We start from the raw sequence: 144,179 nt of genomic DNA, 5'->3' as shown, positions 1-144,179 counted from the left end.
CGGCCAGAGAATATAAGCAAGTTCTCCCTCCCTCTGCAGCCCAACAGCTTCAGCATCACATCAAATATTAAACGCTGCAAGCTGCACGTGAGCAGCTAACATCCATTATTAACGCTAATGTTATCTCGTTTCAGCCTCAGACATGCTTTCTCTACTCATTAGACCTAACACAATTCAATGAGAGGCTAATAGCAATAATAGTTTTCAGTCAAGTGTGTGCGTGTATTTATTATACAACAAGACAGATAGGCCCAATAACTTAACGCACTCTTAAACTTTAATAAGCTTTAATAATATTATGATGTCTTAGTTTGTATTTTCACTTCTGTTAAACCAAACAAACTACGGTGCATAATAATAAAATTAGAATATCAAAGGAAAGATTTTTAAATACAGTAAAATCCGTTATGCTGGGCATCTCCTTAGTTTATTGGAATACAGTGAAATTAGAGTTTATTGCTATTTTTTTTTTTTTTTTTTTACGTTAGCAACAGGTTTCCGCTTAATCACAAGAAACGAAAATATCTGTATACAGGGTGTTTCAAAACAACACCGACAACGTTTGGGAAGTGATTCCTGACACCAAGATAAGGCAAAAAGTATTGACCAACCTGGGTGCAGAAATGCTTCTTTTCGGAGTTACAGGTTGCCGAAAACATGAAAAAAAGAACTTTAAAGGTCCATAGCTCCAAAACTATGGGACCTACCGTAGTCGGGTCAAGACTTTACTTAGAAACTAATATGTGCACTATCCAAAATTACACGTTTTATAATCATAAGGTATTCACATAACATTTTTTATAGAGGGAGTTTGGCTACGGGCATATAATTTGAAGTACTCACTAACTACCTGTATAAAAATGTTGCAAAAGTACCACAGGATTCTGAAACATGTATTTTTGAATAGCGCACATATTAGTTCCTAAGTGAAGTCTTGATCTGACTACAGTAGGTCCCATAGTTTTGGAGCTATGGACCTTTAAAGTTCTGTTTTATTTTTCATGTTTGCGGCAGCCTATAGCTTCCAAAGGAAGCATTTCTGCACCCAGATTGGTCTATACTTTTTGTCTTAGCTTGGTGTCAGGAATCACCTCCTAAACGTTATCGGTGTTGTTTTGAAACACCCTGTATTAAAATGCTAGGTTCATACAGATATTTGTGGTCAAGAAACGTTTTTGTGGCCAATCCTTTCGACAATGAGATCTCGAAAACCACAAGTGCTACAAACGTCCCGCTTTCACTGGTCGATTCCAAATTTTGTGTAGATTTGCCAGTTCTCATTCAAATGAAAAAAAAAAGTCTGTTTGTCTATTCCACATTTTAGGAGTCCTTTTGACCCTATTAATTTAATATTGTCACTAGGATGTTAAGGTTGATACCCTTGTGAACGGCAACCAGTAGAAGAACTAAGTTTAGCGGGTTGATGGATATTTCAGGCGCTTTTCTTTAATCTGAATGTCAAAACTTATTGCAAGCTGGCAACTTCGAAGGCTTGTGGATCCATAGTAAGGTGTACTCGGATATGGAATTATAAGAAAAGAATATTTCAAGTTGGTATCTATTACTTATCCAAGTTTGCCACAAACACCTCAACATTCTACATATTAAAATACTACATTTATATGTTCGTCTATAGCAATTCACTCTCTTTGAGCGTCTTCCTGTCCTTTACTTGTGTTCGTAAAAGGACTTCCACATATGTAGTGAGAAGTGGAAAAGAGATTCATCTCATATTAAAACCGTGCGCTGTGTAAATAGCAAAGGTTCAGATGGTATATACGAAAATACTTACACAAGAATTACAACGGTGATCAATCTTTCCACGATTATGAACCGAGTCTAAGGAAGACGGTGATGATCAGATGTGTGATAATGGTGGGATGATGAAAGTAAGAGGAAACGGGAGATCCCCGAGAAAACTCACGCATATACCAATCTTAATGTTTTTTCAATACTTTTTCCTTCTTGTTTCCACATATGATTATTTGTTAATTTTTGTATTGTGTGCATGTAATGTGTTTTCTTATAATGCGAAATCATGCAAGTACGCCAACGGTAATTATGCGTAGACTGCAAAGAAAAGAAATGAAATCTTTCAATTTAACGTCTCAGAATTATGCTAAGAGAGACGATGATTAAGGTAAGTGAATGATTATGGAAGGATTGGTGGAGTCAGACTGTGGAAGGAAATGGGAGTACCCCGAGCAAACCCACGGACACGATGTGGTCCACCACACGATGTTTGGGCGGAGATCGAACTAGGGACCCCACGGATCAGAGGTAAACGCCTTACCACTGAGCCATCATGCTTCTCTAGTCTACAAAGAAATAACTTGTATACTTGTAGGTAAAGAAAGAAATGACAGAACAAGTACTTGTTGTTTACAAGAATCCTCGAGGAAAGGCATGCGGGTAGAAGTTAAAGTTACGTAATAAAGTTAATATTCGTAGAAGGGTTGCCAACAGTCCGATTCTGTCGGGACTGTACTGATTTCTGACCTATTTGACCCGCGTCCCGACCGGAAACTCGTCGGGACGAATATTGTCCCGATTTATCGATTTTCAAAGTTAATTAATATTTTACTTGACCTTTTTTACAAAGGGATAACTTATTCTTTTATACACACACTTTTATGTATAGAATCAATTTAACACATTCGATATAGTTTTCTTTCTAAACTTTGTTTATATTAAATAAATTGCAGTTGTTTTGGTTTGAATTTGTTGCATATATTGCTTATACCTAGTGATGAGCAGTGGGTGGGAAAATAAAAAGAAATAAGGCACCCCCATTCATTTAGGTTTGTGTTATTCAGTTGATTATTTACATTGTTTTCAACGACTCGCCGTACGTGTAGTCGTCTCCGGGGAAGAAGAGGGCTTCAACACCGATTGTCCCGTCCCGATTTTTCTTCAGAAAAGTTGGCAACCCTGATTCGTAGTGATTTGAGGAAGTGATAATTAATAAAGTTATAAATTACATAAATAAATGAAAACTGTGAAGTATTCGACGTTGCTCCCATAGGTTCCTTGCTTCACACTGAGCCTTCGGCGTGCAGTACGCTACTCGCGCGACCCCTATGTTACCCATGTTTAAAGAAATGAATCTCCTCTTTCAAGGAACCTAGTTAAATGTGGGAAATCACTTTTTAGGCTATTTGAGTCGAATTTTGTCAGAAAACGCTGTATTTATAGCCATTATCTTTTATACCGGCCTAAAATAGACCTGCACCGAGGAATGTAACATCACTTACAAAATATAACTGTTGAATGTACTAAAAAAATTATTCTGTAAAAAAGGCAGGGTATAAGTAATGAATCTTTAGAGTTGTTCTTTGGTCCGCGATGGCTCAGTGGTAGAGCGTTCACTCCTGGTGCGCGGGGTCCTTGGTTCGATTCCAGCTCGCAGCAAATGAACTTTGTGGTGAACAAACTCCCTGTGCTTCGGTTTTCTCGGGGTTCTGCCGTTTTCTCCCAGTTTCTTCATTGCACCATTTCATTTATTTTCTCATGATCACCGTCTCCTTTAGCCTAGCCGGGATAATCGTGGAACGTAAAACTTAAAGATTTCATTTTCATTTTCTAGTGGCGTCCGTATTCCCAATCTGCACCCCTTCTAGTTTCGTTTACAATGGTAAATTTGAACCGTAAAATTACCAATCTTCTGCAGTCCTCAGTGCCTCAATTATCTGTCTTCAAGTAAGTCTGCATATTTTGAATATATTTTTGGTGTACAGAACTTAAATGTTAATTCTGCTTTGTTTTTTAAGAATAACTTTGCTTGACTTTGCTTTGTGTTGCTAAACCGTTACTATGGGAATTAATTATGATGTGCGGAGTATGAACTACTTTTTAATAATAAACATTTTGAAATAGTTTATTGGATTTGTTCCATATACTTTTTGTAACTTCTTTACTCTATTAAGGTAATCAACTTTAAATAATACGATCTCTGTTATTTCCTCTTATTTTGAAAGCGAAAGATACATTGTGACTTTTTAAGAATTTACCCCGTTATAAAAAAAAAATGGAAAGAATTACAACGTTTCTTCACTCTTTTTTCCTCACATATTTCCATAAGACACGAGGCTGATGAAGAAAGCAAAGAAGCGTTGTTCAGTTGCAGGAGAAAAATCAATTGCTCACATCGTCACAAGCACTGTCACGCTATACTTTGTAGCTGACCTTCAACTTTGACCTTCTTATAGCTTCACTCAAGACACTTCGATTACCTTGCTACATTAACATAACACATATTTATAAGAATATATTAAGTATACTTTATCTATAATTTACTAATTTTTATAAGAAGACATCTGTGTTTTATTTATGATTGACTAACATTTATAAGAAGATACTAATATGTGTTATATTTATGATTGACTAATATTTATAAGAAGATACTAATATGTGTTTTATTTATGATTGACTAATATTTATAAGAAGATACTAATATGTGTTTTATTTATGATTGACTAATATTTATAAGATACTAATATGTGTTTTATTTATGATTGACTAGTATTTATAAGAAAAAGTTCATTACTGAATTTTCTATGTCTGCCCTTGTGTGTGTGTCTGTTATTTGCGAATTTTTCAGTTTTGAGCTCTCCATTCGGTAGAGAATCAAAAACTAACTGAAGGAACTGATGGAATTTTTCGCGTCACTCTTACCGTTCCCGATATATTGGCCAAAAAGTTCCGATTTCGGGAGATTTAAGGAGCCATATCTCGGGAACCGTAATTCATAGAAAGATGATATTTTGCGAATTTTTCAATTTTGAGCCCTCCATTCTGAGCATGTGTCTTCGTAAATCAACATATCGTACAACGTTTTAACAGAACTCTTAAACAAAACATATGTAAAAAATTTAGTACTCAAGGAAATTATAAATGGATAGATATATTACAAGAATTATTTAATGAGTATAATAATAACGTACATAGAACAATTGGTATAAAACCTGTAGAAGTTAATAAGAAAAAATAATTCTTTTTAAGTTCGTTCTTTCAATGGTCTTGGAGCATTCTCAACTAGTTTATGATTGACTAACATTTATAAAAAGATACTGATATATATATATATATGATTGATTAACATTCATAAGAAGATACTAATATGTACCCTAACAGCACAATTACATAGCAGGCATATGCCTATTATGTTCCCTCGGGTACATGGAATGTGTCCAGTATGTGCCTTATGTACATCTGAGAGTGAGATTACATGGATGGCAAGTGATAGTCACAGTCTATATCCGCCCCTAGGCACATGCCTGACATGTACCTGGGAAACGTGCCTAGCATGTTCTAGGTATGTTCCCCATACAGTAAGCGTCAATGAACCACAAAATTACTCCTCCAAAATATGTAAAATCGCCTATATGCGTAATGCGTTTACATTAAGGTGAGTCTAAAAACATTTTAAACAAGTAAAAAAAAATGTATCCCAGGGTGGGCGCGAACCACCAACCTTTGGATTACTAGTCGCGTGCTCTTCCTACTTTTTTTCTCTTTTTTTAAGATCAACCGATCATACCTCAGTTTCCTGAGCAACACGAGCTTTCTCGTATACAAGGCCTCTTTTGACCTTTACCATATTCGACAGAGACACGAACACATATATATACAGGAAAGTTAAAATTTCGACCTTGCTCTTCAGAGGGATTCGAACCCCCAGTGGATTGCACCTCATGATCAGAAGCCGAAAGCCCGAGACTACTCGGCTATTGTCACCGGCACACTTGGCCACGGAGACGATGAAGAGAACGTCGCTTGTAGAGGGATAAATTGTTGAGGTCTTTTGAATTTGGCTACTCAGAGTTTTCGTTTAACCGCGTATATTCGATGATAACCATTTGGGATAAGATAAAATCTGCTCGCCATGTAACTTTATAACAAAATGACTAGTGTCTATTTATTTATTTCATGGTTCTTCCATTTTCACTTTCAAATGATCGGCGACAGTTGCCATTTAATAAAGTTGATGCGTTTGTTGCTTTCAGTACACAATCGCTTAGAAAAAGAATCAACAAATGCATCAAATGTGGGAGATGAATTTAGAACACCTAAATGGCGCATGCCTAGCACATCTTGTGCTGTTAGGGTATCTGAAACAGTATGTACCTAAAGGATGTATCTAGAACATGACAGACATATGTCCCAAGTGACGACATAAAAACGAATGACTGTTAGAGTGCGAAACTGAGCCAGATATATAAATGTTATATTTGTGGTACATAGTTGCAAATATCAAAAATAGTTGTAACAAGTACCTAAAATTGTAGGTAGCTGAAGTACATACTTAGCACATGAATATCATATGTGCCAAGTATCGGGTACCTAAAAAGTAGCTGCGACAACTAAATGGTACATGCCTAGCACATCTTCTGCTGTTAGGGTATATTTTATTTATGATTGACTAATATTTATAATTAGATACAATTGTCTGTATTATTTATGATTGACTAATATTCATAAGAAGATTCTAATATGTATATTTTATTTATGATTGACTAATATTTACAAGAAGGTACTAATATATTATTTATGATTAACTAACATTCATAAGAAGAATCTAATATCTATATTTTACTTATGATTGACTAAAATTTATAAGAAGGTACTAATACATTATTTATGATTGACTAATATTCATAAGAAGATTCTAATATGTATATTTTATTTATGATTGACTAATATTTACAAGAAGGTACTAATATATTATTTATGATTAACTAACATTCATAAGAAGAATCTAATATCTATATTTTACTTATGATTGACTAAAATTTATAAGAAGGTACTAATACATTATTTATGATTGACTAATATTCATAAGAAGATACTAATATGTATATTTTATTTATGATTAAATATTATTTATGATTAACTATAATTATGTGTACAATCCAAAATTAAAATTTCCGTGTAATTAAGCTTACAATACAAATTTTATGCCTATTTTTCTCACAACTTTATGGGTTGATTGCCCTTTGCTGTAAGCGCTCCATATAATAAACGTAAGTTTCAGCAATTATTATAGTAGAAAGCAATGGATATATGAAGCCACGCACTGTATTTTTTGTTTCTGATTTTTCTTTTTTAATTAATATCGATCGTTTTCGATTATTTTTATAAACCAATTCACTACCAATTTTCCATATATAGAAAGTGTCCCCCCCATAAAGGAGAATTTTAAAAAATCCTAGGACACATTCTGTTTATTTTCAATAAAGAGTTAATACACTGAATTTCAACTCCGTAAGTTTAACGGCTTGCGAGATACTCATTTTTTTCTCAAAAATTCGGATGCTCACTACCTTCTTAGGATATTATGCATTATAATGAAAGCAATATAACATGCCAGTTTGGATTAAGGCCTAACTATATACCAAAAGTAATTTTATTTGACTTCGTAATTTGACCGTGATGATCAGTCACACATAGTTACACTCATTTTTTTTATATAATAATTTATATATTACAGTGATTCAAAAACGTATTTTTTTCCAGTAGTTAACTCCTCTAAAAACTCACAGGTCTCGAAAGCCAAGTACTAGTATAAGCAAGGTGACCAGACGTCCCGTTTTAGCCGGGACAGTCCCTTATTTTCAACCCTTATCCCGTTTTTTCTGATTCTCAAACGGGACGCCTAAATGTCCGGTTTTTAAGCAAACATGACCCAAGTGTCCCGTAATTATTATTCAAAATATAAATTGTCAATGCTAATTCTATACTCTTCCGTACCAACACTCATTGGGTAGGTTCAGCCGTGCCTAGAACTTCTGAATATTCAAATGAGAATTGAGTGTTCTGTGGTTCAAGTGGGAATTAAGTGGGAATTCTGAGTGTTGAAGTAGTTTAAAGTATTTTGGGTAGTACTTAAGTTAGAAATGCTGTGTTATCAATCTTACTTGTATATTTAGTAAATTGAAAACACTGCTGAGTCCCAAAATGCAATGTGGAAGTTAGCCCCCCTGTCGCCGATTCGTATGCGTCCCGTTTTTGAAAGTAAAAGTTCTGGTCATGGTCACCTTGAGTATAAGTCCTATTGCTATTATTACAATTAAAAATATCAATATCCAAAAGTGCCTGAAGTTCATTTTAAACTTGGTTAGATATACTCACCTCAGGTAAGTAGACAGAAACAAATGGAAAAGGAAGTGAAATGAAGGTCTTGAAAGTAAAACGAAGACAAATTTACCAGTCTTCAGAAGATACTGTCTACAATGCAGTGAGCAGAGTAGATCGGTAGATCATACTGAGTCGGTGGGTCGCAGTGGGTCATGGTGAGTGGTGGGTCGCAGTGAGTCACGGTGGGTGGTGGGTCGCAGTGGGTCATGGTGAGTGGTGGGTCGCAGTGGGTCATGGTGGGTGGTGAGTCACAGTAGGTCATGGTGGGTGGTGGGTCGCAGTGGGTCACGATGGGTGGTGGGTCACAGTGGATCACATGCTGTTTACCCACGACCCACTGACCCACTCAGAAAACTTGACCCACTTGACCCACCGACCCACTGACCCATTCCATCTCTGCTAATATTCATAAAAAGATACTAATATGTATATTTTAATTATGATTAACTAATATTTATAAGAAGGTACTAATATATTATGTATGATTAACTAATATTCATACGAAGATATTAATATATATGTTTTACTTATGATTTACTAATACTTACAAGAAGATACTAGTATGTATGTTTTATTATATTTATGATTTACTAGGTGGTCCGTTCGAACATTCGGTCTGCTGCACACTACCTATAGCTTAAAAACGTGTTTAATTAAAAGTTACAATTGGTTACATTTAACAAATTTATTTATTTAAATTGAAATAACATCTTTAAGTTGGAGTAAAATTAAAATAAAAAATGAAATGAACTTTTTTTTTTTTTTTTTTTTTTTGTAGTTTAATGTTTCACGGCTAAGGAAATGGATGATCTCTCCCACTGGGAACCGAATCCGGGACCCCGTGGACCAAAGGTGCACATGCTTTAGCCCCTACACCAGTAGGAAGGGCTTTGCAATTAAATTGTCACAGTAGTCTTAAATCTTAAAATTGCCTACACAAATTAAACACCTACTTTTAATATCGTATGTAGCTACAGGCCCGGACTGGCCCAAGTGGCTAGGTGGCGATCGCCGCCCACACAGGGACCAAATCAAAAGGGAGCCAAATGAAAATTTTAATAAAGAGAGGAGGTCAGGAGGAAGAGAAAAAAAATGGAAAATCTGTGCGACAATTAAATTCTTGTGCACAGGCACGGCGGCAATCTGCATGCATCAAACTCATTGAACGTTTCATCAAAATTTTATTGCGACTCACATCCCCTATAAAGTGAGAATGGGCCATGCCAGCTTCAGAGTCATGTCGTTGCAAGTAAAAACAATACTGAAATTCAACATGCTTCCTATCGCGGAATATAAAACGGAGCCCAAAGTATAGTGGCTTGACAATACAATTCTTGAAAGTTTAGTTTCTTGGCCCAGGAAAAATAACAATTTGAAACACAACAGAAATAGATCTGAAATCGCTTTTAAGATTTATAATATCATGGTGTCGAATCGTTGCCTCTGTTACAAGATCCCGTGGTTTTTGTCATTGTTGAGTCACTCATGAGTGTTTGCTTCCATTCTATCTCTCAGTAGTTGCCTATTATTATTAGCCAAGAAGTCGAGCCGCGGTCAGTTATTCAGTCACACGGTGTGAGGTTGTGTATGTCCTTATTCTGTCGTTTCGAAAAATACCGTGGGGAAAATAGGTTAGTGCTATTGTAATGGATGGATTATAAATTAGGACTTCTTGAATCTACAGTATTGATAAGTAAAATAATAATAATAATAATAATAATAATAATAATAATAATAATAATAATAATAATAATAATAATAATAATAATAATAATAATAATAATAAATTCTTTGTACGTAGGTGTTTCTTTTAAACGAAACTGTGGCTGCCGCTGTTGAATCCAGCTTCACAGTTGTCGTTTTGTATTCATATAGCCTACTGCAATTGCTATTACAATAAAAACTGGATATACACATATATTTGGAATAAAATGCGTAAATCAAAAGGAAAATTCATTACACCACTTTCTGGTAGCAATATTAAGATTTACTACTGATAATTTCTTCCCTGATCTTTTATCACGTCGCAACCATAGTAGATAATTCCATTACGACCACCCTGTAGGTCTGTATGTGCCCAAGATTTGCATAAATACACACACACACAGGGTACTTGGCATAGTTCGTATACCACAAGTGCTTACTGATATTAATGCCCTTACGAGAAGATTTTGTCGAGCTTGTTTCGGAACGTATATCTTCTCAGAAAAATATTTCGGGCTACGTGTAGTGGGTGTTCCTTTGTAGCTTATCGTACCCCTTGTTCACGAATACTGAAACCACCAGTGCTAACTTTAAATTAATTTGTATATAGTTCTTTACGAACAAATTACAAATTTCGGCTATCCCAAGGCGAGATGAAAAAAGGTACTCTAACAATTACTGCCTGTGTTGATCTCAAATATTGTTACATATTATATTATGATCTCTATGGTATAATGTATTGTGTGGCCACTAAAGAATAGTGTGCTTTATCTAAACTAATGGTGTGCTTTTATCGAGGGAAAACAGTGGACAGTTGCGGTGATGGCGTTTGGGTGGGATTGGTAATTCGGGGCCAACTAGTAGCCAGTCCGGCCCTGTGTAGCTAAATCTATTAACGTCAGATAGGCAAGCTATATCGAAGGCAGAGACATCTATTAGTGCGATTGTTTATTATTAGGAACTAGCAGCGTTCACCCCGCTTCGCTGCGGTCACCCCGGAACGCAATAAACTTTGTTACTTAGATAATTTTTACTTTTTCGCTTTCAAGTGATATGATAAAAACCATAGAAGATTGCATTAAATGTTAACATTATATCGCCTGTCATTTATGTTAACCCGCCCCGCTTCGCTGCGGTCACCCCCGAACGCAATAAACTTTGTTACTTAGATAATTTTTACTTTTTCGCTTTCAAGTGATATGATAAAAACCATTATAACGCCTGTCATTTATGTTAACCCGCCGAGTGACACGGTCATGTGGGTTGCATATAAATACGTTTATTTTTACCTATGATGAACTAACAAAGGATTTGTGTACACCTGAATGGTCAATTATCTCAAGACACTGGTAATTGAAAATTAAAGTGATATGATAAAAACCATCTAGGGTCCAAATCCTAATAACCCCCCAAAAATGAAAGAAATTGGTTCAGCCGTATTAGCGTGATGAGCGGACAAAGGATTTGTACGTTCTCTTTTATATATATAGATTAGCGTGACTCACAAACTGAAACATTTATCTTTTATTATTACAATTACAATCTATTGTATTAATACTACTATTTTCTATGTAATTTTCTTGATATCTTGTACTATATACATGGGGCGTAGAATGTTCATAGTTATGTGGTGGCTCAGTGAAAAAGCGCTCACCTCTTGGCGAAGACTACTTGATTTCTTGTAATGTCTTGCATACCTATGGTGCCCAACATTGTGTCTCCATGTTTTCTTGGGATTCTCTCGTTTTTTCCTGGTTTTTCATTTCGACAATTCTTCCACAAGCAATGGCTATAATTAATCACATGTTTTCTTTAGTCTAAGGACAGTAAGTGGGACGTAAAACTAAATATATCATAATATCTAGATTTTCACAATTGTGAAAAAAACTAAAAAGTACATCAGCTTCAAAATACAGAAACTATATATGTGAGCGTCTTTCTAGCACGTCGATTATGATTCAGTTCCTTCTTACTCAATGTCCCAACCAACTTCTCTTCCTCTTCTTAATATTCCTATCTAAAATTGAAGGGGGCGCGGTGGCTCAGTGGTAGAGCGTTCACCTCTGGTGCGGGGGTCCCGGGTTCGATCCCAGCCCCCGCCAAGTGAACTTTGTGGTGGACAAACACCGTGCTAGTGGGTTTTCTCGGGATTCTCCCGTTTCCTTCCATTTTCTTCATTCCACCATCTCACTCATCTCTCATCGTCACCGTCTCCTTTAGCCTAACCGGCATAACCGTGGGACGTAAAAATCAAAGATTCCATTTCATTTCATTTCCTATCTAAAATTAATATTTTCTTCTCCACCATTTCTAACACCCTCTCATTCGTTTTCCTCTCTACCCGGCTAAGTATTTCCATTCTTCTCCACACCCACATTTCGAAAGCTTCCAGCTTTTTTTTTTTTAAACATTTTTGCGTAATGTCTAACTCTCCGACCCATCTAGCACAATACTCCACAGCGAGCATTTTATGAGTCTTTTCTTCAACTCTGTTCAAGGTTATAGGGAATGTAGCGCAGTGAAATACAGTGCGAAATCTAGTGTACAAAAATAATAAATAATTACATTGGTAAATGTACTGTGGGATTTTATAACATGTATCGCTGTAAGAATAAAATCAGCGAGAATATACTTGTAAACAGCAGATATACCCATTGGTATGTGCTAAAAATTAGAAAAAAAAAACAGATTTATAGTAATCACTGTATACAATTTTGTATAATGTGGAAACTTGTTCAATTTGGATAAAATAGTTTGACCCCCTTGTAATTCCGCTTTGAACAAGTTATGCTGTATTTAACTAGCTGCCTCATTCTTCATACGTAAAATATAAGGTTTATGGAAAGTATTTGAGTGATATACATAGTTTTTTTTTTTTTTTTTTTTTCAAAACGCTTGTTGATACAAGCTGAATTTCACTGGAGCTACATATACGTGACCTACATTTTACCCCTTAAGGATTACATTTCGTAAAACCCTAATCTCATCATCAGTCTAGGGTGCATGGCGAATATTTATTTATATAATTTATAAGTTCTGCGCCTAGTAGTTGATCTCGAGCAAGAATGAAGAAACTTTCAAACCTTCATTACCCTCTTTAGATATTGCACCTCATAAAACCCTGTAGTTTCTGCAGCCTAGTTCTCTAGTTTTATGCCCTATAATTTCAGAGATCTCGAGAATGGAAAAATTTATGTTCCCATTTCCGATCTTTTAGGGGCAGCATTTCGCAATATTCTACCTTGCGTATAGCCTAAAATGCATAGGCAATATTTAAGCAAAATTTCAAGGTAATAGTTTCGGATACTCGTTGGATATGCCTTTACATATCTCTTATATTTCTTTCGTAGTGTTAGTAGCCTCGCGTAGTGTAGTCCCTAACGTTCTCATCACTAAGTTGAAAAGATATAATAGTTTTTTTTTCCAGGCCAGCCACCCTGAATGATATTTTCCCTGAGTTTTCCTTGTTCACACAAGGCAAATGTCGAGATGGTACTTAACACAATAATCCCAGACTCCTTCCTTCCTTTGCCTTTGGCGTGGGAGACCCGGGTTCGATTCCCGGCGGGAGCTCATGTGGTTCGGGTTCCACGTTAATCAATAGGTCCACGTCTCATATAGCCTCGCTGCTGAACGGGACGTTAAACCCAAACTCAACTTAACTCCTTCCTTCCTTTCTTATTTCTTTGTTCCTCTCCAATTCCCTGCGCAGTGTGATTGCCGAGGAACGTCTTCCCTCATGTGTGTGACGAGCTAATATGGCTATAGTTTCCAAAAACCTAGAAATCTAATTTCTAATTCCTAATTATAATACTTCCTGGTATTTACAGGTTCCAAATATTGTAGTTAAACACCAAATTAATAAAAAAAAAAAAAGTTTATCCGAAAAATTCTCATACTGTTTATTGTTAGAGGATTATTTTCAAAAAGAAAAAAAGAAAAAGAAAGGAAGAGAAAGTAAATGGGGAGTGTAGTGTGAAACACTGCTCTTGATTTATATCTTTGTTACTTTGTTTATTGTACTATATTAATTGTATTTAATATACATTATTTAACCCTTAATATACAATAACTTATATAAAGGTTTCGATTTAAAAGCATATTTCTTTGAAATTCGTCCGGATCAACGTAACATACTACTATAAAAACCAAAAGCCAGTGAAAATTATTTGACAGTGGCAAATGTATGGATGTTCGTTTCTTGTTGAGTCATTAGAATCTTATTTTATTTATTTATTTATTTATTTATTTTCATATTAAAAAATAATACTGTCCAAATTTTCTTTGAAGAGCGGAATATTATTATATGATATTTTCACATTACCAGTTCTTGAAGTCTTCCGTAATTCCACAGTGTGAAACAAGACTAAATCACAATCGCCTGGATGTTATACTGTACATGCCAGCTCTAGAGCATTTTGGTTGCATAACTGAATAGGATAAATAGTTAGTAGAGAAGAATTAATTTTACAGTAAAACGAAAAGCACACCGAAAATTATGTTTTTTTTTTTTTGTTTGTTTTTTTAACGTTTAACGTACCATGATTATGCACCGAGGTAGTAAGATAAATCATAATGGTGGAATGAACAAATTGGGAGAAAACGGGACAACCCCGAGAAAAGTCACTTTTCACCGCAATGCCCACTTGGTAGGAACTTGAATCGAACAAGAGACCCCATGCACCACAGATGAGTGCTCTACCACTGAGTCACGGCGGCCCCATGCGGAAGCATTATATTGCAATCGAATTTATGTATATAAACAAGTTTCCAGAGCTCTACTTAGTATGAAATTGAGTGATATTTAAGTTGGGAGATCTGATTTAAAAACTGAAAAGTAACCTAATAAAAAACTTGTAAACATTGACTATTTTCTTCCCTGTGAAAAGGCCTGACTATTTACCGCCAGCAACATACAAAATTTTAACTCTAACCCAAAGTATATTGAATTCTACTTAATAGACAAGATGATATGAAAACCTACGTCATAATCGAAAGGCTAGTTGAGTGTCATATTGTATGAAAAAAAAAAAAGTTCTCATTTTTTGGCAAGTGGCCTTCCAATAATGGCAGAACACCTATGGTGATTACAATATAAGAGGACGCGTCCCATTAAATTTAAAAGCGTTGAATATACTTAAGTTCTTCTTTTTCACTTCTTTATTTTGATGTAAGAAATTAAAAATTAAGCCCCGGGCGCAACAGCCCTCAGGGGGCCAGTGTTTACCCACCAATTTGTGACTCATGTCTTTCTTAGGGGTTATTTGTGCTTAGCACATCAGCTCCCTCGCCATTACTGCTGGCTCTCTAGACCGGAGTTCGCTACTTGTTTTCTTAAGTAGCTCCTCATTTGTCCTCACGACGCTAGGAGGAGCACGAATGGTCACCCCATCCTTTCCCTTACCGAGATCCGGCATAGCTTAACTTCGCTCATCTCATGAGAAACGCCATTCCAATATGGTCAAGGGGTTAGCTTTAACGCGAATATCATCTGTTATATTGAAAAATTATAATATTCTTTCACTTCCTCGTTTACCTTCCATTATGCCTCCTATCCATCCACTTTAGTAAGACTTTTTTCTTAATGCGCAACGATGTCTCTTTTCCTTTATTATTTTTTTTAAAAAAAACTATGCTCATTATTGTTAATCTCTATCTTTTTTCTCTAACATTCTCTCGTTTATTATCGTTCATCTAGCATATTTTCTGCATTCCTCTCCATATTCATGTTTCAAAGGGGTCAGACCTTTTTGGTAAATCTTTTGTAATGTTCACTATTTCATTCGTGCATTACAATTCTTTCCGGATCAGAGTAGAACAAAGAGAACTTGAAGAGGTCGATAATTTCAAGTATCTGGGAAGTATTTTGACAAGAGACGCTTACTGCACCAAAGAGATCAGGTAAAGAATTGCCATCCATAGTTAATGAAGCATTCAACAAGAAAAGATCACTCTTAACTAGCAGGCTCAATATTGGACTTAGGAAGAAGTTGGTCACATGCTATATATGGAGCATAGGCGAAGTTGTATGGTTCAGGGACTTGGACATTACAGAAGTTAGGGAAGAAATATTTAAAGAACTTCGAAATGTGGTATTGAAGGAAAATGAAGAAGATAAAATAGACAGAGAGAGTAATAAAGGAAAATGTTTTAAAATGGATAGGAGAGAAGAGGACACTTCTAGCCAGCATTCTTCATAGGAAGGCCAATTGGATTGTACACATCGTGCGAAGAAATTGCTTTTTTCATACCGACATAGAAGGAAAGATGGAAGGAAAGTAAGGAATAGGAAGAAGAAAAGCACAACTGATGGGTGGTTTGAAAAAAATAGAAAATATTGGGAGTTAAAAGGGGAAGCTGAAAATCGAAAAACGTGGAAGAAACATTTCCAGGCCTAAATTTAAAACTTAAAAAAAAATAGTTCCAGAACCTACCAAAAGGCAGAATACTTAATAATAATAATAATAATAATAATAATAATAATAATAATAATAATAATAATAATAATAATAATAATAATAATAATAATAATAATAATAATAATAATAATAATAATATCAATTAAGTAATAACAAATAAATAAATACGAGTAAATAAAGATGTAGATACAGCCTGCATTGTTCATGACCTACAGTTTTCTTCTCTCTTAACTCTTCTTTCATGATTCCTATCATTGTTTTTGCTTTCCTATTACATTTCAAATTTCTGTTTATGATGATGCTACCTACATGTAGATATTTAAACTTACTGTATGTAGTCGCCTGATCTGCTTTATCTTTTTCCCACTTCCATAGTAGACACATTTTTGCTTCGTTTCAATCACGATTGTTTTTACATTAATTTTCAACTCTCAAAACTTCTAACATTCGACTACATTTCGTTTTCAAGGTCAACAACATTTTGCTAACTCTTTTATGGAAATACTCTATTTTACACTCGTATGAATGTATACCCTCCTTCTTAACTATTTCTTAAATCTGACTAGTAAAACATATCTGTCAGATTCCTCGGTAATTTCTTTACATATTTTAATTCCTAAACGTTTAATAGAAAATGTGCGTATGTTCCTTATGAGGAAAGTTAATTTTACAACGCTCAACTAACTCAGAATAGCAAACAAAAACAACTTGTGACGCAGTTTGTGTTTAATTTGTGCGCTGGCAACCCTGCTTTTCAGAACTGATACGTACCAAGAATAATAGCACACCGATAAGTTTCTTGTTTTTTTCGTAAACAAAATATTTCAGAGGAATACCTCGAATTTCTTTTCATTTCATTTTTTTAGTGGGTATCATTTACTAAGTTCTATTCCAATTCATGTTCTGTCAAACATGTCTACTGTGTAGACACCTCTGCGAGAGATACATAGGCCTACTACATATATAATATCCTAAATAATTGATTTTAGCATTGCAATATTTTTTGACATCATAATCTTTGCAATATCTATTACAAATCATTCTAAAATATTTCTTTAAATAGTTTTATCTAACACGATGTTATTTATGTTGCATACAGTATACCAAAAATAACGAACTTGCGTCGTCACAAGCAAACAAAATAACTGGTATTTTACATACAGTACTGTACTTGCGAACAAGAAAACATCACGCGTTCTTTCTTTTCACTCAAGAAACAAAATGTCATGCTGTCAAACGCAAAAAAAAAAAAAAAAAAAAATATTTTACTTCAGAAATTTGTACAGAAATAAATGAAATTTCATGATTTTCTTTTTGTCGTTATGTAAATATTACTCGAAGGAAAATGTTTTCAATCTATTGAAATGGGAACAAATATCGTGGTAAAATAGCACTGGCAACCCTGCACGAGTTGCGTTGTCTACACTCGCTGGAATTTCCGACTACAGTTTCTATCAATGTTTCCAACCAACGCACTAAGGCTGTTTCTGTTTCTGACCTCGCGAAAGACATTTCCCAACTACGTGCTTCATATCACAACTGTATACTGTATTTAACATAGAACTAGCATTTCTAGATTTATTCTTTTACATTATGATACACACATCAAATCTTTTAAACTGTGAGAAGGTAATACAATCACTGACACGAACAAAAGAAACAATTTTGAAAACTGAGCAACTCGCATATGCTCCGGTACTTTTAATAAAATTTAAATGTATTGAAGAAATTTCAAAATTTATCATGTCTTAAAACATCGCCAACGTCCTAGCTGCACTATAATATCTCTTTTTGTGAGATCGGCGAAGTCAATCAGTATCGGGTTTGGACCGAGGAAAGATATGTAATGGTAGTTGGTACTCATTAGATGGCGTTGACATTGCGTCATCCATCCAGTGCCATGAGGACAGTTGGGGAGTTTGTTGAAAGAAATAAGTAACGAATTCGGTTTAGAAAGTCAATATTAAGGCGGAGTGCAGCCGATGTTCTGATCACACATCACTCAAAAAACCACAATCCAGCTGGTAGACCCTGTCCTCCAAGGACTGTTCCACAAAGGTTTTTTTTTTTTTAAATCGAAGCGAAGGATTTGCGTTTTAATGCCCTTTCCAAGTACAGAGGCTATATGAGGTGAGACCCACAATTTAAAGTTGGAACGAGAATCTACTCGAATTTGTATCCGAGGTAGGCAAGCATCTCCACTAAGATTCGAACCCGAGACACTTGCGTTAGCCACGTTTTGTTAAAAACAAGTAACTCTGTGATACCTCGTTCCTCAGATACTTGTGGGGGATACACGGTGGGTTAGTGGTAGACCCCTGGTACAAGTAGTGACAGGTTCGATTCCGGACCATGTGAGTTTGTGATTATGGACAACATCGCGTCCCTAGGCTTTCTCGGAGTTTTCCCGTCTCCACCCATCCACATTCTCATTCCACCAAATCTTTCAGTGGCGGATCGAGGATGTAATCAAGGAAGGAGCTAAACCTTAGTTTGCTGCTTTATCCAGTGTAAAGCACGATTGAAGCCCATTTTATCCAGTGTATACCTGAGCGTCGAGGGGGAGGGCTATAGCCCCTATAGGCCCCTTGGATCCGCGCCTGCTAAAGTGTATAATCGTAGGACGTTAAACTAGAATAGACTTCATTACATTTATGTTTTCACTCGGTTCCTTATTTCCGTATAATCTAATATTACTAGTTTTTTTTTCCCCTTTTCCGTGTTTTTTACCTTTAACCTATTAAATAGGGGCACAAACATATAAATGTCGAGAACAGCTATTAAAAACAGTCGAACTCTCGGTGGATTACACCTCGAAATCTGCAGCTTGAGTCAATACTTCTGGCCACAAGAGATCACAGAAACAGAACAGGAACGAGCAGAAGAAATTTACGTATTTTTTTCTACTATAGTCCGCGTCACCCGAATTGGCGTGTGGCATCAGCCAATAAACTCGCAGTACCCTATTATTACTAAACCTGCAGGGAGGAATCTAATCATTCATAATTGAATTTGTTCGTATTTGTTGACAATTATGAATGATTAGATTCCTCCCTGAAGGTTTAGTAATAACAGGATACTGCGACACGGACTATAGCAATAAGTTCGGACACATTGTAGTCTTGTGGTTAGAGCGTTAGATTCACGTCCGCATGTTCCCGGGTTCGATTCCCGAATTTTCGACGTCCATCCAAAATTGTAAATAAAAGACTACAAAAGCTTCTGACACATCTGTTACAGACAGGGCGACCAACGTATGTTAGAACACTAGGCCTGACGTAGTTCAGGCACTCGCTAACAGATGGCGTTGGAGCGGCTCACGGCCATAAAGGACTGTCACGCCACCTGGTTTGTTGTGGTTTAGTAATAAGTCCCCCAAAAGTTGTCCTTTGTTGATTTTTAGAGTTTTAACAGCTTGATAATTTGATACATGTAAGTTCACCTAATCCTTCTTCTAAATAGTTTTTTCTTTTCTTGTATTTTCACAAAAATTTGGCAAACTCCAAACAGCAAATTTGATGTCCCATAACTCGGAAAACAAAGACCTGGATTGGAAAATATTTCACATAGTTATTAAGCAAACCAAGAACTACCTCGATCCCAGGTACGGTCAGAAGATCAAATTAGGTATTTTATGATTGATTAAAAAAAATAAAAGAAAAGAAAAAAGAAAATGTAAATCAAATGATGAAAATAAAGCTCTTGAATTAAAAAATTGTCGAAAACTAGAGAGAGAGAGAGAGAGAAGAGAGACTTGAAAGAGAAAGAAGAAACAGAAACATTAATATTTAACTCATGGTATAACACAACTTAAAATACAATACAAATACATATTGCAGAAATCTAAGTTATGTCCACAAGTTCTCTGTCTAATTTATTTCCCATTAACGATCTAACTTCAAAAGGAAATTATATCGAAAGAAATCCGTGGTAAATTCAGTCCCTCCTAACCGACAGAATACTTGGTAGGGAGAGAGGAAAGGAGACAAAGAAATTAAATTTTCTTAGCACTCTTCCACCGAAAAGTATAGATTGACAGAGATTTAATTTGTACATTTCATAATTCTTATAATTAGCCCAAGTATACTACCATAATGGGCCAAGCAACTTATCGAGAAATTAAAAATTTTTATGGGCAATGATCCTGAGCTTACTTTTTCTCTTGAAGCAGGAATTATTTACTTTAATAATGTCCAATTAGTCTTCTTTTCTCTTTCCTTCCTTTTCTTTCAACTATACTTTATATTATGCCCATCAGAATAGTTTCTCCTCAAACACTGTCTTAATTTGTTATCATTAGAGACCGGATGTTAGGCAAAATCTCTATTCTTTAATATTAAAGGTATGATAAAAGAAAATAGCGTTTTAAAATTTATATGAGGGATTAGTTTCAATTTAAGCCAATTTTTTATGTCCTATTTTGCCTATGTCGCCCCTTCCTGCCTAACCAATTGTTTTAATGCCTAATGTTGCTTATTCTATGCATTTTCTTCAAAATAAGACTTTGTTGGGAAAATATATAATTTAGTATTTCAAGAAAAGATTCTGCCTCTTCCGAGAAATATAAGCGCTGTTTGTAGTGATAAAATGCCGTAAAACTTTTGACTGCTATGTGTACTGATAAAGTGTATAAAATTTGGACTGTTGTGTGTAGTAATAAAGTGCTGTATAGAATGTATTTACCAAAAATACATGGAATACATGTCAACCTTCGTTTTCATGTATACAGTAAAAGAAGATATTCACAAATATATTTTTTGAACATTATGACTTGAATTATTTTTTTTAATTGTATTTACTATTTATCTTTATTATTTTGAGTTACATTTTAGTGCCTATTTTTTAAATTTTAAGTGCCTATTTGCCTGCCTATTTTTCAAGTTTTTAATGCCTAAACATCCGGTCTCTATTTATCATATTCTTACAGTAAATACAGATTTTTCTTCCTTACTGTTGCCAACCTTCTGCATTAGCCTTTCGTTAGCTCTGGCTAATTTTTCCATTCTTCTTCGTGCACATACTTCGAAGAACTCCAATCGTTCTCTCTCTCTTTCTCTCTCTCTCTCTCTCTCTCTCTCAGTTTGTACTCATCACCCTTTTAACTCCTGTATAGAACTCCAAACAGAACATTTGCCTAAATCTTTTTATAATGGTGGCTTACAAAATAGTATTTTCTTCTTCCTAAATCTTATTTTGCCATTCAGAACTCCCTCGGGGATTTTTGGTTAGCGGGAAAACCAAACCGGGGTTCGATTCCGGTGGGAGCTCATATGATTCGGATTTCATGTTAAGCTGTAGATCAACGTCTTATGTAGCGTCGGTGATTATTGGGACATTAAACTTGAACCAATTTTTCGCGATTCATTTTTTTTTTCAAGAACTAGTAAAGGATTAATATGGTTTTTCGGTTTTTGAAAGCGTTAGAAATTAGCTTCCTGTAGTGTTTTGATTTATTGTGTTTTGTTGTTGTTGTGTTGTTAAGTATTCATCTTTTTCTTCTAACTGCTTATTTTTTTAATCAAATCACATCTATGACAACAACCACTGACCACCACCCACAATGACAGGTAATTCCCTTTTCCTCACCATGGTAGTCTTAAGATGTTGTATCATTTATATGCGAAATTCCTTATACAATGTTGGTAGTAGTAGTAACAGTAATAGTAGTAAGAATAGCAGTAGTAAAAGTAGTAGTAGTAGTAGTAGTAGTAGTAGTAGTAGTACTAGTAGTATCAGTACTAGTAGGAGGAGGAGTAGAAGGAGTAAAAATGAAAATGAAATCTTTAAATTTTAGGTACTACGTTATGCCGGCTAGGCTAAAGGAGACGGTGATGATGAGAAATAAATGCAATGATGGAAGGAATAAAGTGGGACAGAACGGAAGAATTCCGAGAAAACCCATGCACATGGTGTTTGGAGGAAGAGGATGGTGAGCAACTTTATATAGGTCCTCCCTCTGGTCTAATGGCTAGTGCTTGTAACTTTGGTGCACCGTGTCCCGAGTTGGATTCCCGGTAGGTAGAACAGCCTTCAAATCTGAAGGTATTATGGTTGTTCGGATTTCATCTTAAATTGTAGGTCCAAATCTCTTATAGCCTAGCTGCTGAAAAGGACGCTAAACTGCATCATTTAGTTTTCAACTAAACAAATCATTTACAAAAGCTAAGAATCTCTGACATTTTCAGGCTAAAATTAGGCGAAGAAATGGAAAACGCTGGATTCGCAGAAGAGGCCATATCACAGTCTACTAACTTTTTACCCATGGACTTTGGCATACGAAGCATTGTGACATCTGAGGTGTGTTCTCTGAGAGTCCAGAGTCTGAATATCTCTGGAACCACTAAGATGTCTGCACTTGAGTTTCATGTGCTGAAGAGAATTCAAAGCGTAAGAAAGTGTGTTAAGACTTGCAAATTTCATAGCCACTCTGTACTGATGTATTTTTGTTTTTGTGATAAATACTTCTATTTAAATGGTTAGTATTTGCTTATTTAGAGACGAAATCTATGATCTCATAAACACGCTTAAAAATGTGCATTGTGATTGGTTGAACTAAGCGTGTATTTAAATCGATCTTCAACAGAGAACATATTGTTTTGAATTCCATATTTAAATTACATTGTCACATCTCATAATACAGTAAATAGTCTCGAGCTGAAAATTTATGATAAATTACAGTCCAAACCAGGCCTGTATCAAACCACGAGGATAGGGGTTTTTACTGGCCTCCTAAAAGTTATGAACTGTAATATGTTTAGATTGGACCCCTAACTTCTATCTCCCCCCTACATTTTTGGGCTGGCTACGGGTTCAAACTAAAAAATACAATTTAGTATATGCTCAAGTATTATTTTCCCATCATTTATTCGTATTTAAAACCACAGAACGCGGCAGCACTTGAGAACAGAGTGCATATACTTAATGGATTCTTGGTTCAACTCCAGATCGTCTGGGATTTGTTGTGGGCATCATGCGAGTTTTTTTTTTTTTTTCATTTCACAAATTCTTCCATGACCATTCCATTTATCGTTTTTCACTGTTAGCACACAAAAGGTTCCTCTCAGTGTTTCTTTAAGAAAAAAAATGTTCCGGGAGGGCACAAACAGTATTCGGAGGGACAGCTACTATTTCCTCATAGTACTATTCTATAAACGTATTATTTTGGTTTCCTCAGGGGAGGGGCACTCCCCTGAGCTCCAGGAGGACAGTGACCCCCAAAAACGTGTCTGGAAGAAACACTGGTTCCTTTATCCTTTTAAGCCTTCAGAGTATAATCCTAGGATGTTTTAAAGATGTTATTTTAATTAGAAATTGCATCTCGTAACTACAGAACAAATTTACGATTTTCCGTGGAGTCAGTGTGTTGACGATGAGGGTAGGGAGATGCTTAAATAGTGCTGTTTCTTGACTTAGGTGCGAATCAAGAACACGTCGTGTTTTCAGAATACCAAACATTCTTTGTATACAATATTTTCTTTCTCTGCCATTCGGATGAATATTCACTAGGAATTTCAAAGCTTTTAGCTCATTCTGTCATTAGTTAGCAACACTACGTTGAGTGTCCCCCTTTTTCTCTCCACTTGTCCCCTCACCCACCAGAGCAGCAAGCTCTTTCTCAACTTCCGTCCGTTATGCCAAGGAGAAAGAGAACGAACGGACTGCGCATGCGCACAAACGCCACGACATACTTTCCTTCTGTTGTGTAGCAGCGGAGCAAGCAACCAACGAACCAAGCTCTCCCTCGCTCGTTTCGCTTCGTCTTCTAACCGTGAATACAGTTTCTGGAATATATTTTTAAAACATTGTATAAATTTCTAAACTTTGTTTTAACCAAAAGACTAGGTTTGGAGATATTGTAATTTCATCAAAATAAATAAAAAAAAATCATTTGTCATATATTGTATTAAATATAACAATGGCATTATTAATTTTGATTAATAATATATTTTTCTTTTTGTAAAAATGTAACAAGGTCAAGAATAGATAATAATTTTAAAAAAGTTCTCCGGATGATCCCTCTCAAGCTATTTCAGCTCAGTAAACTTAATAAAATGATTGATTGATACAGGGCCGAATCGGGGGGGGGGGAGTCAATTCGGGGCATTTGCCCCGGGGCGCAACTGCTTGAGAGTATGTAGGGGGCGCCATTTCAATGCAAAATTGGGAGAAAGGAGGGCAGATATACGTCTTTGCCCCGGGCGCAATATTTCGTAGAGATCCGGCCCTGGATTGATAGTTCAACAGCGAGACTCTGAGACTTAAGACCTATAGCTTTCGAATCCTACTCGGGATTCGAAACCGGGTCTCCGCTGATTATATAACCACGGTGGATTTCAGCTCTTAATAAATATCTATGGATGTCAGTCATAAATAATGACATGAAATGCTTGTCTGTGGGCGGCATGTGAACGTCCTTATTACCTTCTAAAACAGTGGTTCTCAACCTTTTTTGGTTGACGACACACTTTACTTCAGTGCAGAACATCGCGACACACTTCTTTGATATTATTATTATTATTATTATTATTATTATTATTATTATTATTATTATTATTATTATTATTATTATTATTATTATTATTATTATTATTATTATTATAGTGAAACCCATTAGTTTTTATAATGACTCAATATAGCACTGAGCATTATTGCTACAGCTGGAGGTGTTGACTGATACAGTCTGTCTCGATTTTAAATTATTAAATTCTTCATGATTTTTAAATTCTAAAATTTCGCGACACACCTTAAAGGACTGCGGGACACACCACTGTGTCGCGACACTTCGCTTGAGAACCACTGTTCTAACATACGTTGTGCGTCTTGGGCTAGGTAAATCAAGATGAAATCTCAAAGTAGAAGATTTCAGGATTCAAAAGGAGGCCCTATTGACTGAGAACAGAATTTATAATTAAGAAGATATTGCTGCGGAACTTCACAATAATCTAATGCAGTATTCCTCAAAATGTGGGTCGGGATCCATTGGTGGGTCGAGAGAAGTTTAATTATTTACCAATTTAATTGCTTTGAAATACACTTCAATTACGTAGATGTCAATGTGTATTTGAATGAAAGTAGGTGACCCACAAAATATGTGAGTTGCAGTAAGAACAAGTTTGAAAAACACTGATATAATGTCCTGCTTGAAGTTTCAGAGTTCAGAGTGTTTTTAGGCGCCGAGGCTACGTTATATTAAGACCTCAAAGGAAAAATCATTATTGGTAGATCACTTACGGAAAACATAGAAGCTTCCATGCATTACGCTTGATGTATTAAGTATTTGCTTTAATACTGCCTATCGATTATAGTCTATCTTCTCCTCCCTTTTTCTTCCACAGTGTTTCTCGTCCGTTAGGATATAACTTCTTGGTAAATTATGTCGTAGCTAGTTTCTTTCATTAAAAAAAAAAAAAAAAAAAAAAATTCCAGTTTTGATCTTTTCTTACTTACTACTGGAAACATTTCGTCATTGATTTCGCGTTCAGTCTAGCTAATTTAATCAATTCTTCTCCACACCCATATTTCAAGAAAACACCTTTTCATATTATGTACTTTTCTACTTCATAGAGTAGAGTATTCCAATTAAATATTATATTATATATTAAATATTATATATTAAAGTAATGCTTTAATGCTTTAATTTCAGTTTCACAAAATATGCTTTTTCTTCTTCCTAAAGCTTTTTCCTATCCTTTTTTCTTTTTCCTATTCATGTCTTCATTAGTAATATATTTAAGTAACGAAAACTACTTTTTCCTTCAACTGTTATAGGTGTCACTTTCTTTTGCTCCAACTTCCATTGTTTTTGCCTTTTCTTCACAGCTTTCCTTCAAGTTTCCTAACATCACCTCAATTTTTCCACTCAGATTTCGCAAGATCACTTATATTATCTACAAGCTGAATACGTTTAACTCTTCTATTTTCTGCTGAAATACCATCTTCGTAAAACCTTCTTTAGTACTTTCTCTAAATACATTAAAAGTAGTTTCACTTCCCTCTCTTATCCCAACCCATTGGCGTCTCTGGCATGTAAAATTTGGGGGGGGGACATCAAAGGAAATGATCTAACTGCTAGTATCTTAGCGGAATGTTAGATTATGTTACTTCAAAATATTGGGGGGGACGCGTCCCCCCGTCCCCCCGCCAGAGACGCCCATGTCCCAACCACTTATTTGTGCTTCATAAACAAGTTATATATACTTTCTTACCACCACTTCCATGGAAATTTTCTACACCACTTCCATGGAAATTTTCTAGTTATCTCGGCCAAACCAGTAAGCAAAACACGTCTACAGTAAGTTTAGCCTTAATTTTCCTTGATAGACTTAGCCTTAAAGAATCTCTCTATGTATAGCTTTGTCAAATAGAAACTTCAAGTCATGCTTTACCGTAAGTCCAGATATCCTTGAAGTAGTAAACCTGCATAAGTTTAGACCAGGTGTAAAAGTGAAAGCTAGGCAAGAACCTGTGCGCATTAGAGTTAGCCTTAGAGATTGTCTATGTGTATGGCTTTGCCAAGGGTAACTTTTTTAAGTCATTCTGGACAGGTGTATCAATTTAAATGAGTTTTAAGGTTAACCTTGTATTATGAATTAATGGCAAGTCTGCAGCAAGCTTGCAATCGAGGAATTAGCAAGTTTGCTATAGCCTTAGTTAGGTCTGCAACCGTGTAAATGAAAACTTGTGCAAGCCTACAGATTTAGTCTTTAAAGCTTAAGTAAGGCTATTAAAAGTCTGGAATGCTATTAGGGAAAGTTTACAAAAGTCTGGAATGCTATTAGGGAAAGTTTACAAAAATGCTTTTTTTTTTATTCTTTCGCTCTAAACCTGCTGATTACTCGTAGTGATCAAATAGTACATATCTCTAGTGTCCTTTTCCCTTCCTACTGTAAATACAAACTCTTTCTCTTCCGACTTCCTACCTATTCGATGATATACATTTCTGTTGAACATTCGATGCAAACATTTTGCTGTATGTGTGATATGAGGTTAAAAGTTGTATTATCATTGAATTCCTTAGCCAAGGGATCGTACCTGTCTCTTAAAGAAATGATTGTCTACATTTCTGTTTCATATATTTCATTATAAATTAGGAGAGTTTACCTTTTTCCTTCTCTTATATTCTTACCTCACTTCATTTATTATTTACACCGGTTGTCTTCTCATTCTTCCTCACACTACCGTTGTCATTTCGATTATTTTATTGTGTTCTTCAATACAACCAGATGGAAGAGAGGACTCCGAAATATAGTTTCGGACATGACATTTGCAGATTGAAAACTAAATTTTAGAAATGATTAATTATTTAGCTTAACTAACTATGACATGCACACTCCTAAGCCAGTTTCACGCCAGAATTTTTAAATATCAACAGTCACCTATATATTAAAATGCTAAAAAAAAAAAAAAAAAAAAAAGTTTACATATTTGTGACCAATTCATTTCGACAATGAGATCTCGAAAACCACAAATACTAGAAACGTGTCGTTTTCACTGATCGATTCTAAATTTTGTGTAGATTTGCCAGTTCTCATTCAGCTTTTCAAAAATCTTGTCTTTATTTTTCTATTCCACACTTTAGGCGTAGTTTTGATCGTATTAAGACGTTAAGGTTGACATCCTTGTGAAAGGCAACCAGTAGAGGAGCTGCGTACAACGGGTTGATGGATATTTCAGGCGCTTTATTTTAATCTGAATGACAAAACCTACTGCAAGCTGGAAACTACGAAGGACCCACAATGGGGCGTTCTCGGATATGGAATTATAAGAAAAAAGTATTTGTATTTAGTATCATTTATTACTTATCCAGGTTTGCCACAAACTCACCCCAACATTCTATACATATCTTAAAATACTACATTTATATATTTGTCTGTAGCAATTCATTCCCTTTGACAGTCTTCCTGTCCTTTACTTGTGTCCGTAAAGGGACTTGCACAGATATGATGAAACAGGCCGGTAGCCAACCCAAAAATGCAGGAGGGGGGTGGTAGAAGTTAGGGGGCCCAATCCAACCATGTCATAGTTCATCACCGTATTATAGTTCATTTGCAAGCCTACCGTGAAAATTTTTAGAAAGGCCAGTAAAAATTTAGGGGGGCCCGGCTTCCCTAGCCCCCCGTGGATAAGGTCCTGTAGTGAGAAGTGGGAAAAAGATTCACGCTCATATTAGAACTGTGCGCACTGTAAATAGCGCAGGTTCAGCTAGTTACACATTAAAAATCAACATGAATAAATAACAAGGGAAAAAGAAGCGGAAAAACATTGACCAAGAGCTTTATTCAAAGGTGCAACTCAATATTCGCCTGGAGGGAGCTAAGAATAACCATGGAAACAAGTGATTGGTTGTCATGGTGACCTTTGGTGCACGGAGTTCCGACTTCGACTCCCGGTAGGAAAAAAGTGAACTGTAAGTCCACGTCTCATACAACCTCGGCGCTGAAAGGGACACTAATCTTCAACAATGGAACCATCAACTAAGATCTGATTACTTTTTCTATAACATACCGAATATTGTTAAAATATATCCATATATCTATAACCTCGCCAATCATTACCAGAAACTGTAGAGAAACACATTATTAGATAATTTTAGAGTTTCCAGAGGTATGCGGACGGTCATAAGAAGGTTTAGGAGAGGGAGAGACCGTCCTTCAAGTCTCATCACTGGCAATAGGCCTATTCCTGGCTTTACAGAAAATTGCTATCAATATTCGTGACAATGTATCATCTTCTCGCCATGCGTTAAGACTTTCTTATGTTCACATGCAATATCTTCCGCTCACGAAACCTGTGACGTTTACATTTCCTTGAACTTGGCTGTTTTTACGCTGCAAGTGTTTCATTAGGTGAAGCCAGGAAACGTATCCAAACAAGGAAGCAGCAGAGGAAAAGTACATACACACACTTGCACCTGAAAGCAATGAAAACGCACAGTTATTGTTAACACAGCAACGATAAAATTACACTAAATTTCCTTGAGAACAGCCTATGAAGGGTTATCACCATCCAGATTACTTTTAATTGGGTTATGTGTGGTCAGCTCATCGGTGTCCATCGCCGTTATTACTGACTTTCTAGACTACAGTTTGTTATCTCTTAACTCAGTTACCTTACCAAATACCTCACAATGCTTAGTTAACAAAGAAAATTTTGTACCCATAACGGGGAGGACATAACTTCAATAATACTTAGTCAACAAAGAAAAGTTTGTACCCATATCGGAAAGAGCAAACTTCCTTAGCCCAGTATTAAACCTGCTACTTAAGAGTGATCTTTTCTTGTTGAATGCTTCTTTGGTTATGGCTAATTGTTGACTTGATCTCTTTGGTGTAGTAAGATGTGTCTGGATTGACCCCTTACCTGGAGAGCGTGAGGAATAATCAGGAGGTTACCCTGTTGAAAGAATAGAGGTAAGTGTCGCGGCCCAGTGGCGCAACGGATAACGCGTCTGACTACGGATCAGAAGATTCCAGGTTCGAATCCTGGCTGGGTCGGAGTTTTATTATTTATCCCATTTAAAGAAGAATATTTTCTGGTGAAAAATCAATAATGAATAACATAATGTCTTATACTGTTTCAATAAAACCACTACAGTTGAGAAAATATTATACATATTAATGCAGAAGGTTTAAGAAATATAGAAATTGATTTATTTGGCTTACTTAGCAATGCTGGTGAGATCCTTTGAAGTGTTTGGATACTTTACTGATAGTGAAAACAAAAGCTACTGTCTTTAAAAACACACTGGGTCAGCGTGAGACTCAATATCTACTTTAAAATGTGAATGTTGTCTATAATTTGTTTCTACGATAAAATAGTTGAATGTCATCACGAAAGTCCCAAACAGAAATTGGAAATAAATTTGAAGTAAGGGGTCGTCAACATATTACGTAACGCGGCAAAGGGGGAAGGGGGGTTAGGCCTTGTATTACAAGGGGGAAGGAGGGGTTTACGTCTTCGTTACGTAAATCAATTTTTTTTTCTGTAATTTCATTTTTATTCTTAGGTTTATATGCAATCTTTTAAACACTTAATTTTATGCAGTTGTTTTATATTTTATAAATAGGTCAATAAGTACGTTCAACTGTTTTGGGAAATTATATAAATTGAATCATGCAGAAGAGATTCGAAGACGGTACTAGACACCAGTATGACTGATGACGAACCCTGCATGCATTACAATACAATAAAATTCAGTTTCTTGGCTATCGCAGCATTGCATTCACCGCACATGTTTTTCTGGAGTTAGTGATTGTAACCACCACTTGAAAATGCCGTCGCGTTTCCACTCGTATCGCTGTTTCTGAGAATATTGTTCAAATTTTTGATTTCAATGATTACCTACTCTATTCGTCTAACGGGTTTCGTATGTGAAACAGAAGACACTCTTTTTCCAAAGATAACATTTTCTACGACGAAACGATCCACAATTTGCAGAGTAAAATAAGATATTTAAAACCTAATTCGTCGGATATTCATCTCGTACTGAATTTTTTGATTTTTTGATTTGAATATTTCAGGAGAAATCGAGTTTATTCGCATTTTGGCGCTAATTTAGGACAAGACGAATTTGAAAAGGGGTAAACTGAAGTCCAAACAAGATGCTCGAAAGCTTGTTCACAAACGAGATGTCCCTGCTCCTTCACGTGTGCAGCCATTTCGAATAGATTTGTATTTCTAGTTTAAGTTAAAAAGATGGGTCGATCTCCTTAGAAAAACGACAGTATGCAATTTCGAAGATTTAATACTGGTTAATTAAACAATCTTATGGAGTTAAAATATTATTACGGTACTTCCATTTTTTAATACGTTGATTTATTGACGAAGAAATATTAGAAATATATTCAGAATACACGCATTTTGTAATAAAAAGTTCTGCCATTAAAAATAGTCTTTTTTATTGTAATAACCCCCAAAATAAGCAAAATTAGTGAAAAAGTCAAAAAGTGTTACCTAACTAAAGGGGGAAGGGTTCGGCTTTGCGTTACGAAGTGTGACAAGGGGTGGGAGGGAGGAAACATTGGTCAAAACCAGGGTGGATTGATTTAAATCAGTCTGATTTAAATCACGATTTAAATCAAGATTTAAATCACTTGATTTTTTAAATAAAAATCGTTGATTTAAATCGAATTCAGAAATAAATTAATTTAAAGTGAAAATAAGTAAATTCCCGTTTCTGTTCTGTTATTTCGATTATGGAAGTTAATAATCATAATACAATGAGACTCAAATGTACAGTATACTATGAAAACAAGTGTCATGCAGAGGATGATTAGGAAAAATCCCGTTTTGAACAGGTAACGGAGCATTCCTGCTTTCTTCTTTTTGTAACATTGGGTTTGGGTTTTAAAATCGTTAACTATTCCAACTGGGAAATCACCATCGACTTTTAAGACGAAAATTCTTTTTTGTGCGTGTCTGTTTGCTTCCAGATAATAGGGCGTATTTGGAGGGGTCCTATCCCCTCTCCATTTTTTTTTTAAATTTTATAACTTTAGGCGAAATTTATGTATTTCATGCCGCAAGCTAGTTCTGAGTTTTTAAAAAATAGGCCCCTGCCAAATATCAGTAACTTTTGTGATAAAAAGTGTCATTTTGATAAACGTTACTGTACTTTTTTCTTTATTCCTTAACCTTTTAAATTATATGACCTACTTTTATGTGATAGGGCAGGGTCTTCATTATTCGATTAAAAAACTACCAATAAGGCTTTTTACTTCGTTTACTTCAAGACAGGCATTTTAGAACACGTTACATATGCTTTCACGCCTTTCTGCGTTGAGGCATAGTGTGTGATGACCCCATAAATTTAAGATATTTTTTGTTATGCGTATTATTATTATTTTTTTGGCAGGTTACATTTTGCATTCAGAACACTGAAATTTTGCACACTCGTTCAGTGCACCCCTCAATAATTTTCAGATGTTTTCAGATCTCTGCGTGGAAATAGCGGGGTCCAGAGGGGCAAAAATGTTCAAAAAAATATTTTTAACAAAAATTAGCTTTTTTCGTGATTTTGCCGCCTCAGATGGAGACATATGAATGGTACCGTTTGAAGGGTTGTTCTGTATTCTGAAGAAAATTATGTACGTACTATGCTCCTAGGATAAATAGGGATGTCTCAGGAAACTGTTACCTGAGGTCCTGTTTTATAAGGGAATCTGGGGCATTTGGGGAATATTATTTTTCGCGTGCTTACTTTTGCTTCTACAAGATGAAATTTTGCACATTTACTCAGTGCACCCCTCAATATTTTTCAGATTTGTATCAGGTCTCTGCCTTAAAACAGAGGAAGGGGTCCACAGAGGTAAAAAAAAAAATAAAAAAGATATTTTTAATAGAGAATTTGTTTTTTCGTGATTTACCGGCCCCAGGTATATGATGGAGACATTTGATGGGTACCGTTTGAAAATTTGTTTTATTCTGAAGAGAATAATGTACAAATCATGATCCTAGGATAAATAGGGATGTCTGAGGAAATGTTTATATTACATCCGGGTCATCTGGGGCATTGTGGGAATATTCTTAGCTCATTGTTAAATAGTTTCCTCACCCTTACTACTCAAGATAGAATCTTGAAATTTTATATACACATTTAGTACAGCCCTTAGTATTTCCTAGTTGATTTTGAGATCTGTGCGTTGACACAGGGGAATCCAGAAGGGATTAAAATTAAAAAGAAAATGCCGATTACTCTCAAAATTTCCTGCTTCAGGGACATGATAGGGAAATGTGAATGTTACCGTTTCAAAAGCTGTTCTATTCTAAAGAGAGTTATGTATGTACCATGATCCTAGGATAAATAGGGATGATGCTGTAGTTGCTTGACTGAAAGTCTATAATTTATCTTTAAAAGGAGCCATAATTTAAAAGGGTTAAGAAACATTGTTTGGGATTGATATAGGTTAACGATTGGGGATAATTCAAAATTCAACCCCTATATTTTCACTTAAATGGCATAATTAGCATTTAATACTAATTCCTAATGATTTTTCTTCAGTTCACGACTTGTATTATACGAGGAGAAAGATTTGATTTAAATCAAAAAAATCGATTTAAATCAAAAAAATCAACAAAAATGATTTTTTAAAAAAAAATCATGATTTTTTTCCACCCTGGTCAAAATTAGTGTTACGTAATACGTAGACAACCCCTAACGATTCACTTAATTTTGTGTCAACCTCAATTCAGAATTTTAACATAATAATTCATAAGGCGAACTGAACAATATCGCCTTCGGATTAATTACAACAATTAACTCTATCGTCTAATTGCATGTTACAGATTGAAATAAATTTGAAAAATCCATGCACATGAAATGGTTCAATATCTGTGTAAAATCATCCTTGATTGCATTACTGTATCTTCAATACGGAGATTCGCGGTTCGATTGCGAGTTCGATTCATAATTAGAACGGGAAAACAATTTAAGAACTGTTCAACATTACAGAAGTTGTGCAATGCATATGTTCGCTCAAAGTTAGAGTATGCTTCTACTATTTGGAATCCGACTCACATAAAACATCGTAAGCAAATAAAAAGAATACAGACATTTTATAAAAAAATTTCTAACATTTATCCTACTTCGTAACGCAAGGCCGAATCCTTCCCCCTTTAGTTACGTAACATTTTTTGACTTGTTCACTAATTTTGCTTATTTTGGGGGTTATTACAATAAAAAAGACTATTTTTAATGGCAGAACTTTTTATTACAAAATGCGTGTATTCTGAATATATTTCTAATATTTCTTCGTCAATAAATCAACGTATTAAAAAATGGAAGTACCGTAATAATATTTTAACTCCATAAGATTGTTTAATTAACCAGTATTAAATCTTCGAAATTGCATACTGTCGTTTTCCTAAGGAGATCGACCCATCTATTTAACTTAAACTAGAAATACAAATCTATTCGAAATGGCTGCACACGTGAAGGAGCAGGGACATCTCGTTTGTGAACAAGCTTTCGAGCATCTTGTTTGGACTTCAGTTTACCCCTTTTCAAATTCGTCTTGTCCTAAATTAGCGCCAAAATGCGAATAAACTCGATTTCTCCTGAAATATTCAAATCAAAAAATCAAAAAAATCAGTACGAGATGAATATCCGACGAATTAGGTTTTAAATATCTTATTTTACTCTGCAAATTGTGGATCGTTTCGTCGTAGAAAATGTTATCTTTGGAAAAAGAGTGTCTTCTGTTTCACATACGAAACCCGTTAGACGAATAGAGTAGGTAATCATTGAAATCAAAAATTTGAACAATATTCTCAGAAACAGCGATACGAGTGGAAACGCGACGGCATTTTCAAGTGGTGGTTACAATCACTAACTCCAGAAAAACACGTGCGGTGAATGCAATGCTGCGATAGCCAAGAAACGGAATTTTATTGTATTGTAATGCATGCAGGGTTCGTCATCAGGCATACTGGTGTCTAGTACCGTCTTCGAATCTCTTCTGCATGATTCAATTTATATAATTTCCCAAAACAGTAGAACGTACTTATTGACCTATTTATAAAATATAAAACAACTGCATAAAATTAAGTGTTTAAAAGATTGCATATAAACCTAAGAATAAGAATGAAATTACAAAAAAAAAAAAAAAAAAAAAAAAAAAAGATTTACGTAACGAAGACGTAAACCTCTCCTTCCCCCTTGTAATACAAGGCCTAACCCCCTTCCCCCTTTGCCGCGTTACGTAATATGTTGACGACGCCTTACTTCAAATTTATTTCCAATTTCTGTTTGGGACTTTCGTGATGACATTCAACTATTTTATCGTAGAAACAAATTATAGACAACATTCACATTTTTAAGTAGATGTTGAGTCTCACGCTGACCCAGTGTGTTTTTAAAGACAGTAGCTTTTGTTTTCATTATCAGTAAAGTTTCCAAACACTTAAAGGGATGTCACCAGCATCGTTAGGTAAGCCAAATAAATCAATTTCTATATTTCTTAAACCTTCTGTATTAATATGTATAATATTTTCTCAACTGTAGTGGTTTTATTGAAACAGTATAAGACATTATGTTATTCATTATTGATTTTTCACCAGAAAATATTCTTCTTTAAATGGGATAAATAATAAAACTCCGACCCAGCCAGGATTCGAACCTGGAATCTTCTGATCCGTAGTCAGACGCGTTATCCGTTGCGCCACTGGGCCGCGACACTTACATTTATTCTTTCAACAGGGTAACCTCCTGATTATTCCTGACGCTTTCCGGGGAGGTCAATCCAGACACGCTTACTACACCAAAGAGATCACGTCAATAATTAGCCATAGCCAGAGAAGCATTCAACAAGAAAAGATCACTCTTAACTAGCAGGCATAATATTGGACTAAGGAAGAAATTGGTCAAGTGCTATATATGGAGTATTGGACTGTATTGTTCAGAGACTTGGACATTACGGAAATTAGGAAAGAAATATTTCGAGAGCTTCGAAATGTGGTGTTGGAGAAAGATGGAGAAGATAAAATGGACAGAGAGAGTAACAGAGATGCTTTAAAAAGGATAGGAGAGAAGAGGACACTTTTAGCCAGCATCCATGGTTTAAAGGCCAATTGGATTAGACACACCTTGCGAAGAGTTGTATTCTTCATACTAACATAGAAGAAAAGATGAAAGAATAGCAAGGAATAGGAAGAAGAAGAACAACTGATCGATGATTTGAAAAATAGAAGAAAATATTGGGAATTAAAAGAGGAGGCTGAAGATCGAGAAACATGGAAGAAACACTTCTAGGCCCAGACATTAAAAAATAAAAATAACAATAATAAAAATGAAAAACTCATTAGGACCTGCCAAGAGGCAGAATACTGTATGATAAATAATAAGGAATCAGAGGTTCTTCAACACAGAGGTTCGATGTTCAATTGTGGAATACATCCAATTGTTATTGTTTTCAGTTTGTTTGTATCTTTAAATAAATAGAAAAAATAAACTTTAGTTTCTAGTTAATTACGCTAGTTCTTCTTCTGATAAATTACAGCTTTGTTTCTTTCCAGAATGCCTTAAATTTTTACCTAGCCTGGTTATTTTATGTGAAATGGGTTTCATAAAGCCTCACTACAAAAATGGACCCTAAAAGGTGTTTTTATTTATTTATTTATTTATTTTTATTATTTTATTTATTTATTTATTTATTTATTTATTTATTTATTTATTTATTTATTTATTTATTTATTTATTTATTTATTTATTTATTTATTGCTTCTACTGGTGATAAACTGTTACCCAAAATATCCATGAAAATCACCCGATCTTGACCAAACTTAGCATGGTCTTAGATCTCGATAAGTTTAGTACGCTTGTCAAATATTATGGTAAGCAGAACTTTGGTTCTCCATTCTTTGGTTTGAAATTGGTTCGAATCAAGAAATTTCACTGAAACGCAATCAATAGGATTCACCCGATGTTAACCAAACTTGGAATGTTAGTAGATCTTTACGAGCTTAGTCTGAAATATTAGTCATAGTATGAGTCATTGTTCGTAGGTTTCTTTAAGAAAATTTCCCTCGACTGACACAAAATTTTGCTTTTCCTTATCAAATTTTCCCTAGTTTGTTGAGTGTCCAGCACTTGTGGTGACAGACTCTGTGATAAGATAAGATTAATTTTGCTATTTTAAAGGAAATGCTAACTATTTTGTTTTGTTAATTTACTTTACGCTTTTATTTTTTCTTAACTTTTTCTTTCACTTAAGAACACACACAAATACTCTCATCAACAATGGGTGCACATTATATTACTTTGAACATTCACACACACGCACTATCGTATTTGTTTCTTTCTGAAGAACAATGAAAAATTTAAGAATTTATATTGGTCAATCAATCCACGCGAGAATTTCCCTGGATTTTTCACGTTTTATAAAAAAAAAAAAAAAAAATCCTTTTCCCCTTTCTGCTAACCCTCAAACTACGAACATTGGTATGAGTGCATACCTTTGCTTCATGAGTTGGTTTTGAACTCTCGAACACTTGCGTTTGGGCTTAGTGAAATCAAGAAAATTTCACTAAAAAACAACAAACGAAATTCATTGGAGTTTGACCAGAGTTGGTATATTAGTAGAATCTTGTCGAGATTATTAAGCGTATGTGATATTATAGTGTGTACCCTTTCGGTTCGAGATTATTTGCCATCAAACTTAAGTGTGGACTAAGTGAAAGGATATTATATATTGCATTATATTGATTAAACTTATGCGATCTTGACCAAACTTGGTATGTTTGTAGACTCTGACCAAAAATTTATTAGGTCTCATGGGACTTCCGCGGTCCCTACAGAAACTTTACTATAGGTCTCATGATTCCTACACATCACTTAACATGTTAAATACTATAGTATTATAGTTTATTTGCTATAGTCAATAAAGATACATGAGTAAATAAGTGTTATTTTATATTATGCATTACGATCATATGTGAATCAAAGTGTGTGTGATTGACGTCTTTGTTCCAGTGTCAATTTGCAACCCTCCCTAGAATTAGTCTCCCTTGAAAAAAAAAAACTGTGGGTGTCTCTGTGTACTGGTATATGATATAATATGTGGGAAATCAAGTATTCATATACTGAATTTAGTTCTTCTTGTAACATGACAAAAGAATGAAAACTACGACCCAACCAGGATTCGAACCTGGAATCTTCTGATCCGTAGTCAGACGCGTTATCCATTGCGCCATTGGGCCAGCAATACTTACATCTTTTGTTTTTTCTTTATGCTGTTCTAGTTTATGGGCTAGAAGATCGGAGGAAACCAAACATTTCAGTTCGAAATAGCTCATTTATTATCTTATGATTTAATAAGTTTAATATGAATATATATATAGTGTGAACCACTGAGAGTATACGTAATATAGGGAATAGTCTTAGGTAAAACATAAAATGCTAATTGCTAAGGATTTTCAGAATCGCAAGATCAGACCGTGAAACTCTCTTTGTGATGTTTTCCATGCCACGTATCCCATAATGAAAACTCCTTGGATATCAATGATATTATAAAATAGAGGATCTGCTCATACGTATCTTCATCATATGCACTCAATGAAGCCAAAAAAAAAAAAAAAAAAAAAAAAACCGAGCATCGTTTGGATATGGTATTTCTGTCGTCGGAAAATTTGAATTAAACCAAGAAATTAACTTACTATGACCCCCAAAAATATCGATGTGATGAATAATTGCGGTGAGAAATGACTAATTTGATTAGTTCTTTTAAAGGAAGGATTAGCTGTTTTAATTTACAACGAAATAAATGTACAGCATAGTATTGTTTTTTTTTTTTTAATTATTTAAAATCGAAGTATCACAATATCTATACACAGGGCTCGACTGAAGTCGAGGGCGACATGAGATACCATGGTCTGGCGCCTGGTTAATTTAAAGCAAACCATGTAGACCTACGAATCAAATTTGATTTGCCTTATTATGGCACCTGCTTTTCAGAACTGGCGCCTAGGTAAGGATATTTTTCTCGAGAACTGGTTATAGTATATCTGTATTAGAAAAGGTAATTTCGATTATTAAAGTATTAAATAAATAAATAAATAAAATAAAGAAATTAAGTACTGGAAGCCTGAATATAGAAATAGACATTTTTAATATTAGTCCATACGATAGTTAACATTCCTATGTAGTTTTATGTCTAATTTTGTTTCATTTTCTCTCATGAAATCTGACTAAAAATTAATCCTTTTTCTGATAAAAGTTATGTCAAAAGAGGAGTTAATTTAACTATAAGACTGAAAAAGTGAGCCTACTTTCAAAGTTAGTCATCATTTATATATCTAGATATAGAGGAGAAACTGAGGATGATTGCTGGATGTTTGTCATCAAATTCCTTTTTGGAGAAGAAGGTATTTTGAAATCAATCTGACATATACAATCCGAAAGGCATAGCGTCTGACAAATGATCAGAAGTATGAGTTGTGAATCCTAATTAGGTTATGATTTTGACACTTTTGCTTTAGCTGTTTAAGACACATCTCAAGTTCATTACATCAGTAAAAACAGTTCCCACACAATGTCTATCACAAATTTTATCGGTGTTCGGTTAGATCAATGTACACTTCTGATGATTTTAGATTTTAGGCTCCAATGAGATCTTTTGTCAACTTTGAAATTATTACATAGAAATCTATCTTCATAGGTTTAATTTATTTATGTGAGAAAGTAGTTTCCTTAAGATCGATCTGATTCACTAACGACTTCAAGGAGGCTTTATTATCTTTTGATGGTTGCTCGAAGCTGATCATAAACTTTTTTTCACCAACACAAAACTATGAATAGAAATACAAACAACTGGTGGCCCAATGGCGCAATGGATAACGCTTCTGAGTACGTATCAGAATATTCCAGGTTCGAATCCTGGCTGGGTTGTGATATTTTAGACTTCATTGCTATATTTAGGAAATAATTGAATTTAATAATAATGTCCGTATACATATCGATTACGTTGACGAATTGGTGAAATGAATGTCAAATATATAATAATTTGAAACAACATTAAGTCTGATACGATTTAAGGATCCTGTGTTCCACCCACCCCCCAAAATAAAAAGCGTTGTTTGAAACCTAAACCCTTCGGTTTCCAAAGAAGTTATTTAAACCAAAAATTTAGGGTTTAAGAAAAAGAAAGAAAAAATATTATTTCCAACAAAAACATGTTGAATCAAAATCAAATGTAACATTCCTTTCACCAAAACGTCAATGTTATGTGTCAATATGAACGAACATCGTATATTGATATATTAAACTTAAAATATTATCTAAATCTAATATAAAGCGTTAAAATCACGACCCAGCCCAGATTCGAACCTGGAATCTTCTGATCCGTAGTCAGACGCGTTGTCCATTGCGCCACTGGGCCACACTTGCTTCTTCATTCCACTCACAAGTTTTTCGCAAAGAAAAACATATGATCGGCTTTCAGAAATCATTTTTAATTTCTCTTTGTACCTACAATTGGTAGAAAAGTAACATCACATTTTAGTTTTGTAGTTAACGACCTGCGCCTGACAGCTTCAGAGCTCATAAGTCAAGTTTACTTAGTCTGAAACAATGTTTTGCTTAAGAAATAACATTCAACTTCCTCATGGTGATAGTGTACGCGCCTTTGACGTGGGAGACCCCGGCTTCGATTCAAGGTGAGAGCTCATTTGGTTCGGATCCCATGTTAAGCTACAGGTCTACATCTCATATAGCCTCGCTACTGACAGAGTGGCTATCGTGCATTGATATATTAAACTTAATTGTAGTAGTTTTATTGAAAAAGCATAATACATTAAATTGTTATTCATTATTGAATTTTTCCCCAGAAAATATTCATCTTCTAATGGGACCCAATAACAAAATTACGACTCAGCCAGGATTCGAATCTGGAATCTTCCGTAGTCAGACGCGTTATCCATTGCGCCACTGGGCCGCAACACTTACCTCTGTTCTTTAAAGAGGACAACCTCCTGATTATTCCTCACGCTCTCCGGGTAAGGGGTCAATCCAGACACGCTTACTACACCAAAGAGATCACGTCAATAATTAGCCATAGCCAGAGAAGCATTCAACAAGAAAAGATCACTCTTAACTAGCAGGCTTAATATTGGGCTAAGGAAGTTGGTCAAGTGCTATATATGGAATATTGGACTGTCTTGTTCAGAGACTTCGACATTACGGAAGTTAGAGAGGAAATATTTGGAGAGCTTCAAAATGTGGTGTTGGAGAAAGATGGAGAAGATAAAATGGACAGAGAGAGTAACAAACAAAGATGTTTTTAAAAAGATAGGAGAGAAGAGGACGCTTTTAGCCAACATCCTTTGTTTAAACGCCAATTGGATTGGTCACATCTTGCGAAGAAGTTGTATTCTTCACACCGCCATAGAAGGAAAGATGGAAGGGAAGTGAGGAATAGGAAGAAGAAGAACACAACTGATCGATGATTTGAAAAAATAGAAGAAAACATTGGGAATTAAAAGAAGAAGCTGAAGATAGAGAAACGTGGAAGAAACACTTCTAGGCCCAGACCTTAAAAAATAAAAATAATAATAATAAAAACAAAAAACTCATTAGGACTTGCCAAGAGGCAGAATACTATACTGTATATTAAATAATAAGAAATCAATGAGGTTCTTCAATACGGAGGTTCGATGTTCAACTGTGGAGTACATCCAATTGCTATTGTCTTCAGTTTGTTTGTATGTTTAAATAAAAAGGAAAAAGGAAACTTTAGTTTCTAGTTAATTACACTAGTTCATCTTCTGATAAATTACAGCTTTGTTTCTTTCCAGAATGCCTTAAATTTTTACCTAGCTTGTTAATATTATGTGAAATGGATTTCATAAAGCCTCACTACAAAAATGGACCCTATAAGGTGTTTTTATTTATATATTTATTTTTATTTTTATTATTTTATTTTATTTTTATTTATTTATTTTTATTTTATTTTATTTTTTTGCTTCTACTGGTGATAGACTGTTACCCAAAATATCCATGAAAATCACCCGATCTTGACCAAACTTAGCATGGTTTTAGATCTCGATAAGTTTAGTACGCTTGTCATTTATTATGGTAAGCAGATCTTTGTTTCTCCAGTCATTCGTTTCAAATTGATGAAAATCAAGAAATTTCACTGAAATGTAATCAATAGGACTCACCCGATGTTAACCAAACTTGGTATGTTAGTAGATCTTTATGAGCTTAGTCTGAAATAATAGTCATAGTATGAGTCATTGTTCGTAGGTTTCTTTAAGAAAATCGAAATTCATTGGATTTTGACCAAAGTTGTATATTGGTAGAATCTTGTCGAGATTATTAAGAGTATGTGATCTTATAGTGTGTACCCTTTTGGTTCGAGATTATTTGCCATCAAACTTAAGTGTGGACTAAGTGAAAGGATATTATATATTGCATTATATTGATTAAACTTATTCGATCTTGACCAAACTTGGTATATTTGTAGACTCTGACCAAAAAAATTATTAGGTCTCATGGGACTTCCGCGGTCCCTACAGAAACTTTACTATAGGTCTCATGATTCCTACGCATCGCTTAACATGTTAAATACTATAGTATTATAGTTTATTTGCTATAGTCAATAAGGATACATGAGTAAATAAGTGTTATTTTATATTATGCATTACGATCAGTTGTGAATCAAAGTGTGTGTGATTGACGTCTTTGTTCCAGTGTCAATTTGCAACCCTCCCTAGAATTAGTCTCCCTTGAAAAAAAAAACTGTGGGTGTCTCTGTGTACTGGTATATGATATAATATGTGGGAAATCAAGTATTCATATACTGAATTTAGTTCTTCTTGTAACATGACAAAAGAATAAAAACTACGACCCAACCAGGATTCGAACCTGGAATCTTCTGATCCGTAGTCAGACGCGTTGTCCATTGCGCCATTGGGCCAGTCATACTTACATCTTTTGTTTTTTCTTTATGTTGTTATAGTTTATGGGCTAGAAGATGGGAGGAAACCAAACATTTCAGTTCGAAATATCTCATTTATTATCTTATGATTTAATTAGTTTAATAAGTATATACAGTGTGAACCACTGAAAGTATACGTAATATAAGGAATAATCTTAGATCAAATATAAAATGCTAATTGCTAAGGATTTTCAAAATCTGAAGATCAGGCCGTGAAACTCTCTTTATGATGCTTTCCATGCCACGTATCCCATAATGAAAACTCCTTGGATATCAATGATATTATAAAATAGAGGATCTGCCCATACGTATCTTCATCATATGCACTCAATGAAGCCAAAAAACAACCGAGCATCGTTTGGATATGGTATTTCTGTCGTCGGAATATTTGAATTAAAGCAAGTAATTAGCTTACTATGACCCCAAAAAGTATCGATGTAATGAATAATTGCGATGAGAAATGACTAATTTGATTAGTTCTTTTAAAGGAAGGATTAGCTGTTTTAATTTACAACGAAATAAATGTACAGCATAGTATTTTTTTTTAATCATTTAAAATCGAAGTATCACAATATCTATACACAGGGCTCGACTGAAGTCGATGGCGACATGAGATACCATGGTTTGGCACCTGGTTAATCTAAAGCAAACAATGTGGGCCTATGAATCAAACTTGATTTGCTTTATTATGGCATCTGCTTTTCAGAACTGGCGCCTAGGTAAGGATACTTTTTTTTTCGAGCACTGGTTATAGTATATCTGTATCAGAAATGGTAAGATTAGATGATTAAAGTATCAAATAAATAAATTAAGTACTGGAAGCCTGAATATAGAAATAGACATTTTTAATATTAGTCCATACGATAGTTAACATTCCTATGTAGTTTTATGTCTAATTCTGTTTCATTTTCTCTCATGAAATCTGACTAAAAATTTATCCTTTTCTGATAAAAGTTATGTCAAAAGAGAAGTTAATTTAACTATAAGACTGAAAAAGTGAGCTTACTTTCAAAGTTAGTCGCCATTCATATATCTAGATATAGAGGGGAAACTGAGTATGATTGCTGGATGTTTGTCATCAAATTCCTTTTTGGAGAAGAAGCTATTGGTAAGTCAATCTGACATTTACCATCCGAAGGGCATAGCGTAAGGTATCTGACAAATGATCAGAAGTATCAGTTGTGAATCCTAATTAGGTTGTGATTTTGACACTTTTGCTTTTGCCGTTTAAGACATATCTCAAGTTCATTACATCAGTAAAAACAGTTACCACACAATTAGTGATGTGAGGTGGAAAATTTTCCGCTATATTTTTTCAGGAAAATTTTCCGTTGTAAAACAATTTCAGTAATCAAGTAACAATTCCTCAGCAATCATAAAATTGATTGAATTCATGTATAGAAATGTTAGAAAGTGAAAGATCGTTTAAAGAATCTGAAAATTTTCATGGCTCAGACAATTTTCAGTACTATGTAGGAACAAGTTAAACAATTTTTCATGAATTGAAATATTTTCTGTCTTATATGGAAAAATTGAAGAACTTTTTATGAGTCGGAAAGTTTTCATCATTTTGAAGCAAAAAGTAAAACAACTTTTTGTGAATCGGAAAGTTTTATTGCTCTGTAGAAACAAGTGAAAGGAATTTTATAGATCGGAAAATTTTCATGATGATGTACGGTAGAAACAAGTGGAAAAGACTTTTCATAATCCGGGCAATTTTGGATATTATGTATAGTGATGTTAGGTGGAACATTTTCCACTACATTTAACTGCACATTCAGCTACAAAATTGAATTTCTGTAGAGGAAAGTTAGTCAACAACAAATAATAATTTGATAAAGTTCTTCTAGGGCAATCAGCCAGGTGAAAACTGGTGGATAGGCCAACGTTTCGAGAGCTGTCATCGTTCTCATCATCAGGGTAATTACAATTATAATTTTCCAATTAGCTTTCGGGAACCGGAAAATTTTCTAATATTTCAAGTCGGGAAGTAAAATTTTACACAGTGTTTCTCTCTCCCTTCTTCTTCTTCTGTGAGCTCCTTCATTGCTAAGCGGTTAGCATACGCGCCTTTGGCATGGAAAACCTGGCTTTGATTCCCAGTGGCAGCTCATGTAGGTCGGATTCCACGTTAATCAGTTGGTCCCGTCTTATATAGTCTCGCTGATGAAAGGGACGTTAAACTCAAAATCAACTCAATTCAACCTTTCTCTCTCTCTCTCTCTGTGTGTGTGTGTGTGTGTGTGCGTGTGTATATGCAAAGTGGAGAGAACATACATCTAGTTCGTAGAGTACAAATATCCCATTCTATTATTTAAAATTTCAATTTATTAAAAGTCATGGATATTTTCCGATTCATAAAAACATACTCCACTTGTAGAAATAAGTGGAGTATGTTTTTATGAATCGGAAAATTTTCCGCTTCAAAATTTTCCGGAAAATTTTCATCACTGTACAGGACAGACAATTTTTCGATTGATGAAAAATTGTTTCACTTGTTCCTACATAGTACTGAAAACTGTCTGAGCCATGAAAATTTTCAGATTCTTTAAACGATCTTTCACTTTTTAACATTTCTATACATGAATTCAATCAATTTTATGATTGCTGAGGAATTGTTACTTGATCACTGATATTTGTTAACAACGGAAAATTTTCCGGAAAATATAGAAGAAAATTTTCCACCTCACATCGCGGATAAACAACGATGTAGGAATAAGTGGAATATGTTTTTTATGAATCAGAAAATTTTCATCACTGCACACAATATCTATTACAAATTTTATCGGTGTTACGTTAGATCAATGTCCACTTCTGATGATTTTAGATTTTAGTCTCCAATGAGATGTTTTGTCAAGTAAATGAAACATCTTTGAAGTTATTACATAGAAATCTATCTTCATAGGTTTGTTTAATTTATTTATGTAAGAAAGTAGTTTCTTTAAAATCGATCTAATACACTAACGACTTCAAGGAGGCTTTATCATCTTTTGATGGTTGCTAGAAGTTGACCATAAATTTTCTTCACCAACATAAAACTATGAGTAGAAATACATAGAAACCGTGGCCCAGTGGCGCAATGGATAACGCGTCTGACTACGGATCAGAAGATTCCAGGTTCGAATCCTGGCTGGGTCGTGGTATTTTATACTTCTTTGCTATATTTAGGTAATTGAATTTAATATATGATGCCCGTATACATCACCGATTACGTTGACGATTTGGTGAAATGAATGTCATATATATATATAAATATAATAATTTGAAACAACATTAAGTTTAGGATCCTGTCTTCCACATACCCCAAACAAAAGCGTTGTTTGAAACCTAAACCCTACGGTTTCCAAAGAAGTAGTTACTTGAAACCTAAAAATTATGGCTTAAAAAAAGAAAGAAAAATATATTATTTCCAACCATAACATGCTGAAATCAAAATCAAGTGCAACATTCCTTTCACCAAACCGTCAATGTAATTTGTCAATATGAAAGAACATCGTGTATTGAAATATTAAACTTAAAATATTATCTAAATCTAATATAAAGCGTTAAAATCACGACCCAGCCAGGATTCGAACCTGGAATCTTCTGATCCGTAGTCAGACGCGTTATCCATTGCGCCACTGGGCCACGTTTGGTTTCTTGTTCCAGTCACAAGTTTTTCGCAAAGAAACTATAGGATCGGCTTTCAGAAACCATTTTTAATTTCTCTTTGTGCTTACAATTGGTAGAAAAGTAACATCATATTTTAGTTTTGTAGTTAACAACCTGTGCTTGACCGCTTCAGAGGACACAAGTCAAGTTTACTTAGCCTGAAACAATGTTTTGCTTAAGAAATAACATTCAACTTCCTCATGGTGATAGTGTACGTGCCTTTGACGTGGGAGACCCCGGCTTCGATTCAAGGTGAGAACCCATGTTAAGATACAGGTCCACGTCTCGTATAGCCTTGCTACTGACAGAGTGGCTAGACTCAAATCCAGTCAAAGAAATAAGATCCAACTGCTGTGTTTTTTTTTTTTTCGCGCGAAAGTTTGAATAAGTTTAACCCGAAGAAAGAGTATTTACAATGGTGCTCAAATTGGAATTGAAGTACATACAAAAATCACTCTATCACATACTCCAATTGTACTAATATTAATCTATCTGCTCTCCTTCATGCTGCAAACTTTTCAAACTTTCCTTGTGCAGAGAGAAATTAAAAATTGTTGCTAGACATTCATCATAAGCTTTTGAGTTGAGTTGATTTTGAGTTTAACGTCCCGTTCAGCAGCGAGGCTATATGAGACGTGGACCTACTGATTAACGTGGAATCCGAACCACATGAGCTCCCGCCGGGAATCGAACCCGGTCCTCCCACGCCAAAGGCGCGTACGCTAACCGCTTAGCCACGGAGGAGCTCATCATAAGCTTTTATTTGAAAGAATGTATGGGTAGACGTACAGAAAATTATTTGGGTAAAAAAAACAGTATAAAAGTGGCCCAGTTGCGCAATCGATAACGTGTCTGATTGAGGATCAGAAGATTCCAGGTTCGAATCCTGGCAGGGTCATATTTCCGTTTTAAACAGTTCGTTTCATATTCAGAAAAGAACTATATCTGTATATCAATATAGTGGTACCAACTTATTTTTCTGCCTGAAGACATCGTGACACAATTGTTTGATGTTTTATTATTAATAATCTAAATAACAGTGCTACAAAACTATAAGATGGTATTAACTAGTGACTCTAATTCGTACTGAAGCTCATCCGTGGCTAAACGGTTCGCGTAAAGACCCGGGTTCGATTCCCGGCGGGAGCTTATATGATTGGGATTCCACATTAATCAGTAGGTTCACGTCTCACATAGCCTCGCTGCTGAAAAGGGACGTTAAACTCAAAATCAATTCATCAACTCTAATTCGTACTGAATGTATTGCTGCCACTGGGGTCATAGACTGGTATAGTCTGCCTCAATTTTTTTTTTAAGTAAGTATTAAATGCTGCATTATTTTAAAATTCTATAATTTCCCGACATATGATATGAGCAGTGGCGTATTTAGGGGGGGCTTCCGGGCTTAAGCCCCCCCGAAATCTTACTTACTATAGTAAAGCATATGAAATATTTTGCAAAAATTTCACATTTTCAGGCAAAGCCCCCTCCGAAAGTTAGCAAAGCCCCCCCCCGAAACAAAATCGTAAATACGCCACTGGATATGAGGCTGCGCGATACACAGTTTGGGAAAAAAAACTATCAATACATAATGTCCCTACGGTAATTGACAGATTGGTGAAATGAATATACATCTGATGATTAGAGATAACTGTTTTCCGATAAGACTTCTTTTCATTTAAGCTCTCACATTTGTTATTAATGCTTATTAACAGCTGCAACTTTTGGAATATGTAACACATTCAGAGGGGTTATTTAAATCTGCTCTCAGATTTTTAAATACTAATTTCGTAACTGAGAAACATTTCTCGTAAGTTTAAACACCAGTTTTAACGGTACACAAAAACAACTGCTCCTCCCCAAAGAATATCTCTGTCCCTTGCTTGACCCAAGAAATTAAAGCTAGCGTTGACGATGATTGCCGCTCTGTATGAATAGATGCTGCCATCTTTCGGAGAATTGTGCTTTGTTACATTCACCTTAATAATATAATTTTCATTGATAAATTTTGTATTTTTCTTTTTTTCTTTTTAAAAAATGAATTCAATCAGTAACGAATGAAAAAAATAAAGAAAAATCTAGATGTGATTACAACAATCCAAGAAAGGCAAAACTTATGAAAGAAGTGCTATTGTCTGTGTGGATTCTTTTTTAAAGCCTACCAAAGTATTTGAGTGAAAACTTTTTTTTTTTCGATATATATATATATCTACACGTATTTGCTATATACTTTTGTGGGTAAGACTCAGCTGGTACCGACTTGCGTAAGGCGACTTGAGGAGATTAGTTAGCTGTTTTCAATGAAGTGAAAGGAATGTTGTGCGCACGGGCTGTTTTACGTGTGGGTTGATCGTATAAAAGTGAAAGTGAACACTGACGTCACAAGTTAATGCTTTTGAGAGGTTTTCCAGCGAACAGCTTGAGTTCCGGGTGACAGCACAGGTATTTGAAAAAAAAATCCAGATATTTATATAGCATATATGAACAACGTTGCTCACCTGTGTATGAATATATATTTATATGTGAACATTGTTTTGCAAATGCACTTGCATTCCATATCGGCACTTGTTATTTGCACTGGATGTAATATTAGAAAATTTGTTCTACGTAACAGGTGCTGCAATCTATCTCTGATTTTCGCTCTTATGTTTCAAATGGATATAATATAGGCCTACTCTTATTCTACACCCCCCCCCCAATTCAATAAAAGGTACGAGCCGCCACACTAAATTTTCTCGCTACAATTTCTTTAATTAAATCACATTGAGCTGCAGTTATTCTTGAAATATTTATTCATGAAATACGAATAGACTTTTTTTTTTAAACTTCCTCCGAAGAAAACTTACCCCGAAAAGTAAACTACCTTTCGTGGACTTTTCATTATGCGATATATTAGCTTTATTAATGAAATATTTGTTTTGAGATTGTAACAAAATCATGAGAGTCATATTTGAGGAAATTTGTATCTCGTGTTGGCGCAGAATGCTGTGCATATTATGGACCGAAAGGAAAAGGAATGAAGACGTAGCAAAGGAAGCTAATGAAAAGACGACCATTCATGAAGATAATAGGAAAAAGAAGAAACAGCATGTTTGACCATCTTATTCGGAACTCCGTTTGGATCACCGTGTTGGTAGAGGGAAAGGCAGAAGGAAAACCAGGAAGAGGAAGACCAAGGGTAGAATATCTAGACGCAGTTACAAAGAAGAGATCTTATCAAAGTCTAAAACAACTCTCGCAAGGAACATTTTTTTTTTTTTTTAATTTCCATGTTGCCCACCAACCTACGGTTGAAGAGAGAAAGAAGAAGAGATATATCTGTATCTATAGCGTTATTTCAAAAGAACTGGCAAAGTTTGGGAGATGATTCCTGACACCAAGACAAGATAAAAAGTGTAGATTAACCTAGGTACAGAAACACTTCCTTTCGGCACTACGTCCAGCCGAAAATTTGTATTAAAAAACAAAAAAAAAAGAAAGAAAGAAAAAGAAAAGAAAAGCCAAAAGAGCCATAACTCGAGAACAAAGTGTCGGATCGAAGTCAGGTAGGCCTATAAAAAAATGTCCATTATTTGTAATCATATATTTCACTAACGCATAATTGGTCACGAGCAAGGGAGACCTCCAAAGAAACTGTAGAATTCCTGGGGTATTTAATCAAAAGTCGAATGAGGAAAATAAAGTACAACAGAGTACAATATTTCAACGAACGAAAATCATAGTACATCTTAATGGTAGAAGAACATTGTTAGAATTTGAAAGAAGGAGAGACGCATATGTTTGATTAGTCTACTTTACTCAGAACAGAACAAACTCTTAGAGGAAGAACTGAAATGAAACGAAATCTTTAACGTCTCACCAATTATCCCATTTAGACTAATGGAGACGGATGATAACCAAAGTTAATTACGAGGGGTTATCGTAAAATTTTAATCATAGTAAAAAAAAAAAAAAAAAAAAAAAAAAAAAACAGGAAGCACGGATTTTGTGATTTGTAGTTATGTATTAATAGTATTAATAGTCACCACCCAGATTTATACGTTTTTCCCAGCGTTCCTTCATTTTATGAATACCGTCATTATGGAAGTCTGTATTGTGTTTTAAACCACTCTTCCACCTCATGAATAACGTCATCTGTGTTGTTAAAATGGCAACCACGCAACGGATTCTTCATTTGAGGAAAAGAAAAAGTCACTGGGTGCGAAGTCTGGAGAATACGGCAAATGCTGTAATACCTGGAAGCCATACGTCCTTTCTTTGTCGACAGCAACTTGAAGTGAATGAGATGGTGCTTCTGGAAAGGTGTCAACAAACAAGGAACCCAGTGCGCAGATGCCTTAGACATGTGTAGTTCGCCATGGATAATTTTTCCACACACTTCAATAACTGAGACCAGTCTCATTCATAATCGTTTGGATGGTTACACGTCTGTCTTCGAGGATTAAACACTACACTTTCTTCACAGTGGCCCCATCGTCCGTCAGGGATGGTGGTGATCTTGGGTCATCTGTGAGGGACATATGATCAGTTTGAAATTTCCTTTTCCACTTTACAATGGTGTCATAAAATGGGCAACACAACCTTCCTCTCGTCATGAATTCGTCTAGAATTATTACCCTTCAAATGCAGGAACTTTATCACACTGCGAGCCTCAATCTTATCCATCTTGCAATTTGGTCACTTTTGTCACAGCCTGTAAAAAACTAACAATCATTAGGAGCTAATTTCCTTAACATCATGCAAATAAGGACCAAGCATAACACTGACAAAATTTCATAATCATGTCTTAATAACTTCCTGGTGACAATTAAAACTTTACGATACCACCTCATATTGCGAAAGAATCCGTGGAGTGAGAGTGGAGAGGAAAACGGGAAATCCCCGATAAAAGTTACAGACTAGGGATGGCCACATTTTTTCGAAAACGAAAAACGAAATTTTTTTCAAAAAACGAAAAACGAAAAATTTTTCGAAAAACGAAAAACAAATTTTTCGGAAAACGAAAAACGAAAAATTTTTCGGAAAACGAAAACGAAAATTTTTTCGAAAAAACGAAAAACGATTTTTTTTTCGAAAAACTAAAAACGAAAATTTTTTCGACAAAACAAAAAATTTTTCGAAAAAGCGAAAAACGAAAAACGGAAAATGAAATTTCCGAAAATTGAAAAACAGATTTTTCGAAAAAGGCCATCCCTATTACAGACACAATGTTGTTCGTCACGACGTTTCGTGGTCTTGGATCTAACGGGGGACTCCTCGCATCAGAAGAAAATGCACTATTATTAAACCACCATTCCCCCCCCCCAGTTTGGGGAAGAACTATGGTCCGACAGAAGTATCGGTCAAGTAAATGCTAAATGTATATACAAAAAATAAAGACGTTCAAAATTTGGAATTCAAAAGAACCTTACGAACTCCGGAAACGATAAGTGCGTTTTTCTACGTCAGTTGTTAGGCCACGTCACTCCAGGGGTCGCGGATAGATTGTAGGCGTTCTTAATGTTTCTCTATGCTCGGCTACCGTCGGCACAAGTACTTTCTTGTAGCTAGTGTCTATATACAGAACGGAGAGAAAATGCAATTACCTCTGTACAGATCAGTGGGAATTATGATTGATCTAGGCTAACTTTTTTGAACTTAGTCTCTGAAAGGAATTTTAGGTTTTTGTGAAGAGAAGTCTACAAACAAACAAACTAACTAACTCTATGGCCTATGGAACCCGGAGGTTCAATGCTGCGTTCACAAAAGCTCTCCACTGACTTCTATCCTTAGCTAATTGCATCCAGTTTCTACTTTGTATTCCTATCTCTGCGAGATCCATCTTAATATTGTCCTCCCATCTGCCCCTAGGTCTTCCTAATGGTAGTTTTCCGATTGGTCTTCCAGTCAAGACTTTGAAAGCGTTTCTACTTTCTTCCATTCTAGCTACATGACCTGCCCATCTGAGCCTCCTAGACTTGACGACCCTAACAATGGTGGGAAAATGTATAAATTATGTAGTTCCTCGTTATGAAGTTTCCTCCATTCCCCATTCTCGTTCCTCTTGGGTCCGAATATTCTTCTCAGGATCCTATTCTCAAATACTTTCAGTCTATGTTCTTCCCTCAGAGTAAGCAACCACGTTTCGCAACCATACAGAACAACAGGAATGATTATTGTTTTATATATTTTAAGCTTCAAATTCTTCGACAGAATTCGCGACGACAAGAGATTTTGAACCGAATAGTAACACGAATTCCCTGGTTTTAGTCGACATTTAATTTCTTCGTGAATGTGATTTTCGTCTGTTAATATTGATCCTAAATATTTGAAAGTAACCACTTTATCAAAAGTATTATTTAGTATTTTAACGCCTCCACGATTTACCATATTACGGTCCCGACGCACTTCCATGTATTTAGTTTTCCCTGCATTTACTTCTAAACCCATGTTCCTGCAAGCGTTTAATAAGATCTCTGCATTTCTTTCTATTGTTCTCCTATCATTACCTATTAAATTTACATCATCAGCATATGCCATAACCTGGTGAATACTGTTCAACTCTAGGCCCTGGTTTCTATCTTTGATTTTCCTTATGGCGTATTCCAGCACAAAGTTAAATAATAATGGCGATAACGCATCTCCTTGTTTCAGGCCATTTTCGACGTGAAAGCTCGTGGACAAAAATTTTCCTATCCGGACTTTACTTTGGGATTCATTTAAACATATCTTAATTAATCTAATTAGCTTTCTCGGTATTCCAAGTTCTGTAAGAACGTTGTATAATGTTTCTGTCCTAACCGAGTCGTACGCGTTTTTGAAATCAATAACTAATTGACGTACCGGGGTATTGTATTCCCACTTTTTTTTTCGAGTTTTTGGCGAATGGTAAATATTTGGTCGATAGTTGATCGATTTCGTCTAAATCCGCACTGATAATCTCCAATAATTTCATCTGCGAATGGGGTCAATCTTGCTAATAGAATATTTGAAAGGAGTTTATAGGATGTTGACAAAAGAGAGATGCCTCGATAATTATTACAGTCAGTTTGTCGCCTTTCTTGTGAATTGGAACAATGATTGATTCTTTCCACTCTTATGGCAATTCTTCCTTGTTCCAGATAAGGAGAATGAGTTTGTGTATCTTGTTCCACAATTTCTCGCCTCCAGCTAAAATTAACTCAGCCGGAATTGCATCTACACCGGGGGATTTGTGTTTCTTTAATTTCTTTATAGCGGTTTCTACTTCTATTCGATTGGGTTCTAGAATATACGGTTCTGCGGTGTGTATCTCCTTTTCTCCACGAACACTAGTTTTTGGCTGCGTGTTCAGCAAATCGTCAAAGAAATCTTTCCATCTATTTAAGAGGCTATCCGTATCAGTGAGAACTGTTCCGTCAGATTTCTTTAATATATAAGCACGAGGTTGATAGCCTTTCTTAAATTCGCTGATTCCCTTATACATGTCCCGAATATTTTTATTTGTACTGTTATCTTCGAGTTCCTTAATTTTAGCTTTCAAAAAATCGCGTTTCTTTGTTCTAAAAGTTTTGGAAGTTTCCCGCCTGATATCTGCGAAATTTTGTGTAGTCATTTCATTCGGATTTTGTAGCCAGCGTAATTTTGCTTGTTTTCTCTTCTCTGCTAGTTTAATGCATTCCTGGTCGAACCATGGTTTGTTCCTACATATTTCCGCGTGTCCCAATTTTTCTTTTGCTGAACTTTTAATGTTATTTCTAATTTCAATCCAAGTATCCTCAACACTAGTGCACTCCGAGTCTTCTAAAACCGAGAATCTATTCGAAACTTCAATCTGGTATTTCTCTCTTACCTGGCTCTCTTCTAATTTCTTTAAGTTAAATCTTTTCGTTTTCGGACATTGAATATTACCTTTATTCAACGATAACCTCTCTCGTATTATCGCTGCTACCAGGTAGTGGTCAGTGTCACAATCAGCCCCTCTAAACGACCGGACATCAATTATACTAGATTGCCTTCTTTTATCTACTAAAACGTGATCAATTTGATTATGTGTTTTTCCGTCTCGTGATGTCCAAGTGTATTTATGAACGTCGCAATGTGGGAATTTTGTACTCTTCACGATTAGGTTTTTGGATGTTGCAAAGTTCACGAGTCTAACACCGTTGTCATTACTTTCCTTATGCAGACTTTCGTTCCCTATAATCGGTTTGAAAATATCCTCTCTTCCTATCTTCGCATTGAAACCCCTAATAGAATCTTCATATGGTATCGCGGGAGTTGGTCAAATATCCGTTCCACTTCTTGGTAAAAACGTCTTTTATATCGTCACCCTTATCTTTGAGAAGTATACAATATACTTAAAAAAGAAATATGATCTAAATGTTGTTATAATACACGCTTCATTGACCTCTCGTCACGCAAAAGGATTCTGATAACTTCTAGGAAGTATTAAGAAAATATTGGAGAATACATTTTACTGGCATAAGTTTACAAACTGAGACGAGACAAGAGGGGACAATAAAAGCTATCACAGAATCAAGACGAGACGAGAAAGAAATTTTCGAGAATTCTCGTCTAGTTTCGAATTGGAAAATACTTCTTATTCTGTCGACAACACTACTCGCCCTTATTGTCACATAATATTGATCTCCTTATGATGAGTGACAAAAACAAAATCTCGCCATTTTTAGTGGCCCTTATTCCCACACAAAATTATTGTTTTTGCCTTTTCAAAAAAAAAAAAAAAAAAAAAAAGCCCTGGACGTACTGAAGTGAGGGTGAGGACCGAGGACAAGGGCGCCAATTTATCTGCAAATTTGGGGGGGGGCATTCAGATGCAGAAAGCATATATGAGGATTTTTCAGACAAATTGCATTCAAATTATGCCAAATATTATAAATTTACAAATACAATGAGGGGACCCATATGAGCTTTGGGGGGGCTCGGGACCCCTCGGGGCCCCCAGGATCGGCGCCCATGACGAGGAAGACCTCTATGAAAGCAAAATAACTGAGGGTGCTCATCTATGCAAAGAGAGACTATCTACAATCAATTCCATTATTATAGAGCTGTCTTCCCTTAGCGTGTGCTTAGAAAACAATAGTGGCATTCTTCAAGACTTTATAGACACTAGGTAGTTTTAACGAACAACCTATATATATATCCGTCTATTACGTACAACTATGAATGGGAGACGCTTTCTCATTGCCGACACTATCCTACACAAAATGCATTTTATCGCAAGTAGTAAACTGAATTCAAAAAGGACCAATACGCGTTCGCTTTTCATTCGTTTCTGCAATTACTGGAATCATTAAAGTCATCTGCACAACGGCCTGCGTTTAATGACACGTCATATCAATTACCTGTCATTCACAAATTCACAAAAGTACTTGTTTCTGTCTACTCATATATATATATATATTCACTAAACATGTTTATTTTTTCATGTTGTTTAAATCTAAATACATAAAACTAGCTCAGTTTATATGCTACACTTTTATGTGTGTGTGTGTGTGTGTGTGTGTGTGTGTGTGTGTGTGTGTGTGTGTATGGATAAACTAGGGAGTACCAAGAGATGCATGAGCAGGGCCGCAACTAGGATGGAGTATGTGGGGATTATACGCTGGGCGTGTGATTGGAGGGGCGCCTAAAAGGGCAATTGGGGCGCTGAATTTCGTGTTTGCCCCTGGTGACACAAATCTTAATTGTGCGCCTACCTATCAGAATTACTTAATTTATATTGTAAAATTCTTCCCTTTGTGGGAATGGGTAGAACTAGGTGAAGAAACATTAGAGTCCGGAGTTGAATTTATTTGGGGTTTAACGTTCCTTTCAGTAGAGAGGCTATATGAGACGGAACCTACCGATTAACGTGGAACCCGGACCACATGAGCTCCCGCCGGGAATCGAATTAGAGTCCGGAATCGACTTCCACTCAGGTTTATTATAAAATCCTCTTATAAAATACAACAGTATTTACAGAAGTAATCCCGGGAACCGAATGGGATGATTGGGATCAAAATGAGACATCCCAGGGACGTAGTGTGCTATGTGGATATTATTTTGATATTTTGCTGTTAAACTGTTTGATATATATATTTCTTATTTGATGTTGTTACATAATGATAATGATTTGGAGTTTAACGTACCGTTCAGCAGCGAGGCTATATGAGACGTGGACCTACTGATTAACGTGGAACCCCAACCACATGAGCTCCCGCCGGGAAACGAACCCGGGTCTCCCACTCCAAAGTGATGTTGTTACATGCTTCGGTGGAAAATGGGCAACGTAGTATATCTAGAACTATACAAATTAATTAATTAATTAAACAGAATTAAATTTAGTAAAAATACAAGTATAATAAAATTATATTTTTTAATTATCAAAAGATGGAACCTTGTTGGCATTTACCTCTGGTGCATGGTGTTCTTGGTTCGATCCCAGCTCGCGCCAAGTGAACTTTGTGCTGGACAAACACTGTGTACATAGGTTTTCTCGGAGTTGTCGCGTTTCCTCCTACTTTCTTCATTCCACCATTTTCATTCATTTCTCATAATCACCCTCTCCTTTAGCCTAATCGGCATAACTGTAGGTCGTAAAACTTAAAGATTTCATTTATTGTTTTTTTTTTTCAATTATCGAAAGATGCTATTAAAAAAACAACATAATATTGAGTTTAAACTCTCAAAGTGTATTAAATTAAGATTTGACCCTCTGAAACATATTTTTAATAATCTATGTTATATGATGTCTGAGGAAACCGTACAGATATAAGGACAGGACCTATAGGTTCCATTATGAATAAAATTGGAGTCTAGAGCACAAATTGAGCACAGATTTGAGGTGGGGTCAATAAACTGAAAGAAAATCCAACTACTCTTTGTGATAAACAGATAGGTGTCAAGGTGACAGGCAGAAAGAAGACTACAAAGCCGTTGTGAGACCTGCAATGCTGTATAGAACAGAAACTTGGGGAATCAAGAAGACGCAAGAGAAGAAACTAGGTGTGGTTGAAATGAAAATGGCTCAGTCGAATGTGGAGTTACAGGTTGGGTAAAATCAGAAACCAAATAATAGGAGTAGCGTTAAAGTGACTGAGATGTTGAAGGTAGTATATACAAGAGAGAAGATTACAATGGTATGGTCATGTTATGAGAAGAAATTATGACTAAGCAGATGAAAGTAGAAGGTAAAAGAGGAAGATCAAAAATAAGTTGGATAGCTTCTGTGACTACGGACTTATGATGTTTTGGACCGAGCAAGATCGAAGCGAAGAATGAAAAATATCGATTCCGCGTGAACAAGAAGACAGAAAAAAAGAAGAAAATAAATGTGTTTGAATATTGTCCATTCTGGCTTTGGAAGCATGTATAATTTAAATAAAAATAAAATCTGACAAAGCAAACTCTTATTTTTACTATTATAATTTGCGGTGCTATGAAAATGAAAATGAAATGTAATGTTGGTGTTTTACGTCCCACTTTTATGCCGGTTAAGCTAAAGGAGACGGTGATGATGAGGAATGAATGAAATGGTGAAATGAAGAAATTGGGAGGAAACGGGATAACTCCGAGAAAACCGACGAGCGCGGTGTTTGTCCACCACAAAATCCACACGGAGCGAGCTGGGGTTGAACCAGAGACCCCATGCACCAAAGGTGAACGCTCTACCACTGATTATGTATGTAAGCTGTGTGCGTAGTGGCAATGCGCAAACGGACATTATTTTGTGGAAGGCTCTCGTATATTCATCCTACTGTTATTATGCTCCAAATTAGTATTGTAGCCAAAGGCTCTCGATAAATCTGACTTTATTATTATTATTATTATTATTATTATTATTATTATTATTATTATTATTATTAGTAGTAGTAGTAGTAGTAGTAGTAGTAGTAGTAGTAGTAGTAGTAGTAGTAGTAGTAGTAGTAGTATCAAGGAGCAGCAGCAGTATAGAAAAAAAAACCAGTGTTCTTGAGATGAGGAGAAATAAGGAGATTATTGATTTATACTGATAAACGTTTGTCTACTACGAAGAGAATTGATCCAAACCATGCCTCTGTGGTAAGTTAAAAGTAGTCCCAATTATTTCGTTCTTTTCTTTTCTTTTTACGTATGAGTATACCTCGTGTAATAATTGATTCCTGAATAATCTTGCCACCTGGAGCTACATAGAATTGTCAAGAACTTATGTCAGTATTGAGAGAAACATATCTGCGGCCAACATACATGCTAATAATTGTGATATCAAACTTAAAAAAAAAATAATAATAATAAATAAAATAAAGATCTTGGATAACAATCATAGCAGGAGGGCCCCTTGGGGAGAGCAGGAGGAGGAATTGCCCCTTCCTGAGTTTGAGAAACACATCTTTTAATAAATTGTACACTAATATACTAATAAAAAGTCCAAAACTTTTATGTCAGTGGGCAATCTTGCCCCTTCTGGCAACACTTGATATGACACTAGTGAATCACACGCACTTAGAAGATTAAAACAAGCATATACATATAGATAGTTACATCGTCTTTGTTAACCATTATCATAATTTCTGATAAGTATTTTTATCAGACTCAATATCAAAAAAGGGAGAAAAAGAAACCCCATATTAGTGATAAGAATTATCTGTAATCTTTGCACTAGGCGATAACAAAAATTTCACCTACAAAATATACTGTAGTGAGGTTACTTGTTTCTTTGTTTTTCCGTTTGTTACCTACAGAGCTTTGGACAAAGAAACAATAACATTGTCGAATAGGCCACTCAACGTTTTATTCCCGTTAATTGATGACCAAAATTAACTATTGCCGCTTTAAATGAGAGACTATAACAGTGGTCCTCAACCTTTTTTCGCTGACGCCACACTTTACTGAACATCAGGACATCGCGACACATTTATTCCATATTTTTATTATGATATAAATGCTGTAATAATAATAATAATAATAATAATAATAATAATAATAATAATAATAATAATAATAATAATAATAATAATAATAATAATAATAATATAATAATAATAATAATAATAATAATAATAATAATAATAATAATAATAATAATAATATCTATTATAATAGTGAAACCATTTATTCTTATGATTCTATATAGCACTGAACATTATTGCTACCGCTGACTCGTACAATCTGTCTCGATTTTAACTAATTATTATTAAATTCTTCATGATTTTTACATTCTAAAATTTCGGGACCCATATTAGGGGACTGCGTGACATACCAACGTGTTGCGACACATCGGTTGAGAACCATTGGACTATTTTAAACATAAAGAGCTGAATATGAATTTAAGCAGCATCAGAAGTATCACTATTCGTCTCAGCGATCCCGAAAACTATGAATTCGACTAATATCAGTCATTTTCGACCACTCCCCCTCCGCAACTTGCGGGGTTGAATTTGGAATCAAACGGCATCGGAAATGTCACTGTTCATTTCAACGACTCCGAAAACTCTGGATTCGACATTAATATCGGTCATTCTCGATCATTTTAATATCTTTTTCCCCAACCCTAAAGTTACACTGTCAAAGTGAAACGTTAAAAACCATCGCAAGCCTGAACCTCATCTATGTTAAAAATTTGATCGAGATCGGTCGTGTGGTTTAACAGTTATTAAGTCACAAACGTAGTCACTTTCAATTTTATTTATTTTTATGTATCTCCCCCTACCCCTTCCCCACATTGTATATATATATATATATATATATATATATATATATATATATATATATATATATATATATATATATATAACGTCAAATATTGCGATTTGTGCAATGAGTTAAGGAAAAGAGGCTGATACCAAGAAATCAACGAATAATGCATTTATATGATTGATAAAGGTCAAAATCATGTTATATATATATATATATATATATATATATATATATATATATATATATATATATATATATATATATATATATATATATATATACGAGTGCTGTTTATGGTTTATTGCCAACAGACTGCCTGCCAACGAATTCGAAGGCTGCACATGTCAATCACGTGTGTCCTATCGTGAAATTGATACTTATATTAGAAAAAAAGGCATGTGCGTAACACAGAAACAACATTGAAAATGTTTAAAAAAAAATAAAATAAAATAAAATGCAAGGTTACTGTTATATATATTGTAATCCCTGATAATCCAAGAGGAAAATTCCTAATTTTTTGTGTTTAACAAGTAAAATAAATTCTGAATGAACTTTTTTCTTTCCTTTTTTTTTTTTTTTTTTTTTTTTGTTAATGTAACGTAGGTTTGTTATTGTTGACAGTTATTTAGATACATTAGCTCACACTTTGACTTACTTCACGCTGATATTATGAACAAACAAATTTGTATTTTATCTGGAAGATATCCATAAGAAAGTTGTTGAATTGATATTCTTTCGACGTCTCCATTAAACTTCAAATCAATCAAATATTCTTCAAATAAAAGTACGAAACGATAACTATAAATGCTTCCGTAATCTGTTATCAAAATAATCTAATCTAAAGAAATTAATGCTCATCCCAAACGGCTATCACAGAGTATACTTGATTTTTTTTTATTATTATTATTTATTTGCTTCCATTTTGATCTCTTACGTTGTCTTCCAATGGAGACATATACGGTACAGAGATGGTGTGAGTCAGTGAGTTGTGCATCAAGTGGGTCAAGCTTTTTGAGTTTGTCAGTGGATCGTGGGTCAACAGGACGTGACAAACTGCGACCCACCACTTACTATGACCCATCGACCCACTCTGCACAGTGCATTCATTATAGACAGCATCTTCTAAACACTGGTAACTTTGTCTATGTTTTACTTTCAAGGCATCCATTTTTCTTTCCTTTTCATTTGTTTCTATTTAGGGTATACTTACCTCAAATGGGTATACCCAAGTGAAAAAAGAACTTCAACCACTTTTGGATGTTGATATTTGTAATTTTAATAATAGCAATAGGACTTACTACTTGGCTTTCGAGACACAGACTGTTTGGTTTTTGACGAGATGACTACTAGAAAAAGTATATTTTCAACCACCTCTAATATGTGAATTATTATATAGTGTGTCCATAAAGTCTGGGTACATAGGGAATTCTAATAATTTGTTTTTGTTTTTTTCACATTAAATGACGGCTCTGTCTAAAGAAGAACGAGTCGATTGGTACTCTTAAGTGGACGAGAAGGATGGTTGTATCGCAATATTGCGGAAGAATTTAACCTTTGACATCCTCATCGTCAACCTATTTGTTTTACTGCCGTCGGGAAATTAACCACCAAGTTTAAAGAAACAGACAGTGTGTTGGACAAACCCCGTTTCCGGACGACCAAAGATTTCAGATGAAACGAAAGAGGTTGTCTTGGCTAAGATGTATGCCAGCCCAAAGAAATCGCTTCGTCGAACACCCACGGAGTTGGGTGTTCCAAGGTCAACCATCCACAGAATCCTGTCAGAGGAGAAGTTTCATCGGTACAAGTTACAGATATTGCATTACTTAAATGAAGATGACCGCGATAGACGCATACAGATGTGTGAATGGTTTGTAGATAAATTTTATGAAAATATCAATTTTACTAAAGACTGTGTGTCGTTCAGTGTCAATGGTGAAGTGAACAGACAAAATCTTGGATACTAGTCTCAAGGCAATCCACATTGGATGAATCCATCCAAATAACAGAGCTGCCAAAAAGTGATGGTGTGGTGTGGCTTGTGAAAAGCCCATGTGTTAGGACCTTTCTTCTTTGATGAACATGTAACGGGTGAGACTTATCTGAACATGGTGAGAGACAAATTGATGCCTCAAATTGAGAGTTTGGGTGAGAAACTTTCAGACTGGTTTCAGCAGGATGGGGTCCCTTCCCATTTTGTTCCAGCTGTTAGAGTGGATGAATGACAGTTTTCTTCACTGGATTGGTAAAAGAGGTTATGTGGAGTGCCCCTCGTTCGCCAGACTTTCTCCCCTGGGGTTTGCTGAAAGAGAAAGTTTACTCGATGAAGATTAGAAATTTAAACCACCTGACAGAACGCATTGCCAGTCAGTCTGCTGAAATCGACGGCAATTCAGACCTATTCCATCGAGTTCCCCTTAATCCTGCAAAGCGCATCAAATTATGCATTAAACAGCAGGGAAATCATGTTGAAAATATTATTCATTAACATTAAGTTGATTAAAATGTGCTTTTTAATATGTACCCAGACTTTATGGACATCTGCATAAAACATTGAATATAACTATGTGTGTGTAATCAGTACGCCCAAACGGCAAAGCCAACTGAATTGACTTTTGGTATATAGTTAGGCCGCAATCGCAACTGAGATGTTATAGTATCGCTTTCATTATACTAATACACATGCTAAAGAGGAAGAAACATTATACAACGTTCTTACAGAACTAGGAATACCGAGAAAGCTAATTAGATTAATTAAGATATGTTTAAATGAATCCCAAAGTAAAGTCCGGGTAGGAAAATTTTTGTCCATGAGCTTTCACGTCAAAAATGGCCTGAAACAAGGAGGTGTGTTGTCGCCATTATTGTTTAACTTTGTTCTGGAATATGCTAGAAGGAAAATCAAAGATAGAAACCAGGGCCTAGAGTTGAACGGCATTCACCAGGTTATGGCATATGCTGATGATGTAAATTTAATAGGGGATGACAGGAGAACAATAGGAAGAAATACAGAGATCTTATTAAACGCTTACAAGGACATGGGTTTAGAAGTAAATGCAGAGAAAACTAAATACATGGAAGTGTGTCGGGACCGTAATACGGCAAATTATGGATGCGTTAAAATATTAAATAATACTTTTGATACTTTCAAATATCTAGGATCAATATTAACAGACGAAAATCATATTCACGAAGAAATTAAATGTCGACTAAAAGCAGGGAATTCGTGTTACTATTCGGTTCAAAATCTCTTGTCGTCGCGAATTCTGTCGAGGAATTTGAAGCTTAAAATATATAAAACGATAATCATGCCTGTAGTTCTGTATGGTTGCGAAACATGGTCGCTTACTCTGCGGGAAGAACATAGACTGAAAGTATTTGAGAACAAGATCCTGAGACGAATATTCAGACCCAAGAGGAACGGGAATGGGAAATGGCGGAAACTTCATAACGAGGAACTACATAAATTATACGGTTTACCCAACATTGTCAGGGTCGTCAAGTCTAGGAGGCTTAGGTGGGCAGGTCATGTAGCTAGAATGGAAGAAAGTAGAAACACGTTCAAAGTCTTGACTGGAAGACCCATCGGAAAACGACAATTAGAAGACCTAGGCGCAGATGATAGAACAATATTAAGATGGATCTCGCAGAGATAGGAATACAAAGTAGAAACTGAATCCAGTTGGCTAAGGATAAAAGTCAGTGGAGAGCTTTTGTGAACGCGGCATTGAACCTCCGGGTTCCATATGCCAGAGGGAGTAGGGATCTGATTCCCCCCCCCAAAGAATGGAGTATCTCACGAGTGAGTCATGGTGGGTCATGGATCAGTGAGTCGTGGGTCAAGTTTTCATTGACCCATCCCATCTCTGGTATAGAGTACATAGAAAAATGAACACTGGTTTTTACATTATAAGAATTATTTGCAAAATTTGGGCATGAATCTTTTAAGCTCCGAGCTTCAGAAGAGATCTTATAGATGAAATATGTCCATTACGTCCAAAATGACCAAAAATGGACTTGATTCCCTTGTAGACGGACACCTCATATACGTGTAACAAAAATTAAAAAAAAAAATCATGCTAGTTTGAGGAAATGTAGTTTGAATTTATCCTTTCCTTTCACCTATATTTTACTTGGTTTGGGTACTGCAAGCTTCATCAGGGGGTCTCTCCTTAAGAATTAATCAAGAAGCGAATCACATATTGGCTATTTGACCATTACACTTTCAGTGAAATTGATATTCTAAGGGGGAAGGAGATTCAAATATTTTACATAAATCTACTCTCCCCATTTTTCTTTGTATTAATTGTTAAGGTACGTGACTTTGTGACAAAAGTGTAGAGACGCTCCTGCTTTTGAATATTCTCCCCAAGTGTGAATTCCAGATTGGTAAGTGGTGCTACTAAGCCAGAAGAGCAAATGATAGGATGACCAGTTTCTTTCTCCTGTAGTTTAGAAGGATGTATATATGGTAAGCTCAAAATTAAAGATTTGCAGTAGATGAATAATCTTTTCTTTCCCGTTACAACACGAAAAAAGTATCCAGCTACTGCATTCTGAAAAAAAAAAAAAAAAAAAGAACGAAGCTCAATAATCAAAGATAATTTGATCATTTGATGGGGAAGAAAAAGGGCAAATTTGCTGACGCAATTACACTGTTCTGAACATGTGGTAGTTAAACTATGCGAAACATAATTGTTATTTAGAATATATGCATAAACTAAAACTTAAGCTTTTTCTTGAGCCAGAGAAAGAGAGCCACATTTTATATAGAAGATTACGGGGAACAAAAATTATCTATGTATGTAGCTAATGCTTTTTCTTGTCTGGCAGTTTGAATTTAGGCAACACGCGCGACAGATTTATAAACTTTCAGGAACTTTAAAAAAAAAAGTGGTTAGCCAATCAACATAATCCTTGTGATATGTTGGGTTGCATGCCTTACATTTGCTGGCAACCAATGAAATTCCAGTTCAAAAACCTATGAAGATAGCCAGCCAGCCTCGGACTGAACAAAAGATTCAAAATAGTGAATATGAAGGCATTTTTTTTTAATTGTAGAATCAACTACAGGAAAACAAAGGTAAGACTTGAATAAGAATACTGTAAAATGTCACAAAAGAATTTCTTTACGTTTCTCCTCACCAAAAAATCTAACTTCTTTGGAAAGAAGCTCCATCTCATAAAAGCCTGCTTTTTTTTTTTTTTTTTGTATCTCCAGTTACGTCACAACAAGATACCTTGTATACGTCCATTCACATTCCTCCGATATAAGGCGCTTTGATTTCTTATAATGCCAATGAGCCTTATCCTTGGTAATACTACTTTAAATATTAAAATGAAATATTTTAGTTCAATATTCTTATTACCTAATGCCCTTTATACAACAGGATGCAGTCACAAATGTGTAAATCCTTGGTTTTACAGTTCATAAGATACTGTGACCGGCCATATGGCTTTCAGTTCGATGACATGTAGTCAGTCAATACATCGACTCCCGTTGCCGTTACTTTCAGGGACATTAGATCGGAGTCTATCTCTTAATCCAGGCGTTTCTTTTTTGTTTTACTGATTAAGGCTTTTTGCTAAACACAGTCTCAGGGTTTCTTCCAAAAAATTCAGTCTTGGGATAGTGGGTCAATAATATATATCAGGGATGCATATAACCACTCGCCCGGGGCGAGTGGTTCATCGGTGCGGGCGAGTATTTAATATTACACCGAAGCTAAGTAAATTATTTCTATGTGTGGGCTAGTAGCTATTTTTCTTGGGCTAGTAAAATTTTGTTGCTTATTTGCATCCCTTATATATATAATTCATATATTCTTCAATGTTTTTAAGATAGATAGCCTATTCAGTGAAATTCAAAAATATGTTTACAGTGACGTGGAATCGAAGTGGAGCCTTCCATTATGTGAGGAAATGTTTTACTGATTCAACCATTACTGATTATTGGGCCTGTCTCAAATTCAATTTCTGAAATAGTTACAAGTGTGTTAATACAAATTGAGATAACCTTCGGAAAAACAGTTACCTTAATTAATGTTTACTGACTTAAGTTCCACTACGTGGCTTGGAATCGAACCTTCTGCCTTGCATATTGGAAGTATTACTCTCACGTATCTGATAGAAGTAGGTTTCTTTCAGACGTATTGGGAGGCACTGACCTGCCGGAGCTCAGAGAGTGCCCCGCCGGAGGAGACCAAAGTAATATGTCTATAATATAATAATAAATAGAATAGTACTGTGTGAAAATAATATATGCCCCTCCAAATACTAAGTGTGCCCTCATTTTTTTTCTGAAACATTAGATAGAAGCTTTGATAATCATTTTGTAGTAAAGTTTCATCTCCGCTAACAATAGGATTTAAATTTGAGCGTTCAGTGTCTCAAAACTTAGATATGAATGCTTGAGTAGCCTAAGACCTAGCCCTACAAGCGAAAAAAAAAAAAAAAAATCGTGTATTATCAGGCATCATATGGAAGAAAGTCTTCAATATTACAGTTTAGGTAATCATTATGTAAAACCTATTTGTGTGACCAAGTTTTTTTTCCCTTTCTGTCACGCGGGAAAAAAAGACAAAAACGACAAATATGTAACTTATTCATCCCATACATCAAGGAGGAAAAAATGGTAAGAAAAAAAAATCGTAGTGATGCGTTAGATCATGGTACAGCTAGAGACATCTATCGCTGTTACACAAAAGCTGCTGAGAGATTGTATTTCTTGCCGCATGCATAAACAGCTGGTGCACGCAATCTGAGCACACGAGAAGTGCATTGAAAACACGTGAGTTGCTATCAGTACCAGATCAGGTCTCAAGAAAGATTTCTGAACGCAAATTACGCTGCATTTAAAGTAGCTTCGCTATTCTTCAGCTGGAAAGAAAACATAGTAAACTCAGTAACAACAGATATCATTTATTGCATAAAGAGAAACATTCATCTGAACGTGATATTGTTACAAATTCACATTTTCACTAATTTGTAAATGAAAAAAAAAATCAGACTATGAGCTTGTTTTTTTTTGTTACAAAATAAAATTAATTATTTTATATTCTATAGAATAGCATTTGATAACATCTTCAAGTGTCTTTTTGACTTTTTTTTTAAAAAAAAGGAAAATCGATTTTATATTTAAAAAATTGTAATGAGTTCACATTTATCTTAGCAAAAAGCATTTTCTATGTGTTATACACTGGTCATTGCCGCTTTAGTTCTGCCGTACAGAGCGTCGTTGATTGGGTCGAAGTCTGATAGCTTGTGGCTGGGGACGAGCCTAGCCAGCCAGCCAGCCCGTTTCGTTAAAACCCTACGATCTTCATGTTCAGTACATGATGCAGACTCGCATCCTGCACTATCTCACTTCGATTCATTTCCTCACTTGAGCCGCCTACTCACGTCACGACAATTTCGTCACAGCCCAAGGCTTTCGGGTCATGATGCCCGAGCAAAACCGAACTGAGCTTGCTGGGGACTCAGCGTCCCACAAGCCGAACTTAGTCGACGCTTAACGAGTATATCCGAAGTATTACTTTGTTTCCGAGGACAGGCGAAACAAAACGAATACGTCGAGGACGTATCGAGCCAGGCCAAAGGGAACTAGACTAGGCCGAGGTGACCATACCTTACCAAACCCAACCAAACCATACCCTACCGAATGAAGCTGTAGGAAGCTAGTTTGCACCGAGCATAGCTAAAAAAACTCACAACGAATGTTGGCGGAAACAACCGACTATACTTCGTGGTAAGGCCGGGCCGTGCCAAACCGGGCAAAGAAATGAAGAGTTGCGCGGTGGTGTTGGTGTAGCGATAGCGGTTCTAGGGTTAGTTCAGTGCTTCAAATGTGCGACTGTATGGCGTTCTTGAAAGACGGCGATTTGACGTTGTGCGTCCGTCCGCGCACGGCAATGGCTACTGGTTAGGAAAACAGCAATGTGGTGTGACGCCCAGGTGAGTTAAAACCTTTATCTATGTATTTCTTTAAAATTTGACAGAAAACAAAATACTTTTATGTCAAAACTTAAGTAGTACAAGGACCATTCATGGTATCGCGAAGGGCTAAGTTCACAACAAAGTACTGAGGTTTCCTTGTGAGAAAATTGCTTTAATAAACGTAAATCAGACGTTTTTCTTTTATTATCTTTGTAATTGTGGATTGAATCAGCTTTTAAAGCTTAATTTGAAAGATGTCAAGCGAAACTTTTGTCGTAATTCAACTCAGAGATACTGGCGGCGATGAATACATGGGGCTGCCGATGGATTCTCGAGCCTGCCGTGGTTTTGTACTCAGCAATTGAGTCAGGCTTTGGCAAAGGTATTGCTTTAAAAGAAGAGTAACAAATGATATATCTTATTAAAAAATGAGTGAATGGTTCCTGTACAACTTTAGGGATGTTAATATGTTTTCTTTGTATTTTGTTTTTCCTACTTTGTTTTATATGACATAAGCTGTAGTTACCTTGTTCACTTGCATATGTAGATATCTTTTTGAAGAGTACATTTAATTTTTTTGTAGTATTTTGCTTTTGAGAACTGTAACCGTGTTCGAACGCATAATTGCATGGCTAGTTTTAGAGGGTATGATTGTATCTAAACAAGAGAAAGGTTTGTGAGTTTTGGAGCAGTTAAGAGTGATTTTATTGTATTTTTTTTAAAGCATTTGTTTCGGAAAAATGTGTGTTATACAAGATTATTTCGTACATCTTACATCACGTGTTGATTTGTAAATAAAATGCATAATTTTCGTTTCGATGTTTATGACACCTGAAGTACCGCGCGAAAGGATCTCGGTTGTCTTTTGAAGCATTGCCGAGTGAGGCAATCATTTTGAATTTGAGCGGGGTTTGCGAGTGGGGGAGGGGCCGTAGCGATGCACATTCCACTTCCCCCTGCACCTAGCCACGGGGGAGTATCTTTTATCACATCCCCTCCTTTCTATTTGGTACACCGCTTGAGCCGAACTTCATCCAGCAGCAGGCAGCTTCCCCTGTTGTCATGGAAACGTTCAGAGACGCGGAAAAAGACTCTCCGAATCTCAACAAAAGTTTCACACGGGGCTTTGACGCAACCTTCAGTTCATACACGTGCGTGAGTGCATATACATGTAGAAATTACCTACACAGTAATTACAATATGCTAAATTTATTTAAGGTAATTTCGTTTTACCTTACAATTTCAATTCAAGATACAATTTAAGTATACGTGCTGTATAGAAATTGTCTAATAAACCTGATTTCTTCCCATGTTTTGGCAACGTTATAAATTGGATTTCGTATTAAGATTTATTTTTTCGGGGGGGGGGGTAGGGGAAACAAGTGTACTGCTTTCGATTTCCGGTCCAAGTGTTGTATGTTTCGGACGCGTTTACCAAATATATGTATATAGGACCAACGTGGCTCAGTGATAGGGATATCATCTCTGGTGTTTGAATGTTGCGCGTTCCACCCTAGTTACACGATTTTCAGTTTGATTGTTGATTTACACGTGTATCCGAGCTATTATTGCTACTTCATAATATTTCTTGTCCATTTGTATTCCTTGGATTTACATAAAAGAGATTAGCGTTTTAGCAAGGAAGTCGTCTTCGTGGTAGAGCTTCTTCGTGGCTGAGTGATTAGCGTACGCGCCTTTGGCGTGGGAGACCCGGGTTCGATTTCCGACGGGAGTTCATGCGATTCGGATTCCACGTTAATTAGTATGTCCACGTCTCATATAGACTCGCTGCTGAAAGGGACATTAAACTCAGTGAGATCATATCATCTTCGTGATTAATGTTTCGTTTCGTAAAATAAATAAATAATAATGGATTATCTTGGATTGGTCTAGTAATAACCAGTTGGTCAAGTAATTACCACATGTGTGGTCTTTGGTTCGTTTCGCAGTTCTCTCTTTCAATCCCATTAAGCCATGGCTCGAGTGATTGTCTTTGCTTTAGATACGTCTGCAATGCCGAGGTTATGATGGAAAGTCCCTAGTGTTTGCGTGAGCTTCAGCTCACACCGAAATCCAGTACAATTTGGCGGGTCACATTTAATTTCAAATAACTGATCTTTTCTCCCTGAGATAAAATTTGGGTTTCAAATCAAGAACCGCGTCGTAGGTCCTGGCTCATGTACTGACTAAGTAATGAAACATTAAATGTCAGCATTATACTTAAACATTACTTTTTTCATATTCCTGTCCGCGTATTGAGTGCTGTGGCGATGCTAGGAGGGCACAATACCCCCCCCCCCCTGTGGCTACGTCGGCCCCTCCAAGACATGTTTCACTGTAATGTGGATCAGTAATACAAAGCTATCCTTTTCAGTGTACAAAAATATCTGCCCTTCCAAGAAACTATCTTTGGGGCTTGCGGTAGCTCACTGGTAAAGCCTTCACCTCTGGTGTATGGGATCCCTGGTTCTATCCCAGCTCGCGCCAAGTGAACTTTGTGGTGGACAAACACTGTATGCGTAGATTTTCTCGGGGTTCTCCCGTTACCTCCCACTTTCTTCATTCCACCGTTTCATTCATTTCTCATCATCACCGTCTTCTTTAGCCTAGTTGGCATAACCGTGGGACGTAAAACTTAAAGATTCTCCTCCAATTCTTCCATCATTATTCACTTGCCTTGATCACCCGTCCTCCCTTACCCTAAAGGACAAATCATAGGACGTTAAACTGAAATATTTCATTTCATTTTTATTTCCAAACTATCTTTGCCCCTTCGTGTGTCTCCCCAAGTAATTAAAGCTGGCGTCGTTACTGATTGGGTGAATGTATAAAATCATGTCATGATTGCATTTTTGTGTGAAACGTACGAGTGGCAGTCGTGTTTCGTTAATAATAATAATAATATAAATAATAATAATAATAATAATAATAATAATGAGATCCTGGGATTGTTTTTCTCTCAGAAAATATGAAGCATTAACCTATTGATTTAATTTTGCGCACCCTCTCCAACACTGACATTATACGAGATTGTATGTGATTTATCGTAATGTACGAATCAGTGTTTACTCAGCAGGGATTGAACCTGGTATCAAGCACTTAGAAAGAAAACAGAGCACATATTCGCAGACAGTTGTCAGTTACCTGTCGAACGCATATGAACCTCTTTAGTGGCATTTATACTTCTTCACAACATCCTTTTATCGTTTTTGTGTTTTTCACTGAGGTTACATGAGACATGGGTCAAACTACAACTTGACGTGGGTTCTGAGCCGCACAGCATCCAACCGGTAATCGAACCCGGCGTTGCCGCGCTGAAGTCGCGTACGCTAACCACATAGCCAAAGAACATTAGGGTCTTGAATTTGTGGCAATATATATATTTCACTGTTCTTTCCGTTATTTATTGGATATTGTTGTTGTTAAACTTTTTGTCAACATGTCACATAAGGCCAAGTAGCTAACCTGTAGATTCATTGCATGGTCTCAGATTTTATCATTTTCAGAACGTGAGCGAGTGCGAGAGACCTCTTGCATCAGAAGTGAGCGCTTAGCCACTCGGTGGAACTTCTGCAATAAAGGCAACAGCAGTTAGCCACGTATTACCTGAATGCAAAGGAGCTTTGAGTACAGTGGAGTATGAATCCTGTTATGTATTGACTTTGCTATTTTATGCAGAAATATGGGACATACCTGTGACGCGTCTTCTTTTAAACCATTTGACGACTCTTGGCTCAATTTTACATGATGGTCAAGATTTGTTTTTAAAAAATCGGTTAACCACGAAAGAAATCACTGGAAAACACGTCTCGGAACGATGTTTGTCTCCAAAAAAATCCGCGTGGTGGGAGCTGTGATCGAACCAGGAACTCAGATGCAACTGAGGTGAGCAAACCACCATTGAGCCACCACAGTCCGCCCCATACATCTCCCGTAGAAGCAAATGGAGTGAAGTGCCTAGACGTACGCAAAAAACTTGTATATCTGGTAGGGCAGTATTTTTAACGGGAAGTTTCTTCGTTAAGCTCAGGGGGGTCTTTTTGGTTTCTTGAATTATAAAAAAAATAAGTGTCCCTTTCAGCACCGAGGCTGTACGAGATGTGGGCGTGGGCCTACAGCTTAACGCAATGTCCAAACCATATGAGCTCTCACCTGGAATCAAATCCAGGTTTTCCGCACCAAAGGCTGCGTGAGCCGAAAAAAGCCTTAAGGGTCAAGGACAGCTAAATAATAGCACTGAATATTAGGGCGCCGACAGTGCGGGGTCCGGCGTTATTTGCAAATATTATCAGTTAAAATATCTTTTAAAAGCGCGCGCGCGCACACACACAAAAGTGAACAATACAGAACGGAGCTCCATCTTACCCAAAAATTACGTTTCTGTTGTTCATATTTTAAACGGTTCGACTGATAACCAGATTTTGCAAGCGAATAAAAGGAAATCCTTGATAAGTTTGAACGCAGAGATTATTATTATTATTATTATTTTAATTTTAAGGGAACCCGTCTAGTAATTACCGAATACTATGCTTTTTTTTTTTTTTTTTTTTTTTTTTGACAAGTTCTGTCACGATATTCACTTGAAGATTCATAGGGAGTAAAGTGAGAGTCATGTTTCATACCGTTGTGTAGTACTGATTGAGAGACCATTTTTACGAGTCGTCCTAACCTCGCCAAGGTTTCAGTATGACAAATACAAAGTTTTGAGAGTTCCTTTTCAGCAGCGATGCTATGAGATGTTGACCTACAGTTGAAACGGGATCCGAACCACTGGAATACGTGCAGGTTTCAAGGTTCTTCCACCGGAAACAAAACCGGAGTCTTTGTACCCAAGACGCTAGGCTAGTAGATAGGACCTATGCAGAGAATAGGAGTCAAATTTATTTTATCAGAGACAGCAACAATTTAATTTTTTTAAAATTATTAATTTGAAGGAGCTTGGGAGAGTTTCATGTTTTGTAAGCTAATTTCTTTGTACACTTTTCACGTTGGATTTTCGAAAGAAAAGAACTTATCATGCATACGCTGCTGCGTTAAGTTAGTTGTTCATTCATCTATACTTAGGAAATTTTGTAGTCGCTTTATCAAAGAACAAGGATCGTAAGGATAACATTGTATCAACACTCTAGCAAACATTGTGGCGTAGTCACTAATGCTCTCGCCTTTGGTGCGAGCGGTCCCGGGTTCGATTCCCGGGGACACTCTGTCAAAAAAACTGTAACATCTTTTCTAGGCAAGCCATCTTGAGTGAGGTTTTCCTCATTCACACCAGGCAAATGCTGGAATGGTACTACTCCCTTTCCTTTCATCGGATAGTGTGCTCGCCAAGGGACGTCATCCCTCATATACGTGACAGGTTAAATGGCCTTAGATGTCGACAGCACACAAATCTAATTCGTAATATCTGTATTTTAATAGTTTGTATATAGACTATTTCACGGTTGTTTATTGCGAGTATTATAAGTTTGTAATAGACCCGGGTTGCAAGTGTGTAAAATTAAAAAAATTCAGATCTCTCTGTCAAAAACAATATAGGCCTGCTTCAGATCCTTTTCGGTTGACAGTAACTGATAGAGCAGATTTTGTATTAACTCTTCTGTCCAGTGTTTGATTGTTGCCAACTAGCTCATGAAAGTTAACATATTGTGCTTTCCATTGTCGCAATCTAAGATGGGTGGGGGTAATGGTAAAAGATAAACAGGGGTGTTAATTCGAAATCAGGGGAAAAGGTTTTTGGCTGAGCCTTAAAAAATGGGAGATAACATTCATATTTGGAAGAATAGTGAATATAATCAGCTGTGAAGAATAATATAGCCTACATGTATTTTAAAAAGAAGAGATAATGAGAATGGAAAGTCAATAGAATCATTGTTGTAATAAGCCAATTATAGGACAACAATTTTTTTCTTTATGTGCTGATTATGTGTGATGTAGGTTTGTATATGTGTGCGTGCGATGAGTGTTTGTTTAGACCAAACAATCATTTATTTGAGATAACACGTTTGGAGTTTGTATTTAAAACATACGAAGTGCAAATACGCTCATTTACACAGACTTGAAAACAACTAACCTTGCACTTTATTTATGTTGGCCAAGTGGTGGGGTTGGAGTAATGTTGTAGGAAAAAGAGGAGGGGAAGTCACTTTATGAATGAACCGTTTTGTTTACCTTGTTCGAGTCATTTAAAAAAAGAACTAGTTTTTCACAGAGCCCAAGCCAGTGATAAATCTTTCCTCCGTGGAATGACTTCACTTGATCTCGGAAGATCGTCAGTCACGCTCACGTCTCGTCTCTTCCCCCTTCCCTTTCTGTTTCATCTGTTGGACTCTGATCCCTTTGTATCTTCCTCGTGCCCCTGTTGGAATTCACTCCGCCCCTTGTAGTAGTTGTACAGAGCAGACAATTGTTTGTATGTGTGTGGAAGAGTGGGAACTGGAGTACCCAAATGTGACTGGTCTTGGGAGAGGGAGAAAAGGGTACCGTCTCTATAGATAATCGATTGTCTTCAGCGGGATATATATATATATACTTTTTTTCGTGTACCTGTGGAAGGACAAGGTCGTTTCTGTTTATGTCAGTGACCCATCGCATTCCCCTCCTCCCCCCAGTTGTGTCATCTGATGCTCACTGTAGGTGGATTCATGCCAAGGTCGTTGATGTAATCGGATTTGTATCAGGGAATTAATTTTCTTTTGTCTTCGATACATTAGTTTGACTCATCGTTTCTTTTTCCTCGTAAAAGGAACTGGAATTAGTTTCTTTGAAACTACCTTTTTTTTTCTATGTGAAGAATTTACACATCACGAAGTTAGCCGGAGAAATAGTAATTGACATGTGCTAGTGAAGATTTGTATAGTGAAGTTAGTAAAGTCGTAAATAATCAATTCGAATTTACATCGTTGCCATATTTATATTTGCAAAAAGAAAATCAATTTTATATTCCAAAATGATGCCAAAATTGAGATTATATAATAATTGATGGAATAAAAATGTGGGAGTAAACGCGAGAACGCAGGGACATGATACTCACCAAACGCTCTCGCATGGTTTGGCTTAAGATCAAACAAGAGGTGAGCGCTCCATCACCGAACTACCGTGTCTTCCTCTTCTGTTTCTCAATTTATTTATTTATTTATACATATTTCTAAACATCATCGGCATCTATGATCTGAACTCAGTCACATATTGAGGAATCATGACGTTTCTCGGCGAGCACATTTCCCAGGGAAGGGGAATACAAAGAAGGGGCTTACGACATATATGCTACGTACCATCTCTGCATTTGCCTGGTGCGTGTTAGGATGACCAGAAAAAACTCTCAAGACGGCTGTCTTTAAAAGCTGTTGGACCTTTTCGATCGAGTGCCCACACTGGAAATCGAACTTCGTTTTATTTTTCAAGCTATCTTTTTCGTTTCAGCTCTCTAATTTCTTTCTGATTTTAATGTACCATTTACAACAAAAAAAAAAAAAAAAAAAAAAAAAAAACCCTCGTCCTAGCTGTGCTTTACGAAAACTTGCTCTCGAACGGAAGGTTCGTAAGTACAGAGTAATTGTTTGAATTTTCTTAACGGTCTTTTTTTTTTTTTTTTTTTTTTTTTTTTTTTTTTTTTTGAAGTACCGCAAGGTTCTGAAACATGGATATTTGGATAGGGCACATACAAGTTCCTAAGTGAAGTCTTGACCCGACTACGGTAGGTTCTATAGTTTTGGAGCTATGGACCTTTAAAGTTATTTTTTTCATGTTTTCGGCAGCCTATACTCTGAAATGACGGATTTCTGCACCCAGGTTGGTCTATACTTTTTGTCTTATCTTGGTGTCAGGAATTGCCTCCCAAACGTTGTCGATGTTGTTTTCAAACACTCTGTATTTTCCTCTCGTATCTCGTTTACAAAATTATTTGTCTGTCTCTTTCTCTGGCAGCCCTGGTTCTAACGGGGAGCTCCTTCGTGTCTAGGCGGTTATAGTACTCGCGCCGAGTCGTGAAGCTTGACCTAGATCTACCGATTTCACCACCCAATAGAAAGCGAGGGTGTATTCCAGTCGTCAACCCCCACTCATCAAATTTTGTCAGTGTCTTCTCTCGCACTGCACGGAAAACATCTTCCGAGAGGACAGTGTTGTCGGATTGGCGTCAAGTTCCGTTTTGTTAATTCTTTTTTGTTGCGTTATATTTTCTTTGTTACTATTTGTGCTATTGTTACCATTTTAGAATAGTTGTTACAGTATTTATTGTTGTGTAGTGTTATTATTAGCAATTTTTAAATGCCTTTTTTATATACTCGTTTACTATGTCTTCAAAGTTTGGCAACATTGTTGGTGAATTTCAGCTGTCCGACGTTTCCCCAAGTGTGCGCTCGGGAAGCGGCTCCACGAATTGTACCGAAGTTTTCCGAAGTGTTGGAGCTCAAGCAAAATATATCTATGATTGGTTTAGAGCCCAAGCTTCACGACTCGGCGCGAGTACTATAGCGTACTCGCCTTTGGCGTATAAGACCGGGTTCGATTCCTGGTGGAAGCTAGTGTGGGTCGGATTCCACGTTAATCAGTAGGTCCACGTCTCATATAACCTTGCTGCTTGAACGGGACGCTAAACTCAAAATCAGCTCAACCTAGTTCTAATGATTCTGTCAAAATAAAAGTGAGGGTAGTCCTGTCGTATTGAGCAGTTAATAAGCAGATTGAGTTACTGATTAATAATATACAGGACTTGTGACTTTTAACATTCTAAAGGTTAAGAAAAATAAATACATGAAGTGCCCCTCCGTTAAGTAAGAAAAGTTGATAAAAATGTATAACTTCCAACTTGAATAAAAATAATACAAAAAGAAGTTTTTGTTTATATCTTGGACGTGCTGCTGTTATCGTTTTATGAATGAGAATGTCAGAGAAAAAAAGAAAAAAAAAATGAGGTATAGAGTTTTTCATGGCATGATATTGTTGCCAAAGGGAAATGTTATTTGTTAAGCACGTGAAACTTGTAGTGATGAATGAATGAATATTTTTTTCTTTTTTTTAAGAAAAGTTTTTATTTATTTTAACGCGGGAATGTAAATGTTTATGTGCATCAAACAACTTCCTCCTTCCACGTGTCCTCGTAGTTTTTTTTTTTTTTCTGTTTTAAACCCAGCAGCTTTATTTATAATGTGCACGAAATGACTTTTTAACTTAACGGAAAATATAAGTGAAACCAGTGCAATCAATGGAATTCGATTTTTTAAGCCAGTGGTTCTCAACCTATCACGACTCCCATTTTATCACATCCTGTTGCCAGCGACCCCCCTTATTTCTGGTTTGTAAGAAGCTTGTGTGGGATTTTTAATATACCTATTGCGGAGATCTCACGATATCTATCTACTTCTATAAATCGTAGTAGAACCCATTTCTCCTTTTGTATATAGTGGATATACAGTAACTTCCCTAAAAGCAAGTGGATTAAAACCAAATTTGATCAGTTCATTCATATTACAAATACTGAATCTGATCCGTCATACGGTTTCAAATTGGAGGCCGTTTTAAAATTTTAAAACTTCGTAACTCCCGTAATTTCGGGTCACATAAAGAAAAAAAATGTTGAAAATGTGTAGTAGACCTATTTTTTGTTGTTTTTAACAGTATGTATAATAATAAAAATAAACCTATTAGAATACAATTCAAAATAATATATATAAATATTTTCCGGTATTAGATTCTACATATTTTTCTCTCTTCCGCTTATCTTCGCGACCCCCAGGTTGAGAAACCTTATTTTGAGCTATAGTATTATAAATGTTGAATCCGTAAGTTGTTCCGCTCCTCTTTCCTCCCCCCGATTCCGTTACTACTTAAAAAGTCTTAAGTTTCGTTCTTTTTTCTGTATTATGCTGAAGCTGATCATTACACTAGTGGGCGGGGACAGAAGTGTGTGTAATAACAAAATTATAACCTGCCATCTTGTGAATACTTACCCGCTCCTCTCCGCCCTTCTTCGACCCGCGATCCATACTTAACTTACACCTTATAAACACACTTGAGCGATCCACAAGCGTTATTATTACCCGCTGCTATGAATGAAAACATTTCGTAGTAGTAATATACGGGTGTTAAATGGCATTGCGCGCCTATCGTAATCTCAGAAGCAACATGTGCTTTTGTTTCATTAAAAAAAGAGAAAAAAGAAAGAAAAAAAACTAAAACACGTGCTGTAAATTTTTAATGCTGCCTCACAAATTGATCGTAACGGCTGTTTGTGTAAATTGTTTTCACGTATTGAATGGAATGGATCCCTTTTTAGCATGACTGTAAGACCAATCTCAGCTGTTAAACGTTTTACTATGATGCGTAACATTTGCAATTGTATGACGTGATTTTTTTTTTTTTAACTGTTGTAACGACTTTATAAATGCCGTACTCCCCCCCCGTATCCCCCCTCTCTCTGTTTGTTTAATGATTTTTAAAGAGCCGTGTTTGTTTTCGCGTAATACCAGCTGATCTGTTTATGTTCTGTGTGCGCTTGTAAATCTTTGCATCAAATCTTGGTTGACGTAATATATGTTCGTACGGCGTGCGATGGGCGTACAGGGGGGAAAAAAGAGTGACTGTTGACCCACCCACCCTTTGTCAAATTTCGACAAGAAATTAAACGTTGATTACATGCGTTTTTGTATCAAGCTATTTCTGTTAAGCTAATGTGAGGTAAGTTTATGCAGAAACGAAGTTCTCTGCTTGAATACATAGTAAGAAAGGAATATGGGGACATGGTGGATCAGTGGTAAAGCGCTCGCCCTAGTTTGGTCACAGACCAAGAGGGTTTTTGAGGAACAGTGTCGTGTCCGTGGGTTTTCTGGTTCTCCTGTTTCCTCCCACATTCTAATTCCACCGATTATTTCACAACCGGTAACTTTGGCCTAAAGAGCCTCACCGTGGGCCATTAAAATATTTCGTTACTTATTCATAGTAAGAAATTTGTAAGATAAATTTTGTCATATGTCGAATATATACTTGTACACTCGCAAATAGACTTGTAAGCACGTTTGATAGTAAGAAGTGCGATTGTTTATTGAAAGTTAGTTCGATATTCATCAGGTTTATATAAAATAACTGAAAGAACTGAGTGCTAATCCTTATTGAGTTTCCTGATGATTAGTTTAGGGCTTCACCGGGTTTGATTCTCCTTGGACTACATCCTGTAGTAGGACGAATTCTAATCGGTTTCCAACCTTAGTTTTGTGTATGTGAGAGAAAAGATACGTATTTTGTTGTACAAATTGCAAGTTTATTTATTGTGTATGCTGTAAAAATATATCGTCGTTTAGAGTAAAACATTTTTTATTATAAAATTGTTTACATAAATAAGTTGTGAGAAAGGGTACAGAATGAAGTCTTGTTTTAGTCTATTGTTACATCATGTATAAGGTACCTTTAAGTTCCTTTAAAATGAAAAAATATAAATATTAAGTTACTAGTTTGCTACTGTAACTTGTATAATATAATAGGAGAAATAGTACATGGTAATGGTCGCGTAGCATTTCTGGTCCTTAAAACATGGAACATTATATCGCAATATTTCAGTTCATTCAAAATATACCTCTGAAGCTAGGACTCAAATTTTGTCATCATCTTAAATGTTATCTGGGGGTGCGGTGAGTCAGTCATAGAGCGCTTGCTTCCGGTTCGAGAGGTCCTAGAATTGTTCCCAGGTCTTGTATGTGGAGGGTGACTGTTTAGTCATCTTGTGGTTCTCCCGTTTCCTCGCACATTATCATTTTACTGTTTCATGCTCATTCAATTTTCTTAAGTATCTGTTTCCTTTATAGTGTACAAGGCATATCCGTGGAATATAAAACTAGAAATTTCATTTCATTTAATTTTAAAACGTTAACCTTGCTTGTTCTGATCTTTCTTGCTTTTCATTGCACAATATGAACTCGGCATATGTTGTGCAGTAACAAACTGGAATGAAATCTTGTGAGTTTTACGTCCCACGCCTATACCGGCTAGGTTAAAGGAGACGGTGATGATGAGAAATGAATGAAATGAAGAAAATGGGAGAACCCCGACGAAACCCACGCACATGGTGTTTGTCCACCACAAAGTTCACTTGGCGAAGGCTGGGATCGAACCAGGGACCCATGCACCAGAGGTGAATTCTCCACCACTGATCCACAGCACCCCCTCTCTACAATAACATTTTTTTTTCATTTATTTTCAGAGGAATCCCCTCTGAATTGATTTGATTTTAGTTTAGCGTCCTTTTCAGCAGCGAGGCTATATGAGATGTGGACCTACAGTTTAATGTGGAATTCGAACCACATGAGCTCCAGTCGGGAATCGAACCCGGGTCTTCCATGCCAAAGGCACGTACGCTAACCGTTTAGTCACGAAAGAGCTCGTCAGTTGCTTCGAAATCTCAACCTACTATCTGTTCTCAGTCCCTTAATGAATATTTTCTTTTTTGGTCAGGCAGCAAATCGAAAATTAACTGTTCGTGGCAGGTGCATTAGTGACCATAATTCTGAGTTCTTGTTTAGTTGTGTAATTTATTATCAAAGGTCACAAACTGGACACGTTTAAGAATGTTAAGTACAGAGGAAAAACTGTAACAAAAGATTTGTTTATATTTCTTTTTCATAACTGTTCCTTTATCAAAGATAAATTTTATGATATTTTGACATATTCGTGATTAGCTATAGTACACAAGAAGCTACGTTACTATTGTCTGGAAATGTATTTTTCTGAACAGTTCTCATCCATTCTTCTATTTCACAGATAGCCGTGAAAAAGAGAGAATCTTCCTGCCCTCTCAGTGTTCATTTTTTTTTTTAAATTCCTCCAATGGATAATAATACTCCTTAAATACACATTGAGGTTGTGAATTAAGTCCCTCTCCTTCTCCCCTCCCCTTGCAGCTCCGAAAGCAGTCACCTGTTGCCCTGTAGTGTTTGGTGTGTGTCCCCGCCTCGTTCATTTGCCTTAATACTTAAGGGCGTGGCGTCGGTTCTTCTTGTCGGTAGCATCGTGCAGGTTGCTGTAATTGCATTTTATGGGATGGGGATGGCTAAGGTGGAAGGGGGGTAATGCAATTCATTCAACACTGCAACCTTGAATTTCTTTCCTCTTCCGCTTGCATTTAAATGCACTTGACTCTCGTTAGGCGAAAATCAGATTTAATTTTTTGTCTATTGGTAGTGATGATTGTTTAGACTGTTTAGTAAGAGGAAAGCTAAATAGGTAGCTTATTCGGAACTTACTGTTCCCAGTGGCGGATCTACCCCAAGGCCGGGAGGGGGGGAGTATTTTGGGGTTAAAAATTATTGAAGCTATTTTTGAAAATCTATAGTAAACTCAGGATATACCTATTATAACCCTATATATATGGGTTCTGGCTGCCCCCCCCCCCCCATCTTCAGTCTTTACCTTCTAGATTGCTTATTCGGTTCTTGAAGTGGTGATTTTATTAGATCAACTATGTGGTAGATAACATATCCCTTTCAACACGGCGACAGTCCTGGCTTCGTTGAGAATACTACTTTTCTTTCTTCTTGTACGCGCCAAAATTGACCTATTACAAACCAAAACAACTGCAAATCGTTGAATGAAACTTACACAATCACTGCATGTTGTTTCGATGCACAAAAGTAATAGGGAACACTTCTACATCAATTTTAATCAACTCACACGATTAGGTTTCCCCCGTGTTGAAAGGGATAAAATGGTCCTGGGTTTTCTTAAGCTTTCCGTGTAATTTTTACATTATGCGTATTTTAACTTAAATGAAGTAATAATGGGACAATTTCTTTTTCTTTTCTTTTCTTTTTTTTTTAAGGACCCTTGCGATACAATTCCGTACCCAGAAGTAGTAGTCATAAATTGGTATTTTTAAAAGAGATGATACCGATTACCGTATTTTTTAACTTCGGATGAATACTGGTTTGGTACTTAATAGATTGCTGTGGAACAAAAAACCGGTATGTTTTAAGCGTTTATGTCTACAACGTTGAAATATCGCGAATTCTTAACGCAGATATAGAATGATATTTGTTCGTGTATTGTGGGGCCGCGGTGGCTCAGTGGTAGAGCGTTCACCTCTGGTGCTTGGGGTCCCGGGTTCGATCCCAGCCCCCGCCAAGTGAACCTTGTGGTGGACAAATACCGTGTGCGTGGGTTTTCTCGGGGTTCTCCCGTTTCTTCCCACTTTCTTCATTCCACCATTGCATTCATCACTCATCATCACCGTCTCCTTTAGCCTAACCGGCATAACCGTGGGACGTAAAACTTAAAGATTTCATTTCATTTTTTTGTTCGTGTATTTAAGTTTAGGGTTCCTTTTCACTAGCGAGGCTATATGAGACGCTGTCCTAGAATTTGAGGTGAAACTCCGAATCACCGTAATGCTTTCAGTGCTCTTCTGTCGGGAATCAAAACCTGGAGCACGTGCACTAAAGACCCAGCCATTAACTACTACACCGCGCTTTAACCAGTATCAGCGAGAAGGGCTAGGTCTAGCAACTTTACATTGGTATCTAGTTACAACAAGTTATTTATGTAACGGCGTATTATGGTACTTTAACAGAGTGCAAGCTTTGGCAGTGTTCAGTTCATCTGATTGGTGTATAGGCTATAGGCCTGTTAATGAATTTTGAATAGCGTGTTATGGCTAAAATGGGAAAATTAAATCCTTTGTCGTAACTAATATTAAGTATCTACATGGTATTGGCCGGCGACGCAGAAGGTCCAACTTTGATTCCCGTTTTAGGCTCATGTGTTGGTCCAGTTCGGTAGCTACTTGAAAGCTACGAAGAAGAGAGCCCAGTGATTCACTTGGTAAGTGCTCTCACCTCTGGTAGAGAGGTCCCCGGTTCGATCCCAGTCCATGTGAGTTTATGGCGAAGAACATTGTATGTGGGTTTCCTTCTCCATTCTCATTCCATCAATTATTTCATAATCGTCAGTCTTATTTAGCTTGCAGAGCATAACCAAAGTGAATTAAGAGGTTCGAACTTCACTCTGAAAAGCAAGGAATAACTGCGCAAGAAGTCTATATGCTGACCACACGTCACCTAAGCTAAGTTTTAATTCAATAGTGATGGTTTGATAGGTCTCGTGTAATATTTTTTCTGATTGTATGAACATCGGTCACCTACTCGAATGCTAACCATAAATAATTGATATTGTAGTTAAGAAAACGATTAAAATGTAATCAGTTCACGTGCAATTTTATTGCTCTAGATTACAATATCGTTTTCATGTAGTTAGTGTTGACTGTTTGTTTACCATCTTTAAAAAAAGAAAAAGAAAAAGCTTTGACAGAAGTTGCAGCGTTGCCAAAGTCGTGAATCGAAGCTGCTATAGATAGCGCGCTCTGAGGCAACTAGCATCACTCAACCAGCGTCGCCACTTTCCCGACGCTGTGCGGAGAGGCGTCGGCGGGCCAGTTTGGCGCCATATCGCAGCGTTACTTAACAACGTACCTCTAGCGACGAACATTGAAAGCACTATCTTATGTACGAACTTATTTACATATAGTATTCAAATTTTTGAAAGGCGCTAAGTTTTAATCTGCAAGTTCGGTAAGGGAAAATTAGGATATCAAATTTCGGTTTTAAGTTGGAATCCCGAAAAAAAAAAAAAAAACGCAATGTGTTTAAATATTAATACGCTCAAAGTTCAGGAGTCTCCCATCAGGAATCGAACCTGGATTATGTCGAGTTGAAAATGTCACCTGTAGCACCAAAATATGTACAATGTAGTTCTATAACTTAGCGTGGAATCAGAAGTGTATGCATTCCGGCCGGGAATCGAACTCAGGTCGAGCACATCGAAGGAGAAAGCACTGACCATTTAACTATGAAGGAGTTAGCATTCATATTTCGATATGAAGCTTCGATTTCAAACCAAGTCAGCTCATGGTAGGAAACACTATGAGGTCACTCGTTTTCCTGTTTCGTCCCACCAAATTCATTGCCCCGCAGTCCAGTTGCTTCTGTCTTTTTTTTTTTTTTTTTTTTTTTTTTTTTTTTTTTTAGCGTACAGAACACATCCAAGGGATGTCAGTGCTAGAGATTTTAAGATTTCATTTTATTGAAATATTGAAAGTTACTACTGTCATCTGCTGATCTTTTTCTTGTAATATGAAGAAGAACTCATAAGAAAAGTTTATTTTAGTTAAAAAATAACTAGAGTAAGTTGTTTATCCTTTTTTGTTTCTTAAATTCAAAACTTTTGGACTGCAGCACTCATTAATTTTTAAAAACCACGTAAATTTTGTAATAGGAATCCAGAAACTATTTAATTGTTATACGTATATAGAAGTAGATTTATTACGCCGTACACAATGGAGTCTGTATACTAGTATTGTTGCGAGGACGTGTACATTTTGTGTCGCGGGGTTTCCAAAAGCATATAAGGCCTCATTGATGCAAAGAAACTTACATGAATCGAATGGAATGATACATAGTATGAAATCAGGAAACATTAAATTCAAAGAATTATTTTTTCTATTCAAGTACAATAATAACAGACTTGTTTGCACATCAAATTTCCTGACCAATAAAATAATAATAATAAATAATAATAATAATAATAAATAAAAACATGAAAGGAGTTCGTTATTTTTTTTTTTCAAGTAGAATTTTTTGCTGAAACTACTCTTGTGTGTGACTTATTTTGTATTTTTAAAAAGTATTCTTAGTTGCCTAAGGTAGGTTATTCACTGATATTTAAAGTAGGTATGGGGATCGAGGTGAAGACCTTTAAATTGTAGTGTTTGAGTCACTTTGTTCGGGCTATCCCTCGGACACGAAGATCGGATTAAAACTACGCGATAGGCCTACTCACAAATGTTTATTTCCAAAAGTTTCATTTGTTCCTCTCTTTATGTAGCCCCTATGGCAGATCTAGCCTGGGGGCCTATGACCCCATGACATTCATAATTCAAGCTATTATTTATATATATTTGAAAGTTTATAGTAATCTCATTATATATACCTACCGTAGTGTGGATTCTGGCTGTCCCCCAGTTTTCAGCTTCTAGATCCGCCTCTATCCTATCTGTAGTCCACGTAAGTGTATTCTACTGCCCACATGTTTGTAAATTGTAGTGGTGTTGCTTCTGTTCTGGAAGAGACCTAAGTTCCTACGCGAAATAGCATATAGGTTAATCAGAAATTACAGTCTTGGTGTTCGAGGGTTAAAATATCTTTAATAAAAGATTATTATCGTACTGCAACACCCCAATTAATATTAAGTATATATCGTGCTCTTGTTATTAGTAGAACAGACAGATTTTTTTTACTTTTTAAAAAGACTTCTTTCCTCTGTATCCTAAGGGAGGAAATAGACTACATTGTTTTCCTCCTATAATGTAGTCCAACAAAAATTTTAAACTAGTTTCTGCGGGGAGAAGTCGAAATTTGCGTCCGACGACCACTTGTTTTTGTTTGTCAAGAAAAAAAAAAAAAGTTGTGAAGTTTCTGTCAGCGATGCGAGAACGTAAACTTGGGAAAAGCACGTGGGTCCTACAATCATGCATCTGTATATTCGCTCTTTTCTTTCTCTCTCTTCTTCAGAGTACACACGATAAAAAAAAGTTGACAGTCAATATCGCGAAGCTGATACGGCTCAAAGTTGTTTTCTGATCGAAAGATTTACAAAATAAGCGAATTTCAACCGTACGTAGAAGTGGATAGTCTTGACGTTATGGTCTATATTCCGTTATCGTAGTCTGTGGACAGCAAACGAAACAGTGCAAGCGAAAAACAGCTCTATGTTCACTCTGCTCCCTTTAGGGTGCCTCACACCTGGCTTTTAGCCAGTTAGATAGAACTGCAGCAGCAGCGTACTCTGGGAGGAAGGAGGCAGTGTTGCCAACCACAAATATTGACATTTATACATGTAAAAAAAAGTTTTTGAAGCGCGGGAGGAAAAAAGTTTTAAAAAAATATTTACTAGTAAGTATATACTGGATAGTTAAATTTAAGCTGTGCATTGAAACCACCGTTCCAATAATAATCGGGGAGTAATAGAAGTACTTGCTCGATACGAATGAACAGTGTATTTACGGTTTAAAATTGAGATGCACCAAAATGTGACAAGTTTTTCATACAATTTCGTTTTCGAATTTGAAATCACTTGTAATTTTAATTTTTAAAATTCCAGTTTGGACGGACTTAGGAGTAGGAGGGATGGTTGCGAATTCATCGTAGTCAGAAGGTTGTTATATTTCGTATGCCCAAGAAATGTGCAAAAACGTCAATATACACGAGCTAAAGAAATATGTAACACAAGTTCCTTCTAGACACTTATCCATTAAGTTATTGAATAATCTACCTCAAACTGTTAAATTGATTAATAAATAAGTTCAAGGCAACAGTAAGAAAAATTCTATTAAATGATCCGCTTTACTCTGTCACTGAGTTTCTAAATGAAGATCATGAACAATAGTTGTAGCATAGCATAACTATAAATATTATTATTGTTATAGGCATACTTAATATCATGCATATAGAGCAATTATTTATATAATATATACTAATCATGGTAATGTTTTCTGACATTGTATTTGGTATACGGAACGCAATAAGTACAACACTATACACGTATATACGCTTGGGAGATGAAAGTTTAGCTCTGTTATGTGTTTGGAGAGGAAATGGCTGTGTAGTAGAGGAGGTCCTTGGTTCGATAACATATTATGGGAAAGATTTCTTCCGACTTTCTCATTCCGTCAGATCTTTCATCCCTTCTATTAACCAACAGTACATAGCGGTCGGACGAAAGATTGTATTTCATGGTTGTATATATATGGTCACCTCCGTCTTCGATTTCGTAGATTAGAATTTCTTAATGTCTCTAGATGTAGAAATTAAGTCAGAACACAAAACTCAATTTAAACAAGTGTACTGACGACATAGTTAAGGGAATCCCACACACTGGAGTAAAAGCAGGAAACATTAGAGAAAACAGCTTTTGATAAATTTTCTAATTGGTTGATAATTTTAGGTTTTAACTTTTTCAGCACCGAGATTATGTAAGATGATAATAGTGGTTAAAATGGGGTTCGAACCAGTACGGTTTGGATCCGAAGCAAGTATCGGAAATCTCATCTCTGATCAAACGCACGAAAAAAAAAATGGATGTTGGCCACTTCTTGATGAAGGGAATTATCAGTTTCCAGTGTTTTATGATATTTAGTAGTGTAGTAAGAATGATCATATTCTGGATAAATAATCTCTCGAAAGAAAAATGAATATTCTCGAATCAAAACCTTGTGTATTTGAATAATCCTGTTAACCGCCTACATAATCTTGCATCTCGTTAAGTAGAAATTGAGGACATAAGGCTGGCAACACTGTGAAGGAAGAAACCCAAGCAGCTGCCACGTAACTAGAAAGCAAGCAAAGCAAAGCAGCTTGTACGATTCCGTTCCCTTCGAGGAATTCTCTTGCACTGAGTTTCGTATGGACTCTACTCGATCTTTTAAAAAGACAAGGAATGAAAAACTCCAATCAGCTGATATGTCGCTTGGCGGCGCTGAGAAAAGAAAAGAAAACGGGGGTGACGTAAAGGGTCACATCACGTTGAAAGAACAGCAGTTTGTTTACGATGTGTGCTGTGACAAAAGAGCAGTGAGAAAAGCTTCGACTCATTTCGTTGCATTGCAATGCATTCCAAAGGGATTTTTAATGTTTTACTCCCATACTGTGACAGGCCACTGATACTCGGCGTGCTTAAATAGATTTAAATGCCTCAGTTTAAGTCCCATGGGAGGCGGGCGAAAATAACGTATTGTAAAACGTTGATGGTTTAATGACAGTTCCTTTCGTTTCAAATAATTTACAACTATGACAAGAAAGATTATATAATTCACACCTGATTATATAGTTTGTTTCAAATTGTTATTCCATGTTTTGACAATACGATTATTTACTGTTTATTCTTATCAACTTAACTGTTTTTGTGATGTATAGTTTTGAAGTTTTAAGAACACGCCTGTCTTTAAGTTTGCACAGAGTTTAGTCTTGGGGCTTACAGTAATTGTTCTATTAAGTTAAATTTTTCTTCTAAACAAAATTTTAGTTAGGCCGTTGCTTTCGAGATTTTTATCTCCTGACACATGGAAGGTGGTGTCCATCACAATTTTCGGAGGAAACATAGTAAAATAAAAGTCCATGTGTAAAATTGTAGCACCCACCTCCAGTGCTGCAGGTCCCTGGTTCGATCCCAGGTGATGTGATTTGTGATTTATAACACAATCCTTTCTGAGGGTTCTCGTTTTACCTTACTCTTAACTTCATAATGAGTTACTTCCATTGAACAAATTTTGAGGGGTACATCGTGTCATGTGAACAACTTTTTCTATGTTGAACCTTGATTAAGAGGATAAGATAGAGAATTTTCAAATAGTTTGACGTGAAAAGCCCTCCTGAAGATTATGTAACCTTTGACGTTTACTACATATCGTAGAATTTTGTGATTTCATAATTTGCAAGCAGAACAAAATTGGGAACATATGGATCAGTTATACAGCAGTCAATTGTTCTGTAACGGGGTCCGTGGTTCGATCCTAACCATTTGAGTTAGTGGTGGTCAACATGATGTCCGTGGGTTCTTCAGTTCCTTAATCATTCTCTCGTTTAGCCTATAGACCATACTGAAAGATTTTTATTTCAATCTCAACAAAACTGCATTAGAACAGCACACACGGAGAAAGACCAATGGACTTAATTCTTCGGTTTGCTTTAGCTTGGCTTCTAACTGAAGTTTTTACGTTTAGTATTTTAGTTAAACCAGGCACATACCATTGTGGTATATCGTATCGTGTGTAGTGGCTGTTTACATTGAACTCACGCAGTTGATTTTAGGTAATGAAAATCGTATTCGGAAGTCTCAGTTTCGATTCATGTGACGAACAGTATAAGTAATATTTTTCCATTTTTTCCCCCTCCGGAACCAGCTTCTGTTCTACCTCCCTTATAAATAAATTATTACTTCGCGCTCCTGGGTTCGGTTCCCATCCGCTCCACGGAGCAATTTGGGAATACTTCAGATAGCAGGTAACAAAAATTCCAGTCCAGCTAAAGTGAGTGAAGTAATAAAACGTTGGAAACCCTTTATCGTACATGATCTCAAGTTTGAACCAATGTTATCTGGCTAGTCAGCCTCTGGCTGTGTTAGTAGTTCGTTGAAGGCAGGCAGAGGCGTGCAGCAAATTTTCCAAAGTTAAATCCCTTCAGCTTATTTTTATACGTATGATTTATTAAATATATAAAATGTAGCATAAATTGAGTATAATTGCAGTATCCAACGATTTGCAGATTTTCCACCCATGTGTGTGTATAGAATAATTATATGTACCAATATTGTTTCCTTGGTTCCAATGGCATCACCAGAGATTCAGTTATGGGGGTGTTTAAATCTCGAGAATGTACAAAACCAGCATAGTTTATGTCGAACAGTGAATTGGTTCGTGATAAAATCTATGTAATGATAATATTGTAAATTGCCGATTGGTTATAATCACGTTATTGTTCGTAATTCTAGATTCGAATTCCGTAGTGGGGGAACTAGTTTTCATTAGCTTACGTATATAATTGTGTGTATGCAGACAAACGTATTAGCTTCAAAATACGTATTTATTGAATGATTAAAAAACAAGAAAACTAACTAAACACTGCCGTGCAAGCGTGCACCCAGAAGGTTTTGTTGCGGGGGAGGGGGCCAGTAGTACAGTACACCACGTCTATGTAGTATTCAACTTTGTCATTGTATATTCAAAAATAGGGTAAGTAATTATTAGTGAGATCTATATTCACAGAAAGAAACATGTAGATTTTTTTAAAAAGATAAAGGCCTACATCAATCATTTCTGTGTTAAACAAAGTAGTTTTATTAAGAAAATGTACAAATGTATGTCGGGTTACAATGCTTTGCGGGGGAGAAGGTTCACACCTCCGCGTATAAGTTTAGAATATTCTTCTGTGACGTAAATTATTAAAACTACCAAAACTGGCAACCAGTCAGCTCACATGGTCATTCTCACTGGAAAATGAAATGAAATCTTAAGTTTCACGTTCTATGGTTATGCCGGCTAAGCTAAAGGAGAAGGAGATGATGAGAAACGAATGAAATGGCAGAATAAAGAAAGTGGGAGAACTCCTAGAAAACCGACGCACACGGTTGTTTGTCCACCACAAAGCCCACTTGGTGCGAGCTGGGATCGAACCAAGGACCCCATGCACCAGAGGTGAACGCTGTACCATTGAGCCACCGCTGCCCCATTTCCACTAGAATAGGCATTTTTCGGAGTTTGCTCATAATGACGCAGTAGGCTATGATTTTTCTTTTAAAGTTCTAGTTTAGGGTCCCGTGGTTATACTTTGAGCCCAAAGGAAGATCGATTCACATGTCTCGGGATCGAACCAAGAGTACTTTGTAACAGCTTCGAGGACTGAACCATCGTGCTACTTTTGTAAAGAGTGTATATTAGCCGGGGTTTCTTTCTGAAACTTACAACGTCACCCTACAGGGGAATAAATAAACGCATTTTCTCATTACCTTTTTTCTTTGAACACTTAAATGAAAATGAAAGAAATAGAAAGCGTCAAATGCAATCAACTCCTGCGAAGCTTGAGAGAGTTAGAACTTATCAACGGTTGCTCCTGTGAGAAACTGAAGACTGGTCGCTTGTTACATAAGTTAAGAAAAAAAAATTACGTAATTTTCTATACGGCAAGAAGTATGCAGTTGTCACAACATTTAGGCCGTAACTAAAATATTATATAAATAGTGTACTTAGAGCAGGTTGAACGTCTTTGTACTGCGGAGTTAAACTGTTAATTATTTCTCTTTTCAATGCTGGTGTTTGAAATTTTATATTTGGTCTCCTCAGTGGTGCCCACCCACCTTATGTTCATGACGCACCCTCCCCCAATTGTCTATCCGTAGGTGTTCTTCCATGAAAAAAATCTTTCGATTAATTTTTACACCCCCTCAAACATATTTATATTAATTTTTACCCCCCCAAATATTTCAACGACGCAGTTTGCGTCATAGCCCTCTTTGTGGGCACCCCTGGGTCTCCTGTTTGTAAAGGAATATTAGATGCCAGTTAGTTCGTTCATCGAAGATGTATTAATTTGTGTGTAATGATAACGTTCTGGATATAACCGTTCGGCCAGGCCTAGTATGTAGAAAAAAACCGTAGGACATGCTGTAGGTTTTCGTTAAATTTAAGATATTAAGGATGGAACTTACTGTTAACGTGGATTCTGAAGCACGACCGCGGAGCTTGAACCCACGTGCACTTAGTTGACGGGCACACACCATCATATAAGGTCAAACACCACAATATAGGTGATAAGGTTTATTACCAAAAATGAAATATTTGAGTTTAATGTCCCACGATTATGCCTTTTTTTAGGCTAAAGAAGACTATGATTAAGGCAAGTGAAAGATGATGGAAGAATTGGCGGAATGAGAAACTGGGAGGAAACGGAAGTAGCCCAATGAACACTGTTGTCCACTACAAACTTATCGAACCAGGAACCTAACGCACCCTGTCAGCGCGTACCACTGAGCTACCGTGCCCCCTTAGGTTTAATACGAGTTCAGAGTAGTTTTTCTTTACAGAGGACAAAAATCAAGTACGCAACATTATACGATTATATTATTATTCGACTATGCGGGAAATGGAGTGGAGTCGAGGAGACGGGTTTCATAAATTGGAAAGAAACTTCCGTAGCCTTCGTAAAAGACGTTTATCTACACTGCTGCCATGCAAAAGAATCTAACACAATGTGAAACAAGTTTTTAGTCTTTTTTTTCCTTCTTTTGTCTGAGAGCAATTCTGGAAATAATTCTTCATTCAGATGTCCCGAAATTAGGTTAGTAATCAGCATTCTTGTTTCTCAACTGGGAGGTTTCAGGTTCGAATCCGATGGGCGACCATCCGTCCTGAGGTTTTCCCAGTAGTTTTCTTTAGTTCCACCAGAAGAATGCTGGGACGGTACATTTAAAATATAGACTCAGTTTAACGTCCCACGATTATTCCCTTTCGGCTAAGGGAGACGGATGATTAAGGCTAGTGAATAATGACGGAAGAATTAACAGAATGCTAATGTGAGAGGAAACCGGAGTACCCCGAGAAGACCCACGAACACGATATCTGTCACAAGCTAACGTGACCGGGTTCGAACCAGGAACACCACGCATCAGAGATAGGTGCTCTACTACTGAGTCACCTTGCCCCCCATGAATAAATAAAATAAAACCTAAAAAGCATTGATCTCAAGTTCAATTCCAGCACATATCATACTCACATTGTTTCGTAATAGATATGCATGTGAGTTCTTCCTCTTTATCGTTTCCCTGTACCGCAATAATTTATTCATACGGAACATAAACAAACAAACAAACGTAAAATAAATAAATAATTCTACATTTAGTTACGGAAGAGGCAATAAGCGATAAATATTCTAGCAGACAAGAATAATTGGTGTGTATTTTGTTCTTCTCTTTTATTTGTATGTTCGTAACCCATTCATTCATTCGTTCACACAATGCCAATAAAGAAAAGAAGAAAAAGATATTGATGTTACAACGTGATACTGTAGATAAACAAACGATGTATGGTTATTTTTCTTTCTGAGGTCATTTCCTTTTAGCTTACCAATTTTATGCCTCCCCCCCCCCCAACTCAGCATACGACATAATTAGCATTTCCATTCACATTTCTAATAATAATAATAACACTGCAGAGTAGACGGAAGACGGTGACCGAACTATTAGAGTGAGTGGTGTTAACATATCACGGAGTACTCAACCGTTTAACGCACAATTGCCTGCCGTTTGTAAATAGCTCCATCAAGTCTGATTATTGTGGTACTATAACTGCTTTTACGCGAAATTGAAGCGCGGATGAAGCAATTCATTCACATATCCATCTCACCATTCCTCCTCCCACCACCACACACGACTGACGGTTACAACTTCCCCACTACATAACACATAACAGTCACTCTCGTTTTGTTTTCTGTTACTCTTTTTTTTATTTTTTTTCGTTTTTTAGCCTCATTGATTGATGCCGCATATAAAAAAGTCATGCCGTTGATTACCGAAAAAGTTACGAATAAAAAAATCGAATGAAAAGTTGGGCTAAAAAAAAAAAACTTTTCTTTAATTGGAAAGTTTCAAACAAGCAATTCCATTGCAGTACATAGGCTAAGAATATTTCTTTATTGCCTCATGTTTAAAAGGAAGGCACTTAAGCTTTTATTTATTAATATTTACTCCTTTGTTTGAAGGTCATAGGAAATTAGTCTTCGTTACTAAGCTGATCCTCACTTTTTTCTTTTTTTTTTAATTTTAGCGGATAATTTGGCCAATAAAGAATTACCAAAAATTTAAATATATAGCGGAGGTAAATGATAATGATAATAAACATCAGCACACCAAAGATTCTGAGAATCTGGATGGCTTGTTAGGTTTACATGTTTGATTTTTTTTTCTCCTACCAAGAATATATGCGATTTGGATTTAGTGCAATTCTTAATCGTAAGGTCAAATTTGACCTTTTTCATTCCAATGCTAGTAATAATTCGGTAGCTGATAGGTAGAGGGATATCACTCAGCTACATATTCTTGAATGTTGATATCTTGGCCCTGAAATGTGTAAATATTCCACACAAGCTAACTAGCCCATTGCATGAAGTGTTGAACTTAACGGGCCTTATGCAGAGTCGTTTTTACGTGTGATTAGCGTCATACTAAAGGCCTGACTACTGCAGGAAACATGTTAGTCAAACTCTTTAGAATGGCACTAATCACGCGTCAGAACGACTCTGCAAAAGGCCGAATATAATTTGTATGCATTACGTAAAAGTTAAAATGGGGGAGGGGGTAAAATTTGAATCCTATGATTGTATTTACGCAACCCCCCAAAAATGATAGTAGTTGAGGGTTAACATGTAATCCAAACCAGGCTCGTATCCAGGGGGGTCTAGGGGGGCCGGGCCCCACCTAAATTTTTGCTGGCCCCCTAAAAGTTTTATAGTAGGCTTGCAAAAGAACTATCATATGGTGATGAACTATCATATGGTTGAATCGGGCCCCCCCTAACTTCAGCCTTTGTGAAGGGTATACAATACAATACCTATAAAAGATGCGCTGCTGAACATTCTTCAACGATACTGAAGAAAGGTTTATTCTTTTTAAAAAAATACGCCTTACAGGTCAAAGGATATGAACAATAATTGCAAATAAATAATGGAAAGAGTAGTAAGGCGAGAAGAGTCGGGAGTCAAACCCGGAAATCCCTCACACCAAAGCAGAACGCTGTACTACTGAATTATCATACCTCACTTTGCTATTCAAAACAGTTCTGAAATTTTGAGGTGCATTAGTTTTAATGCGGAATATAAATAATAAATAAACTTTCTTTTCTTTTTTGTTATTAATTAAAAACTTGCGCACAGCGAAGCATGTAGAGAAAGAGAAGGCGTGCGTGATTGCGTTTGGTGTGTTAAAAAAAAAAATGGTTTGTAAATGGCTACTGATGCGTAGATGTTCATAATTTCTACATGATAGTAAAGCGTGGAAGAAAAACGGGACAAGTGAAAATAAGACGCATCAATAGATAGCAAATATTGTTTACCGTAGGGAGGTATTAGCCTTCGTAGGAAGAAGATATTATACCAACAGCTCTTTGATGCTTATATTGTGTGTCCCCCCCAAAAAAAGAAGCAGGTTAGGTGCAGTCAGTTCCTCCTGGTTTTAATAAAGTACCTCGAAATGTGACAGACACAAAAATCTGAGAGTTTGTTCAAATTATTGTCTACATAGTCCTATAGGTTTTGGGGAATTATTCTGCTGGACCAAATGTATATTTGTCTACACTTTGAACGTATGCATTAATTCGATTTGCGTGTTTGGAACCTCTTTCCAAAGTTACACGAGGCTCATCTACTCTTTAAATGTGTTATTTTAATTACATGATCGAACGCTGTTCTTCCTTAAGAGACTGGAAATGAAATAAAATCTTTTAAGTTTTACGTCCCACGTTTATGCCAGGAGAAATGAATGAAATGGTGGGGTAAAGAAAGTTGGAGGAATCGCGAGAACCCCGAGAAAACCCACGCATACAGTGTTGGTCCACCATAAAGTTCACTTGGCGCGAGCTGGGATCGAACCAAGGACCGCCCCCCCATGCACTAGAAGTGAACGCTTTACCACTGAACCACCACGGCCCCTCGTAAGAGTCTGGATCGCGGACCATTTAGCCGCGCGCGAGAGTGCAAGTTTCGGGTTAGAAATTTCTCTGGTTATTGTTAATATGGTTTTGAACAGTGCATGTAACTAATAAAAGGAGCGCAGATAGACTGGCAAATAATAATAATAATAATAATAATAATAATAATAATAATAATAATAATAATAATAATAATAATAATAATAATAATAATAATAATAATAATCTTATCAGAATGTGTTAGTTACTTAATTTAAGTTTGAAATTAAGAAAAGTAGCCACTTAATAGCGAGAATAAGAATTGCCTTGAAATTTATTATTTAAAAAAAAAGAAAGAAAAAGGAAGTGTTATGTTAGCCTCCGGTAATTCTTACAGAAAATCTACAATCTATACAACTAATGAAGTTGAAAATATATTTTTACAGTAGTTTTTAGCTGGGGGGGGGGGGACACTGAAAAATAGAACTCGATATTACAATCTTAATAATAACTAAGCATATGTTGTGTGTTTCGACTTCCGAGTCGAAATCTTGGAACTTAACATTCCCGTAAACCGGAAAAGTTTGAGAACCTTACATAGCATATGATTCTTGATCTACATAGTACAGATGTAATGCGGAAAATAGTCATGTTAGGAAAGAAGCTCGAGGCAGTATACAGATGACGAAAAGTAGTTTTCACTACATTTGCATCCTGATTTTGTATCGATGCCTCAGCAATATCGCTTATTTCAGGCGAGAATAAAAAAAAGTACTTTTTTTTTGGGGGGGGTATAGTATTTGGTTTCAAGAAAGTTAAATTATCTATTTGCTTTTCTGTTACGAAAAAATCAAGTAAATAATTGTTGACAAGCGCGTCATATTAAATGCCTTCACAACAGTATTAGAAAATAAAGGCTGTCATATTGTTCAGTTAAACATATTTTATTTTTTTGAAAATAATTTGAATATTTGTGAAAGTATTTAAAAATCAAAATTTAATGTACAGTGAAATTAGTCATTTGGTTTACATGCATAAAGTAATATTGCATAGCTAATTCGTTGAATACATATGCTTTTTTTTCTTTTCCTACTCGCTTGTATAGAAGTAGGCTGTTACACGTTATATATACTGAACGAACGAAGGAACGAATATTGCAAGAGTTTCGTTTTACTTCGTATTTAGCGGAGCGCAGCTGATTCAACCAGCACTCGTCTTTTGAGTTCTCGAAAGCGGGAGTATTAGCACGGAACGAACAAGGTTGCCACGTACTGTAACTGTACATACGAGAAATAATTTGTAATCAAAGGAATTGTTTTTAATGTTATAACTTTGAAAAGAAAAGAAAGCGACGATTACAAACAATAAATATTATAAATTACTGGTAAATAAATATTTTGTGGGTGCTTGAAAAAGTAACAATATTGTTCTAAAGTTCTTAGTTTTTGTTTTCTTTCTTTCTATACTTTTCATATAGTTACAGTATAAAGGAGAAAACTCGTTTCCTCAGCAGATGGCGTGCGTACACTTGGCAACACTGTGCGAAACAGGTTCGAGGCTGACAGGCCAACGTGTCTGAATCGCTTCGGGGCTCGCGCGCTAGCTTCGTCAACCAGAACCAGCAAGAAATTCTGTTGAAACATTTTGAAGTAAGAAGCGAGTCTGTTTCTCTCGCATCGAGGCCGTATAGTGGCTGGCGAGTCACACAGCCCTTCCTTTCCTTCTCTTTGCCTTTCTTTTTCCATCGTTCTTCTTTCCCTTGTTGGGGCGACATAAAAAAAAAAAAAGACTCGTTCCCCGCGACAAGGGGGAAAAGAGTGAGCCGAACTAAGAGGGGAAAATAGCGATGAGGGTTGAGAAACACGGTTCTACGTACCCCATCCATATGAAGTGGGAAGTTTTAGAGAGAAGCGAAGACTACGAAAACTGGTTTGTGAAACACTGGCAAAACTAGGAAGAATTTTTTTCGTCCTTGTACTCATGTAAAACCCAAGAATTTTTCTGTAAATTAAAATACCACGTCTATATATTCCGTAAAATTATATGCAACTGACTTGTACATATTATTTTCTGCATTTGATACAGAACCACTAACCTGTATATGTTCCTTTAGTTAAATAAGTCAATCGATATATTCCGTGGCGGGAAATTCAGTTCAATTGAGAATTTATAAGATAACCCATGGAATTTTGTACATCACAGTTGGCGCTAAGGCGCAACTTTTAATAAATTGCGTAATTCGACTATCGTTAAGTAAGAATTCACTGCTATGTGTCTGTCTTATAGTATTTCGGAAAAAGGATGTTTTTCAGAACGGCTAAACTTCACATAGGCCTATATCACGTATTTGTTTCATTGTCAATAATGTAAAAGATGAACTTCTGGCGCTAAACTTGTTCCACCTGAATATATAGTAATACAAATGCGAAATGCGTTACGATTTTGCATATATTTTTAACAGAAAAATTGGGGGGACTCATATGTATTTTTTGATGTGAATAAAATCTTTAAGTGTATTGTTTCAAAAGCTGTGGAACTGTAAATGCAGGGGAAATTATCTATCAGAAAAGATAAACGAACTGAAGATAGCGTATTTTTATTATAGATAGCGGAAAGTGAAGATTACTGGCAACATCTTTTATCTTTATGATGTGTATATTCGTATTAGATTGAGGCAAGAGTTAAGTTTATACGAGTATTGGTCATACTATCAGCTTGATAACTTTATTTTGCTAAATCTATTGTTGATCAATGTGCACCAACAGTATGATTGCATAGATAAATAAAACAATACATTTTCTCTATCTCCCGAACAAAAAAAAAAAAAAAAAAAAAACATATACTCACAATACTTAGTATTTGATATTCAATAGTATTTATACTAAGTACTATACTTTTTGCTGTAGCAAATAAGAATATGTGCACACGTGCATCAAAAGTGTGTAGGCTATTCGCCCTGCACTTGTCATCTTTGCCCCCTGGAATCAAATTTCGTGGGCATCCCTGTGATAAAATACGCTCTTTTAAAAAAAAAAATCTCTAAAGCAGCAACAGTAATTCTTTATAGTACTTAAAGAAACTTAAAAAAAAGTTGGAGTAAATATGAATGATACGAAGAACTCAAATATTGAAGCTTCTATTATTATTATTATTATTATTATTATTATTATTATTATTATTATTATTATTATTATTATTATTATTATTATTATTATTATTAAGTGTAGTCACCGTCTAAAACTGGAATCGCTTTTGTTTTCGGTAGCTAAGTGGTTACGAGGCTTATTCGTTTTGTCTTTTTGAGTCTGATTATTATTATAAAAAGAGGTTTCCGGTGTAAAAACTGCTATTTTAGTAGAAATAGAGCAGTTTATTCCAAACAAACTGGTCTCATTCATTCATAGATTTGCGTAAACATAAAGGGTGGTCCAAAAGTAGGTATACAGTCCCCTACTAATGAGCTCACTGTATTTCATATCATTTCTTATTGTTATCCATCAGTTTCTTTATTATTTGTTCTTAAAGCCTTTCTACTTATACCTGAAGCTCGGAACAGCCGAAACAAATAAACCCATAAGCTAGAATGTTATACTTGATCAATGCAGGGGTATATACCTACTTTTGGACCACCCTGTATTAACGAATGATGATGCACAGAAAAGTCTTTTCATTATGTACAAATGATCTTTGAATAACATTTTCACATGGGCTGGCGTTTCAGTGGTTTGTAAGTTAGACAGTGGTGATCGTCCTTTCCAGAAATTTAATTTAATTAACTTTGCCCACAAACCACCCAAACTCCATACCATATTAATGGGAAAATGTGAAGTGGTTACGGCCCTTGTTCTGCATTGAAATACTTAAATAGAAACCATACAGTCTTTAAGTAGCACATAAGTCGTCACAGTGTAGTTTTAAATCAGCAAGTGCTTGCGCAGTTAACACCCGATAACACGGGTGGCGGTATCTAGTAGCATGGCTGTTTTATTCTAAATTGTCAGAAGTTTGCCTTTTCCCCCACTTCAGAATAGTATTTGAGGGCAAGAGAACTTCTTATTACTTGCATGAACCGCGGTTTCTAAGTGGTAGTGCTCACCTCTAGTGCATGGGGTCCCTTGTTCGATTCCAGCGTGAGTTTTCTGATGGACAAACGCCGTGATCGTGGGTTCTCTCGTTCCTTTCTTTATTCACTACTATTTCATTCATTCTCACCAGGGGCGCACAATGGGTCCACCGGCTCTGCCCCCCCCAAAAAAAAACTCCTAACTCAACATATATTTTGTACACTTTTTGAATAAAACTATTTTGTAACAGAGAAATGATTGATGTAGCATGAAAATAAGATCTTATACTTTGTCTCTTATAAAAACAATCTAGTTCTATCATTTTTATTCTGAAAATGTAGCTTCAAGTATTTTACAATTACTTAGTCTTTTTGGGTGCAGAATAATCCCCGTTCAAATTTCAAAACCAAAGGCAAATGCGGGCTAATTTTCTTTGAAGTCAACTGAGATTTTAATAATACAATAACACTGTTTTCTTCGTCAGATATATTTAAAGTAGTCTTTATTTGTGGAAATGATGTTTATAAATGTAATACAGTATTACTTTATATTCATAATTAAAATGTGACGTTTATGTATTTGCAGTTAATTCCTTTTGACAACGAGATCTTGGAAACTACACAAGCTCTAGAAACGTGTCGTTTTTGCTGGTCATTTCTAAATTTTGTGTAGATTTACCGGTTTTAATTCAAAATTTCAAAAAAAAAAAAAAAAAAAGCGTTATTTTTTTATTCCACGTTTTAGATTGTTTTGAGTCCGTAAAAAAAGATTTAACGTTATCACTAGGGTATTCCTGAGGTTGGTATCCTTATTTTAGACAACCGGTAGAAGCCCTGCGTATAGCAGGTTGCCAGACATTGCAGGCGTTTTGCATTAATCTGAATGGTGAAACTTCTGGCAACCTCAGTGAATTTGTAAAAGACATGGTGAATCATTTTATTACTAACAAAGTAGTAAGCTTACATCAAATACTTATCAATCTTCTTCAAAGAACTCTTAACTTGCGATGCACATGTTTCATAGGTAATTCCACGGTTGGAAGCACTTCTGGAAGTCTTAACAACGCCGCCACCATCTTAATCTCGGAAATGGTGTCAAAACGTCTTCCTTTTAGCACAGATTTGATTTCTGGGAAGAGCTAAAAGTCGCATGGTGCTATATTCAGAGAGTACGGCGGATGTGAACAGACAAAAATACTTTTTTCCGCCCAAAACACGCAAATACCTGTTCGTCAGTTCAAAAGTCAGGGAACGAATTTCACACTCTTCTCATTTGCAAACCGGCGGTTAAAATGCGTTGCACGAATCACTACGAGATTTTAAGTTCTTCGGAAAACTCGTATAGTCATTTAGCTATTTAAACTAATCATTTGTGCCACATTTTCCACGTTTTCTTCTGTTCCTGCTTGTCTTCAACCGACTCATTGCCGCTATTGTATTACTCATACCACTTGTAAACAGTTTCCGATGTCATCTCTCCATCTCCATACAGTGAATTTAACATTTCGTGAGCTTCTTTGAGACATTTTTTTTTTTCAGTTTAAAACTTAATGTTGACACATTTCTCGAAATCCATGATGCACGACACACTCCTAATATATCCTCACTGCTCTGCCTCTGGAAGCCAACTAACACGTCACATCTTGTTTAAACTCGACACCGACTGTCCCAAAGTTTCAGGTTATCGGACCTTCTAATTCAAATGGATAAAATGTCGATAGGTAGCGCTGTGAAGCTACATTCACCGTAGTTTCCCGATCGTACCTGTATAATAACCATTTGATATTACGTATCACTTCAAGTTTCCTACAAACTTACTCAACATCCATATATATGTTTGTCTATATCAGCGTTCCCCAATCTTTGTGATGCAGACCCCTTTGTAACGACTATTAATTTTCTGCGGCTGCCATAAAATCAAAAATGGTTCTATGATATATATTTTACAAATCGTAAAAATAAAACAAGTGTTACATTTTTTCATTCTAATGTGTTTTTTTTTTATTTGGTTGAAACCTACGTAATGTGCATTACAAATATTCCATTAGTAAAGAACATGTGAGATAAAGTTTAATGAAAAGAAAACATCCCACAGGCCCCTCTTTACCCTCTCGCGGCCTCAAAGGGACCCGCGGAGCACATATTGGGAAACAATGGTTTATAGCATTTCACTGCGTTTGTGAGGCCTCGTGTCTTTCACTTTTGTCTGTAAACGGACATGTACAGATATATTGAGGGAGTGGGAAGAAGGAGATTCACGCTCCTATTAGAATGATGGGCTCTGTAGAAGCACAGTTTCAGCTAGTAAATATTAAAAATATGTAACATAAAATTTAATTTTCACGAAGGAAGAGTCATCTAAATAAACTTAAAGAAAAAATCTGTAAAATCAAACCGTTAAAATCCTCATTCATTTTAGAGAAGGAACAAATTTCCATATCAAACAGTAAACTCAAAATCAACATGGCGGAAGTGTTCGATACCCTTAAGTTTCTTATCTGTATAAAGCAATACTCCAAACAAATTCGTTCATAAACTTTCTGAACTTCAATCGACAGATTCTTCTATAGGTCAATTGGTAATTCTCTCTAGAGTGGCTGTTGTATCTTTCTGAAGTCCACTCACTTTTTTTCCGTCTCAGGATGACGTGTTATTCAAATATCTGTTAAGGAAAATTATTACTTCTTCCTGCTACTCAGGGGCGCATCCATGCAGAATTCACCGGGAGCTGACTCCGAAACTTTGTAACTCACTCACTCACTCTCTCTCTCTCTTTTTTTTTTTTTTTTTTTTTTAAGAATACTGTATGCTTGTTGTTGAATTGAGTTTAACGTCCCGTTCAGCAACGAGGCTATAATGAGATGTGGACCTACTGATTATCGTGGAATCCGAAGCACATGAGCTCCTGCCGGGAATCAAACCCGGGTCTTCCACGCCAAAAGAACATTCTTGTGTTTTGTCTGCACCAAAGGCGCACCTACAAGGACGTACATTTTCAACTGCGGACCGCAGGAAAAAAATTCTTGGTGGGAGTCTGCCGTTACCAATATTTTATCATCAGCTACAAGTAAAGATACGAAATTTCGTAACACTAATGGTAAATTTTCACATGTACGCTGAAGGTGGTAGATACAGGTGAATTAATAGCGATAATTGTTTCTGGGGAAATATATATTCTTTTTCCATCGTAGCTAACACTAATCGTACATATTACATAAATACTGTTTTAATTTCACGCGACCTTTTCTTTGTTGTTGTTGGTCCATGATTCGACGTTTTAAGGGTCCAGTCTCCGTTCAACTGGATGAAACCAGACATTAAGACTTGACATGTGTACCGTATGGGAAGACTCGGCTTCGATTCATTGCGGGAGCTCATGTGGTTCAGATTCCACGTTAATCATATAGCCATGTTGCTGAACGGGACGTTAAACTCAAAATCAACTCAACTCTCCTAGTATTTCTTGTTGCAATTGACGGGAAACCCTTAAAAAAAAAAAAAAAAAAAAAACTCTCGAGTTGAACTTAGAATGTTCTGATTGCCAAGAGAAAATGCTGACCGTTCCTTGGAAGGTGTTGTCCCGAAATATATATTTTATTTCTATCTCGGAACTTATAGGACTACTGAAGCATGTTAGTTAATTTTTTTAAAAAAAATATATATTTCAAAACTAGTCTTTGTTATATAGGAAAATGACTATATGATCCAATACCTACCCAAAGGAAAAAGAACTGAGAATTCGATAGTTTAAATTTTTGTGTGTGATATTACGGTGTTTTTACGGCCCGTATTTTATTTATCCCATAATCAGTACGTCAATGCAGGCAAAATCAAGACAGCATTTTTCTAATGTGCCTTCGTTATATAGCCAAAGCCACCTAGCAGCTCGATAGTTCCACTGTTGACCGATAGATGGTTGGATATGTTGTTACCACACCTGCCTCGTTACCATGGCAACAAGTCACGTAATCGAATGTAGTGTGGTAGGTGAATTTTGTGCTTTTGCGTGTTTTTCTGCATTTCTTTTTTTTTCTTATGTTTTTTTTTAAACGAATGGCATATTTAGTCATATCGATATTTTTCATCAGTAAATATTTTGGATAAGAAACAATTTGCTTTTTTTTTTTCCACACGGAATAAAATGAAATGTGTATAAGAAACGAATTAGTGCTTTCGAACGAATGTATAGTTCGTTGTGACAGCGGTACTGTCAGTATACCTACCTTCAAAGTAGGACACCAACAGGATATGTTGAGTGGGCAAAGAGAAACTACTGTACTACAGCCTGCGCTATCTAGCGGATAGTTCGTGAAATAAAGGTCGCTGCCAGTTGTTGATTTTGAAGTCGTGTTTTCCTCCTAAGCGTGTGCTTGCTTTGCTTGGTAGTCATAGATTGAACGTAAATAAAATAACGCTTCGTATTTCTCGTAATTTTGTGCTGGTTAGTGGCATAAGTGCTTTGTAACAAGTAAAGTAAAATAAATAAAACACCATAAAAAAAATGTATGAAATATTTATAGTGCATTTACGTTACTTTTCTTCCATAACATAACCCTGTTATCAACAAAGAAGGAATAAGGACAACAGTTTTCCATTAGTTTTCCATGGCTATCGTTGAACCGATGACTAGATGACAATGAATGAACCAAGACTATTTCTGATTACACACCATTCGCATTGGGATCATTTCACATATACTAAAGAGGATGACATTTTGACGCCAAGATTAGACATCCCCCTCCAATAATTATTTCTTTGGACTTATGTTGCTAAATTACACTACACCGGTAAATTGACGCAGATGTTTGACTTAAGTAATTCCCTGGCATTTGAAGAATTTATATAATTCCAATAAATTGCACGGGATCATAGGTTTTGTTATTCACGTGCAAGTATTTTTTTTTTTTTTAAAGAAGTGATTCAGATTATTACGTTGGATAAAATGGCGTCTGTTTTTGACTTTAGGTCGACAATTTGTTGTATGGCCAGGGGCGTCGTTTAGGGGTTACCTGATAATGGACCCCCAGAGTTTATATAATATCAATCAGTATAGTATTTATTCAGATGAAAAACGTTGAACTCCAAGTCGGTGAAGTCTTGTCCCCGCATCCACCCCAAAGTAAAATCTAAAAGGATACTACTGTGTATTATTTATGTAATGAAAACCGAACAATCTTGTTCTCTATTCGAAATTAGGTCACAGATTCTGCCCTCAACTTTCCGCGTTTTTCGTATGAACCGTATAAGGACAGTGGGTAACGTGGGTTTTCATTCCAACCACATAAGCTTCCATCGGGAATCACATCCAGGTCTCCCACGAGGTTGATACGCCATGAGGAATCTCTGAATTCTCTGATGACACCGTCAACTACCTTCCTGTACCTTCTCTTAGGTTTTCCTGTGTAGTACCTCCCTCTTCTGTAAGAGGAGCAAACCATCATTCTTCTGATTTTATCATGCTGCTTGGTTCATTTAATTTTTTGATTACTGTTGTACATCATCTTAACATTCTCACCCCATTTTCCCGCTCTCTGTAAGTTCATTGTATTCAAGGTCTGCTCTAACTTCCTGTATATGTAATGTATTTTACTGTGTTAATAGTTACGGCGTGTGGTCCTGATTTCGATTCCCATTCCCGGAACACGAATTTCCGCTATTGACCATCATTAGATACCGTTATGGAGCTACCTGAATTAAGATGATGGATAGAATTCTGTTCAGGAAGCCAGAAACAATGAGGATGGGCTCTAATGTGCTGACCACACATCACCCAAACAGTAACCATCACTCTGGTCATAGCGTTGGCTGCAACGCCAAGGAGTTTAGATTTTGGTAATAGAGATGCTTTTTCAATATTTTAAAGTATATAACTAGGTTTATGTAATAATTGCTTGTTTCGTAATGGTTTTGTGAAAGAAATCCGAATTTTTGTGAACGGAAAATTTGATTTGTAGATAAATAGAGGTCCGAAAAACACAAATAATGATAACATTCGGTTTAAAAAAAAAACTTAAGTAAATAGAGCAGACTATCGCACAACCTCTATGATAGGGAGACCAAACGTCCTGTTATTATAATGGGATTTTCTCTTGTTTCAGAAAGTCTTCTAGCGCCCCGAGAAAAACACAAATAGGGCGCGAAATGTTCCGTTTTTCTCAAAAGCCTACCTTTTTTGGCTCGTAATTCCATAGTATGCGTACTAGTGATTTCTTGTATAGACTTCAATGGTGTTTTCAAGGAAAGACCAGCTCTTTTACAAGAAATTGTCATATAAAAATGTAAATTCAATACTCAACCGATTCTAGTTCCAATTAAATGTTCAAATATAATATAAAAAGATTAAACTCGGAATAAGCTTAAATGAATAAAAACTGGTTATTTTGGGAAGCTAGAGAGACCTTCCTCACTAGCATGAGTAATGCCAAAAACATGTCTATACTTGTATTGTCGAATTATGCCAGTTTACCAAGTGGCCCGTTTTTTTAATTTTCTTAAGTTGGTCACCCTACTATATAACGTTGTCTAATAGTGTTGAAGTGCAGTATATCTCGAATGTGGGGGCAGAAACGATGTAACTTCTATGAGAATACAAGTTAACAATACTTTGACATAAGTCTTTTGAGTTAAAAGTGAAATGTAGTTCATAAGTTCTTATTAGTATTACATCACTAGTTTTGAAATAATTATATAAACAGTATTTTGCACACCATTAATAATACATAAGGACTTTATTTAACGTAACGGTGTGTTTAAAATATGAACCGAAAATTCATATATTGCCATCCACAGTAACAATACGAATTGTGAGCATTGGATTACTATTTCTGAGAAAGAAAACCTCAAAAATATATTAAGTGGTAAAAGAAGTGATATTTGTGTCACTTCAAGTTCCGAGATCATAAATCAAGTGACGGAATCTATCTATTTTATGATTCAGAGTCCTCATACCCTTCCACGTGCTCGGGGACCGAGTTTTCCCATCTGCTTCGGGCTTTTAAATCTCCGCCTTTTTTTTCTTTCTTTCATCCGCCCCGCCCACCAATACGTCACAGTACATCAAAGAACCGACCATGCGTCACTTGTTATGTACCAGATGATGCGACGTTGTCAGGTGTATTAGATAAAAAAAAATAAGAGGGAGGGGGGAAATGTAGATCCCCGACCTTCCGCGGTATGCCGCATTTAATATAATGTTAAGTACATGCGGTCGAAACAGTTTGACAGGTGATGAATGAAGACATTGCCCTTGAACAGCGTGTAACCTATTGTTTTCTTCATAATAATGGAGTAATAAGCTTAATCATTTTGTAGATGCTTATTATGTAACTTACATAAATACATGTGCGGTTAATTGAAATGTTTTGTTTACCTTTTTTTTTCTTCAACAAACGGCACTTTTGTTTTTACGTGTGTGTGTGTATACCGTATATATATATATAAATACGGTATATTTGTAATGTTTGTCCCGAAAAGAAAACTGGTGTAGGTTGATAGACCAGTTTAGAAGCGCCAGATTATCCTGTTTTCTGTATACTTAATAATTCGCTGCGTGCCACTACAACAATGGAATTGATAAGAGTTACATTCAAACGTATTGTTGGTAGGATTTTTGCCAAGTAAATTATGGAGGGAACTCGTCTGACGGAACTTAGAATATGTGAAAGCTGAAGTTAATGCAGTAGATCTATTGCTTGCTTGGATTTCGATCTGAATCAATAATAAAAGAAGAGGGAGGAAATTTAATAAAGTTTTATTGTAATGATAAAACAGCACTTTTCATTTAAAAAAGATATACAGTATATTTGTTTTTGATTAAATATTATAGTTTGTTTGACGCATTCCAGTCAACTCCATTGTTTAGAGTTAAAGATAATCAAGAATAAAGAAGATAAAGTTTAATTAGCCATTAAAAAAAAAAAAACAGTGGTTCTTCCTTAGCCTTGGTGCATTATGGTGGCTCAGTGGTAGAGCATTCACCTCTGGTGCATGGGGTCCCTAGTTCGATCCCAGCTCGCACCGTGTGGACTTCGTTGTGGACAAACACCGTGCTCGTAGATTTTCTCGGGGTTCTTCCGTTTCCTCCCACTTTCTTCATTTCACGCATCTCTCATCATCACCGTCTCCTTTAGTCTAACCGGCATAACCGTAGGACGTAAAAGATTTCATTTCATTTTTGCCTAGTGAGGCGAGGCGAGGCGATGAGAAATAAATAATATTCTGACTAGGACTCGATCCTAGGTGACCTTCCCAATTTTTTAAAACATGTATTAGTTTCATTAATCGCTGGAATTATTAGATGAGAGAGTCGTCAATTTTTGGCGTACTATAATGTTATTTATTTTTGTATCGGTACTGAACGGAAATGGACATTTTTGTTAACCCTCACTCACCCTCACCCTCAGTCAACTCCCTCACACTAGCCCTCAGCCACCCTAACCCTCATCTACCAAAATGATGGTGAGTGAGGGTGAGGACGGCCGTCTTGAGAGCAAAAATGAGTTAGGGTTCCCATCTGTGGTACTGAATAACTAGACAAAAAGGCGCCATTCGTTGTAGATAATAGAAGATAATGTAGTGTAGTATGTATATGATTGCAGTGAAAGATTTCATGTAAAAACACTATTTTTTTCCTACTAAATCGTAAAATCTTCTTGAAAAGAAGTATGCAAATCCTGTTTTTCTTTCTCTGCTTTTTTTTTTTTTTAAAAAAAGCAGAAAGTTGTTCCCCTTTTTTTCCTCGAAACACGTCATTGGCGGGAATTTACGTCAGGTGACGTCATTTCCCCTGTCTCAAGCACTCGAACCAACTGTATGGCAAAGAGGGAAATAACTCGACGCAACTTCGGATTGAGTCAAGCGAATAAGAGAAGGCTGAAAGAAAACTCACTGTGGTAGCATGAAGTTTATAAAATTTACGTGATTCATATTGTCTTTTACACTATCTGTATTTTTTTTTTTTTTTTTTTTTACTCCATGACAAAGGCATAGGGCGTAAAGCTATGTATAAGAGGCTATTGTTCCAAAATTGAGCTTGATGTATGTATGTATGCATGCAGTATTTATTGTTGAATGATCATACAAATAACTCAGCACTGAGCTATCAATCCATGAGGATCTACGACGGCCCAGTGCTCCTTTTTGGTGCTAAGCGTCTCTGAATTTTGCCCCAGACTGTGAGAATTGGAGTGACATTCCGTCTTTATAGCCTTAAAAGATATGTCTCTGACGTGCGTGATAGTATAATAAATTGTTCATTTCTTGAAATTTAGCGTCCTTTTTCAAAGCCGGGGTTATATGGTACGTGTATCTACAGTTTAATGGGAAATCTGAATATCGTAACGTGTTTAATTATTTGTAATGCGAGAATCGGACCCTGAACCACCTGTGCCAAAGGCACATGCGGTAGCACTAGATCAACAGATCCGGTATGTAATGTATATAGTAAGGTAAAGTAATGTGAGATGTGCACTTCGGATATAGTTGGTTTGAAAAAAAATACTTTTGGCGATGTACCTGGATAGATTAAATCCCGTGATTCTTGAGTATCTATTGTAAATTAGAAACAAGATACGTCAAGAAACTTGAGCCATATAATATAATATCCACCAGATAATAATAATAATCCTTGTTATAACATGGCAGTCTGTGTCGCTTTAATATGTACATGTACAGTATATCTACTGGTGCTGCCTGACTGGTGCCAGCCAACAGATGGCGCTAGCAGGCAGACAACTTGCAGGCTTAAAATTATTGTGACTATACAGCGGGCCGATGGTTGGGCGGACGAATACTATAATAATAATTGCCACTATACGGAGGACTAGATATCTGTGGCAAAAGTAAACTACTATACGTGTACAGTAGTTGAAACATCATTTAGAAATAGTTTCGTTGTAGAGAATTTTAATCTATGAGGGAGGGTATCAACAATTGTCCCTGGGCAGAGCTATCTGCAGTTACAGAAGCTAAGGTCAAACGAGGTGTCATCATTAAAACTTGTTTGCAGCTATCGTTTGTTCTTTTTCGATAAACACACAGATACACAGTATCCGGTAAAGTTATTAAAAACCCTTGTAACGTATTGGCTATATTTTTGGATTTGATTCACTACTTTGAACAACAGTCATTGGGTTAGTAATTTCCTAACGAAGAAAACTTTTTTCCCTCTCTCTCTCCCTCTCTCTCTCTCTCTCTCTCTCTCTCTCTCTCTCTCTCTCTCTCTGTTATAATGTACCTTAGAATTAAGAGAAAAGCAATAAAACGCAGTCGAATGTCTTCAGTGTTCAAGGAATTTGGCCAGTATCGTTGTTTAGAACCAAACACTGTATGGTCGGTCATCTTTGTGAAATCGTACCAAATATAAGGGTCTCTACATTTTCTTATTTCTGAACATTGGTGCAAAGACTAGTGTTCCTGCCCGGTGGTCTAGTGGCTAGTGTGTACTCTTTTTCTGCAGGTAGTCCCGGTTTCGATTCCCGGGGGAAGAACATGAAAAAAATCGAACGCGTTACGATGGTTCGAACTCCAGCTTAAATGGCAGATCCATATCTCATATAGACTCGGAGTTGTGCAAAACTCTAACCAACCAATTGTTCAAGGTTGTTGGAAGTCTATAGTGGAATATACACTATAGTTTTGTAGTCAGTATGCATTTCTTTTACTCGGAAAATAGTACTAGCTGCTTTATTTCCTGTACAAAATCAATTTACTCTCATTTGGACGGTGAGGAGTATTGTCCAAGGAACAAGATTAAAAAGAAAGAAAGAAAAAGAAAAAATCGAATACAGCTCTGTAATTTTAATGGCATCTACTTAAATATATGATTTTCATCAATACCTTAACGGGTGTTTCTACAATTCAGCCGAGTGTAGATTCGCGTTCAGCAAAAATGGTAGAACGAACTTTGTTTTCCAGTGTGTACAATTGGTTGGGTGTAGTGATGGAAGGTCAGAAAGACCTTGCCAACAAGGTTGAACACGGGAGTACTTGGAGGACGACGCGGCGTGTAGAATGGTTTTCTCCTTGTCACGTGCAACTGGGTTCTTTTTAAACTTTGATTGCATGCCTACAATTCTCCATCCTTTACCCAATGCAACAAGTAGAAACTTAAAAAAATAAAAAATAAAAAAAGCACTTGAAAGACAAGCAAAATAAAGATTAGAATGTTAATATTCTCCTCACTAATCAAAGATTTTGACTAGACGGATACTCGTGTCATAAACAGTGTGGCAATGTTTCTGAACGTAAAATAAAAAGAAAGAAACAACTTTAAACTGTAAACAAGGACACCTATAGTGATGAAGTTCATTCCAGTTCCTGGGTTTCGCCACGTTAAAAACATTTTTGATTCCAGTTTTCGCGTGGCCACTTGATGTAAACAATATCCAAGCGAGTTTCTGCGAAAACACTTGTGCTTAGAAAGAAGTAACTGCGTGCGTGACGAGTTACACACATGAATCAATAACAGGTTGATGGATTCATTACTTGGTATTAGCATAACCTTTTAGTATATAATAATTGTTTATATGCAAAGTGCTTTGAAAGAGGTAAATCCATGAGTTACACTAAATTTTATAATGACATGTTTTGGCTTAGAATAAGCATTCCCCTCTCCGTAGTTCAATATTCTTGATAGTAGATAGCGTTCTGTGCAATCGGAAAATCCCAAGTTCAAATCCGGTGGTCGACCGCCCAGACAGATTTTTTAAAATGTTTTTTTCTCCCTTAGTTACACCAGACAAATGTTGGTATAGTACTCTGTCTGATTTTCTTCTACATTTCTTTTCCCGTTTTGTTCATTGTGATTGTTGGTGATTCTAGTAGAAATTGGCCATGCAGAATGTATTTGAAAATTAAGTAAATGCATGATTCATGATCGGATAAAAAACTCAACCAATTCCTCCAGCGTGGTGTTAAGCAGAATAATAAATCTTAGTTTTTTCCTCAGAAAATTAGTACGCCTTTAAACGTTCCAATGTGCTTGCAATATTCAACCACGAGAAATTCATATTTCGAAACGCTATCAAGCTATTTGGTACAATGAAGGAAGAATTACTTATATTTGCGGTACGAAACATCGAACTAAGGCTCTTGGTATTCGATATTATTCACTAATGAATGAATCAGATTGTCATGTGAAACTTTATACATACAGCCATGTGGAAAGATTTGGCCACTGGATATGAACTAATAGTGGTTAACGTAGAAAGGTTTTACTGTATGTTACTCTATGGTTATTGCAATGTGGATTGGAGCACAGTGGCTTGATTTCCAGAGAAACTTGCATCATCAGTCGCTGTGAAGGGAATTTCACTTCGTGCCTTGTGTTGGGGTAAGAGAGCTCACTTGGAGTGGAGCAACTACGGAAGAAGTCTGGTGGTGTTTCTCAAGACTTCTACCTTTGCGTCAGAGGAGGAGGAGGAGGAGAGGGGGGATTAAGTACTCAGGGTTGCAGGGAGCTTGACTTTCACTGGAGAAAGGCATCGAGTGTATGAAGATTGTAAGAAGAAGGTTACCGGAGAAGGAAGGCGTTTGAGAATAGAAAGAAAAAAAATAGAATTATTTGTTCGTTATACCGTAAATTTTGTGCAGTATTTCTAGTTTTTGTTGTTCCGTAAATAAACAAAATTTAAACGAATCTAATGTCAATTAAATAAACCCAGAAAATCTTGTCAGAACGGCATGTTAACGAAACTAAACTTTCCGATAGTAGCAATGATACGCCTTTAAAACCCAGTACCGTCATTTCAGATTTTGCCGGGGCTGGGTGGAGGAGGACAAGATTATCCACTGAAATAACAGTTGAACGTTTTTATGAGTATATTAGTATACAATTTATTCAAAAGCATGTGTTTCTCAAACTTAGGGGATGAATTATCCCCTGCCCCTCAGAGACGTCCCTGCTTTAACAATTAACACTTCGTAGGGTTTGTTTAGGTTCGAATTTTTAGGAATACTCTTATTTCTGTATTGTACGTGTATTGCCTTTAAAATGAGTGCACTGGTTGAAATTAAATGTTGTAATATGGGAATCCTGACTTATACAAAAATGTATTCTTTTTTTTTTTTTTTTTTTTTTTAATAGTTGGTTAGGGTATGGACTAACTGTACAGTTCACACAGGCATGTATCCCGTATATATCATATCCGGAATTCGTACGTAGAATATTGTGATAAGTGAATTGAACAGATCACAGCGTTTATGCTCTGCAGTGAGTGAGTTGTATTTAAACTGCATCATGCCAGCATGCCATCTTTTGACCCTTGAACTATTGGACGATAAAGATGGACATTTGCCCGCGTTAAGAACAGCAAATGATGCGTAATGCAGTTTGCTTGCCTTACTGCAGTTATCTCCTGTAAAGCATAAGATGTATGAACGGTCCAGAAATATTACTTATTATTTCGTTGTTTCGAGAGTCTTGGAGACATACACAAACTAGATAATAGAAGCAGATTTATCATTGTTGTGACTTCAAATGTACTGCATAATACGTATATATACATATACATAAAATTTGGGAGAAAAATAGCTTTTGAACGCCTGAAAATAGCATTCCAGAAATGGTATTTAACTTGATTTATGCAACACGTAAATAACTTGGAGTGTTGCACGTTGCCGAACATTGCAGAAACCGGAGGAAAGAAGTCGATCATTTTTTGTATTAGTTAAAAAGAATGTTATCTGGAAGTTTATTTGTAATAAAGCCAAACGTTCTTACGCGAGTATTTAAGATTTAGATAATGACATACTTTAATTTTCGTAACGTTATTACGAAGGATTACAAATAGATAAAATTGTACTAAAGAACAAATCGAGTATTCTGTGGTTGGAAAAAGTATACTGCGTATAAACAATAAAAGAAAGCGTCTGAAAAGTGCTTGTAGCGCCTCTGTCGGTGAGTTCAAGCTCCATGTCCTACTTACCTACTTGCTAACGTTGGTCTCTTCTTTCGTTCCTGATTTTCTACCCGACTTTCACCACAACGCTCATTCCATAGGGTAGTCCAGTGGAAGTAGGGTTACTGGACACGAGAGGCACCAAAAAAAAAAAAAAAAAAAAAGTAAAAGAAGTAAAAGAAATTCACGTTTTCAGGGTGGACTTTCTTTCTACCTCTTACAATGATCTTTAAAACTTCTCTTGTAAAGTCATGAAACAACAACCTCTTACCATGATCTGGCACAGAACAACGATCTTAAAGCTCCATAAAATGTTGGTTATAAAGAAGAGAGCTGTTCTTGTAACAGTTTGTACGAAGTCAATTCGTGAATTTTTGAACACAAGAAATTAAAAAAAAAGTACATTTTGGTAAACATGTGTTTCATTGCTATGTTGAATACATATGACCAGTGCTTTTTTCTTGGGGGGAAGGGAGGGCGAGTTACGTTTTCATCATGTTACGGATTCTGATTGGCTGTGAAGACAATCAAGTGGAAGAAAAGAGCAAGTATTGCCATCTGTTGAATATCTTGTTCCACAGTCTTCAAATCAATGTAAATTGAAAAAAAAAATCATATAAATAAAGAAAGGGATGATTAGAGAAATCGTATTGGAAAGAAAAAAAATGCCGGTACGTCATACCGTTGCATACAGCTATAGCGTCACCAGGCAAACGCTGGAAGAGTACCTTTACTTATATTCCTGGCTGATTTCCTTATCCCTTGCCATGTTCAATTGCTAATTGATGGGTGTGCATGAAAGTTTGCTCCCAATTCCAGCTAATTATTTCCTTTCCAATGTCGCACGATTATGTCCTTTACGCTAAAAAAAAAAAAAAAAAAAAAGACAAATTATGGAAATAATTGATGAAATGAGAAATCACGGCATCGATGGTATTTTTCACAAACTAACATGGATTGGAGTTGAACCAGGTCCTCGTAGCACCAGAATTGAGCACTTTTAGTACTGAACCACCAGGCTAATGCTGATTATTTCTGTTCATACAGTTACCGAAGAAAATAGCATATTTTTACATCTGGATTGGATATGAAATATGCTATTTGCTTTTTACTCAGCCTGATATGAAGATTCGGTTACTTTTTCCAATTTCATTGCAATTACTACATAATTAATATAATATGTTGCACACAACACTTCGTGTAGCGAGCAAATAGCATATAATGAATTAAATATGTGAGACTTTAACATCTTCAATTAGCGAATCTACATTCTTATGTAGAATAGGTGTAATAATGAAAAGTGTTTCAAAAATTGAAATTTCTGTGTTGCAAACAGAATCATGCACGAACGGATTTGTCCAGAAAGTGTTCAACTTTGCTTTTTTTTTAAAAAAAAAAAAAAAAAAAAAGCATATGCTTCGTGAACGATATTTGAAGTATATGCTCTCGAACTGTGATCGGGGGGTAAAATAAATTGGAAGTCATTAAGAGGAAGAAGGTAGATGGACCAAAGTTGAAAGAACTGACGACAAAACGGAGGAAAATAACAGCTACATTAGCTTAGCTATCTGAATCTTGATAGGCGTGACGCATGCGCGTTTCATCAGCAGCGGCCAAGATGACGCAAGGCCCTTTTCCTGGTGGAAAGCACGTGATGAGTCAGTGGTTCGTTCCGTTGTAGCATGATTCAGGCTACTGAACGACCGACCAACAGAAAAATTATTCCTTGGCTATATGTCCTGTGAAATAAAATACTCATAACAGATTACCGTATATGTATTTCGTTAACAGAGCACCCTAATAATAATAATAATAATAATAATAATAATAATAATAATAATAATAATAATAATAATAATAATAATAATAATAAATGTAGAATAGACTTGTACAGTCTACAGCAAAATAACCTGCAACATGAGCATGTAAGTTTATTGTGAAACTACGCCTAACAGCGCAGGGAATCAACATAACGTCTAAGTGGCACGCCAGAGAAACCTCATCACCCTCCCCTGCACACTTATTTTGGAGCAAAAGACTTCGTCGTTTCACAATAAACTTATATGCTCATGTTGCAGGTTTTTTGTTGCGGACGGTACCAACGAAATTAGAAAATTTTGAAAGAAAATATAAAATTGTTAATCCACTGTTGGATGAAGGTTACTCTAACTCCGCTCCACAGCCGTCTGTCTATACAGGCAGATTCTCTTCTACGTTACTCTGCAGCGCTTTTTGTTTTTGTTACATCAATTTGAATAAGGACACTTGGTATCAAATCAGGATCTTCGATCACCATTTTCTTCTTGCATTGTGTACAATCCAACACCACTTTCATGCTTTTATTTTCATGATAATACCGGCCACACCTCTCTTCTCTCTAATTAATGTCATTGTATTCCTATTTTTGCAGGCAGTCGTGATTTCGGATGTTCTTTAATGGTAGTGGTGGGGATTTCAATTTACTGGGAATGAAAAGTAATATTACAGAAACACTGGGAATCCATATTGAGCACGATAGGATATTTGATCCCAGGAGGGAAAATTTACCCCGGGTCACCCCCTGATATCATGATTATCTGCAGATGATACCTAGCATGCATATTCTTTTAAGAAGAAAAAAAAAAAACACCAGAAGCTCCATTCTATTATTTGTTAATAAGCAACAGATTATATTTTTTTAGTCAGAATAACTTACTAAACTTGAAATAAAGAATGTTTTATTGCTGAATTGTCTAAGATAGTAGGAGCAAAAACCTGTGGTGAAGGAGCAAAAATCTGTCGCTTTAATAATTTTAAAATTTAATTCATTTTTACATTATCATATTTCTTTTTCAGTGGCGACTTGTCCAGTATAATATTAGCGATTTTTTTGTTATTTGTATTTATTATGTATGATTTATGTAGTTTTGTCTTCATACTAATATTTTCGTCTTTTCTTTATTTGTAGGGCCCTACCATGATGGGGCTCCAGGCCACAACAAGCAAACGTAAACGTGAAGATGGAGATTGTTTACCAATGCACCCTTCGAAATTGGGTCGTACTGAAGAGACTGTACGTGATGCCGCAGCATCCGACCCAGATCCCGATGATTGGGGTGTGGACAGCACAAGTTCAGCCCTTGCGACAACTCTCCTGGGAGGAACGACGTCGCATCATCAGCCAGAAGAGGAGGAGGACGAGGACGACGAGGAGAAAGATGACGACGACGAAGAGGAGGAGGAGAAGATTGATCAGTACCTGCCGGCTGGAAGAAACTACTTGCTTCCAGCCAACCAATGTGTGCGCTATAGTGAGGGACCAGACATGACAGGGTGCTACGCAGCCCCACCGACTTCCCCTCATTCCACGGACACAAAGCCTTTGCTACCCAATGTGTATTATGCAGCAGATGTGATGGAAACAGGCTACGCAATGAGTGGGGGACCACCGACTCCTGCGTACAGATCAGATCTCGCGGATTCACGATCTTACTGCTCTCGTCAGCAGCATTACGGTGGTGGTCCCGCAAGAAGTGTTTCTTATTGGCAACAAGGTTCAGTGAATGGTTATTATAATCAGGAACAGCCGCCACTGTCCCCCACCCAAAATCAAACTATTCGTTGTGATGAGAACGGGAAGTCGTACTTGGACCTAGGCAGTTCACCGAGCTTAGGAATTCCTCCAACTAGCAACAGTAGTAGTATTAGTGGTGTGTACCAAACTTCTGGTGCTGTGAATAATAGTCCTCCCTCTTATCAGACTCCAGGTGCTGGTGTTACTACTTCCAAATGTTGTGCACGGACTGTGTGTTGTGATCGTTCTTGTGGTAGGCCGCCCTGTCAAAGGCCGGGACCTTCTTGTTATAGACAGCAAAGGCTTGCTGTCCTTAATATCTCCATGTGTAAACTGAGCCGATACAGACAGTTTCCGGACCCAAGCCTCCATCGCTCAGTTCTTATTTGCAATACACTGCGATACATTGAACGAGAGATGGAACAGGAGGGATTCTTCTTCAATGGACCTGGTTCTGGCCCTCCAACAGTGCAATCGAACAATCCACCTGGTGTATGTTCTATACCCCCTGCCCTCTCTCCACACCCACACAGCTTGAGTGAAGACCTTGGTCAGTGTGTGTCTGTGCCATGTGCAGAAAGTGTTCAAGGACCAGCGAGTAGTTACCATCATCCTACTGCCAACTGCTTTCCAGAAGTGCCTGTGGCGCCTGTGAATTATCCAGGAACAAACCCATACCGTGGACCCAGTCCAATGATAACTACTCCCGAAGTGTTACCTCTGTACGAACAGAATTTGCGAGAACTTTCGTCATCGGCAAGGGCTACCCCTTTCCCAAGTCCTGCCCATCCGGGCTGTGAAACAGACTCTGGCGTGGGAGACGATGACTCCGGGCGAGGTATCAATTGGGGTTCGGTGCTCAGTCTGTCCAGTCAGTCGGATCTGGATCCTTTAAACAACAACTCTCTAGGAGAGTTCTATTCCTCCTCTTCCTCCCCCACTCATTCCACGTCATCCTCATCATCTTCGCTGTCATCCATGTCGATTGGATCGGATACGGAACAGTGTAATGGACCGGATAGTGGCTCATTCTTTTTAGGGGACATGGACTTGAGCCATGAGTTCGATGACTTCCTGCCCAGTTGGAAACTGACCCCTCTGAGCGCCGATGACATCATCAAGTCCGTCCCTTCAACCCCTTCAGAGTTCCCTACAGTATCTGTAGTAACAGGCAGTCGCCCTGAAGGTAGACTTCTAGGTGAAGACTTGGACAACATCATGCATGTGTTAGTTGGAACATAGAATTTGTAGATTACCATATTTTGAGAGATGTTTATAGCCACTAGCACTTGGCATGATCAAGTGCTGAGTTGCTTGTGAAATTAAAAAAGATAGTTGTCAAAGGCAACATAGAAACATTATATTATATATATAAAGTTGAAAAGTACAAGGTTACCAATTGATCTTAATTCGCTCAGGTTGTGAAAAGTTGCTAGACAGAAATTGATTTGTCATCAGCAGCTTGCAGTCCTTAGTTCAAAACTCAAAATGATTTTACGTAGGCTCCCTTCCCCCTCCACATGGTGATGATGTTTTTTCAACAAAGATACTTGGCTGTGTTAACCCACTTGTTTGAGAGGGATATATATATATATATAATAAAGGGTTAGAAAGAATAGGTTCAAAATTCTCTTCGTCAGGCTAGCAACAGAAATTGAAAATTGTAATGAAAAAGTTGTATTGTCAGCCAAAGCAGAGGAAAACAAAACTAATTAGATTCTTATTTTTAAATTTTATTAGATAGTTTATATAATTCGCATTGTAACAACATGAATTAGATTTTTTTGGCATGCAAAAATATGAAATGATTAATTTATCCCAAGTTATGCATAAATTCTGCTCAATAATTCACCGTGTGTGCTCAACAACGATGCATATTTTTTTAAAAAGTTTTTTTTTCTCAAAAAAATATACAAAAATATATCTTGTTAATAATTAATTTGTTGCCATGAATTTCTTTTGTGCTATTAACTGTTGCCATCTGTAATTGTCCCTTAAGTTGATGATTTAACTGTTTTTTTTTTTTTTTATGGTTGTTATTTTCTTTGTACATTTAATTTCGCATTTAGAAAGATAAGAAAAATTACATATATATTTTTATGGAGAAAACTGTTGAAAGGTGCACAAGGGAATTCTTGTAGGCCCCTATCGTTTTCAAATGCTCATAGCTGTTGCTAGTACTATTAAAAAACATTTTGTTTTTTTCAACTTGTCAACGGAACAGGCATCATTGCGCCCTCTGTATAAATACAGAAACAACTTCTTTATGAATCGTCTGGCACTTCGTTGCTGGCAAGTGATGTGCAGTTTGTATATATATATACATATATGCATAAATATTATAAATATATCTATATAAATATAAATTGTATGTTTTAAAAGGATATTCCATGGTATCATGTGAAAAATGATATTCGTTTTTCTTTTTTCTAAATTTTCTTACTTAACTGACATTTTGATGTGTTTAAAGAAACTAGTGTATTTTTAGAAATTGTCTTGACATTTCATATTTCGTGATTTAAAAAGAGGGAAAAAAATCAAAGTATTTACGGTACTAAACATTTCAGAAAAATGAATCCATGAAATACATTTATTACCGTACTGATCTCATTATACAATCGTGTTTATATTTTCTTCTTTTTCAAAATGGAACTCTTCTTTTGGAAAACACAAATAATTAAACAAGAATGGAAAATAAACTGTGGAATATCCAGTGCAAACTAGCTCTCCGGGGTTGGCAAGCACATTTAGGCATTTTGTAAGTATATAAGTATTCTTTTTATTCGTGACAACTCAGAGACGATCTTTTTTTTTTTATAAAAAAAAGTTTATTATTAAATAAAGCTCAGTTCCCTATGCCCTATTAAGTACTTGCGTGGGTGTGAATAGTGTGTGTGCCTGTATATATATATATGTATATGAGTGAATGTATGTATGTGTGTGCATATTTGAGTGAGAGTAAATAACTATGGGTATATGTACATAAGAAAAAAATTATATATATATAAATAAAATATTAAATATATATGCATAAATATATATATATATATATATTTTGACTGGAAGGAAAAACTCTATACATATTTTGATTATAAATGAAAGAAATCTAGTCCATTGTGTCATGCCATAGAGACATGATATCTAGGACAGGGGGAACTCAGTTCTAATGAAAGAAATCGTCGTCCCTGAGTTGCTATTTTCCAAAAATGATATTTAGAGTATTATCATAATGTCACCTGTAGATTCATTTGTGTAGCTCAGGATACCATTAAAAAAATAGCTCTGTGTTACGTTTAACCTTTTGTTTTTAAAGAAAGAAAAAACAGAATGATGAGATTAATAATTATAACTTATCTTTTTCGGAATAATAAGCCACTCTGTTCTCAGTCCTTTTTCATGACATGCCTGTATAATTTCTATGAACAATTGAAAAAAAAATGTAATTTATTTAAAGGAGTATTGGGATCTTATGTGTATAATTCGAAAAAGGAAAAGAAAATTGTTTTGCACTGATATTTAGGAAAAACTGGTGAGGAACAAGGTATTAGATGAACGGCTGCTTTTGAAGGAAGTCATATCTAGAAAAATTAACATTTTATCGCTCAAGCTAAGGAAAGAAAACCTAAAATATGGAATTAAATCTTGTATACAGTTTGTGTCGATGAAATTCCTGTACCTTGCAGGGATAAAATTTTACTTTTTTTTTAATTATTATTATTATTAATGGATGTGAGTTACCTCAAGAGCCAGCCGTCTTTGGATATGATTTTGGTATATATGGTCAAGTTGTAAGATTATCTTGTGTAATTCTGTTCATTTCTTTTCCTTATATTCTTTTTTAACTGTCTTTCCTTAATTAAAAGGAAAAAACAATATAAAATTCTTGTGCAATTATGTGACCATTATTAACACTGAAATCAAGTATGTTAGAATTTATGTATAAAAAGTAATAATCAGTCCAGTATAAATATCAAAGCAAAATGTTCGTAAATTAGATCACAGTTTACAGTCTAAATTAAAAAAAAAAAAAAAAAAAAATGAAAATGAAAAGACAAGGTCTAGCTTCACTTTCAGATTTTCGTGATTGTATAAAAGTTTCTTTTTAACACACACATATACGAAGTAGTCTACAACAATAACAAAACCCATGACACATTTCTTCTCTTCGATGTTGTATTTGTATACTCCCAGCTATTTTAAGAAAAAAACAAAAGTTAAAAAAAAAGATGGACAAGGAGATAGGTATGTGTTTGATTTAGCATTTGTATGGAGATTAAACGTACAATCAATTAGCCATGTTTTTAAAGAAAACTATTTTTACCCATTTTCATATTGATAAAATCTTAGAAGACAAAATTGCCTTTTTTTAAATAAAAGAAAATCCGTAAGAGTTTAATAATAAAAAAAAAGTCGGTTTTATAATTACGTAGAGAGATTACAGGGCTTGGAAATAAGCAGTTTTCACAATAAGGCTGAGAAGAAAATTTTTTGGTACGAATTTTGTAGCAATAATTTATGAACGAAATGTATTTTATCATTATTATTTAATACTTTAAAAAAAATGCGATAAGTTTTGGAGTGTTATTAACAGTAAAAAAAAAATCCGAGGATTATTTACGTGTGAACCTGAGTGAATTGGGTAATTTGCCGTAATACTGTCATGTGTACTTGAATGTGAACGCAGAAATTACGTAAGTTAAGTGCACACGCACTATTGGATCAGTTTTCAAGTAAGCTTGAATCTGCCCTTTAGGCGGTACTCATAAAGACGTTAATGTTAATTTGAAAGTAATAACCTTAAAATGAAACGTAACAAAATACCAGCCTTATTGTAATTACTGTATTAATGAGTAGCCCATGTGATGTTAAAAAAAAAAAATAATCTTAATGGTATCCTGGTCCAGAAATAATCCCCTGTTCTTGGAAAACTTATGACGTTGTTTTATATTATATATAGGTATATGATAAAAGTTGATATATATATATGCGAATGCCAACCATGATCTCAGAAAATTTGAAATATTTTTGGAGTGTGCTCTGGAGAAAGTATAAACTCGTTTAAAAAATAACGAAAATTATTTATTGTTATGATGGCCAGTATGTACGGTAATTCTTTTGAACATAAAAGACAATCTATGAATCTTTCGTCTTCTTTCAACGACTATTTCAGTACACACAATGTTAATGAGATGTCTTTTTGAAGAGATTTTGTATTGCATTTGGCCTATGTTGAAACAATAACGATCTGTGGAAACTTAACGTGCTTAAACGAACTTAAATGGTTCCAAGAACAGGGGTAGATCAATGGCATTAATGTACAAAAGGTTTGTATATTTTCAAAGCCAAAGATATTTTATCGGATTAGGGAGAGTGGCAACTAACGTTAAAAAATAAGGAAAAAAAAAAAAGAAAATTGTGCTTTATTAATGGTTTATATCGAGTTAGATAGATGTATTTATTCATTGCTGCGAATAGATACATAATGTACAGACGTCCTTGTACAGAACCAGGAACAAAGCAGTGAGCAATAAACAATGGTTAATGAAAATAAAAAATAAAAACTGTGTTTTGTCTTTTATATACATATATATCCTGTTCCTATTAATGATTAGAAAGTATGACGTAATTGGATCTACAGTATTTGTAGGCTTGTTCGCCTGAGATGACTTAATTGACTTCAAGTACTACAGTACTTAAGATGATTTAATTGGGCCTACAGAACTTGTAAGCTCATTCGCCGAAGACTACTTAATTGGCTTTAATTACTACAATATTTGTAGGCTTGTTCGCCTAAGATAACTTAATTCTCTCGACAACACTGTAGTACACTGTAGTACTATGTCTATGTATAGTTCTGAAAAGATGATCGCTGTATTCTTTTTTTTCCTGCAAGAATTTCAACTAATATTATAAAACCACGCTCAGGAATTCTGCCATTCTACTTACAGGTTAATATAATTCCTGAATATTATTTGTACTTCCGAGTTTATAGACTCTCTCTTGGAGTCTTGCTCACGGAGTAAAAAAAAGAAAAGACGTAAAATAAAAACATCAAGGAATAAAATGGAACGGACTTACCAAGGGAAGAGCGGCGTTGGAAAACCCTTTATCAAGTACAAGATTAAACATCAAATGGTGGCGATGCGAGCTGCAATATGGCGGAGTCGACTTGTGCGCTCTTTTGTTCTTAGTGAAAGTTTGCCAGCTCGTGTTATTATTTTCGTTTTGAACCTTCTTTAACTTGTGTTTCTTTTAGATGTCTCGACAGACCTGACAGTGGGTGTCTTGTTTTGAATCCCTGATGTGCTCCTTGACACGGATCTTGAGATTTATTTTGGTTTTACCTATGTTACTCTAATGGCAATTGTATTTTATTTTATAAATTCCCAATTTTTCATTGGGATTCGTGTAATAACTCTTAAAATAGGTAATATTCTTTGTTAAAGTTTACAAAATTCTCACAGTATTGACATAACAACGAGCACGAGCTGGCAACCTTTAACTAAAGAACAAAAGAGTGCACAAATCAAATCCGCCATATTGCAACTCGCGTCACTACCATTCAATATTTAATCATTGTATTTGACAAAGGGTGTTCCAACACCACTCTTTTCCTGCTAAGTCCGTTCCATTTTATTCCTTGTTTTTATTTTATTTATTATTTTTTTTCCTATTTTTATCCTCCGTGACTTGGACTCCAGTGTGAGTCGAAAGCGCGGAAGTACACATAATATTCAGGACTTACAACGAGCTCACAGAAATCGATAAGCAGAGTGATAAGATATTACTTCATGGTGCTATAGTCTACGAAGACTTGCCATATAAGGAATCTCGCACGTTCTACTGGGTAATGCGTGGTCAACGCATAAACTGCTAATTCAGTTATTCCTGACTTTCAAGTTTGGAAAAGGACAAAGATATTTTGTTTCCAAATATTTACATTGTTTCTTCAGTGCTGTGTTAATTGTATAAATTTTCGGTACGAGGTGCTGCTCTCATGCTCGAAGCGTGTAGCTATGAAAATGTTCAATTTTGCGATTCTCTTGTTTTCTCCACTTTTCGTACTATTTTGAAAAATTAAAATATCAAATAAATACTGTTATTTTCATAACACGTATCGCGTCTTCCTTTTCTATTGTTTTTCAATGAACAGTTGTCATTTTTTTCAAATGTTTGACTCTTTTCGCACCGAAATATGCTTGACTTGAGTGATTGCAATGTAGTGTTAATAAATACTTCATTAATATTTTAATAACACTTTATTGATTTGCAATGGCGGAATAAATTCTGATGTAAGGGTATTTTTAGTATAAATAGTGAAAGACAAAGAAAAATTATACTACGTAAAACAACTACTAGAGAGAGAGAGAGAGAGAGAAAAGAGAAGCTATTAAATCTTAACCCTTTCCTACTTTTACGCCCTGAGGATAATAGCAGCATCGCGTACCGAAAATCCAGAAGTATAATGCCATGAACATGGCACTGAAGAAACAAGATAAGTATTTTTCATTCTTTTAATTCAAAGAATTCAGCTGTCTCACGATGCTAAGTGAAAAACGAAGGCCATGGAGACATTTCACAAAACTGAACAAGTGTTGGCGTTCCTTACGCTCGTAAAAATACAGAGATTCCTTGCAGAATGCATTAATGTTTTTATCATTACCTATTTGTAAAATGACAACACGTGTGTCAACTCAAATTTTTGAAAAATATCTCAAGTTTTGTAATGAACAAATTCAATTTAAACCCATTGTGTATAGACGAGGCGTCGAACAATGCGGATTCAATTGAATGCGTTGTGCAAGGGGTTTCTATATTTTGAAGCAGAAACACAGGAACAAGAGTAAAAGTCAAGTAAATACTGTATTGTTACAGAAGAAAGTTTTGTAATACAACAATAATTTTTACTATTATTTATCAGTTCAGCTAATACGTTTTGTGCAATAGCCCAAGTCAGACTTCCACATCAGAAAATCAAACATTCAGAAATGTTTTGTTTTAGAGCTTTTCCTATAGATAATCGTCGGAGCGCGGGAAAATGAAGATTAACTTTTATATCTGCTACAAGATGATTTTAGTTTTTCTATGTAATTCAAGAATTAACGAAATTTTCGGAAGATATAGCATGTTATTTATTATTACTTTATATAGTAAAATATATTCGCAACCATTTTATATAGAAATAATAAATTGTAGTTAGGTGCCCTGTATTAACATAATGTAATTATTTGGCACACCTTTACAATAAATTGTTGATTAAAATTCAGAAATAAAGTAAAATGTGTTTTTGGGTTTTCAGTTATTTCTATATCTGAAGATACTCAGAACAAGGCTTAAAAAAAAAATAAACGACCTTGGCCAGTAATTAGTTTTTGGATCAGAGGCCATAAAATTTTCGAATGGCCCCTAAAATCGAGTTTTCGTATATTCTACGGAATAAGCACATCATACTGAATTAAGTGATAATTTGGGTTTGGCTACACTATATGTAGTTCTCAAGATATAAGGTCGATAAGAAAATTTTTGACTGAAATATATTGGATCTTTTGATCCGAAAAGCATTAAAAAAAAAAAAAAAAAAAAAAAAAAAAAAAAAAAAAAAAAAAAAGACTCATACATTGTAAGGTTTGAAGTTTTCCTTTTAGTTCAACTGTTGAACTATACCTTAGGCAACGTTGTTTTCTGAGTTAATTTGTTTACTTCTGTTTACTGTGACCAATTGACATAATGGAGGCTGGTGATTTAAAACTCTCGCCGTCAAGAGGTTTGAAACTTCGATAAAATTAAGCAATTATCATCAATGAAGACTCAGAATTTGAAGATAATGATGATGAAACTAATTGTATTTTTTCAATACATTGATGGATTCGTGTCTTCTAGCGTAACTTTGGGTAATGGTGAGTCTATAATGAAAAGCGGAGTAAAGTTTTATTTTTGGATTTTTTCAGCAAGATTAATCTCAGCTCATAACAATAACCATCTTCTTGAATATACCAATTCTGTACATTGTTCTTAGTAAAAAAATAAATAAATAAATTAAAAAAAAAACGTTCACGCGATGCTAGACCAACGACGGTTCGTTTGCTTCTACATAGGAAGATCAATAGTTTTGGACTTACTTCTACACTTCTGTTATTCGATGACATCCTTAATATCAGAAACGTCAAAATTTTATGAATCATAACGTCCCCATCCAAAATAATATTTTTGACAATTCAATCTGAAATCAGATGTACTTTAAAGAAAATAAATTTCATAGCTCAAAAAACTGTTTTCGTAAAAGATAAGAAAAAAATACATGGACTGTGTGTGTGAAATGGATTTTCTTTCTCAATTAAAGGGGGAACACTAGCGCAGATATAACTCGTGCTGTAGTACTTCCAAAATGTACACATATAAAGCAAAAACTATGCTTACTATATTTTATGAAAAAACAAAGCCAGTCTGACCGAATATTTGACGTTACAAAATAATTCCGTGTTAAATAGATTTATGAATTACATCTAACGTACTAAATAGATATTATTTGCAGGTATTTTATCGCTATATGTTTAAAATTTTGATTCTTTCTGTTGTTTCGAAAGAAAACTATAAAAGAATTACAACTCCTTTTAAGAGATCATAAATTTTAACAATGCAGTAAGATTTTGAGGAGACCCTGTAATAAGCATATAAATTAATTTTCTGCACAAGAATATGAAGCCATCAGGTCGAAGAGAGAAAAATTGATGGTCTGGATTCAAATAGAGAGCAGGCTCTGTGAACTCATCTTTAAATTTTGATCAACATTGTGTAGATTGCTTTCGCTATATTTACATATTGTGATCTTAGGCATTGGCGTATACCCAAGAAAAGAATTGGCATTCCAACTATCTGTGTTACGAGATAGAAAACGGCGTTTTATGTACTCGTCACAGTATCAACATAATGGTATTTCATCTAGTTGTTGGTGGATAGCAGACTAATTACAACGTTTACAAATCATATATCCAACGAAAAGTAAATTGAAACCAATACTTATTTAAACCGTTCCATGCATGAATCGGTATTATTTCAAAAATATAGCATATTTGTCCATATGCATGAATCAATAAATTAAAACGATCACATCAAAATTTGTTTTGTTTACAGTAGTCATAAATACAGCATAAAGGAAAATGTAAATTTCATGTGATGGTTGGAATTTATTGTTTCGTATTCATAAATGTCGACTGAAAGCAGGGACTTCGTGTTATTATTCAGTTCAAAATATTTTGTCGTCACGAATTCTGTCGAGGAATTCGAAGCTTAAAATACATAAAACGATAATGATACCTGTTGTGCTGTATGGTATCGAAATATGGTCGCTTCTTTGAGGGAAGAACGCAGACTGAAAGTATTTGCGAATAAAATTTTGAGACGAAAGGAACGGGAATAGGGAAACTCCACAACGAGGAGCTGCGTAGTTTATACCATTTACCAAATATTGTTACAGACATCAAGTCCAGGAGGCTCAGGTGGGCAAATTATGTAGCCAGAATGGAAGAAAGTAGGAATGCTTTCAAAGTTTTTATTGGAAATCCAATCAGAAAACGGCCATTAGGAAGGCGTAGGCACAGACGGGAGGACAATATTAAGATGGATCTCGCAGAAATAAGAATAGAAAGTAGAAATTGAATCTACTTGGCTAAGGATAGAATCAATGAATAGCTTTTGTGAACACGGCATTGAACCTCCAGGATATAGAGTTAGTTATATCTGGCCAAATTTAGAATCAGTGAAACTGGCAAATCCTTGTTACACATAGTGTTGGACTTCCTATATGAGCCCAGAAGTTTTACAGTATTATGGGCGTAACTGTTAGTATCTCTGTCATTCTTAGGAGTAAGTGAGTCATATTTTAGAAGAGAAACGACAATAGATAACATCTGCTAGCTAACAGTTTTTCTTGTCATATATACCATACCGGTACATAAAAATAAATCAACTTCTCCAGTAGGATAAAAACTATTACTGGGTATTGTTTAGTTTTCCCTCAAGTCTCTAGCCTCAAGTATTGTTTAGTTTTCCCTTGGTAGTGACTCTAGCTCACTTAAAAAATAAATCAACTTTTCCAGTAGGATAAAAACTATTACTGGGTATTGTTTAGTTTTCCCTCAAGTCACTTGGTAGTGACTCTAGCTCACTTAATAGTGATTATGGTTTATTATTTTTAACTGTGATGAGTATAAATACAATGTGGATATGTCATAAAAAACACAATGCAGAAAACACGAGCCAACTTGTGCTAGGATAGCCCTAGAGGTAGCGAAGGGGTGCGTCCGTAGGGAGCAGGCGCGTCAGCGATAGTGGGTATACGCATAAACGAGGTCGTTTACGACGGCACACTGTACGTCACAGTACCAGCTTCGGAGCCGTCGATGGATTTTGGGGGAGATACAAGTGCCATGGCAACGAACGACATACTTTTAGCGCCATAAAAATAGTTTTTCTCGAAAACTACGCATTGGAATTTACCGTCAATCATATTTTGTTCACACCTCGGTGTTATCTATCGACTGATATATACACTGGCCTGTCAAAACATTATGACCACCTATCCAATTGGCTCAGAGGACACAACAACAACAACAACAAAATGTGGTGTGGAGTTAATGGTAGTTCATTATTACCCTCTTTGATTAAAATACTATATTGTAAAACGAGGGAACACTGTACACTTTCAAAATTTAAACATAAATGACATAGTTACTGTATATCAAGTGGTACAACAGAATTTTTGCATTGAAAAGTTCAATTTAATGATATAGAATACATTTATAACACAATATGACAAACATAATGAAAATATTGCAGAAACAAATACATTGTTACACAGATTTACATAGGAATTTAGAGTCCAAATTCACCAAAACTACCAAATTTACAGAAAAGTCGGGATTTCAGGGAGTTTGGACCCCTCAGAATCCACTCCTGTGCGTTATTTCTCTGATTGTCACTGGCCAATCAATGTTAAGCTTAAAACGAAGTAATTTCGGACATTTATTAATTTTTATTACACGACAACTGGTTTCACCAACTTGCATAGAAAAGATAATTCTAAATGTTGAAAATTCAAATAAAACCTCGTTTTTTTTTCTTCTTAAATCTCTTATTTGTATTTATCAATATCTAGAGATGCCAGAATGTTATGTTTGCATCTGTGTTTAGTGCCAATCACTTTTGGAACTTGTTGAACAGTTTTTTTTTAATGCATTAACACATCGCAGACTTCTTTGTCATTCTTTACAAACTTACCCTCTTCTGTACTTACATTCTTAAGGCCTACCGCTTCACGCAATATAGAGGTATTAGGAATTGATGTTTACTGAGGTAGTTCTAACCTGATAGGCATAATTGTGAGCTTTCTTATTTCCATGAAATTTGCAATTACGATGGGGTCAACATTTTCTTCGCTCCTATCAACATTATCTTTTTCACTTTCTTTCTCTAAGTCAAAACAAGAAAAATCAGTTTCATTGACATTTTTATTGATTCAATCCTTATTATTTTGTGCCTAGAAGCTTCTTGCAAATTTTCAGGCACTTAGATCTTGTCATTTCAAGTTCCATATACTTTTGCTTTGTTTTAGGCCGTGCCTAAAGTTACCCCATTTCTACTTCAAAGTAATAAAATCTTAGTTTTATTACTTATCATAACATCAAGCTGAACGTTCCACATGTAGCAACATTCCTTATAATGGATAGACAAATTCAATGCTTGGACTGTAATATAAATATTACTACATTCAGAAAGCAGTAAGACAGTAAAGAGGATCAAGCGAACTAGTTCCATATATGAAATATGAACAGACAGCGTTAGTCAAAGTTGCCCGTTAAGATGTTAACGGATTTACTCCATTAACGAACACGGCCGAAATAATTGCCCTATCTATCTGCTTGCTAAAACAGAGTTCAATAATCCGCATACATGCATGGGATATGGGCTATAGATAGCACCGTTAAAGTCGTCGTTATCCGTTATTACGTTAACGGTTTATTCCATTAATAAACTCGGTCGAGGTAATTGCTTTAGCTACCGGTTATAAAAAAAACATAATTTAGAAAAATCGCCTATATGTATGGGATATAGGCTATAAATAATAACCGTTAAAATCTCCGTTATCCGTTAATATGGTAACGGATTGACTTCACTAACAACCTCGGTCAACATAATTGCTTTATCTATCTATTGCAAAAACAGAATTAAAAAATTCGCTTACATATATAGAATATGGGCTATAAATTATTATTATTAGGCATTTTACCTTTTGGTTATTTTTTAAATTTTAAATTTGAGCCTGGAAATGTTTCTTCCACGTTTCTCGATCTTCAACTTCCTCTTTTAACTCCCAATATTTTCTTCTATTTTTCAAATCGTCGATCACTTGTGTTCTTCTTCTTCTTCCTATTCCTCACTTTTCTTCTATGGCGGTATGAAGAAGACAATTTCTTCGCAAAAGGTGTCCAATCCAATTGGCCTTTAAACAAAGGATGCTGGCTAAAAGCATCCTTATCTCTCCTATCCGTTTTAAAACATCTCCGTTTGTTATTATCTTTGTTCATTTTATCTTCTCCATCTTCATCCTACACACTTTGAAGCTCTCTAAATGTTTCTTCTCAAACTTCCGTAATGTTCAAGTCTCTGAACTATACAGGCCAATACTCCATATATATAGCACTTAATTAACTTGTTCCTTAAAAATAGCCACAGTTAAAGTCGCCGTTATCTCTTAATGGGTTTACTCTATTGAAGAACTTGACTGAGATAATCGCTCTATCTAGTGCAAAAAAGTCTTACAAAATTAACATCCTTTCAAGTTAATGTGTGGAGTAATGGACGTACGTATGTACTAACAACACAATATATTAGAACTCTTACTGCGTGGTATTAATACAGTAACATAACCACAACAGAATAACATGAATGCTGAATAGAGCATCCCACACGCCCTGAAATATACTTTGTAGTTCAATAACTTGCTGAAAGAAAGAAGATACTACACGTAGGTTAAAAAGAAGACGAAGAGAGGGACATTCGAATATGCTATGTAATGTCCAAAGTTGTCCCGTTTTACAGTAGTACAAGTTGGGTGGTTCTAAAAACGCTTAAAAGAAAATGGACAGAAAAGTTATACCAAATGCGAGGGTCATTTCAAAAGTTCTGCACCCTGAAAGATATTACAGAAGTAAAAATTTATTGTATATCATACCTTTACAGGCCTTCAGTATAATATCCATTCATGCTTATAACAGCTTCCCAACGTTTTGGTAAATTCTGTGTTCCGGACAGGGTACCTTTATTGTCGAGCTGTCTGATTACTTGGGTCACTTCACTGGAAGCTTCGTCAATTGTATCGAAACGTTTTCCATGGAATGTTTCTTTTAATTTGGGTAACAAATCAAAATCTGATGGGCTCAAATCAGGACTATATGGTGGGTGGGGAAGTATTTCCTATCCATACTTGTCGAGTGTTTCCCTCACTTGTAAGGCAATACGCGGTCTTGCATTATCGTGCAAAATGAGGACACCAGCTGCAACTATGTCAGGCCTTCTTTGACGAATTTTCAGACGCAAAACATTTTGCAGAAACAGCTTGTAGTATTCGCCTGTTACAGACGTCCCTGTGACGTGGCGTGAAGAGTCGAAACTTTTCCTTTGTGATGACTGAGACTTCAGTTTTGGTTCAAAATCTCGTATTCAGGTTTCATCAATCACAACAATCCTTCGTACAAACTGATCTCCTTCTGTTCGGTAACATTGAAGCAATTCCCCTGTGATTCTTTTGCGACATGCTTTCTGTTCTGCACTCAGATCATGGGAAACCCATCTCGCAGCGATTTTTCTCATCTTTAACTTTTCAGTAATCATTCTATAAACTGAAGTGACAGACATTCTAGCCTCATATGCAATTTTCTCGCATGTTTTTCATCGACCATCTATCAAATTGTCATTCATAATAATCCCAGAGCTGCTGCAGTTGATGGTCTTCCACTTCTTGGGTTTCCGCAGTGCTTACATGACCTTTACGAAAACGAGCTGACCACCGTGATACAGTGCTACGATCCACTACACTATTTCCACAGTCCTCTCGCAAAGCATTGTAAATTTCAGTTGGATTCTTTCCACGTAGAATTTCGATTTTGATATAGGAACGCTGGTCACTATGTGTAATCCAACCTGAGTTGGGGTCACCTTCCATTTTAATACCGAATTTCTCACAATACAACCACGCGAACCAGCAAACAGACACAAACGTCAAGCCCAAACTCTTACTCACAACTGACAGTGTTCGTAGGTTTTCTTAAGAAAATTTCCCTCGACTAACACAAAATTTTTCCTTTTCTAATCAAATTTTCCCTAGTTTGTTGATTGTCCAATTCCTATGACAGATGTTATGTGATAAGATTAATTTAGTTATATTAAAGGAAGAGCCAATCAAATTTGTTTTATTCATTTGGCTTTTGCTTCTATTTTATGCTTTTCCCTTCACTTATTTTTAACAAGGAGACACGGTGATTCAGTGGTGGAGCGTTCACCCCTGGTGCGTGGGGTCCCTGGTTCGATCCTAGCTCGCGCCCAGTGGACTTTTTGGTGGACAAAGACAGTGTTTGTGGGTTTTCATGGGGTTCTCCCATTTCCTTCTACTTTATTCATTTTTCATGATCATAGTTTCTTTTAGCCTAGCCGGCACAAGCGTGATACCGTACGTACAGCTCAAGCCTTTTTATTTTTAACAACAACAAAATATACCCAGCCAATAATGGGTGCAAATTATGCTATTTTGGACCACATACACACATTTAAACAAACTATTGTTGTTGTATTGGTTTACTCCTGAAGAACAAAGAAAAATTTAAGCATTTATATTGGTCAATCAGCCAGCACGACAATTTCCCTAGATTTTTCACGTTTTATCGCAAAATTCCCCTTTTATCGCAAAATAAATTTACCTACGAAATTTCCCTCAAACTATAAACACTGATCTGACATAAAATTGAACTTGATCACACCGTTCAAACGGTTGCACTTGCGCTATATGCAAGACTTTTGGAATGACCCTCGTATGCATGAAATGGCAAGAATGAGAATTATATCACTCAGCAAAAGATTATGGTTGATAAACTGGGAAAACAATGTTTAGGAAAAGAAAGAGAGAGAGAGAGGGGGAGAAGAAAAAGGAAAAATAAAAGTAAGCTAAGTTTTTAAGTACTGTTTAGGTCTATGTTGGCCGTCATTGGTTCACTGAAAACGGACGAAGACAAGAGCCCCCCCCCTCCCTCCATTCCCTTAAAACTAATACCAGTTCTTAATTTGTGTGTCACTTCATATTCCTCTTCTGGGTGAGTTCCCATTAAAATATATTACCCATGTCTAAATTACATATTTTATTCCATACAAACTTTTAGTTGTCAAATAATTTATGTTTCGACTGATTTTTTCCTCGGTAGGCCCTACCTACAATTTTAACGACACATCATCGCTCCCTTTCGCGTTGGCACGCTTATACAAAGCACATTTTTTTTAAATGTACTATTAATTGTTTGTGTTCTTACCGAATAACAATACACAGTCTACAAATAATACACTATAGTAATGTAGTAACACTATAATACATCTGTTTTCACACCCATAACTTACTGGTGAATTGTTCGGGTGCAAATTCTCATGAACATACCTAGATAGAGTTAAAAAAAAAAAAAAAAGTCTTGGAAGAGAAGAAATTCGAAATAAAAATTTCAAATTTTCCACTGTAAAATTTTACGTAATCGAGATAATCAACGAACGTTGTTCACCTGAATTATTTGGTCTAGGAATTAATTCGTGCGGGTGGACAAGAGATGACGCAACGAACGGAGCGTCCCACAGTTCCGTGTATCCACACATGTGTTGCAAACCCCTGTCATCGCGTATCGTTCGTAGTATAGGGCAATGGATTAAAGCGTCAACAACACCAGTTTGTAGTTAAGTGAACATGGCGCAATTTGTGCCTGATAAAGTGTTTTTGCGGGGTGTCCTGCTGCATTACTTTAACATGCAGAAAAGTGCGACTGAAAGTCATCGTATTTTGGTGGAAGTGTATGGTGACCATGCTCTAGCTGAGCGAACGTGTCAGAAGTGGTTTGCACGGTTTAGAAGGGGTGATTTCGGCTTGGCAGACCAAGAGCGAGCTGGACAGCCAAACAAATTTCAAGACGAAGAATTGACAGCATTGCTCGAGCAGGATTCGTGTCAAACGCAGGAACAACTTGCAGCAGCATTAGGCGTTGATCAAACAACAGTCTCCAAACGCTTGAAAGCCATGGGAATGATTCAAAAGATGTCACATTGGGTTCCACATGAATTGAAAGACAGAGACGTTGAAAGACGAAAAACCATTTGCGAATTGCTGCTTCAACGACAGAGCAGAAAGGGGTTTCTGCATCGAATTATTACGGGTGATGAGAAGTGGATCCATTACGAGAACCCTAAACGAAAAAAGGCCTGGGTGAAACCAGGTGAACCAGGTCCATCACAACCAAAACGAGATATTCACTGTGCAAAGGTTATGCTGTGCATATGGTGGGATATGAAAGGTGTGGTGTACTATGAGCTGCTGCAACCGGGTGAAACTATGAATGGAGAACGTTATCGACGACAATTAATGCGTTTGAAGCAAGCTCTGGCCAGAACACGATCAGAATGGGAGAACAGACATGATAAACTTATTGTTCAACATGATAACGCTCGCCCACATGTCGCAAAACCGGTCAAAACCTATTTAGAAAATGTCGGATGGGAAGTTTTACCCCACCCGCCGTATTCACCAGACGTTGCTCCTTCGGACTACTACTTGTTCGATTGCATGAACAACGATTTGATTGGACAGCGGTTTACTTCTTCAGAAGATATCGAAACATGGGTCTCTGACTGGATCGCTTCCAAGGATGAGGACTTCTTTCGCCACGGAATCCGTACATTGCCTGACAGATGGGCGAAAGTGGTGGCTAGCGATGGACAATATTTTTCTTAAGGTATTTATGTATTTTGTGTTTGTACTACAGCTTCAATGTGTGCGTACCAACCGCACGAATTAATTCCTAGACCAAATATATATACAGTCCCGAATTTTAAATCTTTTCTTACTAGTTCTAAAAACTCCACTGAAAAAAGGTAGTGATAATGATTGAACATGCGAAAGATTAAGTGATTATCTTACATTCAAAAATGATGAATGATTCTACAAAAGAGCTGCCAATTGCATGTATTTCGGAATGAACTCTAAGCTAACGTCAGTCAGTTCTTCGGTAAACCTATATTCTAGGCATATTGTTTTGTAATTTTAATTCGTATATTTTTAGTGTGTAAAGTAATTTATTTGAATGAAGACACTAAGTTGTGCTCAAATCATTCGCTGTTAATATTACATTCCCATGTTCATTATTATTATCCAGCAACAACTTTTATTGATTATGCTGGATATTTTACTGGCAAAAGCTGGACAAACAACAATTGCTGGAATGAACAGAAATAGTCCAAATTCCAACACTTGGTTGCTACAAGGATGATTCAGAAAATAATGCCTCCGAGCCCACTACTTGGCCAATACTACTGCAAACAATTCTGAACTGTTTATCATTAATGCACTGATATTTAACCTATAGAATGTCACTAGTTTCACCTTCCCATCTCTACTCGTTCCAGAGTAATGGAGCAATCCATGGCATCTAGTGGTGACGTCCTGTTGAAACAGCGGGCTGTCATTGAATTTCTGACTGCGGAAGCTTGCGCGCCTAGGAACATTCATCGTCCGCGACGAGTCATGGATACATCAATGAAATACCACCACACGTCCTCTCCTTCGATAAAACATTCAAAGTTGTCCCTCTGCTGGCAAAGTGTTGTTGATACTCTGCCTCATCCTACCTATAGTCCGGATCTTGCTTCCTGCGACATTTGGTTCTTCCCCAAACTTAAGGATCATCTTAAGGGCCAGTGCTACAGTTATGACGCGGAGGTGGAAGCAGCAGTTCGGCACTGGTATCGCCAACAGCCACCGCAATTCTTCGCCGAAGATATGAAAAACCTAGGTTTGCGTTCGCGAAAGTGTGTTGCCTGTAATGAGGACTATGTTGAAAAATCATGCTACAATTCGTAGCTGACATTGCAAGCTTTCCGCTGATACCTGTATCGGTGCTATGTGCCAAACACAAATAAAGGTATCACCTTGGAGACATTAATTTTTGAATCATCTTCGTAGTTTAGCATACTAACTAGGTGCTAAATTAGCACGAACTTATAATATATATATATATATATATATATATATATATATATATATATATATATATATAAAATTTTAGTTTCTTTAAAACTTATTGCAATATCGATTGAGAAACTATGATGCACGAGAACACAATGTAATTAGCTAAGCTTTTGTTAGAGCATTTGACAGATTTAAATAGCACTTTGACCTCACCTAGTAAGGAGTGCGATTTAAGTTAAGGTTACTGGCAAAAAGTATGCATAAAACGAAAACAGCTCACTCGATCTCAATGAAAGTTTCACACTTTGCTCTTCATAGTTTCTCACGAGTGCACACAAAATGTGACAGCGTAGATGTGAACAGGAAGCGAATGACAGCCGAACAAGCCAAGGCTCTCCATGAGCGGCTTATCCAATTCTATATGAACCAGTGTCCAACTGATTTTACGGCTGCTTTAAACCATTTTAAGTATGAATATCCTTATAGTATAGTGCATAGGAAGTTGTAAAATTATGTGAAGACTGGTGAAACATCAAGAAAGAAGAAATCTGGTCATCCAATTTCAAAATGTGCACACAATATGAAAAGTGCGATTAGACAAGAACTCTTGAAGAACCCAAACTTGTCAAACCGTCCTTTAGGACAAAAGTATAAAATTTCTGAATTCAATGTAAGGAAAATCAAGAGAGAACAAAGATTCAAGGTTGAAACATGAAAAAGTATACCATTTTACACAGACGGACAGAAGAAGCGCGCTAAGACCAACTACCGCAAACTCTCCGACAAGAAGGACGTGAACAAGATTGTGATCGAGGATGATGAAACTTACTGTTACCATAACTTAGTGTTTGCGCCTGTTTCCAAGTATGTACACATTGATAAACGTCAGGGTTATCCTAGTAAGTTCGTAAAACCTAAAAACAGGTATGCGAAAAAGTTTTTGAACTAGCCAGGGATCGCGGCAAAGGGCAAAGTTTCGCGTGCTGTAGTTCGAAGTGGGACAATCAACGGTGACCACTATTTAGAGTACATTGTAAAGGTTTTCATTCCATAGATACGAAAAAAAAATTCACCGGACATAACATTGTGTTTCGGCCCGATATGCCATCCTTACATTATATGAAAAAAGTGCGCAACGCGCTTACTGACGCTGGCAAGGAATTTGGAAGCAAACACGAGAACGCGCCAAAAGTTCCTCTGGCTAGACCCATTAAGCATTTCTGGGCTCTAGTTAAACGTGAAATGACTAAAAAAGAATACTTTCATCAACGATGTGAAAAATATGCAAATAAAATTGGTCAAAATATCAAAAGAAGTGGCCAAATGTAGTGGACAAGCCCATTTCCGGAAGTTCCGGTTCAAACTTCGAGAAATCGGCCGCAAGGGTGTCTACAGCAGCAAATAGTAAACTATTTCTTTCTTCAGATATCATTTGTTTATTATATTAAAATGTGTTGTGATTCCTCAAGAAATAAAAAAGTTATTACAAACATTCAAAGTTCTCTTTACTTAAATCGCACTCCTTAAGTAAAGTTTCTCCAAGTAAATCTTTCCTCCAATATTTCGAGTGAGACACTTGGCCATTCATCCTTAGAGTACACAATGGCTTAAGTCCTTTTTCACAACACACGATGCATGCACCTGATGATCAGTGGCCAAGTACTCAATTGAAATATTGGAGAAAGATTGACGAATAACATGACTAGGTGAATAATTTGAGGTACTACAATGTGTTTCATACATTCGATAATCAATTTGACGTTTTATTGTCTATGAGATACAGAAAATTTAGGAGTGAAATATAGTCACTCCTGGCTTCAAAACGAGAGAGGCGATTTAGACTTAAAAATGAATAGATAACTTGACAGCTCATAATAGGGTTGCCAACCGTCCGGTATTTTACTAGACAGTTCAGTTTTTGACTTCCTTGTCTGGTGTCCGATAAGACCTCAAAACCGGACGTTAAATGTCCGGTAATTACTCTTACTAGTCCTCTTCTCTGTTCTACATAAATCATCTTGGAGCGATGAAAGGAATCGTTTGTAGATGAATATGGTTAAAGCACAGTTTATAATTCTCTTTGATATCGACCTGCCATGCGCGGAATTTGCTGAAGAGTTGAAGGCAGAAAAATTTACTGAACTTATCAAAAGTGCCAAAAGTCAACAAAAGTACATTTTCAAGAGCGTAGATAGCACTGCTTCATCCTCAGCTTCATCTTCCAATTAGATAATGCATCCAGATCGAGTAAAAGTGTGTAGGCATTATGAGACATTACCAGCCCAGCGAGGCTGGTAAGACTTATTTTTCAAGTATATTGTAATATCCTATGTGATGATGTAAGCAAACAATTCCACGCATCAGTGTTTACAAACACCACCACGTGGTTCGGCAAGAGGATCTCCCACCAGATGGATCTACAGTCACATGCAGACGACGGCTTCTGGCCCCTCCCACGGAGCAGAAGATGACATTGGAGCAGCAGCGCCACCGCCACCCAAGGAACCCTATAAATTGGATGGACGAAGACAACTCGACACCAGTTCTCTGGTGACCCTCCTCTAGTCTGCTACGGGACTTTTAGAGTAACCTAACCTCACGCCTCTAGTCTGCTACGGGCATTACGCCTATCCTATCTCCTGGCTTAGCCTGCTACGGGGCTCTGTCTGGGAATCCTAACCTCAGCCGCTTAGCCTGCTACGGGGCTCTGTTGGCCACTTAACCCGCCTCTGCTTGCTAAGGAGCATTGGTTCCTTAATTCCCCTCTGCTTAGCCTGCTACGGGGCTCTGTGGAGATCCTGTCTGCGACCTTACGGTCAAAGACTACCTATTTCTAACCTTTCATATTAGAGAGATAATTTTGTATAGTATTTTGTGAAAATACTTTTATAGTGGAAGCTTTTATAATAAAACTGGTAGTGGGAGTCAATTCCGGACATTCTTTGTATTAAATGCTCTACCTACAACCTCTATGAGACAAAGTTTTTCAATATGTTTTGCATGCCATAATTATATTGCCAATTATATTTGCTCTTCTGTTTTAAATGCGATGTATTATTGATGGTAGACTACAAAAATTACGTGTGCCGACTCAACCAAATCTGGAATAAGTAAGTTTAATGAATGCTTCAAAAATAACTAAAGTTATTAAATTCGAACTTCGAATTGCTCAATTTTATGTGAAGCAACCACTTTCAGATTGTTCACATTCTTGACAAGCGATGATGTCACAATCTATACATACTCCAGGAGGGTGTCCGGTATTTCTATTTTAAGAAGTTGGCATCCCTAGCTGATAAGCGTAATTGAAGTCATATAATTCGAAACTTAATTAATTATAAACCTGCTTCCTATATACAAACATACAAGGATTTGACATCGTTAAAAGTAAGGTGAGGTACAGTAACCAGTCTTCAAGACAATGGTACCAGGATTTTGCCTTGTAGAAGGGTTTAGCAAAAGGCAATTTAAAAATTAGAATTTCTTTGCAAGTTTATATAAGTAGTTGTTGATTCTATTACAAACTAATACAATAACAATTATAACTATTTATTGCTAATAAGAAACATTTTTATTGTTAATATTAAACTTTCTTGCCCTCTATTCAAATCATTTGTATGATAACTTATCATCATATTATTTTAATTTCGTGACTAAATGGTGAGAAATTATGTACAAATATATCTTAAGAAATCTCAACTGAGAAACGTCATGATGAGCAAAATAAGATTAATGCTAGAAAACTGACCGCAAGAATGGTTGTTCATAATGTAAATTGAAAAAAGGACAAACTTAATTCACAATATCTGAAATGTCTTTACAACGTTTCGAAGTACAATAAATTTCTTCGGCAGATGACAGGAATAGAAAAGAAATTAAAAGTGTTAAAGGCAAAGGAACAGCCTAGGTCCATGAGAGAGAAAGAGAGAGAGAGAGAGAGAGAAATCATACCGAACCTTCGACTGAATTCAAAACTATGATCTGTTTCCTGTTCAATTCACTCAAATCCAAATTTAATTGGATATTCCTAGTTTTAATGTATTAGAAATTATTTACCTACTTCGAGGTTGACTCAACATTTTAAAAGTTTGATTTGCATAATGTAAAATATTTAAAAAAAAAAAAAAAAAAAAAAAAAAAAAAAAAAAAACCTGCAAAATGCTATGACAATATTAAAAGTAATGAAAATCTTCTACATTAAAACTAAGGAACTCCTAATATTTTTTAATTTGAGAGAGTCCGTACGAATTGGATATTGGTTTATAAATTATTGGAAAAAGTCGGCGTTCGTGCAGTGAGGTACGAATCTGGTATTTGGGCGTAACATACATTCCTTTGCATTTATTTTCTTTTATTTTGATCATCTACCGAAGATGTCTGGTAGAGACATTCTACATAATGTGAATGGTAAATTTGTATTTTTCTTTTTAATTCAAAATAAAGTTATTTATTCTAACAATGGGAAAATTGAATATTAATTAATTTCATTTCTTGGAAATAAACACAATACTTCCGATTTCAATAAATACAAATTTCACTTCTTGTTGTCAATTGGAGGTTTGACTGTTCGACTATGTTTTAGGGCCGGCGACACCATTGATCCAAGATAATAGGATATCAGCTATTGAATATTCAATGTAAAACAAGTGTACTCCAAAATATAAAAAAGATAATAAAAAAATAAAATAATAATAACTAGTAGGTACACATACAAACAGCTTCAATAGTAGACCTATTCAGAATATTGGAAATTCACTCCTATGTCCATGGGTTATGGCATTTTTTCGGGAATAATTTCGTTTCATTTACGAATGTACTTGGTACGTAGTAATTATTTCAAGTATTTTCCTGCATCTAATTGATACTCTCATTAGAAAGAATTAGTTCTATTTCTGTCTGTTGAGGAATAGGAAGGAAATATCATCACAAATTCCCCTAAGAATGTTGGTAAATATCTCTTGTTGAAACTCGTTGCTACTATTTATTATGGTCATATTAATAGCATTTAATCTATGAAAAAGAAAGAAAGTATAGAAGTCTTAATTATATCTTGTTGTTTATTTATTTATATTTTCGTATTTACATATGCTCATTGCCTGATGTTGTGAATTCAAACAGCTTTCATTTTCAGTTGTCAAAAGCATTCTTTCTGTCTCTGGAGATAATGATGTTCTTAACTTTGGTTCTCATACTCTTTTCTTCCTCTGAAACGAATGGAACGATTTATCATCAGAGAAAATACCAGTCACTATTAAATATACAGAATATTCATATAATTATGAAGTTAAAAAAAAAATGAATAACGTACTGATAATTCTGGTAAATAAGAAGAAATGATGATCAGAATAAGTCTGATTCACTTTTCCTTATTGCTCCCTTTCTCATTTGTAGGATATGGAGTTAGGGCAGAAAGTGCTTGCGAATATGTGAGTGTCTGTTATGTTGTTAGGTAAAGTAGTATATGCAACTAATAAGACTCATGATATGAATGTTTAAAGGTTGACATTACAAAGATAGACATTATGAGAAGTTTGAGTAAGGAAAGTGTATTATGTCTGATAATTGAAGAATTTATTGGAGTTAGTTACAGAGTGCTGGCGGACATAGAAGGGAGACATTGAAGTATTTCCCGTGTATGTTTAGTTACTAGGCTTACTGGTTCGCAGTGACAGTTAGCAAAGTTGATTCTGTGTACTTGGAAGTGAGCTAACATCATTTAGGGTTGACAACTGTATTGTATAATAATAAAGATCCCGTATTTGGCACAAGTTTTGAATTTTCTTTCGTCTTACGATTTGATTCAATACTAGAGCTTAAATTTAAATCATATATGATTTAAACCTGATAGTCTGATAATATGAACCAATATAATTTAAATTTCATTATATTACGTCCCGCGTTCGATTCCCGGTCAGTGCTTACTAATTTTCGGTTTTCACCCAGCGTGGTGAGGCAAACTTGGGAGTCACGTCAATAAAAGACGTGACGGCCACTACGTCTAGAAAGCTCCTGATAGAGCGACGTAGCGTGCTGACCGCGTTAGTCGCTAAGCTGGACGTTGTTCAGCCAGTGGTTAACAAATGATGTTGGAGCGACTCAGACCCACAAAGAGCTGTCACGCCAAGTGGTTTGGTTCTATGTCAGGGAAAATCCCAAAATTTAGGTTGCTACCGAAGATATAAATAAATAGAGCTTTAATTTTATAGCTGTTTTGTGTAATAAAATGTTTAAATCTAAACTTTTCTTATTCATCCACAATAGCCGTAAGATTGTTAACAAATTATCCCTTGTTTATATATAAAAAAAAGTTGGTAACCCTATCCTGATCCTTAATTGTTATGACTCACATTTCGATAATTTTTAACCTAAACCAATTTTCAAAGTATCCAAGATGTTCGCAGTAAAGGGAACGGAAATTCTAATATGTACAAGATTTCCAACACTTCTTTTTAAGGATTCAAATACGTTATTCATTTTTTTTATTATAGACGTAATTTACAAAACTACATAGATGATATATTTGAAGTAACTAACCATCATTGGCTCTAAGTGAATCAAAAATAGAGTATTACTGTATAAATTATGTTTCAATAAGAACAGCTCACTCACCTATACTGGACATTTCAACAGCCTATCTGCTGTTTTCCTCAGCCAATTTTAAAGATGAAGAAATCTCTGCTTCAAACATGTACACGAAATTCAATTTAGTACTTTTTTTTAAAACAAAACAAAACAAAATAAATAAATAAATAAATAAATAAATAAATAAATAAAAAATAAAAATAAATAAATAAATAAAAAATAAAAATAAATAAATAAAAAAGTAATAACTGATTTAATTTTGGTGGTGTCTTTAATTTCTTGACAGATAAAATAAATAAAAATAACTATTGTACTCGAAAAATAGTTATGTAACAGGTATTTACATGAACTTTTTCCCACTAAAAAACAGCTTTTCTAAATAAATTCGATATTGTAAACTTTTATTATTCGTGATTTGTTTTATTTTTTAAAAAAATTAAAAAACAAACCACCAAGAAACCATACCAATGACATTGACTTTTAATTTTATGAGAAGAGAAATAAATTGAACTTCATGTAAGTTCGTGACGCACACACTTCTTCATTTTTAAATTGCCTGAGAAAAACACTAGATGGGCTACTAAAACGATTAAGCGTCATAAGCGGATAAACCGATAAATGAACTGATCATTTTAAATAGAAATCTATCCCAGATGTTATCTGTACTAATATTACGGGTTTATCTTTCAAACTTTTAAATAATTCCCTAAGTTTCTAGAGCACACCTTCGGAAAGCTCGTTGACCACCATATTGTACTCGCCAAATGCGCAAGCAGTATTTTTCTTCAGTAACATTGTCATAATAACACAACAATTTAATTACGCATTACTTTCGTTTTGCTGTTTAGTGGGGTGCTGAGAACATTATAACTATCAAGTAGTATAGTCATAGGTACTTAATAATTAGTAGAAAAGTCACAAACCTTTGTATTTCATTTCTTTTTAAATATTCGCAACTATTTCAATTGTTCGTGATTCAATCTTCTTCAGACGCTAAATAAGTTTAAGTATTTTTTTTTTTTTTTTTAAATTAATAAGTCAAGATATATATACTACAATATTCTATGAATAAAAAATTAAATATCTCTGATAGTACATCTTTCTTCAAGTTTTTCCTTTTTTTTTAAGCGTTGGAGATGATAAAACTAAACAACATGGCTATAAAACTGTTGGTACTTCTTTTGGTGAAAAACTATATTGTAGAACTACATATTTGCAAATATTAATTTCTTTTTATTAAAATTGTTGTTTATAGTGATATTCCAATCCGAAAAACTATTTTATAGAATTACAATTTGCATACATTTGTATAGAATTACATATTAATTTTTTTTTTTTTTTAATGTAAAGCGCTGTTTATAGTGATATCCCAATTCTTGTACAATTTTCCTCTAGTCATATTAGAATCTGAATCTTTCAGTGTGAATGTAGAATGATTCAAGTATATTCTTTTCTATCTACAATCCTGATTTATGTAAAATTTGTATATCATTTATATTGTAATTATGCCGTAATAATGTTTTGATAAATCTGAGATGGCTACATTTATTAGTTTGGAATCCTAGGTTCTATAGTTTGGTCATGCCTATATAAGTACTACTGCAAACACATTGAACTTCATAAACACCATAGTTCCTTTTTGATCGACAACTTATTATTTGTAATCTGCTAGTTTTCTAATTTCTTATTCAGTTTTTAAGGCCTA

General features: G+C 35.9%; 1 protein-coding gene and 7 non-coding genes across 8 annotated transcripts; 3 read left to right on the top strand and 5 right to left on the bottom strand.

The window, feature by feature from the left end:
• Positions 1-29,679: 29,679 nt before the first annotated feature.
• TRNAR-ACG (transfer RNA arginine (anticodon ACG)) lies at positions 29,680-29,752 on the top strand. The gene has a single exon. It is a non-coding gene; the product is annotated as a tRNA-Arg (tRNA).
• A 5,601-nt stretch (positions 29,753-35,353) lies between these two features.
• TRNAR-ACG (transfer RNA arginine (anticodon ACG)) lies at positions 35,354-35,426 on the bottom strand. Its single transcript has one exon. It is a non-coding gene; the product is annotated as a tRNA-Arg (tRNA).
• A 2,453-nt stretch (positions 35,427-37,879) lies between these two features.
• TRNAR-ACG (transfer RNA arginine (anticodon ACG)) lies at positions 37,880-37,952 on the bottom strand. Its single transcript has one exon. It is a non-coding gene; the product is annotated as a tRNA-Arg (tRNA).
• A 2,104-nt stretch (positions 37,953-40,056) lies between these two features.
• TRNAR-ACG (transfer RNA arginine (anticodon ACG)) lies at positions 40,057-40,129 on the bottom strand. Its single transcript has one exon. It is a non-coding gene; the product is annotated as a tRNA-Arg (tRNA).
• Positions 40,130-42,594: 2,465 nt separating this feature from the next.
• Positions 42,595-42,667, bottom strand: TRNAR-ACG (transfer RNA arginine (anticodon ACG)). The gene has a single exon. It is a non-coding gene; the product is annotated as a tRNA-Arg (tRNA).
• Positions 42,668-45,753: 3,086 nt separating this feature from the next.
• On the top strand, positions 45,754-45,826 carry TRNAR-ACG (transfer RNA arginine (anticodon ACG)). The gene has a single exon. It is a non-coding gene; the product is annotated as a tRNA-Arg (tRNA).
• A 416-nt stretch (positions 45,827-46,242) lies between these two features.
• TRNAR-ACG (transfer RNA arginine (anticodon ACG)) lies at positions 46,243-46,315 on the bottom strand. Its single transcript has one exon. It is a non-coding gene; the product is annotated as a tRNA-Arg (tRNA).
• A 21,065-nt stretch (positions 46,316-67,380) lies between these two features.
• Positions 67,381-122,189, top strand: tara (SERTA domain-containing protein 2 taranis). Its single transcript, XM_081730234.1, has 2 exons — positions 67,381-67,930; positions 116,023-122,189. Exons 1-2 carry the CDS (start codon positions 67,913-67,915, stop codon positions 117,868-117,870), a joined length of 1,866 nt encoding a protein of 621 aa, XP_081586360.1. The 5' UTR covers positions 67,381-67,912; the 3' UTR covers positions 117,871-122,189.
• The last annotated feature ends 21,990 nt before the right edge of the window (positions 122,190-144,179 follow it).

The sequence above is a fragment of the Thermobia domestica genome, chromosome 11 (genome assembly GCF_964235325.1).
Source record: "Thermobia domestica chromosome 11, izTheDome1.hap1.1, whole genome shotgun sequence".
In the NCBI taxonomy this organism is placed as follows: domain Eukaryota; kingdom Metazoa; phylum Arthropoda; class Insecta; order Zygentoma; family Lepismatidae; genus Thermobia; species Thermobia domestica.
This window is presented reverse-complemented; position numbering and strand designations above follow the sequence as displayed.